The sequence below is a fragment of the Vicugna pacos genome, chromosome 19 (assembly GCF_048564905.1).
Source record: "Vicugna pacos chromosome 19, VicPac4, whole genome shotgun sequence".
Taxonomy (NCBI): domain Eukaryota; kingdom Metazoa; phylum Chordata; class Mammalia; order Artiodactyla; family Camelidae; genus Vicugna; species Vicugna pacos.
The window spans coordinates 25,522,553-25,666,731 of NC_133005.1; the positions used below are offsets into that span (position 1 = coordinate 25,522,553).

The window sequence follows — 144,179 nt, forward strand, 5'->3', positions numbered from 1 at the left end:
TTCTTTTAGCATGGGTTTAGTGTTGCTAAACTCTTTTAGGTTTTGCTTGTCTGTGAAGTTCTTTATCTCCCTTTCTATTCTAAAGGATAGCCTTGCTGGATAGAGTATACTAGGCTGCATCTTTTTCTCATTCAGGACTTTGAATATATCTTGCCACTCCCTTCTGGCCTGTAGTGTTTGTGTAGAGAAATCAGCTGAGAGCCTTATGGAGGTTCCCTTGTAATTCACTCTTGGTTTTTCTCTTGCTGCCTTTAGGATCATTTCTTTATCCTTGACTCTGGCCATCTTGATTATGATATGTCTTGGTGTGGGTCTGTTTGGGTTCTTCCTGTTTGGGACCCTCTGAGCCTCCTGTACTTGGATATCTGATTCCTTTAGGTTTGGGAAGTTTTCAGTCATGATTTCTTCAAATACCTTTTCAATCCCCTTTGTTCTCTCTTCCCCTTCTGGAACCCCTATTGTGTGTAGATTGGCATGCTTTATATTATCCCATAAGTCCCTTATATTGTTTTCATTGTTTTTGATTTGTTTTTCTCTTAGCTGTTCTGATTGGGTGCTTTCTGTTGTCCTGTCTTCTAGGTCACTTATTTGTTCCTCTGCATTATCTAGCCTGCTTTGTACAGCCTTTAGGTCAGATCTCATCTCAGCAAATGAGTTTACCAGTTCTACTTGGTTCTTTATAGCTTCTATTTCATTTTTGACATATTTTATATCTCTAAACACTATTTCTTTTAGTTCCTTCAGTACTTTGATCACTCCTTTTTTGAAATCTTGATCTAGTAGGCCATCAATGTCTATTTCATTGATCGTTCTTTCAGGGGATTTCTCTTGCTCTTTTAATTGGGAGTGGTTCCTCTGCTTCTTCATATTGCTCATATCTCTCTGGCACTGTGGCTTAAGGAGTATCAGTGATCTATTGTGGTCCTTAAGGAGTTTATTTATTTATCTATCTAAAGCCTATGCAGGAATAAAACTTTTAAACTTTTAAAAAAAGAGAGAATTTTAAAAGAATGGAGGAAAAAAGTTTTAAAAACAATGTATAATCAATAATAGAAGAGTAAGTTGAAGCAGAATAGCAACTGAGCTGAGACGTCTTTTAAAAACCTTAAAAAAGGAGAAAAATATCAGAAACAATATTTGAAACCTGTGTGTAATCAATAACAAGAGATTAAAACCAAGAGAAATAAAAAGGAAATGAGGTGGTGGATTTTTAAAAATAATAAAAATTAAAATATTTTTTAAAAATTTTAAAGGGATTACAACTGGAGACATATACAATTGTTTAAAAAGTAAAAATTTAAAAGGTAATAGAAAATAGAACAGAACAGATTTTTAAAAAGGATAAAACAAGAGAGAATTTTAAAAGAAGGGAGAAAAATGGTTTGAAAACAGTATATAATCAATAATAGAAGAGCAAATTGAAGCAGAATAGCAATCGTTGAGTTGAGACGTCTTTTAAAAACCTTTAAAAAAGTAGAAAAAATAAAAAAAACAATGTTTGGGACCTGTACATAATCAAATACAGGAGATCAAAACCAAGAGAATTAAAAATTAAATGAGGTGGATTTTTTTTAAATAATAATAATAAAAAATTTTTAAAGAAAAATTTAAAAGGGATTAACACTGTAGACATATACAATTGTTTAAAAAGTAAAAATTAAAAAGGTAATAGAAAATAGAACAGATATAAAAAAGATTTTTTTAAAAAAAGGATGTGTTCCCCTGAAGACTGCCCTCTTAATGATTTTATCGAGAAGTCTTTCTGTCTTCATCCTGTTTTGCAAACTCAGCTTGATGTTTCCAGAGGCCCTCCGTTGGCGCCCTCATCTGTGCTGCTCCCAGTGCCTGTTGGCAAGCAGATCGTGTCCCCTCCCAACACTGGATCAGGTGCTGCCTCCTTTGCAGTGGATAGGCGGGTCACTCCCCCTCCCAATGCCGCAGTCGGATGCTGCGCTCTGGCAAGGTAGGCAGGTGGATGGCGCTCCCTCCCAGCACTATGGTCAGGTGCTGTGTTCCTACCAGGAAGGCTGGTGGCCACCCGCCCTTGCCGGTCGTTTGGCTGCTCTGTGCAGCTGCCTGCTCCACCTTGGGTCCGCGCTCTGTAGGCGGCTTGGGGAAGACCACATAATGGACCCTCCCCTGCTCTGTGCCAAAACTCAGCTCCTTGCTTGTCTGGGCAGTGCGAGTTCTCTGAAGTACCAGGGCAGAAAGATCCTATCTGCCTCAGGCTGTAAACAAATCTCAGTCCTGCCCAGGAGGTTTGCGGAGCCCCCAGGTGCAGATTCAGGTCTCGCCCTACCCCTGCCCCGGCACTGGCACAGCAGGGTATGGCAGCTGTGGCTGTGCCCTGCCTCTCTTCTCAGAGAAGCGCTAGTAATGGCATTGCGGGTCTGGGGAGACAAGCACTACAGTGCCCCTCCTCCCAGCAACCACACACATACACAGAAACTGTATAATACAGTGGGGGAAAAAAAAGCCTACAATAGATAAAATGGATACTAAAAAATTTCAAATAACCCAAAAGAAGGCAGGGAAGGGGAAAGAGAGGAACAAAAAGAGGAAACAAGTAGAAAACAATAAAATGGTAGCCTTAAATTCAAACATACTAATTATTACATTAAATATAGAAAGTTCAAATGTACCAGTCAAAACAGAGTTTCTCAATGATAAATGTTGTAAAAAGTGTGGAGAAAAGGGAATCCTCCCAAACTGTTGGGAATGTGGTTTGGTGCAGCCATTATGGAAAACAGTATGGAGATTCCTCAAAAAACTAAAAATAGACTTACCATATGATCCAGCAATCCCACTCCTGGGCATATATCCAGAGAGAACTTTAATTTTTAAGGATACATGCACTTCAATGTTCATAGCAGCACTATTTACAATAGCCAAGACATGGAAACAACCTAAATGTCCATCAATAGATGACTAGATAAAGAAGTTGTGATATATTTATACAATGGAACACTAGTCAGCCATAAAAAGGAATAAAATAATGCCATTTGCAGCAACATAGATGGACCTGGAGATCATTATTCTAAGTGAAGTAAGCCAGAAAGAGAAAGAAAAATACCATACAATAACACTTATATGAGGAATCTTAAAAAAAAGACAAATGAACTTATTTACACAACAGAAACAGACTCGTAGACATAGAAAACAAACTTATGGTTACCAGGGTGGGGCGAGGGCTGGGAAGAGATGAATTGGGAGTTTGAGATTTGCAGATACTATTATATATAAAATAGATGAGCAAGTTTATACTGTATAGCACAAGGAGTGTGTGAGTGTGGGTGTGTGGAGAGAGACAAACAGTGAAAATGATAAAACAAATGGATAAAATTGTTAACAGGTAAACATAAGTAAAAGAAACATGCGATTTTTATATTATTTTTATTTTCTCCAACTTCTTCATAAATTTGAAGTTATTCCTCCCCCCAAATTTTTAAAATTCTGTTCTTCAAAAGGCACTCATAAGAAAATGAATAGGCAAACTTTAGCCTAGAAAGTATTCACAGTATGCGTATATGACAAGGGATTTGTATGTAAAAATAACTTCTACTCAAAAATAAAAAAAAATAGGCTCAACTGAAAAAGGGGCAAAAGCTGAGACAGGCAGGTCATAAAGGAAAATGTACAGATGGACAATTAACATGTGAAAAAAAATCTGCATCATGGAAACACAAATTAAACCATAATGAGATACCATTTTACACCCACTAGAATAATAACAATGAAAAACAAAAAAAGAAAATCTGTCTATTGCCAAATGTTGGTGAGAATGTACAGCAAACCACATCTCATACATTGCTGATGGGAGTGTAAAAATGATTTAACCACTTTGGTAATCTATGGCAGTTTCTTATTAAATTAAACGCACATCCTATGCACCAGCAATTCTACTTCTAGGTATTTACCCAAAAGAAATGAAGACATATATACACAAAAAGTCTTGTACAAGGTTATTTCATAGCAGCTTTATTCATAATGGACAACTCAAATGTTCATCAACAGATGACTGGAGAAACAAGTGTGATATATCCATTAAACAGAATTCTACTCGAAAATAAAAAGGAACAAGTTCCTGATACACACTGTGGATAAACCTCAAAAGCATTATGCTGAATGACAGAAGCCAGACACAAAACAGTATGATTCCAATTATGTAAATTTCTAGAATGGCAAAGCTAATCTGTGGTGAAAGAAATCTGACAATTGTTATGAAGGAGGGTGAGGAATGATTGGGGAATGGCTTGAGGAATCCTTTCAGGCTGATGAAGTGTTCTATATTTGATAAGGTATGAGTTGTACTGGCATATGCAGTTGTCAAAACCTCACACTTCACATATACAGTCTATATATTTCATTGTATGTTAATCATATCTCCATTTTTTAAAAAAGGAAAAATTAGATTATATCACTACTCTGTTTAAAACTCTGCTTCCTGTTGCTAAAATCCAAACCCTTTACTGTGGCTTACAAGGCCCTGCATGACCTGGCCTCTGTCTTTGTGGTCTTATCTCCCACTCTCTCCCCCTTGCCCACTCTGCTATAGGCAGGTTGGTCTCCCTTCTGCTCTTCAAGCAAGCCAAACTGCAAGGTCTTAGTACTTGCAGTTTCCTCTGTTTAAAATGCTCTTTTCCAAGCTCTTTGCATAATTGGTTTATTCTCACTCTTCAAGTCTTCTCTCAACACCAGCCTGTCTAATGTAAGCCCCTTCCAGCTACTCTTTGGTACTATCCTAGTTATTTTCTTTTTAGCACTCTCATTATTTGCTAGGATTTTGTTTTTTATTTTGTTTTTGTTCATTCTTTGTTCTTCATTTCCCTCCATTTTCATTGTTTTCATTGTTTAATACTGCATTCCCATTGCCTAGCATGGAGTCTGGCACATAGCAGGTACTTAATAAATATTTGTTGAATGAATGAGTTAACTGTCCTCTGAAGGGAAAAGAAGGAAGAAGGTAATTCTTCAGTAAATACAGAAAACATAATTGGGGAACCTATGTCTTCCATCTAATTTACCAAAAGAAGTATCTCAGAATTTCTTGGAATAATCTGGTACATATACTGGGAAAAATTAAGGGAAAAAAATGGTTATAAAGTGCTAAAGTTTAATTAATTGTATAATATAAATTAAATTCAGATAAAAGTGTAATGGAAAATTGGAGTATAAAATTATAATAAATTAGAAGATGCTAATGTGTTCAAACTTGAAAAAAGTTAATATCTGGGGAAATAACAAAATGTCATCTTGCTTGATATAATCATTACAGGACCAAGAAGTTACCTGGAATAACCAATATTGCTGAAGTGAGGAATCATGTATTAGCAGGAGTAGCTTATGTTTATATCAATCACTTGACCCTCCTAGTCATTTAATAGACAAGCCGGAGGTTACATATAGGATATCTCTGAATACCCTCCCCAAACTGGGTTGCGGGGACAGCAGCCCCCATGTGGACTCCCTTGTCCTGGGCTTTGGGTTGCCCTGGGCTCCAGCCTCAGGCTTTTCCTAGTCCTCTGTGGAACCAGGGTGGGTATAAGCAAGAAAAGGATTCGTCCAACTCAGGCTCTGGGCAGGTACTGGGGGAGTGTACTTGCCATTTACCTGCTTGGGCGCCATTCCCAGCATTGGCTGCAAGGACTCTGGGGGGCCCTGGTGGGAGAGGCCTCTTGCAAGTGGGTTCAGACTGGGAGCTAGTGGGAATTTGTCTTCCTCTTCCAGCCCAGGCCTGCAGAATGGAAGCCAGGGAGTGTGGTAGGTTCTGGGCATTCCCCTCTGCAGAGGTGCTTATGCCAGAAGCCAGTAAGGCGGAACCAGTGACTGAGACAGGGCTTGACCCTGGGGCCTGATTAAATGACTGGCCTCAGTTTTCTTGCAGACCAGATTCCAACACTGACATAGTGGTACTGCTCTCTACTTAGTAATGAACTTTGTTAACTAGACTGAGCTTGTCTGAGTTTTCTGGAGTAAACTTTCTTGTTTTATGTTCCAGTGTTATCCCAAGCATCTTTTCCTAAGTGGCAGGATAGTTTTTCATTTGGACTATAATACAAAGGATTTAAAATTTTCTCTAAATATGTATTTAAGTTTAAAAGTGAGTTGATTTAATGAAAATTATTAAACCAGTAAAATTTTTTAAAAATTGGGTTGCCAGTGTTGATGAAAATGTGAAATAGCCTGATACGTTGGAAAGAGCACTGAGTAAGAAGCCAAAAACTCCCAAGTATTGTTCACAATTCTGCTTCTATCTAGCTGAGTAAATCACTTAATTGCTCTGGGCTGAAGGTTTTTTTATATGTAAAACAAAAGATATATACTAAATTATCTCCAAGAGCTCTTCCAATAGAAGTTCCGTGAAGTGGAAATGGAAATACCATTGTAAATGCATTGCCTAGCAAAGGTTTCCCATGTCTAACATGGTCATATATGCTCACAGATAGAAGACAGAAAGTATTTAACATGCCTATCTCATTTGTTCTTAAGGAACAGAGATTCTCTGGAATATCTTCCACCAGGGGACTATCTCTCCTGGTATCTGAAAAGCTCTTTGGTTGGTGAAGGAAATGACATCATGAACTCCAGAATACTGTCAGGACAGCTTTTAAAATCCAGTGGTATAACTACACAGGTCAGTAAAAGAAAGATAACTTACAGAGGGAAGAAAATTCTTTTGTGTGAGTCACATTCTGTGTTACTTTATATAGCTATCTCGTTTACTCTTTGCATATGATGTAGGTTTACTATTCCCATTTTTTAATTTAAATTTTTAGATAGAGGAGAAATTGAGGCCTACAGAGTTTAAGTGATTTAGAAGCCCATATTCTTTCCATATTCCATCCTATCACTGTTCAGAGAGTTAAATTCTCCCATGGAACTTTTCTGTTCCTTCCATGGAAGCCTCCTTAACTATCCGGATCTACAATGATTTCTTCTTCTTCAAATATTCTCTAGTGTGTATTACCTATACTACTAATTTGATACCTATCACTTTTTGCAGTGTTGGTTATATTTGGCTCATTTATCAATCAGTAAGCATTTATTAAATAGCCACCAAGGAACCCCACTAGGCAGTGGGGATCACAAACGAATAAGACATAGCACCTGCCTTCAGGAGTTAAAATTAAGTAGAGGAGACAACCTCATCAGCAGTATATTAACATCCCAAACCATTCTAAGATTAAATCACTTTCTCTACTTTTCTCTCCTCCAGTTTGGAATACTTCTATTTCAGCTCTCAGGCAAAAACAATACAAAACAAATAAACATACCAATGATGAGTCTGAAAGTAGCAGAACTAAGCCTTAAGGGAAAAGAGAATTTTAATTAATGAATTACAGTAGCAAATATTCCATAAGCATCTAGGACAAAAAAAGGACATTAACAACTGACTGAGAAACTTAAATTCTAACAAAAACACTCTTCCCAGGCAGAGGGCGTTTGAGCCAAACTCCCAGCCCTGTGGCAGTAGAGAATGGCTGGTGGCACATTGCTGTCTTAACCTTTCCCACGGGTGAAAAAGTCTTATCTCTTGCTGGTATGGCAATGGCTTCAGGAACAGGACTCTTTATTCCAGCCACTGTTTTAGCCATTTACACTACTAACAACATATTGCTAAGATAATCTTCTTGAGTGTAATGACAGTTTTCTAACAGATGGTGAAAATCCACAGATAAGAGTTATATGAGCAAAGTCTGGTACATAGAAAAGATTCTGCCCAGGTTTGATTTCTTCCTGGTTCTTTGAGTCTTGCTTCTTACTCTCTAGCAATGTTAAATTACATTTTTTTCCCCTGAAGTTTCATGCTCTGGAATACTGAGTTAATTTAATCCACTTCAGCGAGCATTTTTAACATGCAAAGCAATATGGTTGGTACTTAAGGAACATAAACATGAAGAAGTGAGGACTCTTCAGAGTTGGGAGTTGTGTAAATAATTATCTAGAATATGGACCTAGTAATGTCATGTTCTGTGACAAGTATTCCTGCTCTTAAGAGCCATGCATAAAAGCTAGGTATATGGCCTAGCACATTCCACCCTATACTATAAGATTAAAATGACTGCCATCTCCAAGGTTCTCGGCTGGACTATGTTAATGAAGAGTCTTGGTCATGCTTACTAACAGGTTTTTTTCAGAAGTGAACTTGCCAGCGTTCTCTGAAGTGGAACTGAATTCAGAAAAAGGATCTATTGGTCTTACCATTGTAACCTAGGATCTGAAAGAGACCAATTCCTGTGACTTCCTATTACCCAACATCCTTCCTAGATGTACCCCTGAAGAATATTCCGACCCAAGCCTCATCTCACCTACCAAGCAAGAAGTCAGGCAGGTGAATAGATTCCCTTGAAAATGCAAGGGGTAGGGTTAAGGGAACTGAAATTCATCTAGCATCTACCATGTATTACATATATATCTCATTTGAAGTTCACATTAACACTCTGAAGTATCATTGTCCCTGTTTTACATCTGAAAAAACTGAGACCCCAAGATGTTAAATAAGTTGCCCAACGGCACATAACTAGTAAGTGATACTGATTCAGCTTAGAGAATGGCACTAGATGGAGATCTAGTTCGGAAATCTGTTGGATCCTAGCTCTACCAGTGATCTATCATGGCTAAGTAACATTTGAAATTATCAAACTGCTCCAAAGCCATAGACAGGATGCCCCTCCCCCCTGCCCCAGAGCAGGCTTTACTCAAAGATCCAGACCTTGCCTGAAATTCAGTTGAACCAAATCCCTTTGGTCTCCAAAATTCAGTTTTTTGCACCTTAATTTCGAGTTGTTTCCAGATTAGAAATGTGATAGCCAGTTACCCTAAAGCAAAAGAATTCACACCAGGGAAATTCCCAGAGTTGGCAACACTCTGGGAGGTGGAGATCCTTGAGGCAGAGGAAGCTAGGGAGTAGGAGAATGCAGAGGCCCCTTAGCCCTGAAAGCACTGGAGATCCGTGAGGCCAGGCAAAGTGGTCAGAGGGGGTGGCCCCATAGCTGGTGGTCATTAACACTCCCCGGTTTCATAAAAAGCAGTGGGAAGGCAGGGGATGGCTTCGGTCAAGCTGCCAAAGTCACTGACTGAACGAAAACCTGGACCCTTAGTTCATCAACCCTTTCCACTCAGCAATTTCCATAGGTAAGTCCAAAAGGGAACTGCTTCAGGATTCTGACAGTTTAACTCTGCTTTGCTGTATAAGGATATCCTCACCAAAGCTGGAAAGAAAATGGGCCAATAATTATAACATGATTTATTATTTTTTTTAATTTACTTTTTTGTTTTGTTTTGTTGTTGTTGTTGCTTTAAGTTTTGGTAGGGGGGTAGGTAATTAGGTTTGTTTGTTTGTTTATTTACTTAAATGGAGGCACTGAGGATTGAACTCAGGACCTTGTGCATGCTAAGCCTGCACTCTACCACTGAGCTATACCCTCCCTCCATAACATGATTTATTAATGAAGTAAACTATCATTTTTCTGTAGAGAGCTTGCCAGAAATTGTCTAAAATAATAGACAATTCCCCAACCATTTATATTTAACTTTGGGATTTGGGTTGGCACTTGGCAGCAGTAGGGTTCCTGAATATGTTTAGCCTGGGGTTGAAAATCAAATTTAATTGTTTTTGGAAATGCACTGATTGATGAATGAGGCACAAAGGGGAACCAACTGGTCATTTAAATGTTGCCATTGATGATCCATTTATGGGGAGAGGAGTCATAAATGAATAATTCTAGCCACCATCAGAAGCTGGTTCTTTGTTAGAGTTTGGGCACAGAGCCTCAGCATGAAACTAGGCTGGGGAGAAAGACTGATTGGCCAGAAGACTTCTGAAATCTTTTCCATAGCAGATTTATAACCTTTCAGAGAAGAGTTTATTTTGAATCTTTGTTTTCCTTTGACCTCTAAAGTCCTTTCTCAGAGAAAAAGTCAATTCCCTGCTCTGGACTAGGGTCAAGTACATACGGTTTGTCAGTTTCATCCTTGTCCACAGGCCTAGTAACTTTAAGATGGACTTTCTCAGGGTTGAGTGTTTACTGATAGTATTTTCACCTGTTTCTTAGGAGGGCCCTGAATTTCCCAAACTGCTTTTGAGAGATTCAGATTTTTTTTTATAAATAATAGAGAATTTATGTATCTATGATTCACGTTATATGTGCAAAATCAAGAAAATATACTCTAGTATATATATCTAGTATAGATACAAACTTAAGAGTACCAGTCTCTTAGATATGGAAGGTAATGAGAGTTCCTTGATGGTTGGTTTGCAGCGCAAGACATACCTGGAGCATATCACTTACTGTAAATGATCTTTCCAAGAGAAGCTACTTTGCAGTAGTTTCACCACTTGAAAATGAGACAGGACCATTGCAAGAGTAAATAAAATCACTTATCAAATGCGGGGGGCCACTCATGACCTGAGGGCTGCCGAGCACAGAGACTGGGCCTAAACTCCCAGAGAGCGGGGCGTCAGGCTCTAGGGCTGACTGAGCAAAGACAATCTCTGTCCCGCCACCCCTTTGTTAGAAAAACAGCAGGTGCATTTGGAGTCGGAAAAACATCTTGATGCCATTGAGTTATTAAGAACAGGGGCTTTTGGAAAGAGAGATACAGGTCACACAAGTTAGTGATCTTAGTAACAATCACCTGAGTTACCAATACACAAGTTACATAAGTTAGTGATCTTAGCGACAATTACCTGAGTTACCAATACACAAATCTTAGCCTAGAGGAACAATACAGTAATCAATAATGTTAGCTCATGGGGAACGGTTAGTCTTGATTGATGAGAAATATAAACAATAATGATGCATGTAACTATGCACAAGTTACTGATTTTAGTACACATTGTTAAGAGATCATAAAAACAATCCGTTACCTACGATACTGTTGCCTATGGGTTAAAAGCATATAAATTAACTGCTGGAAATAAACACGAGGTCCACTCTTGACCTAGCGTCTTGCGGGCTAGAGTGAGACCCTCTCCCCCAGCTTTTAGTCTTGTCTTCCTTTTAGTCTTGTCTTTCTTTTCTCAGTCCTGCAGCACAGATTTCTGGACCTGATCGATTGTCGGCTGGCTCCGACAAGTGGCGCCCGAACAGGGACCTGAAATCTGAAGGATTGCTGCAGTGACCGCCGCGGAGGGATCAAGGCGCGCCTAATTCAAAAGGTGAAAGTAAGTCTCCGCGGGGAGTGTATTGAGAGTATGGGGCAAAATAGTAGTAGAAGTTTACTTGTACAGATGCTTAAGATAATACACAAGCTGCAACGACTTCGACTTCAAGAGAAGAGATCTCTGCCGACCGAAGCCCAAGTGCAACAATTTATTCATCAAGGTAATCAGATAGCGAAGACGACTGAAAATCCACCTGTGTCACTGATGTTCTTAATTGTGAGCCTGGCATGTTCTATTACCTTGTCATCTTTTCCTGGTACACACGCCAATGTGTTTTTGTCCTGGGCTCAAGCTTATGCTGATTTCCATAACTCATCTGACTGTTGGGTATGCAGTGCTATGCCTTTATCCGTTGGAAGTTTGCCTTGGTGGGTTATGCCTGTTACTAAACATGAATTTCATGCTATTTGTAAATTGTTATTACAACAGAGAGAAAAATATGGTGGGTTATATTCTCAAAGTATATCTGCACTTACTTGGTGTTCTGTAAAAGTTATGCAATCAGGATTCCTTTTTGATCTTAATGCTACAGAAAAAGAGGCTATGGACTTATATCATAAGGCCCCACCACAAGCAAAACAACTAGACACGGACATTTCTGGACGTCTTACAGGACAATTTTATCAAATATGGGACCAATATATGTGGATCACCCCAGAAACTGGACAATTGACAAACCCTTCAGATATTTGTTGGGAACAAAGAGAACAACCATGCGGATTCAATGAAAAAACCTTGACAAAAAAGGACTGGAAATATTTGGGATACATATCTCAAAGACTTTGTAAATGGACTATAGATGTTACATTTATATGTAAAAAACCTTTTAAATGGCCTGGTTCTGATTGGACAAATCCTGGCTATCGTTGGGTTGCACCCAATGGAACAAAATGGATCTGTGGGACTAATGTATGGCCATGGCTGCCTTGTGGATGGGTAGGGCGGTGTACTTTAGGATTTGTTATAGCACCTGGCAGAATTGTAAAATCAGTACAAGGTATTCCTGCTAATATGCCTAATTTGCATGCTCGTTGGACCCGATCAGTTTTCAAATGGTATGATTATCTTGCTGCTATTTTTATTCCCTCATTAGGAAATGTAGATGTTATGACAAAAGTAAATGCTTTAACTAATTTTACGCAACAAGCTTTAACTGATGTGAAGCATGCTGTCGAAGCGTTAAATGCTGAACAAAAACTTATGAGAAAAGCAGTGCTTCAAAATAGAATGGCTCTTGATATAATTACAGCAGCTCAGGGAGGGACTTGTGCTATTATTAAGGTGGAATGTTGTGTGTTTATACCTGATTTGTCTAATAATATATCTCAGGCAGTGAAAGATATGCAAGAACAGATCAAAAAGATGGATTCTCCCACACCTTTCTTACTGACACATTGGTTTGATTGGTTTAAAAGTGACTGGTGGAAACATGCTCTGGTGATTGTCATAATAATATTGATCCTGATTTGTATGGCCCCTTGTATACTCTCTTGTTTGTCCGAATTCTTGATGCAACGGATGCTTGCGTTTAGCCGAATTCATCGGCAATAATGGCGGGATGTTCTGGACCTGGATACATCTGTCATTATTTAAAAATTAAAAAAGGGGGAGTTGCGGGGGGCCACTCATGACCTGAGGGCTGCCGAGCACAGAGACTGGGCCTAAACTCCCAGAGAGCGGGGCGTCAGGCTCTAGGGCTGACTGAGCAAAGACAATCTCTGTCCCGCCACCCCTTTGTTAGAAAAACAGCAGGTGCATTTGGAGTCGGAAAAACATCTTGATGCCATTGAGTTATTAAGAACAGGGGCTTTTGGAAAGAGAGATACAGGTCACACAAGTTAGTGATCTTAGTAACAATCACCTGAGTTACCAATACACAAGTTACATAAGTTAGTGATCTTAGCGACAATTACCTGAGTTACCAATACACAAATCTTAGCCTAGAGGAACAATACAGTAATCAATAATGTTAGCTCATGGGGAACGGTTAGTCTTGATTGATGAGAAATATAAACAATAATGATGCATGTAACTATGCACAAGTTACTGATTTTAGTACACATTGTTAAGAGATCATAAAAACAATCCGTTACCTACGATACTGTTGCCTATGGGTTAAAAGCATATAAATTAACTGCTGGAAATAAACACGAGGTCCACTCTTGACCTAGCGTCTTGCGGGCTAGAGTGAGACCCTCTCCCCCAGCTTTTAGTCTTGTCTTCCTTTTAGTCTTGTCTTTCTTTTCTCAGTCCTGCAGCACAGATTTCTGGACCTGATCGATTGTCGGCTGGCTCCGACAATCAAAAGCCAGATCTCTAATCCAAAAGAGGAGAAAGAACTATTCTTTGCAAGGTTCAGTCCTTATAACTGATTCTGCTCTGCTATCATGTGGCATTTCCATATCTTGCTTAGACCTTAGGCTGAGCTTGTTATCAGTTGGAGATGGGAGATGAGGGAGTAGCTGTTAAAAAGCCTGTCTTACTCTTGGGCTTCTTGGGTCCTATTTGTTCTTTTTTTTTTTCTTTTTTTTAATGTGGATTCATTTTTATTCAGAAATACTTTAAAATTCACTGTTAATTAAAAGTTTAAAAACTCAAAATGGACACAAAAAATTGGTCTTAAAAGCTATGTCAAGCATGTGAGTTTTTAGAGTGACATTTATATAGTATATTTAGCCCTTATACACTCAGAGAAACTTCTCTACTAATGAAACATAGAAATGATCACTGAATGTGTAGTCTTCCCCAGGGTCCTACTTGGATGATTTGTCCTAATAATACCGTTTTATTCAGTCAGCCAGCTCCAGGTACTTAGTGAACATCTTTTTTTTTAACATTTTTTATTGATTTATAATCATTTTACAATGTTGTGTCAAATTCCAGTGTTCAGCACAATTTTTCAGTCATACATGGACATATACACACTCATTGTCACAATTTTTTCTCTGTGAGTTATCATAACATTTTGTGTATATTTCCCTGTGCTATACAGTGTAATCTTGTTTATCTATTCTACAATTTTAAAATCCCAGTCTATCCCTTCCCACTCTCCACCCCCCTGGTAACCACAAGTTTGTATTCTCTGTCTGTGAGTCTATTTCTGTCCTGTATTTATGCTTTGTTTTTGTTTGCTTGTTTGTTTTTGTTTTTGTTTTTTAGATTCCACATATGAGCGATCTCATATGGTATGTTTCTTTCTCTTTCTGGCTTACTTCACTTAGAATGACATTCTCCAGGAGCATCCATGTTGCTGCAAATGGCATTATGTTGTCGGTTTTTATGGCTGAGTAGTATTCCATCGTATAAATATACCACATCTTCTTTACCCAGTCACCTGTTGATGGACATTTAGGCTGTTTCCATGTTTTGACTATTGTAAATAGTGCTTCTATGAACATTGGGGTGCAGGTGTCATCCTGAAGTAGATTTCCTTCTGGATACAAGCCCAGGAGTGGGATTCCTGGGTCATATGGTAAGTCTATTCCTAGTCTTTTGAGGAATCTCTACACTGTTTTCCATAGTGGCTGCACCAAACTGCATTCCCACCAGCAGTGTAGGAGGGTTCCTTTTTCTCCACAGCCTCTCCAGCATTTATCATTTGTGGATTTTTGAATGACGGCCATTCTGACTGGTGTGAGGTGATACCTCATTGTAGTTTTGATTTGCATTTCTCTGATAGTTAGTGATATTGAACATTTTTTCATGTGTTTTTTGATCATTTGTATGTCTTCCTTAGCGAATTGCTTGTTTAGGTCTTCTGCCCATTTTTGGATTGGGTTGTTTATTTTTTTCTTATTGAGTTGTATGAGCTGCTTATATATTCTGGAGATCAAACCTTTGTCGGTTTCACTTGCAAAAATTTTCTCCCATTCCGTAGATTTTCTTCTTGTTTTACTTCTGGTTTCCTTTGCTGTGCAGAAGCTTGTAAGTTTCATTAGGTCCCATTTGTTTATTCTTGCTTTTATTTCTTCTAGGAGAAAATTTTTGAAATGTATGTCAGATAATGTTTTGCCTATGTTTTCCTCTAGGAGGTTTATTGTATCTTGTCTTATGTTTAAGTCTTTAATCCATTTTGAGTTGATTTTTGTATATGGTGTAAGGGAGTGTTCTAGCTTCATTGTTTTACATGTTGCTGTCCAGTTTTCCCAACACCATTTGCTGAAGAGACTGTCTTTATTCCATTGTATATTCTTGCCTCCTTTGTCGAAGATGAGTTGACCTAAAGTTTGTGGGCTCATTTCTGGGCTTTCTATTCTGTTCCATTGGTCTATGTGTCTGTTTTGGTACCAATACCATGCTGTCTTGATGACTATAGCTCTATAGTATTGTCTGAAGTCTGGGAGAGTTATTCCTCCAGCCTCTTTCTTTCTCTTCAGTAATGCTTTGGCAATTCTAGGTCTTTGATGGCTCCATATAAATTTTATTATGATTTGTTCCAGTTCTGTGAAATATGTCCTGGGTAATTGGATAGGGATTGCATTAAATCTGTAGATTGCCTTGGGCAGTGTGACCATTTTAACAAAATTGATTCTTCCAATCCAAGAACATGGAATGTCTTTCCATTTTTTAAAGTCTTCTTTAATTTCCTTCATCAATGGTTTATAGTTTTCTGTGTATAATTCTTTCACCTCCTTGGTTAGATTTATTCCCAGATATTTTATTACTTTGGGTGCTATTTTAAAGGGGATTGTTTCCTTACTTTCTTTTTCTGTTGATTTATCGTTAGTGTAAAGAAATGCAACTGATTTTTGAACGTTAATTTTGTAACCTGCTACCTTGCTGAATTCTTCAATCAGCTCTAGTAGCTTTTGTGTGGACCTTTTAGGGTTTTCTATATATAGTAACATGTCATCAGCATATAATGACACTTTTACCTCTTCTTTTCCAATCTGGATCCCTTTTATTTCTTTCTCTTGCCTGACTGCTGTGGCTAGGACTTCCAGGACTATGTTTAATAGGAGTGGTGATAGTGGGCATCCTTGTCTTGTCCCAGATTTTAGTGGGAAGCTTTTGAGTTTTTCACCGTTGAGTACTATGCTGGCTGTAGGTTTGTCATATATAGCTTTTATTATGTTGAGATATGTTCCCTCTATACCCACTTTGGCGAGAGTTTTTATCATAAGTGGATGTTGAATTTTATCAAATGCTTTTTCTGCATCGATTGAGATGATCATGTGGTTTTTGTCCTTTCTCTTGTTGATGTGATGTATTACATTGATTGATTTGCGTATGTTGAACCAGCCTTGTGTCCCTGGGATGAACCCCACTTGGTCATGATGTATAATCTTTTTTATGTGTTGTTGGATTCTATTTGCTAAAATTTTGGTGAGGATTTTGGCGTCTATGTTCATCAGTGATATTGGCCTATAATTCTCTTTTTTTGTAGTGTCTTTGCCTGGTTTTGGTATCAGGGTGATGGTGGCTTCATAGAATGAGTTTGGGAGTATTCCCTCCTTTTCAATTGTCTGGAAGAGTTTGAGAAGGACTGGTATGAGTTCTTCTTTGTATGTTTGGTAGAATTCCCTGGTGAAGCCATCCGGTCCTGGACTTTTATTTGTAGGGAGGTTTTTAATTGCTATTTCTACTTCCTTTCTAGTGATTGGATTGTTCAAGTGTTCAGTTTCTTCTTGATTCAAGTGAACATCTATTATGTATGCCACCCTATCCTACATGCCTGAAAGGATGCAAAAAGAGAAATCTTACACAAGGAAGTGAAGTTGGCCTTTGGAAATCCTCCAGTTGGTTTCTTTGATTTACTTCTGGTCCTCAGCAGCCCCTGTCTTAGCCCCTACACCATAGGCCTGATTTACTCTCATGCATCGGACCTTCAGTTTCCAAAAGTTTAGGGCACATCCCAGTGATAGTATACGAGATGACTTTCAGTTATACAAAACATATTAGGTAGTAAGTGAACAAGCATAAAATAACAATCACATCATAAAAATGTAAATCCTTTTACAGTTCTCATTCAAGCCTGGATTACATGTGGAAGAAAGTCTCATTTGGGCTTAAATGTCATTAGCATACTGCAGCACTTATTAATCTCCTTATTAACCAAGAAATAGACCTCAGGGCTGGAGTTTTCTTCAGGTAATGGTAGTTATTTAGAATTTAATGACACTGTTTTATTCATTTTCTTTTCTAGGATTATATTCTGTTTATGACAGATGACACTGATATGATATAAATTTTCTTTATTTATATGAAGGTATTTAAGTTTTGGAAAAGTTAGTTGGTTTAAGGAAAAAGACTAAGTAAATAATAATCTAAGTGTTATGGGAATATGGTTGAGATCCTGACACTGCTATCCAAATGACTGAAGTTTGGGAAATATTTCTTCACCTCCAACCCAACCAAAGTTACTGTTTGTGACCTATTCCTGCCTTCTGCTTGACCTGAATCAATTCAGAATCATGATAATGACTGATAATGGACTAGAATCACACTTATTTCCTATAAGAATTATAATAGGGCTTTCAGGTTGTGAACCTAAAGAGATCATTTTAATAGTATAGATTTTTTAAAAGACAAGCAAGATGTTTATAATAAATGAAACTTTCCAAAAGGCTGCCATTTATTTGGGCTTTTTGGGTATTCTCTAATCCTCACAACATTTATCAAATGAGGAAACTAAAGCAAAGGGAAGTTAAACAAAACTTCTTCTCTGTAACTCAGTAAGAATCAGAGCCAAGATTCAAGCCAAGGTTTTTCCACTGTAGTCTCTGTCTCTGGTGCTGGAGTCTTTGGCCACATGGGTATCTACCTGTTCCCACTAACCATAAGGCGAACCCTGGAGAAGCCACACTGATGAAAAGTCTGAGGAACTCAAGGAATCATGTGAACAAGTACACAATAATGTAATACAGTGAAGCTCAGAGGTACGGTGGAAATAAATTCAGAGTGGGTGAGACCACTTGGAGGAAGTGAGGGCTCCATCAGAGAAGTGGGGAGTCACCTCACTGCATTCATCTCTCTACCCTGCCTCTGTTATGCAGGCCGACAAGCCTCCTTTTAGGGCCAGGCCAGCTTAATGACTCCTGCTCAATACAGACATTCAGGAAGGAGCAAATGCTGTTGCTGCCTTATTTCTGTCTCTAGAAAGGATGCCTTTCCTCCCAACCTGCAGCCCTTCCTCAGATAGGCTAGGGAACTGCTGCCTTCAGGACACACAAAGGCAGGCAGGCTGCACTTGCTTCTGGAGTTGAGGTCCCTGTGGAGCTCCTGTCAGCTCTGCTGCTATCGCTCCACAGCCTCTCTACACCAGATCACAGGACAGCTATGCTGTTAACCAGAAATCTGGGCAAGAATTTCAAGTCCTCTTAGGAATCATACTGTGTCACGTTAACCTAGGGCTTCGAGTCAATAGCTGGGAATATTCTCTGTGACACAGCATAATTGGGAAACTGCTGGGTCCCACCTCCTGCCCATCCAATGGATCAGATCTGTTGCAGCCTTGACATCAGCACAGTCACACGTGACTTTACCAATTAGTTACAGAACCCCTCAGATGAGAACTGAGTAAGATAATAGATATGAAAGCAATTGGTAAACTCCAAAGCCCCAGAAAAATGTACAAAACAATACTACCAAGGCTTTCCTAGCCCATTCCAGAGTTTGGTCCTTGGATCTCTGTCCTTTTCTCTATTATTTCTCTATCGCTCCCTGGGCGATCTCATCTGTTCCTCCGGTTTTAATTATGATCTATATGCTAGTAATACCCAAATCTGCATGTCTAGCTTAAATCTCTCCCCAGAACTTTAATTTTTATTTACAATAGATTCCTAAATATCTCTATTTCAATGTATCCTACAGATACAAAATAAATGGAACTCACCTCCTTCCTCACTCAGCCCTGCTCTTTCTTTGGAATTTAACATCTAATTGGTAGTACCGTCAGCCACACAGCGACCTGAGCTAGACACTAGAGACCCTTCCTTGATTTTTTCCTTTGCTTTCATCCCCTTGAATCCAAGGCCCTTAGATCTGTTACTCCTTCCCCACACTTACTAATTTGGATACTCATTTGTCTTTCCCCTGTATTATTCTGCTTTAACCTAGATTATTTTCTCTGGTCTCTGTCTCCAGGTGAGTTACATCAATCTATTCTTTATACCTCTGCTAACACAATATTTATAAATTAAATCTGACCATATGTCTCCCCTGCTTAAAACCCTTTCAGCAACACCATGAAACATGATCCAGGCTCCTTAATCTGATATGCATAAGGCCCTGCCTGTCTGCTTCTTCTGATCTTTTGGGCCCTTCCTGTCCCCATTCTTGTCTCCCTGCACATATTTGCTATCACTGGCCTTTCTTTCTGAAATGTGGCCTCCTCCTGTTGTCAACCCCCTACCCCTACATACCTAAATCTTATTAATCACTTAAGGTTCAGGTTAAATATCACTTCTTCCAAGAAGCTTTCCTTGACTAGCCCCATCCCTTGGTCCATTATGTGCTTGTATATCTTATGTATACCTCTATCAATGCACAAACCTCATTTATTGTTGTTGTTTATTATTTTTTACAATTACATTATACTTCTCTTCTTCCAGACTGTAAGTTCTTTGTAGGCAGATATAATTTCTTTATATCCACCATTTCTAGTATAGTACATAGCATAAACTAAGCCCCCAATAATTTTTTGAATGATTGAATACCAGAAAAGTAGTCTTAGCTTTAAAAAAAGTCTTCATTTTTTCAAGTAAAAACTGAAAAATTATTTTAGCTAACCTCAGTTACCTAGCCATCTATTCCTCAAGTCCCTGATCATTTTAGGTAGTAAACTGAATCTATTTCTCTGAATGTATTTTAAGTTTATGCCAAAAATTACATAGTAACATTGAAAAAGAGGCATTCCTTAAATATTCCAGTGCCCAATTTGATGATTGTAGGGCTTGGCTTCTTCCCTTGTCTCTCCACTACTGGGTCTCTAAAGAGTTCCAGCTGAGACACACATCTCAGATACTCTTCTCCCCAAACAAGAGCTCTGGTGTGGCCACGTGGGGGCGGTGCTGACTTGCAGGTGGATTTCACAGTAAGCTTGAGGGGTCCCAGTGCTGGGTAGTCCCAGTCTGTGTGCCACTGTCTGCCCTTTCCTCCCACTTCTATGGGATGTTCTTGGCCAAGTCTACCTTTCACTCAGGTTCCCAGTGACTTGGTGTGAGAGGGACTGTGAGTGTGAGTGTGGCTCAGATGTGAGGCACACTCACAGAGCAGCATGCATATCCATACACATATATCGTGGAACACTTCCAGTCTCCAACTCCTGTGAGGCAGTGTTAAACAAATCACGCTGGAGGTTTCTTTGAGCCAGGAAACCGAAATACTTTAAAGGAAAGTGTGAAGACTGTTTAATAGGTATCACTTTGTTCCATGATACATAGGTTGTGAAAACATCACATTTCTTTAGTTCTCTAAATTAAATATCCTTGATATCCACCAATAGATGGAAAATCCAATCTTGGTCCTTTTTCAGGAGCTTACAAGTATTTTGGAAAAGATGTCTGTCAGTCAGTGCCTGCCACTTTTGGAACTCTTTGCCCATGACAATTGTCTACTCTAAGACCCTTTCTCTAAGCCTAACTGGGGCATGGGGACCTCTGCTGAGGCTCTCAAGTAGCAGTGCCTTTGCTCACCTCCGAGCACACAGTTATCTTCGTTCAAGGTCCTACTCTGCCAGGGGTCTGTGGGAGAGTGGGAGCAGGACCTGGCTGCACAAGGAGACAACAGTTCTCCTTAGCACCATCTCCTTCAGAGCCAGGCTCAGGAAATTATCTCTCATCTGCCCTCCTCCAATCCTAAGAGCCCTTCTTTGTCTGAAGTCTCAGACAAAATAACTTGATCCCCTCTGAGACCTGGGCTGATTTTAAAAACAAAAGCCTATTGATTTCTTTTATTTTTTTCCTGAGATCAGAGAAGGCCTGGTCTCCAGAACAAAAGACCCTGGTTACTGCTTTGGGAGGGGGAGTATAGAGGAAGATAGGAATGGTTCATTCTTTCACAGAAATGGCTGACACCATAAAAATAAGACAGTTAATTCCTCAAGTAGGTTAGGCTGTCAAACACTAAAGCACTGCTTATTGTGTACTTTGTTCCCAGAATATGGAGCCTCCCCAGGAAGAGGCAATAGGCCAAACTGAGGGTAGAAATCCACACTGGTAATGTTCCAGCCTCAGACTGAGGAATGCTTCAGGTTGGAAGTAAGCAGCAAACTTAGACTCCCCCATCTTCTGCATAGTCCCAGATTAACTAGGGAGGACTGAGCTGGTACTCCCAGGTTCCAGCTCCCTGGGCCTGTCCTAGTTTAGGCCTTCCCATTTCCTGATCTCAGGAAGGAGTTTGAAGAACACATGAAAGAATTACCCCAAGACCACATCTAACCCTTGAATAGTAAACTAGTTAATGGAATTAATAGAAGACAACTCCCTTGATCATTAATTTCTTTTGCATAAATTTTAATTTTTAAGTATTTTGTTAAAATATCATTATTTTGATTACTCAGATTTTTGGCAGCCTCTTAAATTTTGCACCTTAATTGCATACCTTGCTTGACCCACCCTAGTCTGACCATTGGCAGCTGCCCCTGCCTGAGCTACCTGGAGCCCTTGTACGTTGCAGGATGTAGCCTGGGCCTAACTATGTGAGACCCTTGGTGGGACACAAGCATCTCACTCCGTGACAGTTGGGGGACCAGCATCCTGGGCTAGCACTTCTCTCAGAACCTCAGCTGGACTGTATTGAGGCCATACCTGTAAGGTACATTGAGACCTTTGGGCATCAAATCAAGAGTACCTTGATTTTTGTCATAGATGGCGAGAATTTGCTAACATACCACCATTCATCAAGAGTTATATGAGGGTCTAAGAATTTCACAAAATCTGGATTGTTCTGATTTGATTAAGTCCACATTCTTTAGCATGGCCTGTAATAAAGCCAGCCTATCATCACTTCTCTTCATCTGTTTCTAGTGTTGTGTCTTGTCATTCCCCCATGTACTCTTTATTCTTGTTACAGGGAACAATTTAATTGGTTTTCTATTTCACACGCATAAGAAGTACTTTCATGCCTCTGTGGCTCTGCTCGTGCTGTTTCCTTGCCTGGAATACCTTTTTTCCATCCTCTCTGCCTGATGAACTCTTTACTTAACTTCAAGGCCCAAATAAAATGCTATCTTCTCTGTAGTTTCCAGTAATGTGTTGCCCTTATTGAAGTTCACTAACACTCCTGATACTCCCTGTCCCGTTTTCATGTAGCTGTTTTTTTATGTGTCTCCCTATAAGATGGTGAACTCAGTGAATGGTTTGAAAACTCAGGAAAGAGCAATTCCTGGGGTTACTTACTTCCTTTCTTCATCCTCTTCATTTATTCTCCCCATCCTATTACTTCATTCATCTTTGTATCCACAGCTGTTAGCATAATGCTTGGCACATAGGACGTACTTAAACATTTGTTGAAAATGATGAAAGCTGCAAGGCATCATGCAAAATGTGGTTCTTTTATCTGCACTTTCTATTTCCACTTCTCAGAAGATTTTGGTTACTGGTCCCAATTTCTTCTCCTGATCATTTCTGTTCTTTCTGGCCATATGCATCCCACTCCAATTTTACCTAGCTTTCCTTAGCTAGCTCTCCCAACCCACTCCACTCATTTATTCCCTCATTCAGCACATGCTTATTGAACACTTGCTGTTCTGTATGTACTTTTCTAGGCATTGAGGCTACAGCAGTGAACAAGATAGGTGGGATACTTTCATGGAGCTTACATTATGGTTGAATAACTAGACCAAAACACGTTAGCAAACAAGATAATTTCAAATAATGATGAGTTCTAGAAAGGAAATAAAGTGATACGATAGGGAGTTGAAGAGAAGTTAGTCAGGTTAGCCCCCTCTGAGGAGGAAATATGGAAATCTGGAGGACAAGGAGAAAGCTATCTGGGGAGCTGCAGAAAAAAAAGTCTCAGGTGAAAGGTCAGCAAGTACACAGGCCTAGAGATAAGATCAAATGACTGAAAATTATAAAGCATTACATAAATAAACAAAATGATTCCATTGAAGTATTCCTTAGCCTGTCACTATCCCTTCTTCCCTTTCACAACAGAGTAGCTTGATCCCTTCTGAGAAGTGATTGACTTAAACTCCATCTTCCTTACTACTCAAATCACGGAATTTTTTTTCCAGTAAATACCTCTGAAGCTCACCTGAAGTTTGTTTAACTGAAGCACCAATCTATGGGGAGTAAGAAGCATTGTGCAGTCCTTTTTGTGGGCCCTATTTTGAGGGACTTCTCTGTCTTATTACTTCCAGAAAGACTGGGTGCTATTCTCCCGTATCCAGGGAAGGTTTATCTCACAGGAACACTTAGGTGGACATCCAGGAGTAGCATGAAGGGGAAAAAGCCATTTCTCTGGACAGATACCCACAAGAGCCTGAGCCCAGACTCCACTTCTGTGAATACCAGGAGTGTCTCCTCACCCCTACAGCCATTCTTGTTACCCTTCCTCTATACTGTGTGTTGCCCTCCACTGGGCTGCCATGCTCAGCTGGTGAGGGGGTCCAGAAGAGCTGGCCTCCTCTCTTAGATGCCAGAGCAGCTGCTTAAAGAGGTCAGAGAGCTTCCTGCTGCAGGAGACATGAAACACTTTCAGTAAGCCAGGAACCAGAATCAAAACCATATGGCTTGACTTTTCAGTAAAGATCACAGGGCCTGAAAATTAGAGGAAGGAGGGCCAGTCAGGGGACAAGTTTTGGGGGTAAAGGAGATGCGCCTATCCAAATCCTGGCAGCCCTGTACTCACAAGTACAGCTCCCCTACCAAAGGGCCCTCCTGTCCGTGGACTACTGGCCCATTTGGACTCACCTCAGTCCCAGACTGGAGAAATTCAAACAATAAAGGCCAGAAGAATGAGATTATCCACTCCCTGATACATCCTGGTCCCCTAAAGTCCTCCTAATCGGATACCCCCAAATGAAAACTGTCCTTATTTACTCTTATCTCTAATGAACTGACATACCCCACATCTTAAAAATATTAAATTAGCAGCCCTTTATCTGCTTGTTCTAAATAGATACAGGTTCTAAATAGATACAGATTCTCTAAATTTTTCTTGGATTTTTAGATTTGTCTTAGATTTTTCCAAGGTGCTCCTGAGTAGAATCCTCAAGCACTAAAAAGGAATTCATGCTAATAACTCCTTCTACAAGGATAAACTACATGGACCTAATGTGGAAGACTGGATTAGGATATGCTTTAGGACTTTAAATGCCAGGGCTTCTGGTAGTTGCAGTGGTTTCCTGTCCTTACTGATACACGAGCAGGGAGGTTTACGGACAAATTGGGGAGGAGGTGCTTCATGCCTGAAACGGAGATAGCCCACAGCATCTTCTGGTCTGCAGAACAAGGCACCCAAGAAAAGAGTGAATTCTAATTCTCACTGTCCACCAACTGCCTCCCTGCTCCCCTGACTCCAGCCTGCCGCTTCAGTGGCTCCATGTAAAAAGCAGTGTTTGTGGGAAAAGATCCATGTCCACAAGCTTCCATGCCCATGCACAAGAGTTTGGCGTGGGTGCCTTTGCTTTATGGCCCAGGCCATCCCATAATGGGAGGAACATTCCAGGTAGCCCTTTGCTATATGAAAAGGGTAGGGCTACAGTGCCTCACAGATGACAGCCTGCTGCATAAGCCTCTCCCATAATCTGTTCACCCAGGGAAGGTCTGCAATATGCTGGGTCATGGAAGAAAAAGCAAAACAAAAAATAAAACAAAATAAATAAACATGGGTTCTCCTAACTTTCTTCTACAGGTATTTTCTTGGATAGAGAGGGAAATGAAAAGTCTGATAGAGAGGATGGCTCTCCTTCTTGGCTGCTGTTGAAAGTAAGTGTTTACAGGGTTGAGTGGTCAGTGATTTGAGGGTGGGACTTTGTCTTAAGCTTCCCAAAGTTGCAAGATTGATCCTGTTACTGCCTCCTGGACCCCCTGACTTGCTTTACTGTATGCTGAAGTCAAAGCAGGGAGCAATCTCCTGAAGCCCTTTGATTCCAAAAGGAATTCTCAATTCTAGCCACCAAAGACATAGGCCTGGCTCTAGAAGCTTCAACCATGCATTCACAGGAAATTCAGAAAAGTTGGAGTTCAGCCTTTGCTCATTTCCTGATGTTATTTTTCATTGCCATTCAAGGACTACAGGCAGAACCCAAGGGACTGGCTATTTGAGTGAATTCATTGGGGACATTGCCAGTTACAGTTCATTCTTGTCAACCACAGAAACAGGATTAAATTAAGTTTTAGACACATCTTCCAGAATGTATTAGGCACTACTAGGTTGGCAGGATTGTTTTGAAGTTTTTGACCAAAATAAGTTATATTTGAATGTGTTTCATATATATTTTTTGTATAGACCCTATCTTATTTAAGCATCACAATAATACTAAGCTTTAGAAAGAGAAAATACGAATATCACTATTATATAGGTGAGGAAACAAACATAAAGAGATTAAATGAATTGCCAAAAGTTATCTAGCTCTGTTGTTACCAGGGTTGGGACTAGAACAGTGATATCCTAACTTCCAGTTCAGTGCCTTTTCCACTATTCCACCTTAAAAACAAACATCTTCCAAAAAGCTGCAGTAAGATGGGGTACTTGGCAATCACAGAACCTGTTCCCTGGGCTCCCATTATAATTGTGGGGTCCTCCTCTTTCAAGGCTGAGTCATCCTTTGCCACAGTGTGATCCCTCAGATTCATATGCAGTTCACATGCACGGAGCACTTTGCATACTATCATCTCAATTTACTTTCCAGTATCTCCATTGAGAATATTATTTACCCACAGTACTGATAAAGAAACTGAAGCTCAGAGAAGACAGATACAGTAGCTTAAAATCCTAGAGCTTGTAAGTGGCAGTCGGAGCTGAAACCAGGTCTTCTGATACTCTGATCCTCTTTCTGCGATACCCGAGAGATCTAGAAACATTAGTCATAATAAATATCAAACATAGATCTCCAGAAGTTGGGTTCATGGACTTGACCTACATGAGGCAGATTCTAGGGCTGTGATACCATATAATGCAGTAGCGAACCTCCAGTTTCTCCAGAAAGGCAAATACCCTTCCCATTGGGTATCCACAGAGAAACACATGAGCATGTTTATGTGGCATGTGCTGCCCCGCCTCTCCATCAGGGGTTTGGTCACAGCTACAGCATCTTGACAACCTATTTAAACCAATTTGCAGTAACAGGCAACAAAGTATTATTCCCTGACAGGCTAAGTCCTTGAGCCTCTGCAGACTGTGGAAAAGGGAATCTTCAGCTGAAAGAGTCAAGAACCAGGGAGTCCCAGAGAGGTATGTAATAAATTACATGCAAATGTTTTCTTTCTCTCTCTCTCTCTTTTTCTTCCTTTCGTCCTTTCTTTTTCAGTCAGTTCATTCAAAGAGCAAACAAATTGTTTTCACCTTATCAAGCAAGCTGAGAAGTACATCCTTTTTCTTTATTCTTGGGTGGGTTTGCACCAAAGGATTGAGAGGGCTAACAACATCTGGAAAATTAAGGGTGGCATCTGATTTATCAGAGAGCACTTTGTACCTATGACAGAATTATCCGAATAGGTAAATGGGTTGCAAATACCTCAGCAAAATCCAATTAGAGGCTTCCAAGTCCATTCTAATTTACAGCTTCCACACTATTTACCTGTGGTATAGGCAGCTCATCTGTTTTGAAAGTCTTCTAAGAACCCCTGACTGTACAAATCAGTCCAACAAATAGCTGAATGTGCATGTCGCTCCGTTAGAGAAAGGCAGACCTAGACTTAAGTACTAAATTGTATCTCATGGCATCTGAACAGCCTAGAAGGCCTGGCAGCTTTGTTGTGCTCTGTGGCTAGCAATTAGGTCATTAGGTAACTCACAAAACTCCTCTCCAGCAGCTCAGGCTCTCCTGGGGTTAACTCTTGCTGTGGGGCTGGGATGAGGAAAAACAGATCTTCCCAAGCTGCAGCTGCAATTGACATTTTTCTTCACTCCACACCTGAACTCCTGCTTCCTGGAAGAGAAACCTGAGTAAAGACAGCTGTAGCGACAGAGAAGCGTTCTTCTTGGTAGTGGCCACTTCTGACTTCAGATTTGTGGGCACTGAGCTAAAAGGAGTGCAGAGAGAGAGGACTCGGAGGTAAATGACACTGGGAAATGGGAAATTCAGGGAAGAAAGGACCTGCCTTTCTTCCTCTTAAAAAAGTGTCCTTTGCAAGGTTCATCTTTTCATTTGGACTGGTAAGTCTCAAAATTTTTAGTCCTTAGACTACTTGAGCAGAACAAAAGAGTCTCATCTATTTGCCAGATTAAATAAACAAGCCAGCAAATGAAAAAACATTTCTGCGGTGTTTTTGCTGAATCCTTGTGATTATTTGTAGCTCCCTTTAAACATGTTTGTTTTGATGCTCTAAAGTTTTTATTGAAATCCCTAGTGGAAAATATGTTTCAAAGAGAAAAAAAAAAAAAAACACTCAACACACTTCTGTGCCTTGCATTTTGACCCAGCCCACAGAACGATTGGAAGAATCTTTGCAGACCCACCAGAGATCCCTGGATTCCACTTGGAGAACCATTGATCTAAAAACATCTTGATTTCAGAACCCTTCTTTTCATCTGGAATTATCTATCATTGACCGCAGAGAGCTGCTTCTGACGACTCCTGGGACAGGGCCCTGTGTAGTGAGAGGTAAGCCCAGTGTGAGAAGAAGAAATCTCTTTCTCAGTGGGTGTTTTGGTATGGTACAATATCCATGCTCAGTATGAGATCTATGAGCTCAATTTCTTCTTCTTCTCCTTCTCTACCACTTCTTTTTCCTTTCTCTCCCACTTCTTTTTCCTTTCTCTCCCCTCCTTCCTCCTCCTCATCTTCTACTTTTTGTTTGTTTGTTTCTTCTATAGTAAAAATTCCTCAAGCCCCCAGTTCCTAAGTGATTTTTGCCTGGCACATCCCACTAACTGGAGTTTCATAATTACAGTTTCATATTCGGGTGCAAAATTTTCCTAAATATTTGAACATCTAAAATCTTGTAAAAGCAGCTGGCCACTGTCTATGCCTTGTATGTAGGTAGCTGAGAAGTATGTAGTACCAGAGAAGAGAAGGCTGCAGATCTGTGCCCTTAACTGTACCACAAATGTGGAGCTCTATTGAGATATGTGTAGAAAAAGAGAACCTTCACGGAGGGAGCAGCCATGTTGCAATGAACCTATAAATCAGATGATATGAAGAACACGTCCAGGGAGTAATGGAACCATACCCTGGAAGCATGAAGTTACAGTAGTTCCTTTGTCAAACTGCTGAAAATAAAGGAAAATATTGTCACTCATATTGAAGGTAGGGCATGCGTCTGCATCTCCTTTGCTTAAGCCATAGGGGTTTCATTAAGGATCGGGGCACTAATGCTGATGGCTTCACTTTGGGCACAACCCTCAGCAGGACGGCCCCATGCAAAGGTAATTACCAGGAATGGGGGGCCCATTATAGCCTTTTGATTTGGTCACTCAAACATCCTGTCAGTCAGATGTAGAAAGGAGACCGAGTCTTACCTCAAAAGAAGTAAATTGTGGATTTAAGTATTTGGTTTCAGTCTTTGTCGGGTTTAGGCTTTGAAAAGCAGACCTGTGGGTTAAGGAAACCACGTACCAGATTCTATTGCTTTGGAGCCCTGAAAATATTCAAGGATATAAGGAAATGTGAAACCCAAATCAAGACAATTATTTTTAATTGGCTGTTTTACTTTCAAGTGCAGTAACCCCCATTTTGTGTAAATGGCTCTGAGTCGGAATGCAATCTGGGAAACAGGCTGTTTCCGGTTCTTCAAGACAGTCTAGGGGAATTTCAAAATTAAAATAACATAAAACCTGTTGTCTTTTGGTTACACCATGAATATTTCTCTCTTCTAAGCACTTCTGTATATGGGTAAGCATTCTAGCAAAGACGCCGTTACAGTCCGGCATGGAGAAGCAAACGAGCCAAATGTTCAGAGCTGGGCAAAAGAGCCGAGACACTAGTCAAAAAGAGTGAGGAGTTCTTATAGAAGAAAAGTGGAAAATAGGAACCAAAAAGATCAGATGTCAGTTGGGAATGAAGGGCAGTGGATGGTGGCAGGGTGTCATCTTTGATTGAGATAAGAAAGAATACAGTTCAGGGAAAATGTACCAAAAGAAAAAAAAAAAGGTCATGGCTTGAGAGAAAACTGACTTCAGCTGGGTAGGGAAATATTATTCAGATTTTGGGGAGGAAATTGGGAAGAACTGTAAAGCTAGAGTCTGTATCCAATTTAAATATCTGTGCAGCTGGGTCTGGGAGCCAAAGTAATCCCTAGAACCCTGAAAGGTATGCATTTTGCTCGTTGGGCAGCTATCTTGAGGAAAAGGAAGAAGAATGGGGTCATTGCAGAGGGGGAGAGTTCCATAAGCCCTTCTGATGGCCCCCACAAAGGTAGGATCCAGACATAAATTGCCTGCTAGACAGCCACCAATTTTGTCTCTGTCTGTTCCTCAGACCCATGCTTATATTTCTTTCTTTATATTCAGGTGTTTTTAAGAAGAATCAGCTTGGAGCAAAAGTACTAAATTCAAAACATTCCACACCACAATTTAAATCTTGCTTAAAAGGATGAGAAGGGTGACCCTTCATTTATTTAGAAGTAGTCGTCATAGACAGGATCATAGGCATTACGTGTTTTGCTCTTTCTTTGGTTTGTTCTGCTCTCAAGTGCCATCAGGCCTCATTCAATACAGTCAGTAATTGGACTCTTAGAAGGGAGAAAAGTTGTTACTTAAAATTGCCTCCTTATGTCTTATAGTCGCATCTTTTGACATTTTCTTCCAGGGAAGTGTATGCAGTGATGACTCACTGGGGGTATCTGCTTTAGGTTAGTTCAACTGTGAAATACATTAGGAGGCCTTCTTTACCTTAAGCATCGCTATAAATTAGGGACACAGAAAAATTTACCAGACCCTAGTGAATGCATTAACTGACTGGAGCTTCACTGTCATCAGGTAGCCTGACTCACAGGAGCAGCAGGCCCTGGTATACCAAGCTCAGGAGTAGGAATTAGTAAACCAGTTTCTAGTCCTGCATCTACTTCTAACAGCATGTGAGGCCTTTAATCTAGTCATTGACTTGCTCAGGGCTGCAATCTTCCTGTGCATCAAATGGGAAGACAAAGACTAGCCCCCCTTACTTGTAGATAAGATGACAACTCAAAGTATTTTCCTTACCTGAGGGAAGGGAGCTGGATCAGAAAGAGAAAATAGTGACAGCTGACTTTTTCATTTGATTGCTTAATTTTTAAAATCTTGATCTCCCTCTTCCCTGGGCTCCTGAATGGAGTGGACACATTTTTATTTTCTTCGAAGTAAAGTTATTTTTGAAAAATTTTCTGTTTCTGTTGGACAAAAATGTCTTCAGCTTGATGAACTTTCACCACATGAACACACCCAGGAAATGAACCTGGATCAAGAAATAGGGCACTGCTAGCAACCAGAGGCCCCTTCATGTCCTTTTTAAGTCCTTTCTTCCAAGAATAACCACTACCCTGATTTCTAACACCATAATTAAGTTTTGCCTGTTTAGGGGGGAAGGGGTTATATATGTGTGTATGTACTTTGATGTGAGACTTCTCTTGCTTAATATTAGGTTCATAAGATTCATTTATGTTATTGCATGTAGTAATATTTTATTTTCATTGCTGTATTGTTATATTTCATGAATTAATATACTACAACTTATTTATCTTTTCCCTTATTGATGGACTTTTGGGTTGTTTCCAGTTGCGAAGTGTGATGAATAGTTCTATTAGGAACATTTATGAACAGTTTTTTTCTGAACATATGAATACATTTCTACTGGGTGTATCTAGAAGTAGAATTGCTGAATTATAGGATATGTATGAGTTCTGCTTTAACAGATACTTCCAGTTTTCCAGAGTAGTTGTATCATTTTTACACTCCCACCAGCCATGTCTGAAAGTTCTGTTTTTTTTCTGCATTCTCATCAGCACTTGGTATTGTCTGTCTTTTACATGTAGCCATTTTGGTGGGTGAGTAGTGGAATGCTTTTTGATTTTAATTTGTATTTCCTTGATGGCTAATGAAGTTTGAGCACCTTTTAATATATTTATTGGACATATGGATGTCCTGTTTTGTGAAATACCTTTCAGGTCTTGACCCTATTCTTCTGTTGGATTGTCTGACATTTTTATTGATCTGTAAGCTATCTTTAAATATTATAAACATTTGTTATGTATATACTGCAAATATCATTTTCCACAATGCTGTCAAATCATATTGGAGCCTGAGGCAAAGGGAAAATCAGAAATGTTGATACCTATCTTTATTTAAAGTTTTGACATTTTGTTCACCATGGATTTTTTAAATTAATTTTTCTTTTAAAAAATATTGCATTAACATCTTATTTGTTTTGAATACTAAGGGGCTTTTTTTTGGTGCCCCCTTAAAAATTTGTGTTCAAGCTTAGTACCTCACTTGCCTCACCCTAGACCTGGCTATTATTCCATTCTGTGGCTTGCATTTTCATTCTCTTTATAGTGTTATTTGTTGAAAAGGCTTTCCTAATTTAAATTTGAATTTAAATTAATTTAACTGAATTTTTCAAGCTTTTCTTTTATGGTTAGCATCTTTAAAAAAAATTCTGTTTAACAGTCACCCAAGTCCAGGAAGCACAGAGAGTTCCTCACTGGATCAACTCAAAGAGAAACACACCAAGGCACATAGTCATCAAATTGACAAAAATTAAGGATAAGGAGAAAATATTAAAATTAGCAAGAGAAAAGCAACAAATAACATACAAGGGAACTCCCATAAGGTTATCAGCTGATTTTTCAGCAGAAACTCTACAGGCCGGAAGGGAGTGACACAACATATTTAAAGTGATGAAAGGGAAAACTTAACCAAGAGTACTCTATACAGCAAGGCTCTCATTCAGATTTGATGGAGAAATCAAAAGCTTCACAGATAAACAAAAGCTAAAAGAATTCAGCAGCACCAAACCAGCTTTACAACAAAAGTTAAAGGAAGTTCTCTAATCATCAAACCTTAGGAAAAGAGAACAAAAAGAAGAAAAAGAAAAAAAAAACTACATTAAGAGTGCCTTAGCAGTTCAGGGTCTTTTATGGTTCCATATAAATTTTGGAATTGTTTGTTCTAGTTCTGTGAAAAATGTCATGAATATTTTGACAGGGGTTGCATTGGATCTGTACATTGCTTTGGGTAGTACGGCCCTTTTAATAATGTTGATTCTTCCAATCCAAGAGCACAAGATATCTTTCCATTTCTTTGTATCATCTTCAATTTCCTTCATCAGTGTTTTACAGTTTTCAGAGTATAGGCAACCTCCTTGGTTAAGTTTTTTTTCTAGGTACTTTGTTGTTTTTGATGCAATGGAAATGTTTATGCCAGTTATAAAATTCTGGGTTTTGAAATGAAAAAAATAGTGAATGAAAGGCCACAAATGGCAAAATATCCTTTTTTATGGGTGAGTTGTATTCCATTGCATATGTATATGCTACATCTTCTTTATCTGTTCATCTATTGATGTGCACTTAGGATGCTTCCATATATTGGCAATTATAAATAATGTTGCTGTTAATAGCAGGGTGTAAGTATCTTTTTGAATTAATATGTTTGCTTTTCTCTGATAAATGCCCAGGAATGGAACGGCTGGGCCATATGATGGTTCTATTTTTAGGTTTTTTAGAAACTTTCATATTGTTTTCCATAGTGGCTACACCAATTTACAGTCCCACCAACAGTGTACAAGCGTTCCCTTTTCTCCACATCCTTGCCAACATTTGTTATTTGTATTCTTTTTGATGATGGCCATTCTGACAGGTGTGAAATGATATCATTGTGATTTTGATTTGCATTTCCCTGGTATAAGTGACATTGAGCAACTTTTCATGTTCCTGTTGGCCATCTGCATTTCCTCTTTTGGGAAAATGTCTGTTCAGTTCTTTTGCCCATATTTTAAATGGGTGGGTTGGTTGGTTGCTTGCTTGCTTGCTTGCTTGCTTGCTTTTTAATTGAAATACAGTTGATTTAAAATGTTGTATTAGTTTCTCAGGTACAGCATGGATGGGCTTGGAGGGCATTATACTAAGTGAAATAAGTCAGACAGAGAAAGATAAATACTGTAAGATATCACTTATATGTGGAATTTAAAAAAATACAACAAACTAGTGAATATAACAGAAAAAAAACAGACTCACAGATACAGAGAAGGAACTAGTGGTTACCAGTGAGGAGAGGAAAGAGGGAGGGCAAGATGGAGGTGGAGGATTAAGAGATACAGACTATCAGGTATAAAATAAGCTACAAGGATGTATTGTACAACATGGGGAATATAGCCAATATTTTATAATAACTATATTTTTTAAACATTTTTATTGAGTTATAGTCATTTTACAATGTTGTGTAAAATTCCAGTGTAGAGCACAATTTTTCAGTTATACATGAACATACATTCATTGTCACATTTCTTTTTCTCTGTGAGCTACCACAAGATCTTGTATACATTTCCCTGTGCTATACCGTATAATCTTGTTTTTCTAGTCTACATATGCCTGTCAGTATCTACAAATATTTAACTCCCTGTAATAACTATAAATAGACTATAATGTTTAAAATTTTGTGAATCACTATATTGTATACCTGTAACATATAGTATTGTACATCAACTATACTTTAATAAAAATATAATACTGTAAAATAAATACATAAATAAATTTTAAAAATAGTTTAAAAAATTCTTTTTAAGAAAATTTTCCCTAAACTCATGAAGATATTCTGCTATAATTTCCTCTAGAATAGTGCTGTCAAATAGAACTTTCTGCAGTGATGGAACTATTCTCTATCTTCTGTCCAATATGATAGCCAATATGATACCTCTGTTGAGCACTTGAAATGTGGCTGGTATGTCTGATGCACTGAATTTTAAATTTTATTTATTTTGAATTACTTTAATTAAATGTGGCTAGTGCCAATATAGTCTGACAACATTGTCCACCTGGAATTGATTTTAGGGTATACTGTGAGGTCATATTTTGTTTTTCTTCTTCCACATGGATATCCAGTTGACCCAGCATCATGTACTGAAAAGACTTAATTCCTCACTTTTATAATTAATCAATTGTCTATCTATATGTGAATATGGTTATGAGGTGTCTATTTTTTCCTGTTTATTCGTTTGTGCCAATTTCATGCTGTTTCAATTACTGTAGCTTTGTAATGAGTCTTAATACATAATAGGATAAATTTTTCATGTTTCTGTTCTTCTGCAAGATTGTCTTGGCTGTTCTTGAACTTCTGCATTTCCACATCAGGTTTTTTTTTTTTTTATTGAGGTATAGTCAGTTTACAATGTTGTGTCAGTTTCTGTTGTATAGCGCAATGATTCAGTCAGACATGAATATACATATATTCGTTTTCATATTCTTTTTCACTGTAAGCTACTACAAGATATCAAATATAGTTCCCTGTGCTATATACTATGTCAGTTTTTTAAGTTAATTAATTTGCTTATTTATTTATTGAAGTATAGTTGACATACAATATTATGTTAGTTTCAGGTGTACAACATACTGGTTTGACATTTAAAAGTATTACAAAATGATCACCATGATAGGTCTAATAACCATCTGTCACCATACAAAGTTATTACAGTACTATTGACTATATTTCTTATGCTATATATTACATCCCCATGACTTAATTTATTTTATAACTGGAAGTTTGTACCTCTTAATCCCCTTCACCTATTTCACCCAGCCCCCACCCCACTCCCCTTTGGCAATCATCAGTTTTTTATCTGTATCTATGTCTGTTTCTGTTTTTGTTATGTTTTGTTTTGTTTTGTTTTGTTTTAGGTTCCACATGTAAGTGATAAACATATGATATTTGTCTTTTTCTGTCTGACTCATTTCATTTAGCATAATACCCTCTGTGTTGTCACAATGTCAAGATTTCATTCTTTTTTATGGCTGAGTGGTATTCCATTGTGTATATATACTGCATATTCTTTATCCATTCATGTATCAATGGATATTTACATTGCTTCCGTATCTTAGCTATTGTAAATAATGCTGCAATGAACATTACTGTTCATTGAATGTATATTGTTCATATATATTTTTAAATTAGTGGTTTTGTTTTCTTTGAGTAAATACCCAGAAGTGGAATTGCCAGATCATATGGCAGTTCTATTTTTAAGTTTTTGGGGGACCTCAATACTGTTTTCCATAGAGGCTGTACCAATTTACATTGCCACCAAAAATGCACAAAAGTTCTCTTTTCTCCATATCCTTGCCAGTGCTTGTTATTTGTTGTTTTTTTGATGACAGCCTTTCTGAAAGGTATGAGATACCTCATTGTGGTTTTGATTCCCATTTCCTTGATGATTAATGATGTTAAGCATCTTTTCATGTATCTGTTGGCCATCTGTATGTCTTCTTTGGAAAAGTCTCTATTCAGGTCCTCTGACCATTTTTTAACGGGGTTGTTTGTTTTTTGATATTGAGTAGTGTGAGTTCTTTGTATATTTTCGATACTGACCCCTTATCAGATACACTGTTTGCAAATATCTTCTCCCATTCAGTAGGCTGTCATTTTGTTTTGTGATAGTTTCCTTTGCATACTTAAGCTTTTTAGTTTGATGTAGTCTCATTTGTTTTTTTGGGTTTTTTGCTTTAGTTTCCCTTGCCAGAGGAGACAGATCCCAAAAAATATTACTAAGACCAGTGTCTAAGAGTTTACTGCCGATGTTTTCATCTAGGAGTTTTATGATTTCAGGTCTTATATTTAAGTTTTTAATCCATTTTAATTTTATTTTTGAATATAGTGTAAGAAAATGGTCCAGTTTGATTCTTTAACATGCAGCTGTCCAGTTTTCCAACACCATTTATTGAAGAACCTGTCCCTTCCTCTTTGTAAATTCTTGCCTTCATTGTCATAGGTTAATTGACCATATAAGTGTGGATTTATTTCTGGGCTCTCTATTCTGTACCATTGATCTATGTGTCTGTTTTTGTGCCAGTACCACACTGTTTTGATCACTTAACTTTGTAGTATAGTCTGAAACCAGGGCACATGATACCTCCAGCTTTGTTCTTCTTTCAGAAGATTGCTTTGGCTCTTCAGGGTCTTTTGTGATTCCATACAAATTTTAGAAATATTTGTTCTAGTTCTGTGAAAAATGCCTTATTTTGATAAGGATTGCATTGAATCTGTAGAGTGCTTTGGGTAGTATGGATATTTTAACAGTTCTTCCAATTCATGAGCATGGTGTATCTTTCCACCTATTTATGTTGTCTTCAATTTCCTTCCTCAATGTCTTATAGTTTTCAGAGTACAGATCTTTCACCTGATTAGTTAAATTTACTCCTAGGTAATTTATTCTTTTCATGCAGCTATAAATAGGATTATTTCTTAATTTCTCTTTCTGATAGATAGTTATTAGTGTATAGAAACTCAACAGATTTCTGTGTATTAATTTTTTATCTTGCAACTTTACTGAATTTATTTATTAATTCTAATAGTTTTGGTGGAGTCTTTTGGGTTTACTGTGTATAATATCATGTCATCTGCAAACAATGACACTTTTACTTCTTTTCCAATTTGGATACCCTTTATTCTTATACTTGTCTGATTGCTGTGGCTAGAACTTCCAATATTATGGTTGGATGAAAGTAGCAAGAGTGAGCATCTCTGTTTCGTTCCTGATCTTAGAGAAAATGATTTCAGCTTTTCACCATTGAGTTAGTTTTGAGCTTATCATATATGGCCTTTATAATGTTGAAATATGTTCCCTCAATACCAATTTTGTTGAGAATTTTTATCATATATGGATGTTGAATTTTGTCAAAAGCTTTTCCGCCATTTTTGAGAGAATAATATGATTTTAATCCTTCACTTTGTTAATGTGGTGTATCACATTGATTGATTTGCAGATATTGAAAAATCCTTGCTTCTCTGGAATAAATTTCACTTGATAATAGTGTATGATCCTTTTAATGTATTGTTGAATTTGGCTTATCTATAATTTGTTGAGGGTTTTTTCACCTATATTCATCAGGGATATTGGCCTGTAATTTCCCTTTTTTGTGGTGCTTTGTCTGGTTTTGGTATCAGGGTAACGTTGGCCTCATAGGATGAGTTTGACAGCATTCCTTCCTCATAATTTTTTTGGAATAGTTTGAGAAAGATAGTTATTAACTCTTTAAGTGTTTGATAGAATTCACTTGTGAAGCTGTGTGTTCCTGGACTTTTGTTTGTTAGAAGTCTTTTGATTACCGAATCAATTACTGAATCATTGCTCGTGATGTCTGTTCAGATTTTCTATTTCTTCCTGATTCAGTCTTGGAAAGTTATATGTTTTTAGGAATTTAGCAATTACTTCTAGGTTGTCCAATTTGTTGACATATAATGTTCATGTAAGTCTCTCATGATCTTTTGTATTTCTGTAACTCAGTTGTAAATTCTCCTCTTTCATTTCTGATTTATTTATTTGTTTGAGCCCTTTCTCTTTTTTTCTTGATAAATCTGGCTAAAGTTTTATCAATTTTATTTATCTTTTCATAGAGCTATCTCTTAGTTTTATCTTTTCTATTTTTGTCTCTGTTTCATTTATTTCCACTATGATCTTTATTATTTCCTTCTTTCTACTAACGTTGGACTTTATTGTTCTTTTTACTGTTCCTTTAGATATAAGGTTAGATTGTTTAATTGAGATTTTTCTTGTTTCCTGACATAGGCATATATCGCTATAAACTTCCCTCAGTACTGCCTTTGCTGTGTCCCATAGATTTGGGGATATTATGTTTCCATTTTCATTTGTCCTCGGGTATTTTTTTTTTTCTCTTTGATGTCTTCAGTGGCCCATTGATTGTTTAGCACCATGTTGTTTAGCCTCCATGTGTATGTGCTTCTTCTAGGTTTTTTTGTTGTTTTTTTTTTTCTGGTACTTCATTTCTAGTCACATACCAGTGTGGTCAGAAAAGATGGTTGACGTAATTTCAGTCTTTTTTAATTTATTGAGACTTGTTTTGTGGCCTGACATATGATTTATTCTGGAGTATGTTTCATGTGCACTTGGAAAGAATGCATATTCTGCAATTTTTGGATGGAATATTCTTTATATATCTATGACATTCATTGGTCTAATGTGTTGTTTGAGGCCAGTGTTTCCTTATTATTTTTCTGTCTGGATGATCTCTCCATTGATGGAAGTGGTGTGTTAAAGTCCCCTACTGTTATTGCATTCTGGTCAATTCCTCCCTTTATGTTTGTTAATGTTTGCTTTATGTATTTAGGTGCTTCTTTGTTGGGAGCATATATATTTACAAGTGTTATATCTTCTTTTTGGAGTGATTCCTTTATCATTATGTAATGCCCTTCTTTGTCTCTTGTTACAGTCTTTGTTTTAAAGTCTACTTTTTACTGATATAAATACTGCTACCCAATATTTCTTTTTTGTTTCCATTTGCATGGAATATCTTTTTTTATTCCCCTCACTTTTAGTCTGTGTGTGTCTTTAGCTCTGAAGTGAGTCTCTTCTAGGCAACATATATGTGGGAGTTTCTTTTTATCCATTCTGCCACCCTTTGTCTTTTGATTGGAACATATAGTCCATTTATATTTAAAGTAATTATTGATAGGTATGAATGTATTGCCATTTTGTTGTTTTCTGTAATTTTTATTGTTCTCTATTCCTTTCTTTTTCTCTTGCTCTCTTCCCTTCCCTTGTGGTTTTATTCCTTTCTTTAGTGTTACATTTGTATTTTTTTCTCTTTATTTTTTGTGTATCTATTATTTTGGTTCATGGTTGCCATGAGGGTCTTATATAACAACCTAAGTATATAGCAGTATATTTTAAGTTGATGGCCACTTAAGTTTGAATGCATTCTAAAAGCACTACATTTTTAACCACCCTCAACATTTTGTTTTTGACTTCATATTTTACATCTTTTCTGTGTGTATCCCTTAACTAATTATTGTAGTTATATATGATTTTATTAGTTTTGTCTTTTAACATTCATACTTGCTATGTAGGTTGTTGATCCACTAACTTTACTGTATGTTTGCCTTTATTGGTGATGTTTTTTCTTTCATAACTTGCATATTTCTAGTCTTGGCCTTTCTTTTCTGTTTAAATAAGTCCCTTTAATATTTCTTGTAAGTTCAGTTTAGGGTGATGAACTCCTTGAGCTTTTGTTTGTCTGGGAAGCTCTTTATCTCTCTATCACTTCTGAATGATAACCTTGCCAGGTAGAGCATTCTTGGTTATAAATTTTTTTTCCTTTCAGCACTTTGAATATGTTTACCACTCCCTTCTGGCCTATAAAGTTTCTGCTGAAAAGTCAGCTGGCAGTCTTATGGAGGCTCCCCTGTGTTTAACTAGTTTTCTTTCTCTTGCTGCTTTTAGTGTTCTCTCTTTATCTTTTACTTTTGACATTTTAGTTATAATGTGACTCAGTGAGTGTCTCACTGGGTTCATTGTTTGGGATTCTCTGTAATTCCTGGAGTTGGATGTTTGTTTCCTTTGCCATGTCAGGGAAATTTTCAGCCATTATTTCTTCAAATAGGTTTTCTGTCCCTTTCTCTCTCTCTTCTCCTTCTGTGACCCCTATAATGTGAATATTAGTATGCTTGATGTTGTCCTAGAGGTCTCTTAAACTATCCTCATTTTTTTGTTTCTTTTTTGTTTCTGCTGTTCAGATTGGGTGATTTCAACTACCCTGTCTTCCAGATCACTGATTCATTCTTCTGCATCATCTAATCTGCTGTTGGTTCCCTCTAGTGTGTTTTTCTTTCAGGTATTGTATTCTTCAGCTCTGATTGGTTGTTTTTATATTTTCTGTCTCTCTGTTGAAATTCTCATTGGGTTCCTCCATTATTCTCCTGAGTTCAGTGAGCATCTTTATGATCATTACTTTCAACCCTTTATCTCGAAGATTGCTTATTTCCATTTTTAGGGTTTTTTCCCCGAGTTTTGTCTTGTTCTCTTGTTTGTAACATATTTCTTTGTCTTCTCATTTTGCCTAATTCTCTTGTTTCTTTCTATGTATTAGGTAAATCAGCTACATCTTGTGGTATTCATGGAGTATCTTTGTGTTGAAAGTGTCCTGTGGGGCTCAGTAGTGTGAACACCCCAAGTTGCCAGAGCCAGGTGCTTTAGGAGTATCCCCTATGTGGGCTGTGTGCATCCTCCTATTGTGGCTGGGCCACAACAGTTTTGGGCACACTAGTGTGAGGGCTTGGCCCCTGACATGACTAGCTGTAAGACTTGGCCTTAACTGTTATGGGCACTCAGGTATGTGGGGCCAGCCCCCGAGTTTGAGGGCTGCTTTGGAGGGGCTACAGTGCCAGTCAAGGGCACCTGTTGGGTCTGGTGGGATGGGAGTGAGGGGCATCCACATAAATTTTAGAATAACTTTTCACATTCCACCAAAAAAAAAGTCCTGCTGGGCTTTGGAAGTTGCATTAAATCTGTACATCAATGTCGGAGTCTTTACCATATTAAAATTTCCACTCCATGAATTTGATCCTGCATTCAAAAAGTCTTAATAAATTTTTTATAATATTTTATAGTTTTCTTCATAGATGTCTGGCATATCACTCATTGGGTTTATTTCTTATTATATTTCTTATATAATTGGCATAATTTAATGTATAGTTTTTAATTGTTTGATACTGATATATTAAAATAACAATTTTTGTATTGACCTTGTAAACAGAAATCTTACTAAGCGTATTCTGTAGATTCACAATCATGCAGTGTGTGAATGAGATTTTTCTTTAACAATCTTTGTTCTTTTTATTATTTTTCTTAAGTTATTGGACTAATTAGGATTCTTAAATATAGTGCTGAATAAAAGTGAAGACAGCAGACATCCTTGTCATAGTCCTGTTCTCAGAAAGAAAGCTTTTAATATTTCAATTAAGTTTGATATTTGCTGAAGTTTACTTTTTGTAGATATCCTTTATCAGATTGAGAAAGTTCTCTTCTATTCCTAATGTGGAATGATTTTTAAACATTAATGAATATTAAATTTTATAAAATGCATTTTCCTCCTTAAGTAAAATGAAACTGTTTTTCTACCTTATTCTTTTTATTATGATGAGCAGCAGTGATTGCTTTTTGAATGGTAATTTAATTTTATATTTCTGGAATGAGTCCAATTTGGTCATGAAGTATTAACCCTTTTCTATAATGCTAATTTTACATGCTACTGTTTTTACATCTCTGTTATAAGTTTGACCTGTAACTTTTTTCTTGTGATGTCCTTAATAGATTTCAAAATAAAAATTATGTCAGCTTCATAAAATTAGTTGGGAAGTCTTCCATCTTTTTTAATTCTTTGGAAGAGTTTGAGTAAAATTGGTATTTTTTCTTCATTAAATGTTTGGATCAGTACATCCAGGGTGAATAACATCCGGGGTTAGCACTTTCTTGATGTAGAAGTTTTAATTACTGATACAATTTCTTTCATAGATACAGGATTATTCAGATCTGCCCTTCCTTCTTGTGTCACTTTAGGTAGTTTGTATTTTTCTAAGCATTTATCCAGTTGGCCTAAATTTTCAAATTCACTGTCAAAAAAGATGTTGAAAATATTCTTACCATCTTTTTCATATATGTATAGGGATTTTTCTAATTATTTTTTGTTAACTGATTTCTATCTTAATTCCACTGTGGATAGAAAGCATATTCTATATAATTTCCATCCTCTGTAGTTTGTTTAAAATTGTTTTATGGCCCCATATATAGTTTATTTTGATAAATGTTCCATTCACACTCTAAAGAATGTATATTCTGCAGTTTCTGGGTACAGCATTCAATTAAGTTAGTAAGATCAAGTGTGTAAATCATATTGTTTAGTTCTTTTACATCATTAAATTTTTGTCTGTGCTACTGTGGGAGGGATATAACGTATTACATTGTAAAAACCAGAATTATGTAGTTTTACTCTTTGTTATGTCCATTTTTGCTTTATATATTGAGACTATAGTATTAGCTACAAATATCTTTAGAACTGTTATACTCTTTAGAACTACTGAATTGACCTTTCATTATTATGAAGAATTTATCTGTAGCAATACTTCTTTCCTTAAAGTCTACTATATCTGATATTAGTGTAGTTAATCAGCTTTCTTTTGGCTGGTGTTTGTATGTCATATCTTTTTCCATCTTCTTACTTTAAAACTATCTAAATCTTACATTTAAAATATATATTTTATAAGCAGCATTAAGTTGGCTTTATTCTCCAGTCTGTGGTAGTCATTATAATGGCCCTTCAAAGATGTTGTGCTAGAGGATTCTCCAGAGAAACAGAATCAATAGGGGATATATATATCTATATATCTATATTTTTATCTAGAGGGAAGGAGGGAAAGAGAGAGAGAGAAATTTGTTGTAAGGAATTGACTCATGTGATTAAAGAGGCTGCAGAGGTGATATCCCAGTTTGAATCTGAAGGCCAGGAGGCTGCTGTAGAACCAGTGCTGATATTTCAGTAGGCCATCAGGGAGAAGAACTCTCTCTTACTCAGGGGAGAGTCAGCCTTTTGTTCTGTTCAGGTCTTCCACTGATCGGTTGAGGCGTATGGAATGTTATGAAGAACAATCTGCTTTATTCAGTGTACTGACTGAAATGTTAATCTCATTCAAACACGCTCTCACAGAAGCATCTAGAATAAAGTTTGACCAACTATCTAGGTACCTGTAACCCAGTAAAGATGACACATAAAATTAACCATCACAGATGTCTACATCCTATACTAGAACCTGAGAATATATTGCCTCATGTGGCAAAAGTGACTTTGTAGATGTGATTAAGTGAAGGATTTTGAGATGAGGATATTATGCTGATAATGTGGGTTGACCCAATATAATCCTAAATGTCCTTATAAGTGAAAGAGGGAGGCGAGACAGTTAGATCAAGGAGAGATTTAAAGATGCTACACTGCTGGCTTTGATGATACAGGAAGATCTTTGAGGCAAGGAATACAGTGGACTCTAAAAGCCAAAAAAACCAAGGAAATAGATTTTCCCTTAGAGACTCCAGATGGAATACCTTACCCTGACAACGCCTTGAGTTTAGCCCATTAAACCCCTTTTGGACTTCTGACCTCGAGAACTTAAAGATAATAAATTAGTGTTGTTTTAAGCCACTAAATTTGTGGTAATTTGTTACAAAACAATAGGAAACTAACACAGTCTGATGATCTTTGTCTTTAAATTGAAGCCCATTTACATTTAATGTAATTACTCATATATTTAAGCTTAAATCTATCATCTTAGTATTTGTTTTTTTCTTTTTTTATTGAAGTATAGTCAGTTTACACTGTTGTGCTAATTTCTGGTGTACTGCATAGTGATTCATCTATACATATATATGTGGGTATATATATATTTTTCTTTTCCATAATGCCTGCACCAAACTTAGTATTTGCTTTTATTTGTCCCATTTGTTTTATGTTCCCTTTTATTTCCTTTTTTCCTTCTTTTGGGCTAATTATTTTTTATTATCTCATTTTCCCTATTAATTTATTAGTTGTACATCATTTTACTTTTTTAAAATGGGTACCATACAGATTATATCATGAGTCAAATAGGAATTTTCTATTTCCCAGACAATGTAAGAATCGAAAAATATTTTAAGTTCAATTATCCAATGCACAAACATGCATACACATTCATTTTGTGTTTTCATTGCCATGTATTTTAATTATGTATTTTTAAATTTATATTTTAAATACAATTTTACATAAATTTTATTTATATTGTTGTTATTGTCACTGCTATTATTTTATACAATCAGTATTTATTAAGATTTACCCACTGCCTTTAACTTTATGTTGCCCTATATTTCTCCTTTCACTTTTGTGCTTTTCCTTTTTCCTTCCACCTGAAAAACACCTTTTTAGCATTTCTTTTACTGTGGGACTACTGATGACAAATTTTTTAGTTTTTCTCTTTCTGAAACTATCTTTATTTCCACCCTCATTTCTGAAAAAGTCATTTTTCTAAATGTAGAATTCTAAATTGGCAGTCATTTTATTTCATTTTAAAGATACCTTTCCATTGTTTTCTGGCTTTTTTTTCTTTTTCAGTTTTATTAGCTAGAACTATTACAGTTTGACTGCACATATACATTATATTGCATGTAAATACATATATACAATATACTGCACATTTTTTTTAGTTTGCATATATGTACTGATCATTGTTTCTAAGAACAGATTAGAGCTTTAGCTTTTTAAACTTGCATAGTTATCAAAGGAATAAAACCAACCACAAAATAAGAATCAAAGGAACTCGGTAATCCAATCATAAAGGACAAATGAGCTTACACATATTCAAGTAATCAATAGTCTAAGTTATAAATAATAAATAGTTCATTTGTGTCCTTATTTTATTTTATTTTATTTTTTAGATTCCACATATAAGTGGTATCATGTGGCATTTTCCTTTCTCTTTCTGGCCCACTTCACTTAGAATGATGATCTCCAGGTCCATCCATGTTGCTGCAAATGGCATTATTTTATTCTTTTTTATGGCTGAGTGGTGTTCAATTGTATTTATGTACCACATCTTTATCCAGTCCTCAAGGTTTATTCATGTTATAGCTTAAGTCAGAATTTCCTTCCTTTTAAAGGTCAAATAATCCATTTTTTATGTATAGATCACATTTTACTTATCCATTAATCTGCTGATGAACACTGGTTTGCTTCCACAATTTAGCTATTATGAATAATGCTGCTATGAACATGAGTGTAAATATCTCTTTGAGATTCTACCTCTACCTTCAATTCTTTTGGGCATATGCTCCAAAGTGGAATTGCTGAATCATATGGAAATTCTGTTTTTAATTTTTTGAGGAACCACCATACTATTTTACATGTGCATGTACCATTTTACATTCCCACCAATAGTGCACAAGGGTTCCAAATTCCCCACATTCTTTCCAACACTTGTTTTTTAATAGTTGTCATACTAATGGGTGTGAACTATCTCACTTTTGTTTTGATTTTTATTTCCCTAAAGATTAGTGATGGTCAGCATCTTTTCATGTGCTTATTGGCCATTTATATAGCTTCTTGAGAAAATGTCTATTCAAATCCATTGCTCATTTTTGAATTGGTTGTTACTATTGTTGAGTTTTAGGAGTTTTCTCTATATTCTAGATATTGATCTTTTATCAGATATATGATTTGCAAGTATTTTCTCCCATTCTGTGGGTTGCCTTATTACTCTGTTGATATTGGCTTTTGATACACAAACTTTTTAAATTCTGTGGAGTCCAGTTTGTCAATTTTTTCTTTTGTTGCTGGTACTTTTACTGTCGTATCCAAGAAATCATTACCAAATCCTATGCCATGACATTTTTTTTTCTGTTTTTCTCTAAAAGTTTTTATAGTTTTAGGTCTTAAAAGTTAATCTTTGATTCAGTTTTAGTTAATTTTTCTATATGGTGTTGGATACGGGTCCAATTTTATTCTTTTGCATGTGGATATCTAGTTTTCCTAGCACCATTTGTTGAAAAGACTATTTTCCCCATGGAATGATCTTGACACTCTTATCAAAAATTAAATACCGTATATGTGAAGGTATATTTCTGAGCTCTCTATTCTATCTTTGTTCTATATGTCTGTCTTTGTGCCAGTACTACACTGTTTTGATTACTATAGCTTTGTAGTAAGTTTTGAAGTCAGAAAGTATGGGGCTTCCAAGCTTTGTTCTTCTTTTTCAAGATTGTTTTGGCTATTTGAGTCTCTTGATAATCCATATGAATTTTAGGATGCCTTTATTCTATTTTGGGAAAAAATATGTCATTGGGATTTTGGTAGGGATTGCATCGAATCTGTTGATTGCATCGAATCTCTAGGTTACTCTGGACAGTATTGACAGCTTAACAATATAAAGTCTTCCAATCCATGAATGTGGGATGTATTCCATTTATTTATGTATTCTTTAATTTCTTTCAGCAATTCTTTATAGTTTTCATTGTATAAGGTATGTATTCCTTTTTATGCTATTGTAAATGGAATTGTTTTTGTAATTTCCTTTTCAGATTGTTCTTTGTTAGTGTATAGAAATGCAACTTATTTTTGTGTGTTGATTTTGCAACTTTCTATTTTGCTGAATTCATGTATTAGTTCTAACAGTTCTTTTGTGTGAATTTTTAGGATGTTCTACTTATAAGATTATGTCATCTGAAGAAAGAGATACTTTTACTTCTTCCTTTCCACTTTTGATACGTACTTTTTTTTTTTTTGCTTTATTGCTCTAGCTAGAACTTCCAGTACTATGTTAAATAGTGGTGAAAGTGGGCAACCTTATCTTGTTCCTGATCTTAGAGAAATAGCTTTTATTGTTTCACCATTGAGTATGATATTTGCTGTGGGTTTTTCATATACAGCTGTTATTGTGTTGAGGTAGACTCCTTCTAGTCTAGTTTTTTTAGTGTTTTTATCATAAAAGGGTATTCAGTTTCATCAAATGCTTTTTCTGTATCAATTGAGATGATCATGTGTTTTTTTCCCTTTTAATGTGATGTAAAACAATAATTTTCATATATTGAACCACCCTTGCATTCCAGAAATAACTCCCACTTTGTCATGCCATATAATCCTTTTAATATGCTACTGAATTCAGTTTGCTAGTATTTTGTTGAGGATTTTTGTATAGTGTTCGTAAGGAATATTGGTCTGTAGTTTTATTTTCTTGTAGTGTCTTTATCTGCCACTATGAGTTAAGAAGTATTCCCTCCTCTTCAATGTTTTGGAAAGGTTTGAGCAGGATTGATATTCTTAAATTCTTCAGAGATTTCACCTGTGAAGCCATCAGGTCCAGTGCTTTTTTGCTGGGAGACTTTTTATTAATGATTCAATCTCCTAACTAGTTATGGGTCTATTCAGATTTACTATTTCTTTGTGATTTAGTCTTGGTGGGTTTTGTGTTTCTGGGAGTTTGTCCACTTCATCTAGGTTATCCAGTTTGTTGGTGTAAATTGTTCATAGTACTCTCAAACTCTTTTTATCTCTGTAGGATTGGTAGTAATAGCCTTACTTTCATTTCTGATTTTAATAATTTGAGTCTTTTTTCTTAGTCCCTCTAGCTAAAGGTTTGTCAGTTTTGTTGGTCTTTTGGAAGAGTTAACTTTTGGTTTCATTAATTATTTCTATTTTTTTCTATTTCATTTATCTCTGCTCTAATCGTTACTATTTCCTTCTTCCTGCTTTAAGTTTAGTTTATTCTTATTTCCTTCTTCCTGCTTTAAGTTTAGTTTATTCTTCTTTTTCTAGTTTATTAACTTGTAGAGTTAATTGTAATTTGAGATCTTTTTTAGTCTTTGATGTGTTTATAGCTATAAATTTCCCTATCATCAGTGCTTTCACTGCATCTCATAAGTTTTTGTATACTATCTTATTGTTTTCATTCATCTCTAAATATCTTATAATTTCCCTGGTGATTTCTTCTTTGATCCATTGGTTGTTTAAGTGTGTTGTTTAATTTCCACAAATCTGATAATTTTCCAGTTTTATTTCTATTATTAGTTTCTAACTTTATCCTGTTGTGATTGGAGAAGATACTTTGTAAGATATCTATCTTTATATCTCTTGAGACTTAATTTGTGACCTAACATATACTCTCTCCTGGAAAATGTCCCATGGGCATTTGAGAAGAATGTTTATGCTCTTGCTGTTGGATAGAGTGTTCTGCATATGTCTCTTAGATCTAGTTGGCTTATTGTGTTGTTTAAATCTTCTGTTTTCTTCTTACTTATCTCCTATCTGGTTATTTTACCCATTATTGAGTGTGGGATATTAAAGACTTTAACTGTTATTTTTTATGTCCATTTCTCCCTTCAATTCTGTCAGGTTTTGCTTCATATATTTTGATGGTCTGCTATTAGTGAGTCAATGCTTATAAATGTTTATCTTTTTGCTGTTTTGAACCTTTTATTAATATATAATGTCCTTTTTATCTCTTGTAACCTTTTTGATTTAAAGTCTATTTTGTCTGATATTAGTATTGCCACTCCTGCGGTTACTATTTGCATGGAATACCTTTTCCCATCTTTACACTTTCAATCTTTTTGTTTATTTGGATCTAATGTGAGTCTCTTGTACACAGTGTATAGTTGGATCTTATGTTTTTATCTATTCTACCAGTCTCTATTTTTATTGGAGAGTTTAATTCATTTACATCTCAAATAATTACTGATAAGGAAGGACTTAATCCTATCATTTTGCTATTTGTTTTCTGTATAGCTTGTTGCTTTTTCGTCTCTTATTTCCTTCTCCATTACTGGCTCCTTTTGTATTTAGTTGATTTTTTGCAGTGAAATGTTTACATTCTTTTCTCTTTCCTTTTGGGTATATTCTATAGCTGTTTTTTGGCCATAGAAATTACATTTAACATCCTAAAGTTGTAACTCTCTAATTTAAATTCGTACCAGCTTAATTTCAATAACATACAAAAACTCTGCTCCTTTACACTTCCATCCCTGCCCCTTTTGGTTGTTGATGTTACAAAATTATGTCTTGATACATTGTGTACCCAAAAACATAAACTAGTAATTCTTTTAAATTAATTAGTATCTTACATTTTGTAGAAAATGGAAAATGAAGTTACAGCCCAGAGTTAAAATAATACTATGTTTTAGACTAACAATTATTTTTAAGTGCCTCTTAAATGATTTAGAAAACAAAAATTAACATTACAAACTGTTTTACATTATTGTACTTTTCAGCACCATAATTTCTTTTTGATTTCATCTTAGGTTTTCTGTCTCTTTTTGGACATTTCCACTTTGTTAATACTTTTTTTTTTTAGTTTCTGCACATTTTTCTTTAGTTCTTCAAGCATCTTTCAGATCGTTGTTTTAAGGTCTTTGCCTAGCGTATCTGCCATCAGATCTTTTTCAGGAACAATTTCTGTTGATTTACATTTTTTTCATTTTCATATTCTTTTTTGTTATAGGTTACTACAAGATACTGAATTTATTTCCCTGTGCTATACAGTATAAACTTGTTGATTTTTTTTCCTTTTGAATAGTTATATTTTCTTATTTCTTTATATGCCTTGTGATTTTTTTAAACTGGACATTTGAATTTAATAATGTATGAATTTAATAATGTCTCTGAAAATCAAATTGTCATCCTTCCCCAGAGTTCCTGCTTTTTTTGTTATTGTTATTACTATTGTTTTGGTTTTGATTGTTGCAGCCTGTCGCTTTGCCCTACATCAGCCTGAGGTATAAACTTAAGATCTTCTCAGGTCTTTTCTAAGCCTTTCTGTAGGCATACATGGTCACTTTCTAATTTTTTCTGTATGTGCATTTGTTTTTTAATGTCCTAGTCTTTAATGTCTGGCTCCCAAAAGGGGGAAAGAGAAAAATTAAGAAAAGGAGAAGGATGCTAATTTCTTAAATCACATGCAAGTCACTTTGGCTGGAGAGAGAGGGGCCTGCAACAATGTGGGGAGGTGCAACAACATTGGCCACTTGCATTTTTGTCTACACCTCTGTGATGAGAAACAACAATCAACAGCCAGCACAGAGCCCAATATTTTGAAGATGGGATATTCTTTTGCCTAGCTTGGTTCCTGAAAACTTTGTGCAAGCTTCTCCGCAAACAAGCACATAGGTGCCTGACATGGGTAGCTGCTACTGTGCTAAGAGCCAAAATTAACCACAGTTTACCGCCCACAGCTTCCCCTAGAAGTTAGAAGCCTTCAACAGACTCCAGAGTTCCTAAATAGTTGCATTAGACAGATTCTGTCTGCACAGTTGTCGTCTAAGTAGGAAGGTAAATTCTTTATGCTTCTTCACCATCTTCCCAGAATTCTCCTGTAGGAATTCTTCATATGTTATAGATACAATTTTTTTTTTGCCGTATATGAGTATTAGAATATTTTTTCTTAGTCTGTTGCTTCTTACTAATTTTCAAAATTCTTTCTTTTGATGGGCAAGTATTTTAATTTTCTTGAAGTCAAGTATTTCACTTTGTTTGTTTGTTTGTTTTTGGTCGGGGGGTAATTAGGTTTATTTATTTATTTATTCTTAGAGAAGATATTGAGGATTGAACCCAGAACCTCATGCATGCTAAACATTTGCTCTACCACTTGAGCTATACCCTACCCTCTAAATATTTTACTTTTTGCTTTTGTGGTTAGTACATTTTATGTTATGCCTAAGAAAACTTTGCCTACTCCATGGTTGCAAAGATATTCTAGAAGCTTTATGGTTTTAGCTTTTACATTTAGGTCTGTGATCCATCTTGAATTAATTTTTGTGTATGGAGTACAGTAGGGATCAAAATTATTCCACAGAGATATCTAGTTTTAGCACAATTTATTAAATAGACTTTCCTTTCCCCATTGATCTTACTTGGTGCCTTGGTTGATAATCAGTTGACTGTATATATCTGGGTCTATTTCTGGACTTGATTCTGGTTGTTAATCTATTTCTATCTACTTCTACTGTAAGTCTGATGTAGCTTTATGGTAAATCTTGAGCTCAGGAAGGTAAGTACTCTAACTTTGTTCTTCTATTCTCAAAATTGTTTTGGTTATTTTAGGACCTATATCCTTTACATTTTCATACAGATCTTAGGACCACATTGTCAATTTCTTTTAAAAAACCAGCTGAACTCTCGAGATGATTTGAGGTTCCATATATTTTCTTCCTCCAGAGAGGATTTACTTTTTGTCAAGAAGATGGGTTATGAGATGAATACCTTTATGTAATAAATGTCTGAGAAATTCACAGCAGGGTTTCAGTCCTTCTAAGGGCCAAATCAAAAGCCTGTTGTATTTACCAGGGTCCTTCCTTCTTTTCAGACTCTTTACTACAATTTTTGTCTTGCCATTCCTGGATAGAAAATTGCTGAAAGGTCTTTTCAGCTTCTCAGTGCTGCTTTTGTTCTTGGAATCAGCAATTATCTTCAGGGTAAAGTTTCCCCAAACACCAGGTTCACCCTTCTTGGCCTTTTTTAATTTCCCTTTCAGATCTTGGATTAAAAAATTCTCACTTTGGTAGCTCTTCTATGCCTTCAAATTGGTATTTAAAAAAATAATAGTTTATCCATCTTTTTAAATTGTCCTCAGCAAGAGGTTTGTCTGTAATAGACTAATTAGTCAGCTTTGCCGGAACTGAAACCCACTGACGTACATTTTTTTAAAATATAAGTTAATTAAAATTAATGTTGCTTTGGAAAATATTTTTGTGCTCCCCTAATGATTCTGGAGATAATTGGCAATTACCTAGAGGGATGGAAATTGTTGGCGTGAAGGTTTGGCTTCAGCATTTTAGAGGGGAAAATACCACAGACCCTCTGACCAAAATGAGGGCGGCCACAAACAGAATGTGATGCTTGGAGCTGCTCACCAAGGCTATTTGGTGTGCCTTATACATTTTCCACTCCCTTAGTTCTACCCGAAATTGGGAGGTTGGAAATAATATCTCTAACCTTCATCCAGCCCCACTAAAGCGAAGTGGTATTACCCATTCAACATTTTTCTATTACTGAGCTATAGCAACATTTGGGTTTTATTGCTAGATAATATGGTGGAACATTTCTCCTATTTTAGGCCTTTTTTTTAAACTGAAGTATAGTCAGTTACAATGTGTCAGTTTCTGGTGTACCGCATAATGTCCCAGTCATGCATATATATATATACATATATTTGTTTTCATTTTTTTTATTAAAGGTTATTACAAGATATTAAATATAGTTTCCTGTGCTATTCAGAAAAAAAATTTTTAATCTATTGTTATATATAGTGGCTAACATTTGCAAATCTCAAACTCCCAAATTTATCCCTTCCCACCTGCTTTCCCTGGTAAGTATAAGATTGTTTACTATGTCTGTGAGTCTCCTTCTTTTGTAAATGAGTTCATTAGTGTCCTCTTTTTTCTTTTTTCTATTTTTTTACATTCCGCTTATGAGTGATATCATATGGTATTTTTCTTTCTCTTACTAGCTTACTTCACTTAGAATGACGATCTCCAGGTCCATCCATGTTGCTACAAGTGGCATTATTTTATTCTTTTTTTATCACTGAGTAGTATTCCATTGCATAAATATACTACAACTTCCTTATCCAGTTAGCCGTCAATGGACATTTAGGTAGCTTCCATGTCCTGGCTATTGTATATGGTGCTGCTATGAACATTGGGGTGCATGTATATTTTCAAATTAGAGTTCCCTCCAGATATATGCCCAGGACTGGGATTGCTGGATCATATGCTAAATACACTCAAAATAAACTTAAAGACTTAAGTATAAAACTAGACACTATATACCTCCTAGAAGAAAATAGGCAAAACATTCTCTGACATAAATCTTAGCAATGTTCTCCTAGGGCAGTCTACACAGGCAACAGAAATAAAAGCAAAAATAAACAAATTACACTTAGAAACTTTTGCACAGCAAAGGAAACCTAAGCAAAACAAAAAGACAATCTACAGAATGGGAGAAAATATTTGCAAATATGCGATGGATAAAGGTTTCATTTCCAGAATCTATAAACAGCTCATACAACTTAATAACAAAAAAACTAGCAACCCAGTCCAAAAATGGACAGAAGACCTAAACAAGCAATTCTCCAATGAAGACATACAAGTGGTCAATAGGCACATGAAAAAATGCTCAATATCGCTAATTATCAAAGAAAAGGAAATCAAAACTACAGTGAGGTATCACCTCACACCAGTCAGAATGGCCATCATTAAAAAGTCCACAAACAATAAATTCCTCCTATTTTATATGTTGATAATGGAATCTGTTCACTCTAGCTTAATCTCAGGTACTTCTCACATGCTGTCACTTAACAGAGGAAGTCAGGTTGGTGGAGGTGAAAGCAGCAAAAGGAGAGAATTGCCCCATTCAACATTTTTAACTTGTGCCTCTCAAGTTTCTCACATCAAATGTGAGGATAGCTGGAAGCCTATGGCTCTTGTATACAGATGTACACACATTGGCAGCTATACAAACAACCATACACACTCTCCTAAGTACATACATATTACATGCTCAGATGTGTATAGACAAGTCTGATACCTCCTGTGGAACAGGTATTATAAGAACAGGAAGCTTAACCTTAGGCTAAACTAGATAATACCATGTAATCCACTGTGGATACTATGTGGGAAGAGGTGACCCAAATGACCCTCTTGCCCTCTTGAGGATGACAGGGTCAAGAAGCTAGAGTTGACTTTGGTTGATGCCTATTATGTGCCAAGTATGGTGCTAGGACTCCTGATACATATTATCACACTCAATCCTCATAATGTCCTACAGAATAAGTATGTTATCCCCATTCTTAATTTAAGATTCCAAAAGGCCTTAACAAATGTCAAATATCTAGTGCTTTTGCATAGCCAAGATTCAAATTTAATTCTGTCTGGCTCCAAGTCCTATTCTCGGAAAGTATGAGAAAGAGGCAGAAGTTCTTATTTAAACAATAGAGTCTGCAATAAAGTTTCTAAACAGAAGTATAATTAATGACTTTGTTTATTATTTCTCTGTCACAGTGACCATCAGCATCAATCTTAGTGAATAAGAGTCTATTGAACACTTTAACTAAATGCTCAATTACTAGGATTTGATGGGCAAGAGTAAGGTTATATGTGAATGTTGAAACAGAGCACAGAAATGTTAGCATTAACAAACTTCTTCTGAACACCTAATCACTGAACTGGTTATTCAGAATAGAAAGACAAGAAGTATAACAGATGGTCCTCACCCTCCAAAGTTTACAGACTAGTTACTTCAGAGGTCATTTATGTAGCATCTACATGTACAGAATGTACATACCTGTAAAAGATACAGAGAATACAAGGACAAGTAAGCCCGGACCTACTCTCATGAAACTCACAGTCTAAGAGTGAGTCAGACTCACAAATTGGCACTTTCAATATAAGATATTGAGTTAAAAGTAAGCACAGGTAGGATGTCACAGGAGCATGAAGAGGGGGCATTTAGCTCAATATAGAGGATCAGGGAAGCAGGAAGAAATGACTCCTGAACTAACATGGGGGAAGCAGAATGAATGCATCTGAAACACTTAACAAGGAACACTGACAGTATATGTGTTCTGAACAGAATGATACAGATTATATGGCACTATAGAAAGTCACTGAGTATTCCGTGACTGAGCTTTTGTTCCCTGAATAACTTCAGAGTGGGAACTATCAGACTACAAACCTTTCCTTCTCTTCCCTTTGCTTTTGCAACTCCTAAAGCCTATTCTCTGTTGTTGGGATTTTGTCTTCCTCTTTTCCTCCCTCCCTCCCTCTATCCTTCCTTCCTATCTTTTCTTTGATTTTTTTCCCCCTCAACAAACAAAGAGGTCATAAGAGTTGGAGAAACTGGGGAAGTCTTCAAGCAGAATGTGAGACTTGGTGGGAAGGGTAATAGCTCAGTGGTAGAGCGCAGGCTTAACATGCTCAAGGTCCAGGGTTCAATCCCCAGTACCTCCATTAAATAAATAAATAAATAAATGGGAGGGCACTGAAAGGGAAACAAATACCAGCTATTGAGTCAGTCAGCTCGTATTTATTAGACCTGTACCCTGCCTCTATAAACCATGTTCTAAGAACATGGAAATGAATCTGGCCCATGGGTTGATTCTTCAACTCTGGGTATTCTTTATATTTTCTAACTCTTTGCTAAAAACTTCCCCCTGTGCATCTATACTCCTTCTGAGTTCTCTGAACATAACCATCATTATTCTAAACTCTTTCTCGGATAGGTTGCCTATCTCCTTATCATTTATTCCTTCTTCTGGGATTTTATCTGATGACTTGGCCTGTGAGATATTCTTCTGCTGCCTCATATTGTCTATCTTTCTATTTGTATTTTTAGGTAGGTTATGTTTCCTGACCTTGGAGAGGTGGCCCTCTGTGGGAGACGATCTGTGTGTTCCAGCAGTAAACTCCTCTCTTGTTATCCGAGGGCCAGGGTCCAGGTAGTCCCAGTGTAGAGTCTGACCTGTGTTTGTGGATTCCTTCAGGCTTTGGGATTGTTGTGTTCTTATTGCTATTATCTGCCCTGGTAGATGAAGCTGGGCTAGAGGCTTATGCAGGTTTCCTGTCAGGAGGAGCCAGTGCCTGCCCACTGCTGGGTGAAGCTTGGTCTTGGGCTTCTGATGGGTAGGGCCATGTCTAGAGGTGTTTGTGGCTCAGGAAGTCTGCTGATGGGTGGGGCTGTGTTCCTACTCTGTATGTTGTTTGGCCTGAGGCTTCCCTGCAGGCTGTTGGGTAGGGCTAGGTCTTGGTGCTAATGACCCTAGCAAGATGTCAGCCTCCAGGAAAGCACATGTAGATGAACATTCCTCAAATGTCCACCACCAGCTTTTATGTCCCCAGGGTGAGCCACAGCTGCCCCCTACATCCCCAGAAGACCTTCCGAAACCAGCAGGCAGATCTGGCCCAGGTTCCTGTGAAATCACTGCCTTTGCCCTTGGACCTACTGTGTGCAAGATTCTGTGTGCACTTCCCAAGAGAGTGAAGTCTCTGTTTCTCCCAGTCCCACGGAGCTCCTGGAGTTAAGCCGCATTGGCCTTGAAAACCAGATGTTCTGGGGTCTCCTCCTCCCAGTGCCAGAACCCCAGTCTGGGGAGCCTGATGTGGGGCTCAGAACTCTCACTCCTGTGGGAGGGCCTTTGCAACTTAATTATTTATCAGTTTGTGGGTCACCCACCCGGGGAGTATGGAGCCCAGTTATATTGCAAGCACTTCCTCCTACCATCCTGCTGCGGTTCCCTCTTTATGTTTCCAGCTGAGGAAGATCTTTTTTGGTAGGTTCTAGTCTTTTTTTTTTTTTTTTTTTGATAGTTGTTTAGCAGTCAGTTGTGGTTTTGTTGTAGTCACTAGGAGAGTTGAGCTTGTGGTCCTACTACTCTGCCATCCAGAAAGGTATCCCTGGCCCATGGGTTGAAATGAACAGTACATGTTTGTGCACAATAAACAGAAAGCATATGTATAATTGTGGGAAATAAAGTCTAATAAGCAAAATGGGATAGGTTGTAAAGGGCATAGAGAACAAACAGAGGAGTTTAGACTTAATATGGTTGATATCAAGAGTCCTTTCTAGCTTGTTGGGGAGTAGGGGGAAGGCAGGTGGGAAAGATTTGAGAGAGGGAAGATTGGTATTGTACAGACTAACAGAGGCTCTGTGTGAGCCTAATTCTGGTGATAAAGGTCCCTAGGGTATGGCAGAGGGAATAGGCAGAAAGGAGCAGGGAACATTTTAAAGAAAGAATTGACAGGGCTTGTGGATACAGATAATCTTTACCTCCAGGATGTCAGTTTTTACCTTAGGAAGTGCCCAATTACAGCCTACAAATCCTAAAAGAAGTTTGGTTGGGAATGGTAGGCTACAGAAAAGAAGGGAAATTTTAAAAAGGTTGCAGACTGAGGATGAGGCTATAACTGCTGTGATCTGTGGCTAAGAAGTAGCCTGGACCTTAGGTGTCTTCCAGTGAGGTTTAGGGCTTAGGGCCTATGAAGTAACTTTAAAAAGCTAAAGTAAAAAGGTAAAGTCTCTGAGAACCATTGTTTGGAGGGCCGTATTAATCAGATTGAGCAACTCAGAAACTAGAGACAGAGCAGGGGGCATTTTAGAAGGCATGCAGAGAAGTTTGCAGAAAAACACGTTTTAAGGACCTGGATCCTGAGATCCTTACTTGCAGATCTGAAGTAGGGCCTGGGATCTTTAACAAGCTCTTAAGTTGATGCTAATGCAAAAGGTTCTCAGGAGACCCATTTAGAGAAAGATAAGCTGCCTCCTTAGGAAAGACTGGGCTGGTCTCTCTGCCTTCTCAGGATCCATGTGACTTCACCACACCCAGCTTTAGGACTGCCAGACCATTCCATCCCATCAAGATTATTCTGTTCCACTAGCTGTGAAGAAGAAAGAGATACTCAGGTTCCAGGACATTGGCTCAAACAGACCTACTGAGTGACTCTAAAGTCTGGTAGACTTCAAAGCATTTTAAGAATAATCATCATAACACAGTAATGAATCAGAAACTTGCAGACATTTCCTTAAATGACCCTGTAGAGACTGGAGTTAAAAAAAAAAAAAAAAAGGAAGGGGCTGCCCAGATTTATGGGTCTAGCAAAATGTACTTGGTTGAAAAATAAATCAAGACAACCAAAGAGGACTTTTGGGATTGCCCCCCAGGACTTCTGAGGAAACCCTAATGAAATGACTTACAAGTGAGGCCAAGCAGTCTCCATGATGCCTACACTGGCCTAGTTCTGGTTGAAATTGCACAACCAGGGTGGGTTGAAAATCTTTGGGACTCAAAGCAAGGTCCAACATTCAAGACCTAATCAACACTCTTCTCTTGCCTTTGAATTTATAGTTCCTTAATTATATGTCCCTTATGCCACTTAACCCTTTTTATTTTGTATTAAAAGTTGTTCTCTTATCTCAACCCTCCTTCTAAATTGGACATTATCTTTTTCATCTTTATGCAGCCCTTCCACTAGGCTTCATGAAATAGTTGTCTTTGTCATATAGAAAATTCTTATATATTGTTGAGTCTATTTTCAGGCTTTATTTGGTTCTATTGACTTTTCTGGTTCCCGTACCCACATAATTAAAATTAATAGCTTTATAATACTCTTTAATATCTTGTAGGATGTGTTCCCCTTATCCTTCTTTTTCGGTAATTTCTTGGTTATTCTTACAGTTTTTCTCAAATGAACCTCAGAGGCAATTTACAAAAAAATTAAAATTACATTGGGATTCAGTTGGAGATTATGTTAAATTTATTCATTAATCTAGAGGAAAATAGCTTATTGTTCCACTTACTCAGATTTTTTTCTCCTGTCTCTCAGTAGAGTTTATAGCTTTTTTCATATACATCCTCATTATTGCTTAAATGTATTCCTAATACTTTTATTTTTATAATTCTTTCTGCTATGAATGAGATATTTTTATTTTGCCATTATAAAGTTTTTAAGTCATTGGCATATACAAGCACCATTGATTTTATTTTATTTTTTATTGAAATGTGGTTGATTTACAGTGTTAGTTTCATGTGTACAGAAAAGTGATTCAGTTTTATATATATATATATACATACCTTTTTTTCAGATTCTTTTCCATTATTGCTTACGTAAGAAGTTAGATACAGTTCCCTGTGCTATACAGTACGTCCTTGTTTTTTTAATCTATTTTACATATAGTAATGTGTATCTGTTAATCCCCAACTCCTAATTTATCACTACCCCCTTTCTCCTTTGGTAACCAAAGTTTGTTTTCTACGTATGTGAGTCTATTTCTGGTTTATAAATGAAATTTGTATCTTTTTTCTTTAGATTTCACATATAAGTGATATTATATGATATCTGTCTTTCTCTGTCTGACTTATTTTACTTAATATGATAATCTCTAGGTCCATCCATGTTGCTGCAAATGGCATTATTTCACTCTTTTTTATGGCTAAGTAATATTCCATTATATATATATGTCACATCTTTTTTACCCATTTATCTGTCAATGGACATTTAGGTTGTTTCCATGTCTTAGTTACTGTAAATAGTGCTGCTATGAACATTGGGATGCATGAGTCTTTTCAAATTATAGTTTTCTCTGGATATATGCCCAGGAGTGGGATTGCTGGATCTATTTTTATTTTTTTAAGGAAACTCCATAGTGGCTGCACCAATTTACATTCCCACCAACAGTGTAGAAGGGTTCCTTTTTCTCCACACTCTCTCCAGCATTTATTATTTATAGATTTTTAAATGATGGCCATTCTGACTGATGTAAGGTGATACCTCATTGCAGTCTTGATTTGCATTTATCTAATAATTAGTGATATTGAGCATCTTTTCTTATGCCTCTTGGCCATCTGGATATCTTCTTTGGAGAAATGTCTAGGACTTCTGCTCACTTTTTGATTGGGTAGCTTATTTTTTAAAAAAAAAATATTAAGCTATATGAGCTATTTGTATATTTTGGAAATTAGTTCCTTGTCAGTTGTGTTATTTGCAAAAATTTTCTCCCATTCTGTAGGTTGTCTTTTCATTTTGTTGATGGTATCTTTAGCTGTGCAAAAGCTTTTAAGTTTAATTAGATCCTATTTGTTTATTTTTGCTTTTATTTCCATTACTCCAGGAGCTGGTTCAAAAAATATATTGCTGTGATTTATGTCCAGGAGTGTTCTGCCTATGTTTTCCTCTAGGAGTTTTGTAGTATCCAATCTTAACATTTAAGTCTTTAATCCATTTTGAATTTATTTTTGTATATGGTGTTAGAGAATATTCTAATTTCATTCTTTACATGTAGCTGTTCAATTTTCCCAGCACCACTTATTGAAGAGACTATCTTTTTCCCTTTGTATATGCCTCCTTTGTTGTAGCTTAATTGACCATAAGTGGGTAGGTTTATTTCTGGCTTTCTATCCTGTTTCATTGATCTATGTATCTGTTTTTGTGCCAGTACCATACTGTTCTGATTACTATAGCTTTGTAGTGTAGTCTGAAGTCAGGGAGCATGATTTCTCCAGCTCTGTTCTTTTTTCTCAAGATTATTTTGGCTATTCGGGTTCTTTTGCATTTCTGTACAAATTCTAACCATTTTTTTGTTTCAGTTCTATGAAAAATGTCATTGGTAATTTGATAGGGATTGCATTGAATCTGTGTATTGCCTTAGGTAGTGTGGCCATTTTAACAGTATTGATTCTTCCAATCCAAGAACATGGTATATCTATCTGTGTTATCTTCAATTGCTTTCATTAGTGTCTTATAGCTTTCAGAGTACAAGTCCTTTGCTTCCGTAGGTAGGTTTGTTCTTTTTGATGCAATGGTAAATGAGATTTTCCTTAATTTCTTTTTCTGATATTTTGTTGTTAGTGTATAGAAATGCAACTGATTTCTGTGTATTAAGTTTGTATCCTGCAACTCTACGAAATTCATTGATCAGCTCTAGTAGTTTTCTGGTAGTGTCTTTAGGATTTTCTATGTAGAGTATCATGTCATTTGCAAACAGTGACAGTTTTACTTCTCTTTTCCAATTTGGATTCCTTTTATTTCTTTTTCTTCTCTGATTGCTGTGGCTAGGACATCCAAAACTATGTTGAGTAAAAGGGGTGAGAGTGGGCATCCTATGTTAGGTCTATTTTTAGTTTGTTGAGAAATCTCCATATTGTTTTCCATAATGGCTGCACCAAACTACATTCACACCAACCATGTAGGAGGGTTCCCTTTTCTCCACATCCTCTCCAACATTTATCATTCATGGACTTTTGAATGATGGCCATTCTGACTGATGTGAGGTGATACCTCATTGTAGTTTTGATTTGCATTTCTCTGATAATTAGTGATATTGAGCATTTTTTCATGTGCCTATTGGCCATTTGTATGTCTTCACTGGAGAATTGCTTTTGAGAAAGTTTTTGTGACCTTGAGTGAAGCAAGGATTTCTCAAACATGACATGACATGACATGACATTTATAGAGAAAATTAATAAGCTGGACTTCATCAAAATTAAGAACTTCTACTCTTCAAAAGACATGAAAAGGTACATGAAAAGATGCTCAGCATCACTAATCATAAGGGAAATGCAAATCAAAATCACAATGAGATATAGCCTCACACCTGTCAGAATGGCTATCATCAAAAAGAACACAAATAACAAATATTGGTAAGGATGTGGAGTAAGGAGAACCCTCATACAGTCTTGGTGAGAATGTAAATTGGTGTAGCCACTGTGGAAAACAGTATGGAGGTTTCTCAAAAAAAAAAATAGAACTACAATATGATCCAGCAATTCCACTCCTAGGCATATATATGAAAAAATCAAAAACACTAATTCAAAAAGATACATGCACCCCAGTGTTCCTAGTAGCATTATTTACAATTGCTATGATATGAAAACAACCTAAGTGTCTGTCAATGGATGAGTGGATTAAGAAGATGTAGCATATATATATAATGGAATACTACTCAGCCATAAAAAAGAATGAAATATTGTCATTTGCAGTAATATGGATGGACTTGGAGAGCATTATGCTAAGTGAAATAAGTCAGGCAGAAAGACAAATACCACTTACACATGGAATCTGAAAAATACAGCAAACTAGTGTCTATAACAAAAAAGAGGCAGACGAACAGATATAGAGAACAAACTAGTGGTTACCAGTGGTGGGGAGGGGCAATTTAGGGGTGGGGGAATGGGAGTTACAAACTATTGCATATAAGATATGTTACAAGGATGTATGGTACAACATGAGGAATATGGCCAATATTTTGTAATAAATGTAAATGCAGTGTAACCTTTAAAACTTGTATAAAAAATTAAAATTACATAAATAAATCATTTAAAATGTGAAAAAAAAGACACTGTTAAAGACAATGAAAATCCAAGCCTCCGACTGGGAGAAATTATTTACAAATAATTGATCTGTCAAAGGACTTGTTTCTGAAATATAATAGAAAATACAAGAAAAAAAGCAACTCAGTTTTTTTAAATAGGCAAAATAGTCAAACAGATACTCTATCAAAGGAAATGTACAGATGAAAATAAGCTCATTAGGGAAACACAAATTAAAACCACAGTGAGTGAGGAGGGTATAGCTCAGTGGTCTTAGGTTCAATCCCCAGTACCTCAATTTAAGTAAATAACAAATCTAATTACCCCTTGCCAAAAAACCCCACAGTGAGATACCACTATACACACCTATTAGAATTTCTAAAATTAAAAAGCCTGATTATATCAAGGACATGGAGCAAATGGGATTCTCAGGTCTAGGATTTGATTTTACCCTACTTGCAAGTTGGTAAGGTAACTTGTTATTGTTTTGTGGATACTGACAGAAGACATGAGACTCTCGGATCAGAGACAGAGTACTTTATTTCTCACCATACAGCAAGCAGCATAAGCATTAGCTTTTTGCATCAGTTCCCCTTGCCTTCAAATTCAACAGGGACAACACAGAGGACCCAGATGAATGGCTACAAACATGGTAAAATGTTTTACATGAGAGGAATGCTGAGCTTGTTTTTTGTTTGTTTTGTGTTGTGTTGCTTTATTGCAACAGCTACATTTATTTAATTTATATTTCATAAATTTTTTGTGATACAATTGACATATATTAGTTTAAGGAATACAACATAATGATTCAATATTTGTATATTTTGCAAAATGATCGTGATAATAAGTCTAGCTAACATTTGTCACCATACATAGTTACAGAATTTTTTTCTTGTGATAAGAACTTCTAAGAATTACTCTTAGTAACTTTCAAATATGCAGTACAGTATAGCCATGTGGCCATGCTGTACTATACATCTACATGACTCATTTATTTTATAACTAGAAGTTTGTACCTTTTGACTCCCTTCACACATTTCACCCACCTACCCCCACCCCTTGACTCTAGCAACAGTCAGTCTGTTTTCTATATCTATGAGCTTTGAAAACCAACTGTTTTATAGCAGGTAGTAAGTAAGCCTGCTTTTTTGTCCTAGGGAGATACTACTTCATACTTTAAGATTTCTTGCTACAAAGACAGTTCTGAGAAATGGCCTGGGTAAAAGGCTGTCAGTGTCCTGCATCCTTGGAATACACTATAATTTAAAGGGGAGCATAAGAGACCTATGGCAGAGTGTCTCCCACAACATCCACCCTCAGTTCTACATCATCTTGGCTTCTTATGAAGTTTTAAATGAGTAAACCATTCTTTTGGCCACTCTGATTAATATAATTGATAGAGACTGGAACCAAATCCCTTCAGTTTATCTCATACAGCACAGGCCACTGTCAACAGGTCTCAAACCAGCAGGATAAGGCCAATTTGCAGTACTGACCTCAACCATGTCCCTCAGGGTCCCAGACTCAGCCAACTATGATAAATCCTAGGAAGGAGCAATAGGTATTATTTCAGACAGCCAGGATGTAGTCTAAGACCAATCTAAATCACCATTCATAGCACAACCAAGGCTACTCAGGCATTAGGAGAGGCATATGATTTTGTACCAGTGAGACTGAAACATGATTATGTCACTCTGTGTGTTTGCATACACATAGAAGGAGGGGTCCACCTTTAGGAGCTGACATTGATAGCATCAGGCACAGAAGGTACAGTGTCATGTCCACATGAGTTTTCCATCTTCATAGCACATGGACAAGGATGATAAACCCAGCAGCAGATGAGATTTTCAGCTTGATAACAGTTTGCCTGAAACCAATCTATAATTGTTTTGCCAAGTCACTGGGCAAAAAGAACATTAATTGTTCCTCATCCCTCCACATTTCTTAGGGCTTAATATTTTCCTTTTCTGGGTGCTGAGGCTGTTACTCTCCTTCCATAGCCACAAAAAATCAGTGTGTCCTATCACAGTAGCTGTAACTTTACCCTTTCTCCAATTCTTCCCTTATTCACACCAAACTTTTTATCTGAAAGGGTCAAATACAAGTGGGACAAGGGTATTTAAAAAAATTGATAGAGACATATTATGTCACCCACTTTAGCCTGCTTGCGCAACAGTAGGGAGACTTAGTGAGTAGTATACCCAACCAAGTAGTCATTGTTCTCATGATTTAGAACCCTGTCAGTCTAACAAAAGAATCCAGGTGGCTGAACGAGAACTAAGTTTGTATACCCCATACATCCTTTTGGCTGGTTTGCCCCTTAGAGGATGTAACAACCAGGCTGACCTGGAGCTGCCGTTAGGGTAAAGAACGGCATATTATGCCCAAGAATGGTCAGGCAGAATCCTGTATTTCCAAGATAGGTCTATATATTTCTTCGCCCCATTCACCCTGAGCCAGTAAGTAGCTAAGAGGAGATGATTCCTTTCTAAAGATAGCCACATTCCATAAGCAAACTTCTTTCTAAGATAGATGGACCAGAAGAGCTGAAAGAGGTAACAGTGGAAATTATTTTGTGTTAATTTTTTGAAAGTCCATTCCATGACTACTTCTATTCAACATTGTACTGGAGGTTCTAGCCAGGGAAATTAGGCAAGAAAAAGAATGAAATGCATCCAGAGTTGAGATAAAGAAGTAAAACTATCTCTATTGACATTATCTATCTCTACATGGCATGGTTTTTTTTTTTACATTTTTATTGATTCATAATCATTTTACAGTGTTGTGTCAAATTCCAGTGTTCAGTACAATTTTTCAGTCATACATGGACATATACACACTCATTGTCACATTTTTTTCCTCTGTGATTTATCATAACATTTTGTGTATATTTCCCTGTGCTATACAGTGTAATCTTGTTTATCTGTTCTACAATTTTGAAATCCCAGTCTATCCCTTCCCACCCTCTACCCCGCCCCCCTCCCCCGGTAACCACAAGTCTGTATTCTCTGTCCATGAGTCCATTTCTGTCCTGTATTTATGCTTTGTTTTTGTTTGTTTGTTTGTTTTTGTTTTTTAGATTCCACATATGAGCGATCTCATATGGTATTTTTCTTTCTCTTTCTGGCTTACTTCACTTAGAATGACATTCTCTAGGAGCATCCATGTTGCTGCAAATGGCATTATGTTGTCGGTTTTTATGGCTGAGTAGTATTCCATTGTATAAATATACCACATCTTCTTTATCCAGTCACCTGTTGATGGACATTTAGGTTGTTTCCATGTTTTGGCTATTGTAAATAGTGCTGCTATGAACATTGGGGTGCAGGTGTCATCCTGAAGTAGATTTCCTTCTGGGTACAAGCCCAGGAGTGGGATTCCTGGGTCATATGGTAAGTCTATTCCTAGTCTTTTGAGGAATCTCTACACTGTTTTCCATAGTGGCTGCACCAAACTGCATTCCCACCAGCAGTGTAGGAGGGTTCCCCTTTGTCCACAGCCTCTCCAGCATTTGTCATTTTTGGATTTTTGAATGACGGCCATTCTGACTGGTGTGAGGTGATACCTCATTGTAGTTTTGATTTGCATTTCTCTGATAGTTAGTGATATTGAACATTTTTTCATGTGTTTTTTGATCATTTGTATGTCTTCCTTAGCGAATTGCTTGTTTAGGTCTTCTGCCCATTTTTGGATTGGGTTGTTTATTTTTTTCTTATTGAGTCGTATGAGCTGCTTATATATTTTGGAGATCAAGCCTTTGTCGGTTTCACTTGCAAAAATTTTCTCCCATTCCGTAGGTTTTCTTCTTGTTTTATCTCTGGTTTCCTTTGCTCTGCAGAAGCTTGTAAGTTCCATTAGGTCCCATTTGTTTATTCTTGCTTTTATTTCTTCTAGGAGAAAATTTTTGAAATGTATGTCAGATAATGTTTTGCCTATGTTTTCCTCTAGGAGGTTTATTGTATCTTGTCTTATGTTTAAGTCTTTAATCCATTTTGAGTTGATTTTTGTATATGGTGTAAGGGAGTGTTCTAGCTTCATTGTTTTACATGCTGCTGTCCAGTTTCCCAACACCATTTACTGAAGAGACTGTCTTTATTCCATTGTATATTCTTGCCTCCTTTGTCAAAGATGAGTTGACCAAAAGTTTGTGGGTTCATTTCTGGGCTCTCTATTCTGTTCCATTGGTCTATATGTCTGTTTTGGTACCAATACCATGCTGTCTTGATGACTGTAGCTCTATAGTATTGTCTGAAGTCTGGGAGAGTGATTCCTCCAGCCTCATTCTTTCTCTTCAGTAATGCTTTAGCAATTCTAGGTCTTTGATGGTTCCATATAAATTTTATTATGATTTGTTCTAGTTCTGTGAAATATGTCCTGGGTAATTGGATAGGGATTGCATTAAATCTGTAGATTGCCTTGGGCAGTGTGATCATTTTAACAATATTGATTCTTCCAATCCAAGAACATGGAATATCTTTCCATTTTTTAGAGTGTTCTTTAATTTCCTTCATCAATGGTTTATAGTTTTCTGTGTATAATTCTTTCGCCTCCTTGGTTAGATTTATTCCCAGATATTTTATTACTTTGGGTGCTATTTTAAAGGGGATTGTTTCCTTACTTTCTTTTTCTGTTGATTTATCGTTAGTGTAAAGAAAGGCAACTGATTTTTGAACATTAATTTTGTAACCTGCTACCTTGCTGAATTCTTCAATCAGCTCTAGTAGCTTTTGTGTGGACCTTTTAGGGTTTTCTATATATAGTAACATGTCATCAGCATATAATGACACTTTTACCTCTTCTTTTCCAATTTGGATCCCTTTTATTTCTTTCTCTTGCCTGATTGCTGTGGCTAGGACTTCCAGGACTATATTGAATAGGAGTGGTGATAGTGGGCATCCTTGTCTTATCCCAGATTTTAGTGGGAAGCTTTTGAGTTTTTCACCGTTGAGAACTATGCTGGCTATAGGTTTGTCATATATAGCTTTTATTATGTTGAGATATGTTCCCTCTATACCCACTTTGGCGAGAGTTTTTATCATAAATGGGTGTTGAATTTTATCAAATGCTTTTTCTGCATCGATTGAGATGATCATGTGGTTTTTGTCCTTTCTCTTGTTGATGTGATGTATTACATTGATTGATTTGCGTATGTTGAACCAGCCTTGTGTCCCTGGGATGAACCCCACTTGGTCATGTTGTATAATCTTTTTTATGTGTTGTTGGATTCTATTTGCTAAAATTTTGGTGAGGATTTTGGCGTCTATGTTCATCAGTGATATTGGCCTATAATTCTCTTTTTTTGTAGTGTCTTTGCCTGGTTTTGGTATCAGGGTGATGGTGGCTTCATAGAAAGAGTTTGGGAGTATTCCCTCCTTTTCAATCGTCTGGAAGAGTTTGAGAAGGACTGGTATGAGTTCTTCTTTGTATGTTTGGTAGAATTCCCCGGTGAAGCCGTCCGGTCCTGGACTTTTATTTGTAGGGAGGTTTTTAATTACTATTTCTATTTCCTTTCTAGTGATTGGGTTGTTCAAGTGTTCAGTTTCTTCTTGATTCAGTTTTGGTGGACAGTATGTTTCCAGAAACTTGTCCATCTCCTCTAGGTTATCCATTTTGGTTCCATATAGTTTTTCATAATATTCTCGTATGATATTCTGTATTTCTATTTTGTTTGTTGTAATTTCTCCATTTTCCTTTCTTATTTTGCTAATTTGTGCTCTCTCTTTTTTCTTCTTTGTGAGTTTGGCCAGAGGTTTGTCGATTTATTTACTTTTTCAAAAAACCAACTTTTGGTTTGGTTGATTTTTTCTATGGTCTTGTTAATCTCTATTGTATTTAATTCCTCTCTGATCTTTATTATTTCCTTCCTTCTGCTGCTTTTTGGGGCTTTTTGTTCTTCTTTTTCTAATTGATTTAGGTGGTGGGTTAACTTGTTTATTTGAGATTGTTCTTCTTTTTTGAGAAAGGCCTGTATCGCTATAAACTTCCCTCTTAGCACTGCCTTTGCTGTGTCCCATAGGTTTTGAGTGGTTGTGCTTTCATTATCATTTGTCTCAAGTTATTTTTTAATTTCAGCTTTGATTTCCTCATTGATCCATTGTTTTTTCAATAACATATTGTTTAATCTCCATGCTTTTCTTTTTTTCTCCTTTGTTTCTCTGTTGTTGATTTCCAGTTTCATGGCATTGTGGTCAGTAAAGATGCTTGAGATAATTTCTATCTTCTTAAATTTGTTGAGGTTTCTTTTGTGTCCAAGTACATGATCGATCCTGGAAAATGTTCCATGTGCACTTGAAAAGAATGTATATTCTATTTTTTGGGGGTGTAAAGCTCTGAAAATATCCACCAAATCTAGTTTTTCTATTGTAGTATTTAATTTCTCTGTTGCCTTGTTTATTTTCTGTCTGGAAGATCTGTCTAGTGATGTTAATGCAGTGTTAAAATCTCCAACTATGATTGTATTCCCATCAATATCCCCCTTTATCTCTGTTAGTAATTCTTGTATGTACTTAGGTGCTCCTATATTGGGTGCATATATATTAACGAGTGTAATATCTTCATCTTGTATCACTCCTTTAATCATTATAAAATGTCCTTCTTTATCTTTCTTTATGGCCTTTGTTTTAAAGTCTATTTTGTCTGAAATCAGTACTGCAACACCTGCTTTTTTGGCTTTTCCATTTGCATGGAATATCCTTTTCCATCCTTTCACTCTCAATCTATATGTGTCCTTCTCCCTAAAGTGGGTCTCTTGTATGCAGCATATTGAAGGTTCTTGCTTTATAATCCACTCTGCCACTCTATGTCTTTTGACTGGAGCATTTAGTCCATTAACATTTACAGTAATTAATGATAGATGTGTGTTTATTGCCATTTTGAACTTATCTTTGCAGTTGAATTGGTATATCCTCTTTGTTCCTTTCTTCTTCCTTTTGTGGTTTGGTAATTTTCCTTTGTATTATCATGGATTTTATTTAATTTTTGTGACTCCCTTGTAAATTTTTGACTTGTGGTTACCCTTTTTTGTAAATCTATTAACCTATACCCGTTTTTAATAATCTGATAATAACATGATCTCAAACCCATCCTACTGTTAAAAAAATTTTAAAAAGAAAGAAAAAAAATTCTATATTTCCCTGCCTCCCTCTCCCACTCTCAGTGATTTGTATGTCTTCTTTTATAATTTCGTGTTTTCTTTATTTGTAATTCATGAGTTATCACCTTTCCAGTTGTACGTTTCTCATTTCTGTAGCATCCTGCTGCTTTTCTATTTAGAATAGCCCTTTCAATATTTCTTTTAGCATGGGTTTAGTGTTGCTAAACTCCTGCAGCTTTTTTTTGTCTGTGAAACTCTTTATTTCTCCTTCTATCCTAAAGGATAGCCTTGCTGGATAAAGTATCCTAGGCTGCATCTTTTTTTCATTCAGGGCTTTGAATATATCTTGCCACTCCCTTCTGGCCTGTAGTGTTTGTGTAGAGAAATCAGCTGAGAGCCTTATGGGGGTTCCCTTGTAGTTCACTCTTTGCTTTTCTCTTGCTGCCTTTAGAATCATTTCTTTATCCTTGACTCTGGCCATCTTGATTATGATATGTCTTGGTGTGGGTCTATTTGGGTTCTTCCTGTTTGGGACCCTCTGAGCTTCCTGTACTTGGATATCTGATTCCTTCTTTAAGTTTGGGAAGTTTTCAGTCATGATTTCTTCAAAAACCTTTTCAATCCCCTTTGATCCTTCTTCCCCTTCTGGGACCCCTATTATGCGAAGATTGGGACGCTTTATATTATCCCATAGGTCCCTTATGCTATTATCATTATTTTTTATTTGCTTATCTTGTAGTTCTTCTGAATGGGTGCTTTCTGTTGCCCTGTCTTCTAGATCACTAATTCGTTCCTCTGCATTAACTAGTCGGCTTTGCACAGCTGTTAGATCATTCCTCATCTCTGTCATTGAGTTTTCCCATTTTGTTTGGCTCTTCTTTATAGCTTCAATTTCATTTTTGACATATTTTATTTCTCTAAGCATTATCTCTTTTAATTCCTTCAGCAATTTGATCACTCCTTTTTTGAAATCTTGATCTAGTAGGCTATCGATGTCTATTTCATTGAGCTTTCTTTCAGGGGATTCCTCTTGTTCTTTTAATTGGGAAAGGTTTCTCTGCTTCTTCATCTTGCGCATACCTCTCTGGCACTGTGGTTTATGGAGTATCAGTTGTCTATTTTGGATCTTAAGGATTTTATCTATCTAATGCCTATTTAGGAATAGAACTTTAGGAAAAAAAAGAAAAAAGAAAAAAAGAGAAAAGAATAAGAGAGAGAGAAAGATTTTTAAAAGAAGGGAGAAAGAGGGTTTGAAAACAATGTATAATGAATAATAGAAGAGCGGGTTGAAGCAGAGTATTAATCGGGTGGAGAAGTCCTTTTAAAACCTTAAAAAAAAAAAAAAGGGGGTGGGGACATGAATATATGTGTTTGAAGCCTGTGTCTAATCAGTAACAGGACATCAAAACCCAAGAGAAATAGAAATGAACTAAGAAGTAAAAATTAAAAGAGTAATTGAAAATAGAACAGGTAAAAACAGATTAAAACAAAACAAAACAGAAACAAAAACAGAAAACAAAAAAAACAAAACAAAGCAAAACAAAAACCAAAAAATAAAAATAAAAATAAAAAATAAAAAATAAAAAAAAAAAAGGGGGGGTTGTCGGTGTTCTCCTGGAGTGTGTGTGCTTTTAATGTGATGTCCTTCTGTCTTCGTCCTGTTTTGGAAGCTCAGCTTGTTTTCATAGGCCCTCCGTTGGCGCCCTCTTCTGTGCTGCTCCCAGCACCTGTCGGCAAGCAGATCGCGCCTCCTCCTCACACGGGGTCAGATGCAGCTCTCCTCTGCTGCGGGCGGGCGGGTCACTGCCCCTCTGGATGCCGCAGACAGATGTTGCAGACTGGCCAGGCAGGAGGACGGGTCGTGCCCCTTCCCAGCACCTCAGTCAGGGGTTGTGTTCCTGCCCGACAGGCGGGGGGCCGCTCTCCCCATGCCTGCGCCGCCGGTAGCTCCGCTGCTCTGTGCGGCTGCGCGCTCTGCGCCGGCGCCCCGCCCCGGCCGGCGCCCCGCCCTGGTCGCGCTCCGCGGGTGGGCTCGGGGAAGACCCAGGGGCAGCCTCGTCCCTGCTCCAAGCCAAGACCCAGCTGCTTGTTTGTCTTTGTGGAGCAAGTTCTCTGGGGGACCAGAATGGAAGGGTCCTATCTGCCCAGGGCTGTAGGCCCGTCTCAGTCTGGCCCTTGAGGCTGCTAAGCCCTTCGGTGCGGACGCAGGTTTCGCCTCTGCCCCTGCCTGGGTGTTAAGCGCCGGAGAAATTGGCGGCTCTGCCTGGGCCCCGCCCCTCTTCCCCTGAAAAGTTTCCGCGTGTTTTCAGAGATGGGGGTATGCACCCTTCCCCCGAGAGCACATCAACCTTGCTGTTTTATGGAGGGCCCAGGTTGTTCTGTCCTGTACACCCACAGCCCCGGCGCCCAGCCCCTTGCAGTCCCCCGGAGCTGCCTCCGTGCAGCCGCCCCCGTCCTCTGCCCGGCTTGTGCAGCCTGGCCCTGCCCGCCGCTGCCTGCCCGCGTCTCAGGCTGGGTGTCGGGGGGACGCTCTGTGCCCGTTTAACTTAGTTCTGTCAGACAAGGGCTGCTCTGTACAGATCCGAGCCTCGGAGGCTCCCCCTCCGTCCCGCTGGCCTCTCAGTTGGAGAGGGGAGACCCAGCGAGCAAGCGCCAGTCCTCCTTTGCTGCTCCCTCCCCGCGGGACCCGTCCCGCGCTGCTTTGCCTTTTGTTCTTTCTTTTTTCCTTTTCTCCTACCAGATTTTTGGCGTCTTTATCTTTTGAAGAGGGCGATGATCTGTTGGAGTTACGCAGGTGCTCTGGTTGGCTGAGTGGGTCTGTAGATGTGGGTCTTGGTGTATTTGTGGGAGAGGGTGGCTTACAAGCGTCCTTCTACTCCGCCATCTTGCCCAGAAGTCCCTACATGGCATGGTTTTGTACATAGTAAATCCTAAGGAATACCCCCCCACACAAAAACTATTTAGAACTAATGAGCAAGTTCAGCAAGGTTACAAAAATCAATTATATTTCTGTACATCATGAGTTAGCATAATAAATAGATAAACAACAAGGACCTACTATGTAGCATGGGGAACTATATTCAGTTTCTTGTAATGAGCTGTAATGGAAAAGAATCTTAAAAAAATATATATATATATATGTATGTCTATGTATAACTGAATCATTTTGCTGTACACCTGAAACTAATGTAAATCAGCTACACTTAAATAAAAAATAAGAATTAAAAAAATGAAATTAATAAAAGTTTCATTTACAATAGCATCAAAAAGAGTAAAATATATAAGAATAAATTTAATAAAAAACTGCAAGACTTGTACACTGAAACCAAAAAATTGTTGAAAGAAATTAAAGAAGATGTAAACAAATGGAAAGACATTCTGAGTTCATTGATTGGAAGACTTAATATTGTTAAAGTGGCAATAATCCCCAAATTGAGCTACAGATTCAACTCAACCCCTGTTAAAATACCAGCTGCCTTTTTGGGCAGAAATTATCAAACTGATCCAAAGATTCATGTAGAAATGCAAGGGACATAGAATGACCAGAACAATCTTGAAAAAGAGGCACAACGTTGGAGGATTCACACTCGCAGTTTCAAAACTTACTACAAAGCTATAGTAATCAAAACAGCATGATACTTGTATTAGTCATGGCTTTCCAGAGAAACAGTACCAATATGAGATACACACACACACAAACACACACACACACACATACACACACACACAGATTGGAGTTGTAGTAAGGTATTATAGTGAAGTAGTAGTCCAGTTTCCTTTTAGCAGTCAGGATCAGTTATGCCAACCAGTACAATAACTCCCTTCTTGTTGATTCAGAGGCATGAAGAATTCAAGGTGGCTGAGTGGTAGTCTTAACTTCTAGTTCAATGGATTTATTGTTATGTTTCCTGGTGGAAGCAGCCCCCCCCACCAGACTAAGACATCTAGGCCAGCAGAACATAAAGCTCCATCCAGGAGCCCACCCAGAGTTACCTCATTAGAAAAAAAGATGTCTGTAGTGCTCTTATCACTTAGGAATTTGTAAGGGTTTTAGGAGCCCTGTGTCAGGGACATGGTCAAAGACCATATATTAGAGCAAGAGATGCTCCTAGTGCTCTTATCAATTAGGAAATTACAAGAGTTTTAAGAACTCTGTGCCAGAAGATGGAGGGGGGATGGTACAGAGACCAATATAGATATTTTCTTTTTTATTATGTTACAGGTATACAATATAGTGATTCATAATTTTTAAAGTTATACTCTATTTATGGTTATTATAAAATGTTTGCTGTGTTCCTTGTGTTGTACAATATATCCTTGTAGCTTATTTTATATCCAATAGTTTGTACTTTTTAAACCCCTACTCCTATATTGCCCTTCCCCCCTTCCCTCTCCTCACTGGTAACCATTAGTTTGTTCTCTATATCTGTGAGTCGGCTGGCTTCTTTTTTGTTACATTCACTAGTTTGTTATTTTTTTTTAGATTCCACATATAAATGATATCATACAGTATTTGTCTTTCTCTGTCTGACTTATTTCACTTAGCATAATGCCCTCCAAGTCCATCCATGTTACTGCAAGTAGCAGCAAATATTTTCTTTTACCTCACACAAGCTAATAAGTTCGTGTGTTACAGTTTTATGGATGCTGGCAGAAGACCCAAGACTCTTGGGTCAAAAACAAAGTACTTCACTGCAGGCAACATGAAGCATGTATATATGACTTCCCTTGCCCCTCAGGTACTTTGGGAGTCACACAGGGGACCCAGATGGGTGCCTGTGCTTGCAGTGGCTTATATAACAGAAGAATCCTGAGCTTGAAGAACCTGCCGATTTATGGCAAGTAGTAAGCAAGCCTGGTTTTTGTCACAGATGATGACATTACATCATCCCTCAAGATTGCTCCCTGTCAGTACAGTCCTGAGAACTAGCTTGGGTAAAGGACAGTCAGGGCCCTGCACTCTTGACATACCCAGAAAGATATACAGGATTGCCAGGGACGCCTGGAGGAGTGTCTCAATTAATACACTGCTGAAGGGAATGTAAAAGGATGCAGCCACTTTGAAAGCAAGTGGTGGTTTCCTTAAAAAATAAACCTATATGTAGTAAATGACTCAGACATTCCACTTTTATGTGTTTAACCAAGAAAAATGAAAACATGTATCCATACAACAACTTGTACATGAATGTTCATAGCAGCTTAATTTGTAATAGCCAAAAACTGGAAACAACCCAATTTTCCATCAACACATAAATGGATGAACAATTTGTGATGTTCTTACAAGGGATTACTACTCAGCAATAAAAAAGAATGAACTATTGATACATACAACAACATGAATGTATCTCAAAATAATTTTGCTTTGTGAAATTGGCCATAAATGAAAGAGTATTATATAGATCCACTTATATAAAATTCTAGAAAATGAAAACTAATCCATAGTGACAGAAATCAGATCAGTAGTTACCTGGGGACTGGGTTGAGTAGGAGAAGGGGAGGGCAGAGAAGATGATTAAAAGAAGCAGGAGAAAATTTTTCATGGTGATGGATATGTTTATTATCTTGATTGTAGTTATGGTTTCAGCAGATACCAAAATGTATCAAATTATAAATTTTAAATATGTGCAGTTTGCTGGATATCAATTATATTTTAAAAGGCTTTTAAAATAGAGTAAACAATGCTGCTAATTACACTATTTTTGTTATAGTAAAAAACTAGAAACAAAAATTTTATAAATAGGGAATATTACATAGCAATTGAAATTCGTAACTACCCTGTGAGGTAGGTGCTACTGTTATCTGCATGTAACAGGTAAAGAATCTGAGGCAGAGACTGGTTTAAAATTTCTGGCTCATAAACTGAATATTGCTGATTCCACAGCCTAAATTCTGAGCCTGTCACTATACTGCACTATTTCCTCTATTTGTAGCATGATCCTCCCTCTCTTTTTTTTAAGGGGGTGTGTGTGCATAGAAAGATAATTGGAAGAAAATGAATTCAAATAATTACATAGCTAGTTATGGATACTAGATTTCTAGTGATTCTCACTTTTCCCTACACTTTTATGTATTGTATGATTTTTATAATGAGCATGTATAAATATATCAACTTATCCAAACCAGAAAAAAATAAAGCAATTTTCATTTGAGGTAATGGAAATGATAGCATGGAAATGAGCTCTTTGATATCAGGAACAAAATCTTCTAAAATCAGTAATGTTCTATATTCCCATTTTATCCTCTATAATTTATTTTGCCAATAGGATGAGCCCTGGGCTGCACACCTATAAAGCATTTAACAACTAGTTTCCCTTTATATGGTATAATAGAAACTTGAGAGGCAGTGTATTGAAATAGTTCAAAACAAGTCAAACTGCTCTGTACCTGTCTTTTCAACTATTAAATGAGAATAATTCCAAGTTTATAAGGTCATTGTGAGAGTTAACTGAGATGAGATATATAAAGTACTTAGCACAGTGACTGAAACATAGTAAGAAATCACTATTTGGTAGCTGGTAATATTACTACTGGGTTAGGCTGTATGCAGATCTTTCTAGAAAAAATCTAGTAAGTAAGAATTACAAGATGGTAACCTGAGTCTTGGATTGCTATTTATATCACTTAAACTGCCATTAACTCATTTTTCCTGAGCAATGTAAGAAAGGAGGAGTTTGCAGTGTAGTGAAGGATTAAGCAGCAATTGCCAAAAGGATTGAATGATAGCCTCAGTGATCAATTGTCTGAATTGTTTACTATTGTATCTCTAGTACCCAAGATGCCTGAAACAAAATAGGTGCTCAAAAAATATTTTAATTTGTTGAAATTGTTGACATTGAATGAATTAATGTACTGAAACTCTTTGAGAACCTAGGTGTTTGCTTTGTGTGATTTTGGACCTTCAGGAAAGTCAACCCAGTCCAAATATTGCTTCACTTTATTACCTGCCCTAGTGTCAGAAAAGCTCTCACCTAAGATCTGTCCTTTTGAGTTAAGACTCTGTATCATAAAAAGACGTTAAAGCTGCCTGAAGATGCCTCTTTACAGAGAAACTACAAACTCCTTCATATTGCTAAGCAAAAACGAAGGAAAGAAGGAAGAGAGGGAGGGACTTAAACAATGTTGGGGATTTCTCCATTGTTCACTCAATAATGTCATTATGAGTATGAAATGAGAGGTAGAAATCTGCTATTTCCTCACACTGTCTCAATTCTTTTTGATGAGCTTCTTACCTAGCTGTGAGTCTAATGATTAAAGCATCATGGCTCCTAAATGCAAACCAACTCTTTAATCTGGTACTTAACTGAAGTAAGAGCAATCTGTTCCAACACTGGAGGAAAAACTGGCTGTGTAAAATATATTAAGACAATGTGGCATCTTCCTAAGGGATTTCAAGGGCAATTTTTACAATATATACTGACTTTAGACTCTAACCCCAGATTACGATATGCCTTCACTATATTTATTTAATCCACTGTCACTTGTCTTGTAAGTGTGTGTGACATGTGTGCATTCTATGCCTAAAGATGGAACAATAGCTAGTCTGTATTCTCAGTGAAAAAAGAATAACTAAGCAATTTGTGAATTACGTTTATGTCTAAATTTATATTCTAATTATTAATTATGTAAATGAGATCTTCTGCCTTGATTATAATTTTTAGTAAATAAGCTACAGTTTTAACATTGCATTTTTAGTTTTTCCACTCAGCAAATATTTACTGAGCATCTATTAATACTAGGCATAGTGCTGGATATCACTACATGTTATTTCCTTGAATAGCAATAACCACAGAAATTTTTGTGAAAATCTGCTTCCTCCAAAGCCACTGAGGAAAGGACCAGACCATGAGTGGGGCAAGGAAGAGTCTGAAATCTGCAAACATAAAAAGGGAAACAGTGTAAATATTTACTAAGGCAGAAAATGTGGGGCCTGAATGAGACTAAATTGACTCTGTAACATGTCTGGCAAAAGGGTGCTTAGTGTCATCCTTGGGAAATAATTCTTTCTAGAGTTAAGTACCAAAGAGTCCCTGGCATCAAGAAAAACTGCCTCTTCCACAGCTGTGATTTAAGTGATCTCTAAGATGCTGGAGATCAAGGGGACATTCTCTGGGACTGAGAGAAAAAGGAGCATTGCTCCTAAAGACTGCAGAAAATATTTTTTAAGTGCCCTTGGAACATTTATGAAAACTGAACAAATGCCAGGCCATAAGGTGAGGCTAAACACATTTTTAAAGGATTAATATCACACAGACCACATTATGTGGCCACAATGTAACTAAGTTAGAAACCAATAATAAAAAGAAAATTTGAAAAACCTCACATGTTTAGGAACTTTGAAACCCATAGGCTAAAAGAGAAATTATAGTGGAAACTAGAAAATATTTAGAACTGAACAGTAGTAAAACTACTATGTATCCAAACTTGTGGGAAGCAACCAAGCACTATTTAGAGGGAAATTCAGAGCTGTACAGGGAAAAAAGGAAGAAAGTCTTAAAATTAAAGAAATTAGCATCCAACATATGAAGTTAAGGGGAACGAATAGCAGAATAAACTCAAAGAAAGCAAAAGGAAAAAAAATAATGAAGCAGAAATTAATGAAAAAGAAAGCAAACATACATTAAAGATTGACAAAAGCAAAGTTTGGTGTTTTGGAAATACCAGTGGTAAAATTAGTTAAGTAAACAAGAGAAAATGTAAAAATAAACAATATTATAAATGATAAAAGGTGATAGGACAGGTGTTAATGAGATTAAATAGATACAAAGAATAATACAAACAATTTTAGGTAACAAATTTGAAAATATATGAAATAGATAAACTCCAATTGATTGATGAAGAAATAGAAAACCTGAATTGTTCTATGACCATTAAAGAAATTGGACCATAGTTTAAAAATCTTACCATATTCTGTATGAGGCACTCTGATAAGATGGGACAGTAAGTTTTACCAAACTTTCAAAGAATAGACAATCATACACAAAGTTTCCAAAAATTTTTTGAAATTTTTTAAGGAGGCACGCTTCTCATTTTATCTTATGGAAGTAGAATAACTGATACTAGAGATGTCTACAGCCCTCAGAGGCAGTCTTGCCCCCAGAAAAACTATTCCAATAAGTTCCAGATATGATGCAGGAACGGTGCCATCACCACCACAGGCAGGCACATGGGCCCTGCATATCTCCCCACACACGGAACTGTAACCTGAATGAGGCAGCCACATCGCCTATTCAGAATCTTTCCTGGAAGTACCGTGCTCTAGGTCAGCATTTCAGAATTTTTAGAGATAGTTCACAAGCATCTTCCCATCAGGTCATCATTACCCTGTGACATGCCACTTAAACTTGGAGAACTTCCTAAACTCTATACTATACTTATTAGTAGTCATCTGGTTACTTATATTATAGCCCTTTTGTGAAAACCAGCTAGTGGCCTCTTGAGAGATCACACTAAACTACCCAATGTAGGAAAACCATGAGTGTCTTCAAAACTAACATAATGTCAATACTCTTGGAAAGAGAGCTTAATTATCTATACCTGTACCAAGAGCAATTAAAAAAAAAAACAATGTAATGCATTAGAAGATTTCCATAAGACCTCACCAAACTTTGAGAAAGAACAGAAACTAATACTTATTAAGCAGTGCCTGGCACTGTGCTTAGAGCTGTTTATAGGTACTTAATAGGTATTTATTAAGTGAATGAATTTCTCTCAATAAAGAGATATTTATTGGGGATAAACTGCAAGATATCCCTTACCAGATTCAGAGAGGTTTAGTAACTTGTCCAAAATTACACAACAAGCTAGTAAATGGCAGAACTGGAGTTCAAACCTAGGTTTTCTGGCACTTGCTCTTTCCTTTCAACCCCACTGCCTTTGAAGAGTTGAAATGGTACAGAAGGAAAATAGAATGTTTCCTCTTGAAAAGAATGTTTATAGCCTGAAGTCAGAGTCAATAGTCATACTATAGTACTTCCAAATGATCTTAAATATTTATTTATTTATTTATTTTACGGTGAAAAGCCTTTTAATACACATATGGTAATATATATTATTAATTTTAGTGTTGTTAGAATGGTTGAATAGAAAAAGGTAAGATTACATTTACAGTATTCTCTTCATAGTTTATTATGAGGAGTCATCATTATGCTTGGATTACAAGTCTTAGTTCAAGCGTATTTTGATTAATTCTAAGTCTCTGATAAGCAAATCCAATTCACCATGAAAATACAAACATTTACTTACCTATGAGCATTCATGGATTTAATGAAGACAAGATATTATAAAAACAAACAAATAATTAACCTTGACAATTCAAACATAGACAAAATAGTACTAAGGAAATTAGCTATTTATGCTTCTCTTGGTTTTCAGCTAAAATGAATAGATGATGACCATCTCCAGGAGGTCTAAAGAAGATCAGAATGAGTCTAAGCCCATTAGATCATAACAGGTTCTCATTTGGTCATAATTTTTAGAGTTGGATCAGACCTAAAGGAGATTGTCCTAGTTCCCTAGAAAAATTCTCACACCTATGCCAGAGATCATATTCAAGGATGGCCACTGACCTAACTGCCTCTCTATAGGAAATACTATTTTAGAATTAAAACTCTAGTATAGTAGTTAACTATCTATACTTCTAAAGATTTAATTATCTACATAGATAAATCTAAAACTAAATCTTTAAGTATCCACATAGATAAATATCAAATAATAGTAGCAAACACGTAGTGTTTACTATGTACAGGCCTTATACTATGGGCTTTATATGTTTCAATTTATTTCTCACAGAAGCCCTGTGAAGTTAGTACTGCTACTATCCCTATTTTACATATGGGGAAACTGGGACTCAGAGAGGTTAACCAACTTACCCAAGATCATGAGGCCGGTAATGGCAGAGACAGGATATGAGCCCAAGGTTGTCTGTCCTGGAATCTTAGTGCTTGACCACCAGGCTAGACCACTTCTCAATAGTACAATATTGCTGAAAAATCAAAATGCAGGAGATCCATATAGTATGAAACTATGTAAATATTTAAAACACTCAAAACATTTCTGTGTGTTTTTATAAAACCATATACATAGAAGTATAAAAATATAGGGTGGTTCTCACCAACTCAGGATAATGTTTATTTCTGTAAGAAGGAGGAGAAATGAATGGGGAGTTATATCTATAGCATTGTATTTCTTTGTTTCTAAACCAAATACAGGGAAAATGTTAACATCTGTGGTGAGCACATGGGTAAATATAACACAGTTTATGTGACTTGTCCAAAGTCATGTATAAGTAACTTTGTTTGGAATTTGTTTGTTTGGAATTTTTTAACAGACAATTTAGTCTAATTCTCTCATTTAGGATTTGGGGTCAATCTGTATAGATTAGGGAAGCAACCAGATAGTAGTTTGTTCAAGGGCCTAGTGTGAGTCAGTGGCAGGAACCAGGTCCCCAGACTTTTCACCCTCACCACCACTCCTTCCCACATCCTACCATTCTTATACAGTCTGTTTTACCTCCTGATTTTCCCCCAGAGATTCATGGTTTTGCCTGCTGGACATCTTTTATTTGTCCTATTGGCTAATTACTCTTAAGGAAATAATTTTTCATTGTTCACTTATATTCCATTGTGGCATACTTGAATAGGATTATATTTTAGGATCACAAACCCCAGTCATCACCAGAGCCAAACCTTTCTCTAGGAATTTTATGTTTTTTCTGCTTTCTTTCCCTCTTTTTTCTTCTTGCCCCCAACTTATCCCTACTTCCCATGGCCCTCTATTCCCATCACCTAATATCCATTCAGATTCAGTATGTTGCTTCTTCCAACGAATTCCATCTTCAAACTCTTTATTTATCTGAAGAACTTACTTTGTGTGTCATACAATGAATTAAACTTTAGAAAACATTAATATTTGTGGAGTGCTTCACAGTTTTCAAGGTGTCCACATTGATTTCATTTGATCTTTTTTTTTTTTTTTTTTTTTTTTGCCCAGGGTAGTAGGCAGATGAGATAGTGGGTTCAGACAGTTCATGTAACTTGCCTAAGATCACAGAGAGAAAGTAAGAAAACCTGAATTGGAATCCAGGTCTTCTGACTTCTTATTCACTTCTCTTTCCAGTTGCCCTTCTCTCTATAAACCACCAAAAAGAAGTTGTTTCTTAGAAATAAGGATGAATCAATGTAGAGCTATCACACTCTTCTAATACCATCCCCACTAAAACAGACAATGAAAGACCCTGCATTAAGCTGCTCTCTTCTGCAGAGCCTCAAGACCTCACATCACCTAAGGGGTCATAAATTGTGTCCTTGTAAATTCTATTTTGTTCAAATAAAACCCATGAGTAATAAGAAGAGGAGAGCCACAGCCTAATAACTTACAGAGTCAGCGGAATGGCAGCCCTTCAACTGATGAAAATTTACATAGAAATTTGAAAATTATAAGACCAATATTGAAAGTTCCCAAAGAGATTTTACTTAAGGCAGGCTGGACCTCAGCAATCTGCCCACCTAGGGTTTAACTTCTCTACCAAGTGCTCCTTAGCCCACCCAGAATTTCTGAAAGAAAATGAATTAAACCCTTCTTTGGCAGGATTTGTTTTTCCGGGTTAACTCATTAGGGCAAAGTTTCATTCTCTCTTGAGATCCACTCTGAATTAAAGTGTTATTAAATCTTACCCATAAGTATCCTCACACAACCACTTCCTTTCCAACCCCTTCCAACCTCAGTGTCAACACCAATTCCAATTCCAAAGACTGGGGAGAAATATAGGGAGACCAGAACACAAGGCTGGTGGCCACTAGGATGAGTATGAAGGCAGTCTGCTTGGCTGAAAGCAAAGAGATGAGATGGGGAGGCCAGCTACTGGGTCTTCCTGCGGAATTCTAAAAATCTCACAGAAACACATTTTGTCTCTGCTATTTTAAGGACAGGGAAGAGCTCAGCTCTGGCTTCCCTTAGAGAGGCCGATAAAGAGCACTGTAAGTAGAGATTACAATTTTCTTTTCTTCTGCTATCTACAGAGATCCTATCTCTTCCTCTAGGTTTAAGTTTCAAATGACCTGGATTGCTAAAGATCCCCTCTGTAAAATAAATGCTTCCCTTTACTTTTGCTTCTTTTGTAAAACCTGCTTTCCTGGTCTGCTTATTGCTGCTTTTCTGATAATGAAATATTTCTTCTTTTCATTGAGGATCAGTGAGACTCTTTCTGCCTATGAGATAGAGTGAGGTTTAAAATGATTTTTGTAGTATGATTATTTGTTTTCTTGTTTTTGTCTTTAAAATTGCAGACAGACAAGCCCCAAAGCCTCCTCTGCTGCAAGGTGAGAAAAAATTCCTTTGGCCTCCACTCTTTGAGGGGAAGCATATGAGTTTAGTTGACAACTTAAATATGCTTGCAGAGTAAGTGAAGCTTCTGCTGCTTTGGAAAGTTTAAAGAACTTGTTGGCAATCCCTCATTTCTTAGTTTTCAGGAAAGCTAAACAGATTTATTTGTTTCACTTTGTGGGTTACAGTATTTAGGAATTTGGCATAAAAAAGGCACTCTACCTTTTGCTAACTAGTTACTTCTGATTTTTTCATTTTCTAGCAGGCAAAACAAAACAAAACAAATCACCTTGGAAAGAAATACTTTAAAAGCTCAATCCTGACTCCAGAATCACATTGTAGCACTTTTTAAGATGTCTTCAGAAAGTAACTTGTAATCTCAGATTTTTAAGGACTCTCATAGAGCAGAATCTGGAATTTGGGAACAGTCTGTCTGTGAGGAATTGGTTCATTTCATATTTACTAGAGCAAAAACAGAAACCAAACTTCTGTTTATTGCATATCTTCCTTTTCCTTTCTAAGTGTTTGATTGCTCTGAGTGGATGTCCATTTTGGCACATTTTAATGCCCACTAGGGAGAAGCTTGGGTTAATATTTTCAACTGATATTCTAATATTCTATATTCTAATATTTCAAATGCTGAAGCATTTGCTCTGCTTCAGCAACATTGGCCATTTGATCTGCCATTTACACTGGAGAGGCTCTAGGAGGCTAAAGGGATGGGCACATCTGGAGTCACTTTTGGTTTTATTTGGTTATTTTGGAAGCCTTTGTGGGATCAAGAGATCTTGAACCACTCCAAAAAACACTTTCACACATGTCTGTTTCAAAACTTTTCCTATGTTCACGAAATATAAAGTTTCTCTAATACATGCATAGTCTTAAGGTTTGCTCTTCTGTATTTCCTTGGTTCTGCCTTGATCCTTTCTGCAGAAAATTTCTCTGACATCAAAGCCTTTTCCCTTCCTTCCTTGTTGAAAGCTGTAGCAGACCATCTGCCCAGCTTTACTTGCTTAATGAGTGCAGAATGTACCTCAGGTAAAAGGAATTAAGAAGACCAGAAGACAGTGTGATTACTCCAGCAAAGAAAAGGGACAGAAGTAGTTTCTGGAGAGTAAAACCAAAATCAGTCAAGTCCCTAAAGTCTTTGTTGAGTGGTGAGCACTAAATCAGGCTGAAGGGAATGATGTCAGGAGATTAAAGTAATTATTTTAGCTACTCCTACAAGCATTGTATTCCTACACTATGGGAGAGCATATCTGGGAAGCCTGGACTCTTGACACCTGATTCAGTACATTAGGGAGACAGATTTCATACTGATAAGCAGTTGCCTGGATGATTTGTGTCCTGCTTTTTGAGGAGGAACACAGCCTCAAGCCTTCTCTCAAATTCTAACTTAGGGCCCCTTAGGCAGAGCCTGGGCCTGACACGTGGTTCGTGGTCTCAGAAGAAGATTCTTGAAGCAGGCTGTCCACATAAGACCTCCAACTATCATTAGACTATTACTCAATTTGTTGTCTTTTAGGCATTGAAAGAGACTAGTCAATTCAGTCACAACACTCAAATCAGTCTGTGTGTATAGATATAGCCCAAGAGATCAAATCATTTTGGTATTGTTAAAAAAAATTATCCTGTTAAAATGGTAAGGAAGACTATTCAAGACTATTGCAATAGAGATATTGCAATAGGAGAGGAAGATCAGGCTCAACTCCGAATACAGCAGACAGTTGGGAATTTTTAGCCAATGAGCTGAGTCAGAGGGTCAGTGGGTGGAAAATTACTAAGAGGAGATATCAAGGGCAAGGAGAGTCTTGCTAAACTGACTTAGTGGGATTCTTGCTAAAGATATATTTATACATCAAAAGTAGATCATGAGAACCTTGATTAGATATCAAGAGTGATCAGATATCAACAGTTGGGGGATTCTCACAAAATTGACAAGATTCTTACTAAAACAGGACTATGCAGGCCAAAGACAGAATGGAGGGCCAAGGTCAAGGCCTAGTTGAGAAGAGGGCTCAGAGGAGCCTAACTAAAGTTTGGTCAGGGAGAGAGTCTTTGTTAGTATCAACAAGCTTTCTTCTCTTCCTCCTCATTCCCACCCTGCTCCCCCAACCCCACTAGCTATAAAAGAGAAGTCTCTACCTTCCTCAGCTAGCTGGTCCCTTATACTTCCAAGACTCCCTCACTATTGAAAAACAGAGCATGCCGGACTCTCAGGATTCCAGGTTCAGCATCTCAAGCAGCAGATGTTATCTCCGACTCATTCCAGTCTCTGATTGCTAGGATCAGTTTATTCCCTGATTAAAGAGTCAAAACCCTCCCCACTTTGGGAAACTTGCTTTCCAGATGCGGAAAACATCCCTGACAGACCCACTGACAGCATTTGCAATCCCCATCCCTAGGGAGAGTAGAGGAGGAAGAGCTAGTGATTACATTACTCTCCCCATAGCTGGCACAGTTTTAGTCAATCTGACAGTCAGCAACTCTCACTGATAGAACATTGAGTGGACAGAACAGTGATGGAATTCTAAAAACCAGGGTTTGAGAAATGGAGTAAATACTATTTTGTTTTTATTTCTACAGTAGTAAGCTGGAATGGGCCAGGATGGCAGGCCACCAAAGCAAGGAGTTTGTAGTTTTCCTCTGCACTGCATGCAAAGGTACTAACCTTGTGTAGCTCTGGAGTCAGGAAGACTTGGGATTGACTCCTCTCTGTCACTCACTACCTCTATCCCTTGAGCTGCTCTGGGTTTCAGGTTTCAGTTTCCTCAGCTGTGATATGCAGATTGTTAAGAGGATTAAATGTATATAATATACCTAGAACAGAGCCTGGCATATAGCAGGTACACAATAAATGGAAGCTATTATGATTCTTGTCTTTGCCCTTGTCGCTAATTAACTTGAGTTGTCTTAACAATGAAAAGAGTAGCACAGTGGAAGAAGGTCTAGTCTTGATTCTTACTGATTCAAGTGTCTACTCGGGAAACCCCTTTCCTCCTCTGAGCCTTAGTTTCCTTATGTGTAGAACCAGAGAGGATGGACAAAATCATTGTTTCTTACCCATGGCTGTACACCACAATTGCCTGGAAGCTTATTGAAACTATGTCTCTCAGGCTCCATCTGTGGAAAATTGAATTCAGTGGGCCTACTGCAGGCTGTGGGATTCATATTTTGTAAAAGCTTCCCAAGAGAAGGGAGGAACAAATGTGATATATTTACAGTGGAATACTAATCAGCTATAAAAAAAGAACAAACTACTTATGCATGCAACAAAATGGATAAAACATCAAAAACATTATGTTGGGCAAAAGAAATCAGATACAAAAGATTTTATTCACTATGATTCCATTTATATGAGTATAGAAACCAGCAAAATTGATCTATAGTGATAGGAGTCACAACAGAAATTACCTCTGAGGGGTGAAAATGGGTATTGACTGGAAAGAGGCACAAGGGAACTTTCAAGAGTGGAAGAAATGTTCTATACCTTGATCTGAATGGTGGTTACACAAGTGTATATGTAAGTTAAAATGCATCAAGCTGGATACTTAACATTGGTGCATTTTACTGTATGTAAATAATATCTTAACAAAGTACTGTTATCACGGGGGCAAAATATTCCCCTGATGACTCTAATGCATAGCCAGGTTTAAGATCCCTGGACAAGATGGGCCCTAAGATCTCTTCCAGTTCTAAAGTCCTATGATTCTTATAGCCCCATCTCAGGCCCCCATGCTAGTCACTTTTATCCACAAATTAGATTATTTATTTTACCTCTCTTGATCAAAAGCAAGATCAAACATACTAAGAAAGCCAGAATTCTGAGACTATCCTAGCACCCAAATAAGAGATGCTGATGAAATTTAAGGGTTGTCCAAGTTGCAGTCTGACAGAAAAAAAGGCCAGGGAAAAGACATTGAATCACTATCAAACCTAACTTGTAACCTCTCCTGTTGGCCCAAAGGGACCAACAGATCATTTTCTATTGCTGGTTTTCTTTTCTTTTCCATTCATTCATTCACTAAATATTTATTGAGTGCTTGCTTTATGCCAGGCATTGCTGGGTAGTGAAAGTAGTAAAATGGATGACAACAAGGTCCCTGCCCTCGGGGAGTTTAAATTTTACAAGATAAGGAAAACCAATATGAAAATAATTGTTAATTGTGATAAGAGCTATGAAAGAAATTGGATGATGGGATAGATAGAAATTGGGGAAGGACACTTTTAGATAGAGTGGACAAAGAAAGGAGGTGATATTTGCACAAAGATCCAAAGGTGGCCAATGATCCAGCCATGCGAAGAACTGAAAATATCAAGTTCAATGCCAAAGAATGAACATTAGGGCCAAGGAAGAAAAGAGTTTAGCACATGTTAGGAACAGAAAGGAGTACAACATATCTAGAACATGGTGACTGAGAGAGAGAGTCTATCAGATGAGGTCAGAGAGAATAACAACAGGGCTTTGCAGGAAACTTTGATTTTATTTCAAGAACAATGGGAAGCAATTAAAGGTTTTAAGCAGGGGATGTTACGTGATTTGAATTGTACACCCCACCCCACCACCAAATCACTCTACTATTTTGGGAAGGGATGGAACAGGACAAGAGTGGAGGCAGGATGTCAACTTAGAGACATTTATAGCTGTCTAGGCAACAGTCCCAGAGGTTCAGAATCCCTGCTAAACTGTTAAGCAAAGCTACCCCTAGCTTTGGTAACTGGGTTGACCAAAGACAGAGAGCAAGAACAAACAACTTCAGAAGTTAGTGAATTTTTCATGCTCAGTTGGCCTTGTCTGTCTTCTTTTTTTTTTAATGTTAATTTTTTTAATTGAAGTGTAGTTGACTTACAATGTTAGTTTCAAGTGTACAGCAAAGTGATTCAGTTAAATATATGTACTTTTTAATATTCTTTTCCTTTTTTTGGCTTTTGTTTTTTGGGGTTTTTTTTCCATTTTTAAGTCTTATTAGGTAGAATTGTTATAGTTTGACTGCACATATACAATATATTGCATGTAAATACATATACACAATATACTGCACATATTTTTAAATTTACATATATGTACTGTTCATTGTTTCTAAGAACATTTAGAACTTTAGCTTTTTAAACTTACATAGTTATCAAAGAAATAAAGCGAACCACAAAATAAGAATTAATTCAAAAAGATACATACACACTGCTATTAACAGCAACGTTATTTATAATTGCCAATATATGGAAGCATCCTAAGTGCACATCAATAGATGAATGGATAAAGAAGATGTAGCATATATATATGCAATGGAATACAAATCACCCATAAGAAAGAAGGATATTTTGCCATTTGCAGCCCTTCATTCACTTCTTTTTTCACTTCAAAAACCAGAATTTTATAACTGGCATAAACATTGCATCAAAAACAACAAAATACCTAGAAATAAACTTAACCAAGGAGGTTACCTATACTCTGAAAACTATAAAACATCGATGAAGGAAATTGAAGATAATACAAAGAAATGGAAAGATATCTTGTGCTCTTGGATTGAAAGAATCAACATTATCAAAATGGCCGTACTACCCAAAGCAATGTACAGATCCAGTGCAACCCCTGTCAAAATATTCACAACGTTCTTCACAGAAATAGAAAAAAAAACAGTTCCAAAATTTATGTGGAACCACAGAATACCCCAAACTGCCAAAGCAATCTTTTGTAGGTCTTCTTTTTTTCTTTCTTCTTTTTGTTCTCTTTTCTTAAGGTTTGATGACTAAAGAAGTTCCTTTAACTTTTGTTGTAAAGCTGGTTTGGTGCTGCTGAATTCTTTTAGCTTTTGTTTATCTGTGAAGCTTTTGATTTCTCCATCAAATCTGAATGCTGAGTATTCTTGGTCGTAAGTTTTTCCCTTTCATCACTTTAAATATATCATGCCACTCCCTTCTGGCCTGTAGAGTTTCTGCTGAAAAATCAGCTGATAACCTTATGGGAGTTATTTGTTGTTTTTCTCTTGCTAATTTTAATATTTTCTCCTTATCCTTAATTTTTGTCAATTTGATGACTATATGCCTTGGTGTGTTCCTCTTTGGGTTGATCCAGTGAGGAACTCTCTGTGCTTCCTGGACTTGGGTGACTGTTTCCTTTCCCAAGCTGGGGAAGTTTTCAGTTATTATCTCTCCAAAAATTTTCTCAGGTCCTTTCTCTCTCTCTTCTCTTTCTGGGACCCCTATAATGTGAGTATTAGTGTGCTTCATGTTGTCCCAGAGTTCTCTTAAACTATCGTCATTTCTTCTCATTCTTTTTTCTTTTTCCTGTTCTACTAATCTGTCTTCTAGCTCATTGATCCATTCTTCTGCCTCATTTAGTCTATTCTTGGTTCCTTCCAGTATGTTATTCATTTCAGTGATTTTATTCTTCCATTCTGTTTGGGTATTCTTTATATTTTCAAACTCTTCAGACCCATTCACAAGAAAGCAGTCTTGAGAAGTGAGCAAAATTTATAGCCAGGGCTTCTCTGGGCCTTTTTCATCAGTTCCTTTCTCCATTTTGGGGTCTCATCCCTACTCTCAGCAGAAGCTTTCACTTAACATCACTTCTTTCTTTCTTCTTCTTTCCCCTCCTCAGAGGTCTGCCCTTAGGTAGGTAATCCAGTAACACTAACTGCTACCAACTTAACTGTGATTGAGAGTGCGCTTTATCCCTGTGGCTCCTAAGACATGCTATGAAACATGGCTAGTTAAGGGAAGATATTTTAAGTCAGAATGTGGCTTAAATTCTATTTTGTAAATTATCCCACTCTGTCTTCCCATAGAACACAGAGTAGCAGACAGAAGTTGTGTAAAGAAAAGCATTAACTGGAAGCATTGTTAATCTTGGACCCTGTGGCCTGGATCAGCAGGTAGAGGGATTTGGAGCACCATAGGGTAGGACTGGTTTTTCATGGAAATTTTAAGAGATGGCAATCCAGGTAATCCCTGGGTAGAGTGCCCCCTGTTGTCTGGCAGAAGACAAGAGCCCAGAAATAGGCCAAAACAATGGGCCTGGAGGAGGCGAGACTTAAACAGGCTTCTAAGGGTATGGCAGGATTTGGAGGAGATGGCGAATGGCTGTAGCATTCTAAACAAGGTGAATGAAATTCTCATTTGCAAACTAGAAGCTACAAGTCCAGAAATGCACAACTCTGCCCTTATCTTGCCCTCTTTTCCTCATGCATAGTTGTAGAGAGGCATGCTGGAGGTCAAGCATAAACCTGTGTCTGACAACAGCTGATTCTAATTGATGCTGACGGTGCTGCCTTTTCCTTCCTTCCCTTCCTCTCCCCACCTGGCAGGCTGGAGTCCACTGAGGGATGAGCAACATTTAGTCACAATCCTGCTCTTGTGTATGGGATGAGCCATGCTTTGTTCTGGTTAAAGAGAGTCTCCTCATTCAGAGAAAAACAGAACCAACATCTTGGCTGGGCTATAAATAATTGCCCCACTCTGAGAAAGTCTAAGTCTAAAGACCTAAGAGCTCTGAACCCTAATCAATGTCTCAAAGGGCCATGATCTACCAGATACACAGACCAGACCTGAGTACAATTTTCTTCTTTTTTTCCCATTTTTATATTGTGAGAATATTTTTAAATATAGGAAATTTCATGTAATCTCCACCCAAAATCATCCTTATTTATTATCATATTTGCTTCAAGTCTTTTTTATTAAAAGAAAATTACAGATTAAGTTGGAGTTCCCTATACCCTCCAGGGATAAATCCAATCCCCATAATTCTTTTTTTTTTTTCTTTTCTCCCTACTTATCTTTCTCCTCTCTGTTTTTCTGCCTGTTTTATCCTCTTCTCATTAATTCTAAAATTTAGTGAGTTTAACGTTTTATATGCTCCTCTCCTAAATATATTTTTTTTAAAAAAAGAAGACTAACTGAAATTGAAATTTACTTCTTCTTTAAGGCTCTTGATTCCTTTTTGGGTGCATATCTCTGGTCCTCAATTGAAACAGGTTTCTATCCCATGATGAAGCTGATTATTAAGTTATATGGTGCTTTTTCTTGTATGACTTTATAAAATTGCCTCTGAAGTCATGTCTGGAATTCTGAAGTTATTTTAATCAACTTGTAGCATGAGAATGAATTTATGGCCTCTCAAGGTTACAACTTTGAGGAAAAACACTCAACAGGTTGTCTTATTTCTGATTGTATCTGCTTAAATTAAAATCATTTTTAACTTATGAAATCTTATGACTTAGGCCATACAGTGCTATCCTTACCAGATTTGGCTGAAAATCATTGTCTATTTCCAGAAATCAAATTTGTTCTCAGAGGTCAAACCTTACCATCAGAAGGAATATTCAACAGAATGTGTTACAGCCTCTCTGAAAGGGATGCCGCTCATTTGGAATCATAGCAAATTAGAGTTAGAAGAGACCTTAAACATCTAATACAAATCCTTTCTTGTGCAAGTGAAGAAAAAGATGCCCATAGAGAGAAAGCTACTTGCCAGAAGTCACATAGTGAATTACTGGCAGAGTTGTGTCTGGAACACAGGTCCATTTTTTGGCACATGCTCCATTGAGATGTCTGATGCCTGGAGTATTAGTAAGACAGCTGCAGGCGATGCATAGAAGCCATCTCATCATTATATAATTTAATGCTAAAACTACTGAGTATAATTTAATGTTTTCCCTAATGCAGAAACTTCTCTATAGCTACCATGTCACACCATCAGTGTCAACTTTCTCAGTCTTGTAACCAGGGCTGACTACATGGGTGTCAAGTTGAGCAGTTGCATGGGACCCTACACTTAAGGGGGACTGATACTTGCTAAGTTTAACATACTCCTTGAAATTCTTGATTTTTTAACAAGCGGTCCCACATTTTCATTTTGCACAGAGCCCCGAAAATTAGATAGTCTAATTGTAACTTACATCTTGGGAGATAGGAATGAGGAAGAGATTGGTCTCCCTGTTTTATTGGAAAAGAAGTAATGAAATGCCTAGAACTGTCCCTTGGGAGAGGATCAGGAATTTGGTAACTGTACCTCTGACTCAGGACACCCACTACTTCCACAACCCCAGGCCACTTGCATGGTTTGGAAGCACAGGACCTAATCATCTTCCCAGTATAAGATTTGACTTCTTAAGAAAAGCTCCAGGGAAATAAGTGATTAAAATAGGATAGAAATCTCAGCTTTGGCTGTGCACATCTGGCTACCAGTGGCCTGATGGCTGTAAAAGGAAGCCACCCTCTAGGGCAGGAAATTCAAGGAGACTGCCAAAGGGGAAAGGCAGCAGAGGCTAGAGAGGAAAGGCGCCCCTGTCTGCTACATAGAACCATGCGAGAGAGGGTGGATATGGCCAAAGGAGCCAGAGACAAGGTTTGAGTGCTCTAGGAGCTGCAGCCCAAAACTGGGAGACTAAGGAAATTAGAGAGGTCCTTGTTCAAGAATAACTCACAAAATCAACCAAAACCTGACTGTTTAACCACTCTTTTTTTCTTCCTTCCTATGTCATTTATTTTACTTGAACCTCAACTCTAGTACTTCTCTCATTTTTTTGTTATTTGTTTGTCTTCCCTACAGCACTGAAAGCCATCTAAAGGCAGGGACTATGTCATTCATCTATACTGAACATATAGCAAATTGATTCAATTGAGAGAAATTCATTTTGTGTTAGGCATGGTGCTAGGCACTAGAGCCAGGGGGCAGTAGGGAGGAGATGGGCACAGAGATGACTAGGGCACAGGCTCTGCCCTTTAAGAGTCTTCAGTCTAAAAGAGACAGGCAAATGAGCAAATCATTACAATACAGTCTAAGGAGGAGAAAATAATGAACTCCCCTGGAAGGGGTGGTCAGGGAAGTCTTCCTATGGCATTCAAAAAATATTTGTTGCTTGATTGTCTATCCTAGGACAAAATTAAGTAGATAAAACATTGCCACTCTCCTGCTACCCTAGAAATTATCATCACTAATTCACCTGAGTAAACATTAAGGAATGGGCCAGTACCCTCAGTGGAGCCCCCTAAGCTCAGCCCTGCCAGGTGCTTGTCATGGATGCATATCACCAGCTCTCCAGGTGGTTGAAAGATTTGTAAGGCAGTGGGATCTTTATGCAGCTGCTGAACATCTGGTGTTGGGAATCTAGATAACCTTGAATGAGAGATATTTCTCCTCTGGCCCTGACCCTCAACGTTTGGTACATTTAGTTTGACTGAGAAACTAAACACTGAACCAGAACAAAAATTGTGTGTTACTTCTCACAAGTTCTAGCATATCAGAAACAGTGGCTGATAAGCCAGAAGAGTAATACAGTTTAAGAGCGTTTCAAGGCAAAGAAGGGGCCCCAGGTAACAGGAGGATACACTGTAAGAAAGCCTGACATTTTCGTGACAGAGCAGTAGGTGCTGAGAGCAAACTGCACCCAGAATTTGAATTATAAAATGTCAGGTGGGGCCCACAAATTCCCCAGTCTCATTGTCACAAGGTTTTCTTTACTTTTTTGTTTGTTTATTTGTTTTAGGGGTGAGGTATTTAGATTTTATTATTTTTTTCTTTATTTATTTTATTTTTTTTAATAGAGGTATTGGGGATTGAACCCATGACCTCTTGCATGCTAAGCACACACTCTACCATTGAGCTATACCCTCCCCTGTCACAATTTAAATATAACTCTCTATTCAGTTTCTTTAAATCCTTTGGTGATATGTCAAGCAGCATCCAGTATTTTATTTCTATCCTCCTTTTTTTATTATTATAAACTAATATGCTTGTAAAAAAATTCAAATACAGAGTACATGAAGAAGTGTGTGTCTCTACCTCACCCTCCATACTCAATTCCACACCTAGGAAGTAATTAGTATTAAAATTTTAATGTGTATCTTTCCAGGCTTCTTTATTTTGCATATAAAAGCATATATACACATTATAGGGTGTTTTGATATTTGTCCATAAGCGGAACTACATTGTTTAAATTGTTCAGTTTGTTTCAATATTGTATTTCTTTAATATATTATAAATTATAGTCTATATTCTATGGTCTGGAATGATGTACCCCTTCTAACAAGCATACTTTCCCAACTATAGAAATGAATTATTACTTGAACAGAAAAAAAAACTGCCAATATCCTTTTTTCTTATGTGCCTGTGATTCTGGATGATCCCCAGTCAGGTTACAGGAACATAAATGTTTCCATTTTAGCTCCTAGAAACTGAGTGATTCTGAGCTTTTTAGAGTCCAGAGACCCCCTTATGAATCCAGAGAAAGCTATGGATCTCCCCAGAAAAACATATATATGAGGAAAATTTTGCAGATAATTTAAAGGTTAAGATTCCCTCATGCTATAATTTCCCTTTCTCCCAGAGTATATGTTTTGTTCCAAATGACTGGTCAAGGGAGAGTCTTCCTTCATCACCAGTAGCCTGTGTGAGTTGCTCCTTCATGTTGGGCCCTTACCCAACACTACTTTGTCTCTAGCAACTTTTCTCCTCCACAAGGATGAGCTTCACTCAGACATCCATGTCCCTAGCCATTGGCACTTGGGAAGACTGATGGAAGCCACTATTACAATCAACTGAACCCAGTCTCCTCCCCTGCAATGCCAGCTTGCTGCCTGCCCAGACACCCTGGCTCCCCTCACAGGTACCATCAGCACAGGGCAGACTGTCAGGGCTATGCCTCAATAACACCTAGAATGGTCAGCAGCCCATATTGTTCACTGTCTTCAATAAGACTCTGCTGCCTTCATCTCTTCCTCAGTTCTCATTTCTCATTATACCTCTGTCCAATAGGTGGCTAGCCATCCCCCATCACTGGGAGATTATAATCCTTTGTTTTGGGGACCAAGGCCTTGACCCTAAAGGATTAAGATATCAGGCTATCCCCAATGCCATAGCTAAGAGGATGTCTGCAGTGTACATTCAAGTGCACTGTATACTGATACACTGTCTCCTCACTTTACCATACTCAGAGATGCTCTGGACACTGCTATCTCCCATATTCCCTCAATCAGAGCCCTTACACATTAGTACTCATGTGTGCATGCACACATGTACACACACATACACAGGCATGCACATACATCAACACTCCTGAGGTGTATAAATCAATTGCACTTAGCCATGACTTTCCATGCCCTCTTTTCCAGGGTTTAATCAGATTCAGTCACATTCAAGCATTTGTTAACTCCTCAACTCTTAAAGCTACACAACAAGTGGCCTTTACAAAATTTCTTTGTGCAACCACTTAACTTGACCCAAAGCCCAGGAAGCACGAATCAGAAGTTATGAATTTATAGAATTTTAGAATAGAAAGGGCTTTAGATTCTTTCATTCATTAAGCAAATCTTTATTAAGGTTCTACTCTGTGCCTTGTAATGTGTACTAAGTCGTGTAGTCCTATCTTCTTATTTTACAAATGAAAAAGCAGAAGCAGAAGCGCCCACAGTCACACAGCTACTTAAATGGCAGGCATATCCACGTAACCTGACTCTTCTTTCTGGATTCATTATATCCACAGGCTGAAGAGAAACTTATCTCAAGTTCTAAGTAGTAACTTGAAGTAGATGATGAGTTTAAGAGTAAGATTTATCATCAGTGATACCACAGATCAAAAACAGTCTTCACCACTACAGGGCGGAAAGACAAATTACTCTTGAGAAAAGCAATTGCACAGGTAGTCATTGCTGTCAGCATTATGATCCTGTATTAATAGACAGGAGTGTGTGTTCCATATTGAGTAGTAACAGCAATGAGGGTTTGAATAGGTTCATAATCCATTACCTGAAACTGCAAATCCCCAAACTCTAAAAACTGTAAGTTTTTTTTTCCTTTGGTAATTCATTTGGCAACAAGCCTGTCCTGAATTGATGCAAATCAATTCATAGTCTTTGTTTATTCTTATCTTTTTGCTACAGAAGCATCAATATTTTTATTATGGGTGCTCCTAGACCCCTTATATATGGTTTAATATGATATACAGATGATATTGTTTTTCTCAAATCCACAAAATTCTGAATTCTAAAAAAAAAAAATCCAACCCCAAAGATCATAATACGACTAGGCATTATGGTTGTATATTACATTTAGAATATACATACCTCCCCAGGATTAGTGTAAGGGATATTGGTTCTTACCCTCTCCCGATACACAAATAAGATTAATTCCACTGAGACTTCACCCTTCCCAGATTCAGTCTAGTTATATAGGTCCACTAAGTTACTTAGGTTCTAAGAAAATATATTTTAAGTTTATTCCTTAAGAGTTGCTTGTACAGCAAAGGAAACTGTCTTTTTTAAATTAAGCCCTGGGATTTACTATATAGTGAATTAGTCTGGAAATGTTGCCTGGTGAGATCTCCTCCCTGCACATTGTGTAGTGGCTAGTGGCTTCTCTGATAGTGAAATGATCTTCTTCCTGCATTATCAGGTGTTCAGAGGAAGTGATGAATGTGAACTTTGGGTCTCAGTTAATCTTCCCCAAACTCTAGCCACTCCTTTCTAACTCAGATTTCCCAACTACCCTTTCACTTCTTTGCAGGAATCCCCAGCATATTTTTTATTCAGTTTTATATCATTTATGATAAGGAAAACCAAAAGAAATAGAGTAACTACATATACTACCTCACAATCAATGGCGTGACTCTTGTGACTTGCCTTAATCAGAGCTTTTTCTTAATCAGAGCTTCTCCCCAACCCATTCCATCATCTCTCCATCCACTCCTTTCTTTTTTTCTCTGTTTTTAAGTTGAGTTTATTTCTGATTTGTCCCTCTAATTAATACCCATTGATACCAGAGTTCTACTACTTGAAAAAATGTCTCTTTAGCAACAATCAAAAGGCCAAAATTAAATACAAAATTGCTTTTGGAAGAGATTGCGGATACAAAATAAAATCTTAAAATATGCATTTAATTTTATGTAACTAAGCAAAACATTGTAATTTCCAATAATTATGTTTCTTATTTGTATTCCAGGTATTATTGCATTGAGTCTTAATGAATTCTAGGCAGCATGGTATAATAGAAAGTTTCAAAACATTATGATAACTACTCATGATGATAATTTTTCCTCTGCCTCTAAAAATCAAAATGTACCAGTCCTAACTCGTCTCATTAGAACCCAGCCCTGTCCTAAAGCAAATCTGAAACCTGATAAATTAATGAGAAATATTATTGATTAGTAATGACACAGGTGACCTTTCCCAGATCATATTTGTCTTTTGGTCTCCCATAGCACATGCTTTATTAGAATAATGTATTTAACTTATCAGTCTTCCCTGATAGATTGAAGCCCTGTAAGGACAGGCATCATGGTGTATATCGATCATTATTGTAACCCAAGAACCTAGCGTAGTACTGGTTCATAGTAGAAACATACTTAACAAATATTTGTTAACTAGATGAATGAATGTATAAATGAATGAGTGAGTGAGTAAATGAATGAAAATGGGGCTTTATTTAAAAGGAAGCCTATTCTGGTTATATGTTCTATGGTCAAAGAGGTCAGTAAGGAGGCTCTTAATGGAAGATCAGGTGGGAGGAACTAGGCTACTAGGGGCAGAAGGAATGAAAGGGAGGAAAGGTTGTGAGAAATGGAGGAAATAAAAATAACTAGAATTTAATGACTGATTGATTGGGTGTGGAGAACAAGAGAGAAGGAGAAATTGCTGTCTAAGCTGAGTGGCACAGCAGCATCATTCAAGAGAGAAGGGAATCCTGCTAGGAAGAGATGGCCCAGGAATTAAGGAGGAAATTGTTCAAATATAGTTCAGTTCATTTTCCTTAGTCCTAACCAACTAGCCATCCCAGGCAACTCTGCTGGCTCTACTTAGAGTGAACTAGGCTAGAAAAGCCTTCTGGCTGGGCAAGAAGGTACAATCCAAGTAGCCTTGGCATCTAAAACAGGCAGAAAGGCAAAGTGGATTAGGCAGGTATGACAGCAGAGCTACAGCAGCTGGGAGGTAATCATGAGGCTGTGGGCCCTATAGAAGGGGTTTGGGTGGGGCTGAGCAGTTTGAAGCCACCAGTGACTTAGAATGAAGGCTGGGGGGAACCAGAGACATGCAGAGCTATAGGGATGTGAACCAAGATGAAGTCACTACCAGCGAGCTAGGAAAATACAGCTCATTCTGCTGGTATGATCAGCTAAGCAGAAGAGACCTGCTGCCAAATAGAGGACAGAGAGACTCAAGCAGGAAAGAGACTCAGCTTCAGCAAACACTTACTAAGTGATCCCTTAGTGTATCCCTCATTGTGCTAGATGCTTTATTAAAAAGTTATTTCCATATTTTAATAACCCTTTAAGGGTTACTGAGGCACTAAGATTCCTACTCTTTTGCAAGTGGGGAAACTGAGGCTCAGAGAAATTAAGTAAAATGTCAATGCCACAATGTAGTAAACCAGCTCTCCTTAAGGCAGCCTAGCCAATTTCTAGTCTGCTCCTGCTAGTGCTCAACTTGGTTGGAACAATATTCTGCATGTCTACTACGTTCCAAGAAGAGGGGACCCAAACAGCTGGCTCCTACCCTCATTCTAAGCTTCTTAAAGTTGGAGGGACAGTCCCTCACTTCCCATCATTAAAATCAAAACTATATGAGAGAGTTTAGAGTTAGAAAATATAAAATTTCAGAACATCTATAAACACATTTCCATTGTAATTAATATGGACAACTAATATTTACACCAAGTACTTCATTAACTCCTGATCCTGTGTTAATTCCCAGCACACCATATGTATTAAATATAATGAGGTCCATTTCTATTGATGAAGAAACTTCAGCTCAGAGTGGTTAAGTGACTGCCCTCACTTAGCTTGTAAGTAGCTCTGTCTGACTACAGAGCCTGTATTCTTTCAGCTACACTGGCCCACCTCCTTTAAACAAAGGCCTACATCTGATTGATGAGAATGACCTACGGGAATACTTAAAGACAATGAAGCACTAAGCAATATGGTATTGAGTTTAAGAGCTGGAAGAATTCAGAAAAGGGACAGAGCTTTGGGGCTGAAAAAGAAATATGCTAGAGCTGGAATTGAGCTGGGCCCTGGAGAATGGGTAAAATGTGACCAGAGGGTGTTAATGAAGTGCACAATGTGTTGAATGAAGCAAGAGCAAAGGCGGGGAGGTAGAGTCAGTGTGACTTGTTCCATTGAGAGGAAGGAATGGACTGGGATGAAGAGGAAATGGAAAATGTGAAACAATTTAAAGAGGGCATAAAGTAAAATTTGGTAAGAGAGAGGATGTAAAGGCCAGGGAAGAAAGAGTCAAGAGATTAAAAGCAACATTCTTGACTAGAGAGGGTGGTGTTTGGGCACAGATAGAAAGTACAGTGGAGCCAGATCATGCTCACATTTAACTTATGAAAAGTCAATGGTATGTGCTTAGTGAGTGGCTGAGAGAGGGGAGAGGAGCAACTTAAATATGCAGGCAATTCTGCTCAACGTCCCATCCAGAGAGCCCTGACTCTGGAGCGAGGAGATACTCATTCCAGAATTGGAAGCTGGAGATCTACTATTCCCTCAGCTGGTCTCAGTTCCTATATACCTCTCACAGTATGAACCTTTCACTATGCTGATTGTGATCCTGGTGTTCAAAGCAAAAGGATTTTTTTCATACAATATGACCCCTAAAGGCAACAAACTACATATTCCAGTGTGAAATGAGAAAAAAAAGAAAAAGCTATCATTTACCAACTGGAGAAAACTTTGCAGTTTTTCCCTTACTTACTTTTACTTTAGCCCTGAAGGTGCAACTCCACGGCAATTGACAAGGGAAAGTATCCTTTGGAATGCCTTCAGTTGAGAGTAACAGAAATGAGATGGTTATGAGATGGGCTTCAGGCATGTTCTGATCTAGTGGCTCAATTATGTTACCAATGTCCTTTCTTACTGTATGTCCAATCTGCCTTCCATTGTGCAGCTTTGTCCTAAAGCTGGCCTCCCTTTATAAGATGGCTGCCAGCACTTACCAGTACTACAGGCTTCTTATTACATATCCAGTGAGAGAGAAAGAGCTTCCCTAAACAAGCAGAAAAATTCCTGGGCTTCCTCTGGTTAGATCATCTTCAGTCACATCCCCATTCCTGAACCAATACTAGGAAGATGGGATGAGGTTATGTTGTTTATCATGAATAAATCAAGGCCTCCACTGGCTGTAAGAATCAGGTCATTGTCACCCAAAATGTACATCAAGGAAATCCAGGGTCCTTTTAGAAAGGGGAAAGATCATAGCTGATACTAAAGAGGCAACTAACAATGTTCTTTTCAGAAACCCACAAAGCCAGGAAGATGAGGAGCTTAGTTTAAGGCATGAGCATTTATCCAGCTGACATTTACCAAGTTACTGCTCTGGGCTGGTTACTGTGCAAGGTTTAGAGCCATAGAAATGAGTAAAATATGACCTCTCTCTTTTTTTTTTAATCAAATGGGAAAGACAAACACAAAAACAATGTGATAAGGCATTTGACAGAGAACAGCATAAAGTTCTGAGATGCAGAGAATGGAGCAAATTACTATACCTCAGTCCCCACACTTTTCTAATAAAGGTTTTTTTGGTTTAACTATTGCTGACAGGGACTAGAAACCTCAAGAGATCAAACTGCATGGAGCTGGAAACCTTAGGGCCTCAAGAAATGTTTTGAGCTTTAGGGCCTGAAATGCATTCTCCCACCACACAAAAAAGATACGAGAAACGTCTTCATTGCCTCTTTCTGTTTTACATATTGGGGCTCTGCTAGTCATTATTTATTTGAAGAACGAATTCTCCTGCTAAATGAATGCAAACCACTGTCCTAGCCTACCCACTTCATTTTACCAAGAAGAAAATTAGACTGCATTTAAAAAAAAGAAGAATGGATTTGTCCAAAGTCATACATTTACTAACACTTGAGCCAAGACAAAAATTCAGAGATCCTAACTTCCAGCCCAGTGCTCATTTCATCGACTCACTTTCAGGCTTTAAGAAAGAAAACTGAAGGCCAGTTCATGATAGGCAAATGCCCATTGATGAAAGGATCTGAAGAAATCAGGAGAAATGGAACTAAGGCTGAGAGAGGTAGAAGATGGACTTCAGAAGAAAGGGACTCTCTCCTCCAGCTTCAAGAAGTTTAGAATGAAGTTAGGGGCTGGCTGTTTGAGTTATATTCTTCTGGAATATAACAGAAATGAAGAAATTTTTACTCCAACCAATGTGAGGGCTGGGAGGAATAGGCTAGAAGTTGCCAGGCTGAGCCCAGGAGTGGGCAGGACCGGCATGAACAGATTGGGTATTTTTTACTCTCTTCTCACCCACTATGCCTTATGGCAGGATGAAGAGAACCCTGGAAAAGCAGCCTCAGCTTTTTCCCAGACCAGAGAGAACATGCACAGGGTGGGTGAGGAGTGAAGAATCCCACACTCAGAGAAGATGAAGATGTCGCTGAGTCTGTGAACCCTGACTGAGCCACACCTAGACATTCATGGGAAGAAATCCACTCTGGGATCTGTCTGCTTCATCAAAATCCAGCTCGCAATAAAATCAATAAGTCTAGTTAGCCTATGTGAACGGTCCATCCTAGCCTTCTAAGGCAAACTGTTTCTGCATTCATTTCCTCTGGGCATGGGAATATATATGCAATGACACACACACGTGTCTGAAGGAGCCACTTATCCCTACATCTTTCTCATGGTGTCTTAATTCATGAGCCTATTCTCTGCACTTCAGTAAATTCAGAGAATAGGCTCATGAGTTAAAAACTGAATGTTTTACTTCAGTAAAACCTCTGCCACTGTGAGGCCTTACTGGGGACCTTTCAACAACTCTGCCCAGGCCTAGGGTCTCCTGGGGCCACTGACTTAAAAAAAAACCAGCACCCCACCCTCTGGATGGCAGAGACCAATTGCAATGCCTTCCTTTTCTCTTTGCTTCAGTCTCCCTCCCTTCCTTGTCTTTCTCTCTTCTCCTCATCTCTCCATTTCTCTCTTCTTCCTTCATAGTTCCCCTTCCCTGTCCTAAGCCTTGCTGGGCCTCCAGCTCAACTGGGACACTTGTGGAGTAGGGTCCAGCCCAAAGAAACACAAAGAAAATAAGGGGGCACATCCATTTGCCAGGACCCCTGGCCCACCAGCCTGACTGCCTTCTCTGTCCCACTCAGATCTCCCAGGATGGATGTCACCCGCCTCTTCCTAGCTACCCTGCTGGTCTGCCTGTGCTTCCTCACTGCCTGCAGCCACCTAGCACCTGACGAAAAGCCCAGGGATGAAGGAAGCCTGAGAAGCAACTCCTCCAAGAACCTGTTAGATTTCCCTTCTGTCTCTATTGTGGGTAAGTAGCCTGGCCTGGAGCCCAGTCTCTGGGCTTTGGCCCATGAGAAGGGGCTGCAGGATGTCAAACATGCTCCCCAAACTGATACCAGGATCCATTGCTGTGGGTCACAGCTCCTTTGTGCTCATTCCTCAAAACAATCCTGGTGGAATAAAGTGCTCCTTAACTCATTTGGTATAGGAAAGCCCTGCCTGCCACCAATCTAATATGCAGTTTAGCATGTTAGAGGCTGTGAGAAACCCTAGAGTCAATGCACTTAGTGAATTTGCTTTAAATTAGCACTTCTGAAACCTATTGAATTATAGAACTCCTACCAATGATAAAAAATTTTAGGAAATGTTGCAGAATATAACCAAGTCTGGGATGAACTAATCCTTTCATGCCAGGGTTAAGAATTAAGAATGACTACTCAGGGAAAAATACCTGGCAATGGAGATCTTCTGGTTCAACTTTTAATAATAAGAACATATATACTTATTTTGTGCTAGGCACTGTGAAATGAGTATTGTTTTTAATCCTATTTCATTTCACAGTTAAGGAAATTAAGACTTGGAAAGGTCAAGTAACTATTATATGATTACATAGTTCTTAATTGGCAAAGCCAGAATTCAAACCCAGGTGTTTAACATCAGAACCTAAGCTCAAAGCTAATATCCCTTACTAACCTGCCTCTCATTTGGAAACGAGGATATTGTAGATATATCAGGGAGAGGGCTGGAGCACAATAACATTGATTGATCACCTTCGATGTACCACGCTTTCCACTTTATAAACATATCTCCTTTATCCTCAAGACAACTCTTTGAGGTAGGTACTACAGTCCCTATTTGCAGATGAGAAAACTGAGTCTTAAGGAGGTTAAGTAGGTTGCCCAAGGCCACACAACTGTTATATGCACAACTGTTATATGTCAGATTCAGAATTTACAACTGTTATATGTCAGATTCAGAATTTACATCAGGTATATCTGGCTCCAAATCTCTGAGAAATGGAGAATAGGAATCAGGAAACACAAATCCATCCATGTACAATACACTGAGTCCACTTTCCAGGGCCTTATTGGACTTCCCTTTTGCTTTCCGTCAGAGGACTCTTTGATCTCACTCTCTGGCTCCACATCAGCAGCCAGGCTAACAAGAGTCCGCTGGTCTATGTCTCAAGATGTGGTCTATTCAGCCAACCCTTCGTCCTTCCCCAACCCTGGGTCTTCCCAGCCCCCTCTGCTCCTCCCACTTCACTGCAGCTCAGGGTCCTCAGAAACTGGCTTTGCTCCTTCTGTCTCTTTTTGAAGCACTGAACAAGAAATCCAAGAAGATCAGCAGAAAAGAAGCGGAAAAGAAGAAAAGCTCTTCCAAGGTAGGCCTGGGAGTTCTTATTGTGGGGGTGGGATTGGACTTAAAAGGGAAGGACCCCCAATTTCTGGCTAGGAACTAAATGAAAGATTTTCCAGGCCTACATGCCCAAAAGAAGCTGAACGCTACCAAAAACTTTCCAGGCCTTGAGCTCTGAACCAGACCCCCACCGAAACCCAGGGAGCTGAGGTTTGCTAAGCAAAATAGCTTACCTGCTAAAGAGCATCTTCCTATGCTAACTCACACCCTGACTGAAAGTTTACCATCACTTATTCTTTTGGATGAATGCAGTGTTTCCCAAACCTCAGTCATTTCAGAGCCATTTCCACAACTTTTGCTATACTGAGTTTCACCTATTTAATATATTTGTTTAAAATTAAAACTTAAAAAAAAAAGCTATGCTAGAAAACCAGTGTCATTTGCCATTAATAGAAAATAACCATAAAAACATAAAATGAAAATAAAACTTTGTTAGTGAATTCTAGCTGGTTGGTGTTGCTTGACAAAGGCTCTAAATCTGAGGCTTGCTCTCTGTGTTGAAAGGAAGATTAGAAAGTGCTGAGGAGGCATTAAGGATATATTGGCAGCAAACTGAGCCTTTCCAGTTGAAAGAGATTGAAAAAAGAATCCTTTCTCACTAAGTGACTCAGTGTCATTTAATATTCATATACTGCCTAAAATCATATCACCATGGTACAGGTTCCCACACTTTGAGAAATACTAGATTAAGGCATTGTTGAAATGCACACATTATTCCTATTTGCATATCAGATCAACTGTAACCAGAGTAGAGAGTACTGGACTAGGCATTGGGAGGTGAGACCTGGCACTGTGTTATGATAAAGTTCCTTCTCCTCTTTGGGCCTTCTGTAAAGTGAACAAGCAGATCAAGTGATCGACAGAATTGAAAAATCTATTTACATGCAAGGTACTGAGAATACAGTAGTGAACAAGAGAGATATACCTCTGCTCTCATGGAGTTTACATTCTTCTGGGGAAAACAGGAGAACAGGAAGTAATTGGGTAAAATAAATTCAGATGATAAACGCTGTTAAGAAATTAAAGCATGATGATGAGACAGAGGGAAGGGAAGAGTGGTCACGGAAGTTCCCTAGAAGAAAGCAGCGCTTAAAGATTGAGAAACTCAGTAATCTTGAACAGCAATGTCCAATAGAAATGCAATGAGCCATATATATAGTTTTAAATTTTCTAGTAGCCACACACAAAAAAAGGAAAAAGAAATAGGTACAATTAATATTAATTTATTTAACCCAATAGATCCAAAATACTGTATTTTAATATGTAATCAATATAAAAAGTTAGAGATACTTTACACTCTTTTTTTTGTGCTGTCTTTGACTTTTATGCTCTCAATTCCAATGCTAATTTTTCCTACTTAAAATGAAATATAGTCCTGACTAAACAATAAAATTGTGTTTAACAGGAAAAGTAGTTTACAGTACTTCAGTTTAAAATTTATAAACTAATTAAAATTAGATAAAATTTGATACTCAGTTCCTAAATCGCACTAGACACATTTCAAGTTCTCAATAGCCACATATGGCTAGTGGCTGCCTGTATTGGACAGCACAGCAAAGAATGTCCCCAGGAAAGGGAGCAGCAAGCTCAAAGCTCCTGCAGCAGTAACTCATTGTGTTTGGTGCACAGAAGGCAAGCCGGTGGGGCAGTGTGGTAAAGACAGGTGGGAGAGGTGGGCAGGCCAAACCACAGAGGGCCTCAAGGACCAAAGTAAAGTTGATGTTTCATTCTAAGTGCAAAGAGAAGCCACAGCTGCGCTTTAAGCCTGCGTGTAATGTCATCCATAGGTCTTCCGAGAGGTCCCTTTTGTGTACTGGAGGATGGACTGTAAGAGGGCCAGAGCAGCAGTCAGCGAGCGGCCTGGCCCTGGGTAACAGCGGTAGTGAATTAATGGGTGGACTCTGCATCTATTGTGAAGGCAGAACTGACAGGGATTGCGGATACACTGGAAGGGGAAGGCAACAGAAATAGTTTAAAACTATGGAGCTGAATGGAATCCCTAGGGAGAGAAGAGAGCTAGGCCGGAGCCAGCTAGGTTTGATGAGGATAGAGGCAGGTGGGGTATTATTTAAGGAACAGGCAGGACCCGCTATGGTGCCCGGGGGGCATAAGTCCGAGCAGGTAGTGGGCAGCGGGTTCGGATATCTGGTCGGGAACCTTGGACCACAGTCCAAGGAGTTCCCAGGCAGAGATGAGAGAGAGTGGGGCGAACGCGGATGGCTTGGGCAGCCCCAGTGTTTCCTCGCAGAAAAAGGCTCCGACGAAGAAGGTGGCGCAGCCCCGGCCCCTGCTGCCCGCTCCCTGCGTGGCCACACGCGACAGTTGCAAGCCTCCTGCTCCTGCCTGCTGTGACCCGTGTGCCTTCTGCCAGTGCCACTTCTTCCGCAGCGTCTGCTCCTGCCGCGTGCTCAGCCCCACCTGTTGAGCGCTTCCATCTCAAGGTGGCGGGCGGGATGGGGCAGGGATTCCAGGGTTGGGGATCGCCGGACCCAGAGGCCCTTCTGGGGCGGGCGATCTCTAGCAGGTGTAGCTTGCAGGGACAGGGCGTGGGCGTGGCTACTGGCGTTGGGGAGGAACTTTCAGGAGGAGGGGTTTCAAGGAGACGTGGCTTGGGCTGGGCTAAAATCCAAATATATGTAGGCTGCTTGAAGGTGTGTGGCTGTTTCTTTAAAGAATTCGAAAGATCCTTTTCCCTTCACCGCGGAAGTCCCGCAGGCTACGCACATGCTCCCTCCTGGGCCTGGGGAGACCCAGTTACCCCAGCCCTAAGTCTGCACTTCCGGTAAGCGCTTCTCTCGGTCTGGCCGCGGGAGACAATGCTGCCCCCTACTTTAAAGCCTGGGAACACCCGAAGCTGCCTCCAAAACCAAGGAGGCAGAAAGGAGCCATTCCGGAAAGGAGAGGCGCTCCCCCAAACCCGGAAAAAACAAAAAAGGCTGCAACTCCATACACAATCTCACTGGGCTGTCTGTGCTAAGGGATCTGCGAATACAAACTGGGCTGGCTGGTTGTGACTGGACATTGCCGTGGGTCCCTACAGCCAGCTGACTCTGGCCTGAGGATCCTAGAACTCTAGGAAGCTCCCCCCAAAAGGCTAGGCTAATCATCCAATAAAGGAGGACGGTAGACTACTGGAGAGGTCCCAAGACCTCAAAGAATCAAAGGAAAAGCCATACAACAGCCACCAGAAAGAACAGGACCTTGAGGGACGCGAAAAGAACCAGGTCAAAGAAACCAATGGGCAATGTTTTCACAGCAAGGCTATGGGATAAGTCACCTCCAACCACTTCAGTTCTTGCATGGAACCATCCATAATTCAAATTCCCAAGAGAGAGAATCTGATTGACCTGAGTGGTGCTCAGGAAAGGGTGGCCCATCTTGATAGACAGTCCCACAGTCATTTTATAATGTGGGAGGGGTAATTCTCCAATATAAAAACAGATACAGTTGCTGGAGCGCAAAATCTGAACTGGCAACTATGAGAGTGCTAGACTCTGGATTTAGTCTGAAGATACTTTCAGCATCAGAAGTTCTGCAACATAATCTGAAGTCACAGTTTTCTGTTTTTTAGGAGAGGTACTCTTTCTTCAGTTGAATTCTTAAAGGGGAACCTCATTCTATAATACACATTAAAACAGTTTTAAGTTACTATCCTGTTATAATGATGCACATGAAAATATGAAACCAGAGGGAGAAGGGTACAGCTCAAGTGGTAGAGCATATGTTCAGCATACACGGGGTCTGGGGTTCAATCCCCAGTACCTCCATTAAAATAAATAAATAACCTAATTACCCCTCCCCCCAAAAATGAAACCAGAGTTTAGAGATTAAGAGTTTCCCTCCTATATCAGCTTCAGCAACCAGCTTGTTTCCATCTTTTGTTTCATTGCACAGAACTGAAAAAAAAAAATCTAATTCACACAGAGAAGTTGTAATAGGATTTTAACAGCTCACCCTGTGATCTCAGAACAGTCTTCTATTAAACAGAAACACCAAGAGGTTTATTTCAAAATCTGGTGCAGGTGGTGTCTGATGTGTTAAAATTTGGCACACAGTATATTTAAACAGGTATGTTTTTATTACATCTCTTAAATGGCTTCAAAGTTTTTAAAAATTGAAGCTTATCGTTCTATAGACGCAATATACTTAAAAACCACTACCCTGACGGGTAGCAAGTCCTCAGGACCTCAAACCTGTTACGGGATTGTGGACCATGGGCCAACCAAATTGGCAATCTTTGGATCCTGATCCTTACTCTAAGTTCCTCCATCTATTTAAACAACCACAGATCTAGCAACTTCACCCAGTCAGGAAATTACCCCCAGCCATACAATAGGAACTTTATAAAGGAATTTAACTCCAAAAGCCAATCCTATGGGTGAAGGAGACAGGATAAAGAAAAGAATTTGATTTTAACTGAATTAGCCAAACCATCTGTAGTAAATTTCAAATTAGTTTAGAATAAACCTATTTCTCCCTTTCTTCTTCCATGCACCAAGTATACTTATCATGAGGTATAGGGTGTGTGTGTTGGGGACTGGAAGTGAGGCAGGAATGTATTTTGTTTTCTCAATAAAATCATCAAAAGTTTATGTTCACTCCAGAAAGGAGTTTTATACTGATGGCTCACAAAGAGACAGTAGCTATTGTCAGCTTTCCCAGCAGGCTATCGGAGTTGTGGAGTCTGGGAGGTGGCACCACCTGATGGTGGTGGTGGTGGTGGTGATGATGATAATGACGATGATGAGGATTGTGCCTTGTTATCTGGGGAGCCCAGCAAATAGCTTCATTCCTTTGTCCCCTGAAGGTTTTCACATCTTTCAGAGCTCCTCTTTAGAATTCCTGGACTCGATGGCTGCATAGACTACCAGAACAATAATGAAAACACAACTACTAGAAAAATTAATATAATGATAATGATGATTAAATAACCTTCCCAAATCACCTAATTTGGTGAGATCATATTTACAAGCTATTGGGTGAGTTGATTCCTCCCCAAATCAAAAAATAGAGCCTTATAACTTTGGGGGAAAGTTTAGTTGGTTTTTTTCCTCCCTCATTATTTATCTCACTATCAATATGGAATTCTGCATAATGTATATATACATGTCAGAGGTTGCAAAAGAAAAGCAATAATGGGGTCTGGGGGGAAGGGAGGGCAGTGCAGCCCCTGAGGAGCTGGGAAATAAACAGAAGAGGGGGACTTGATGAGGGGAAGGGGACACTGAAGGCACTGATGGGCCAAGGGCTACTACCACTTTGGAATCCCAAAGCAGCCTTGGTTTCTGAGCCTTAAATGATCTTGAAATTATTTGATCTCTGTCTTCCAGAGGTCCCCCAGGAAGGCCCAACTGTACTTGAGCACCCCAAGTAATCCTCAGTAATTTCAGCCAAGCCAGACTCATGGAGCCCCCTGCACTGGCTCCAAGATGAGTGCAGAGCCTCTGGAGGGCCCTGAGCCGTTCCCTTCTCCCCAGGATTCCTCTGAGGTTGTTTCCTGGTTTTTGCCAAGGACCCAGGGCTGCTGCTCACAGCTGAAGGCCTGTGTAACTTGTGGTTATCATAATATCATACTAATATGCCTATTGATGGAGCAGCTGCTCAATGCCAGGATGATAACCAGACTCCCAAATTTACTTCTTGAGGTAGATATTAAAGAAAATAAGGAACTGGGACTCAGAGAGGCTAAGTATTATGCCTAGACTTCACATCTCAGTGCTGAGATTCACACCCAGCCCACCTCATTCCAAAGTCTATGCCCTTAATCACCAGGCCACTGAAAGCCAGGCATAGGGGATTCTGTCTGCTAGAGCCAACACCTTGCAGGAGCCTCAGCACCAAGATCTCTTCCTATTTTTTTCCCTAGTACCATCTCTTCTCCACCTCAGCAGGACTCTTGAAATTGCCAGGTACAGCAACCTGTTTAAATGGGTTAAAGGAAAAAAGGGAACTTTGATGTTGTTCACATCACTAAAAAGTCTAGAGGATCTATTTATTTAGTATAAAGCATGGCCGGATCCAGGTCTTCCAGAATGTCTCACTCTGTCTCTCAATTCTGTGTTAGTGTTACCCTCAGGCAGGCTTCCCCTTATGGGGGCAAAGGAGCAGCTCTAAGCTCACATTCCTGCCATAGCTGGCAAACCTACTGAAGAGAGTGCCTTTTCCTCCATTTTCAGGACGGGTGGGTCTCTTTTACAGTTGCCACCTGCTGTGCAACAGGCACAGGAGCAAATCCTACAACACTTGTATGAACTAGCAGAATAGGCATCACCTGGGAACTTGTTAGAAATACAAATTATAGAGCCCCATCTCAGACCTACTAAATCAGAAGCTCTGGGGGTCGGCAGCAATCTGGTTTAACAAGCTCTACAGGTGGTTCTGATCAAGTTTAAGAACCACTGGGTTAGTGGAGATACATATAAGCCAGCAGTTAGTAGAAAAGCAGGCCCAGGTCCCCACGGAGAGACATGCTGAGTCAGGGCATTCTGTTGGACATACCTTGGGTGTATGTTCCCACTCACCTCTCTGTTTCTCTGCCTCATAATAAGGCCAGTACGAGAACAACTGTGAGTGGGGGCAATCAAACTACCAGGGTACTAGGGAGTTAGGTACCAACTGTTTATAGGAGTTGTCAGTAAAAGCCCACCACTGAGTACTTGGGGACTTTTGGGACCCTTAGGAGGTTATAACTGCTCCAGCAGGGAGAGGAAGCCAGCAGACCTGGGGAATCTGGGTCTAAGCACAGCCCCACTGGGTCAAGGGTAAGTTCCTGGGGTCACTGTTGGACAGTTTTCTATATTGTACCATGCCAGATTTCTAGAAGAAACTCCTAAAGTTCTGGGGTTGAGTCTGGACCAACTTGAGCCATGTGCCTTTTTGGAGAGTATATCCATGGGGAACTTACTGAAGCTGACTGACAAGGCCTGATCACAAAAGTACCCCTGGCTGTCTCTATCACTTCAAGATTTTCTAGCCTTGTTCTCTGAGGTAGTCTTGAGTGGGTCTCAGGTAGAAGAATCTGAATTCCTGAGGTTTCCTGAAATCTCTGACCCCAAAAGTAGAGCTGACCCCTGCCTGCTACCTCCTGCAGTTCTCCTGGCATAAACGGGCCCTCACAACCTCTCCTGAGTTTTAGTCCATGCTACCTCAAGCCCTCCAGGCTCCTCATTGCTTTTCGCCAATGGGATTTAAAAAGGGATCCTGGCACCTCTAGCCTAGCAAGGCCCTCCCACCACAGCCTACCACTTGGAGGTGGGCAAGGGGCTTGGTATGCAGGAAAGAGCACTGGCCTGGAGGCAGGCAGGACACCTGAATCTACAGCGTTGCTTTGGATGTCATATAAACCCTTGAGCCTACATTTTCCATATACAAATGCTGGATTTGGCTCTATAGATGTTCTAAGGTCTTTCCAGGTTCTAAGATCCTATGTGTTTTTTCTAAGTGTTGTCTAATTTTCTAAGGATTCTAAATTTCCTGCCGTCAAAATAGCTCCCTCCCGCCCACTGGTGCCTGACACAGCCCTGAAATCTTGATGTAAAACTCTTTATATACATGTTGTATCATTGACCCTTAAAACAAGATAGAGATAGATATTTCTGTCGCTGCCCCACATCACATGGTGAGCTCACAGCAGACTCACGTCTCCTCCCTCCAAAGCCCAGTCCACTGCTCCACAAACCCTCCTCCACCACTCCAGGCCTTAACTTCCCTTCTCCCTTTCCTGGGAAAAAAGAAAACCCAGCCTGGCCAGAGACTACAGGATCCTTGACCAATTCCTTCTTTCCCCATGAAGCCCAGACATCTGGAGGTGGGAGAGTAGGAGACAAAACAACTTTCACTGTGGGTACCTGGTCAGTGTCACACATGTGACAATGTGACAGATTAGGAGACCTGAGATCAGAGATAAGGCGGAGACCAGATGTGAAAGGAGAGGGTGTTTTTTAAAAAGAAAAGGTTCTGAGACCTGGCATCTCCAAAGAGGAAAGGAAAAGGCAGGGATAAAGGAAACCAGAACTCCTAGGGGACTAGATGTGGGGGACTGCATGGGGTCTCAAAGGAGGGAACATCTGGAAAGGTATTTAGTGAGTCTGGGAGAAGACAGACTTGAGGGGAGTGTGCTTGCACACAGGCAGTGGCCCCTTGGAGGAAACAGCATTACTACTGTGCAGTATAATGCATTTAACCTCTGTGGCTCAGACATACAGCAGCCTCCCCCTTTTCTATTGAGAAGTCATTGTCCCAAAGACCACCATAGAAGAGGAATGGAGGTTCGCACAGTGGGCAGCACTCTGGTGGCAACCTTGCCTTTAAGAGACCTGGATTATGGTTCCAGATTAATTAGTCAAGTGTTGGGGAGTCTGAAACTGGGCTCCCTTCCTCCTAAACCTAGACCTATGGGTGTGAAAAGGGTATTGGATTCTGGTCTGAGAGTCCTATCTAGGACAAAAGCCATTTCGCCTTCTCAAAGCCTATTCCTGAACTGTAAAACAGGAATTCAAGTCCCTGCAAGCACAAGCCCCTACTGTCCTTACTTAGCAATATGCCTGGCACACAATTAGGTGTAAAAGACATGGCAGTGGACTGTTGTGGATCTTGGTCTGTGTCATGATCAGTTGAGATCTGGGTCCCATGTCATTTGTTGCTACTAATAGTTTAAGTACCAAAGTTTATAAATTATTCACAGCAGTCATAGCATATATTCATGTAACCTAATGCAACTTTAACCATATGCATGCAGGAAAAAAAGGTGAGAACTGGGCAGGACACCTTGATGAACATCTAAGCCTGAGTTAGCATGGGATCTGTTGACCTAGTTTTCAGCCCTTTACTCCTGTCAGACCACAGGCAACAGAGTGTGACTCAAGGGTTTTGCTTGACAACATGTCTTTAGAACTTAGTGTGAGCCCTGACTCAGCGTACTTTAAAAAATTAGAGCAAACAAGCCCTTCTATCACTCAGATGCATTTGTACTCAAATAGAAGAGTTGGAGTTATAATGCCAGATACAGCCAAGGGCATGCCAAGCATGATGCTAAGAACTTATGGTTGGGAAAAATGATCTATGAGGCAGGATCGGCTTCAACCTCCATCTCATGTTCTCCTGTTTCAACTCAACTCTGAAGGAAGAAATACCAACCCACTACCTTCTGTCAAAGTATCATGCCTTGAGTGGAGCAACCTTCACTCCCCATTTGTCCCATACAAGAGCATGGCCCTGGACTCACACCAACCTGAGTTGGAGTCTAGGCATCACCATGATCACTGTATGATCATGGGTCAGGCCACTTGGTTTCTGAACCTCTCTGCTCATTAGTAACATGGGAGTAACACCACCTCATAGCCAGAGGCTGAAAATACAAAAACAAGCTACAAGTAGGAATATTCAGTCAAGGAGGGTCATTTCAGGAATCTATGCAGCTCAAGTATAAAGACTAAGGTCTCACCCTGCTATTCTAGGCCTCTCCTATCTTCTAGGACACCTTCCTAGCCCTCTCTCATAGCTCCCTCTAAATTGCAGCCAAATCCCCTGCCTCCGAAACTCACTTGCTTGAGTTATTCTGTTGCCTAAAATGCCCTTGCCTTCAATTCCTATTAAAAATCTTTAGTTCTTTCAAAATCCACTTCAAGCACCACCTCTTCCCTCCTGCCTTTCTTCTACTGTTGCCAGGCACTGACCTCTAAAGCTGAGCACAGAAAGGGAAATGCCAAAAGAAGGCAAAGTTGTTTGTGCACCTGCTTTCTCCTCCTGGCTTGAGATTCCCAGCAGGCTGAGGTTAGGTCTCAAAACATCCCAGGATGTCCCAGTCAGACCTTCTATTCAGTGGATGACCTCAGAATAGTCTCTACTTACCCTTCCCAGGTGGGTTCTTATTTTCCTTTGATTTCCAGGGGTCCAGTGAATGACCATTTAGGCAAATAAGAGAAAGCCCAACTTCCCACCTACCTTCCTATAAAGCACCTAGCACCCAGTAGATGCTCAATTAATAAGAGTCTCCCAAAGAGCACTGGATTGATCTAAAGTGGAAATGGGGAAAAATATATATATATATATATATAAACTGGAACAAAAAAGAATAAGGTAGAGGAAATAAATACAAACAGATTACAATGAATATAAATGGGTTAAATTCACCTGAGTCTTAGATTGGGTTAAAAAAAAAAACAGGCTGTTTACAAAAGATAAACCTGAGAATTCTCTCTTCACATTACCCATCCTTCCAAGCCCAAGGGTTTGCCTGCAGCCCTTATACTTCATACTGCAGCACATAAGACTATTACCCCCTTGGCTCAAGCCATACATTGTTGGTAGTGGATTACCTATCAAATAAAGGCTCAAAATTCTTTTAGGCACCAAAATTTTTATTAACCCACCTTCTTGCTCTCTTTTAACGTTATAAACAATATATAAACATTATAAACCAAATTATCTCTTTTGACCCAGGGTTGTGATAGGAACCATCAAGTTACAATGTGATGGCAGATCTATGCTACTTTTATGTTCCTCTGGCCCCTCTTAACCTCTGGCTGTCACTTCTCTTGCCCTTTCTTGGCTATCCCTTAACAATATATTCCAACCCCTGTAAAACAGGGACTAAAAGTACCAACCTCATTGTTCTGAGGTTTAAAAAAAAAAAATGCTGAGCACTAAGCCAGGCTCTCAAGAGCATTCAAACTCCAACAGTTCCTCCACACCCTTTGACATAGCTCCTTTCCATCTGTCATGGGCTAAGGAACCAATGAACCTGTAAACCAAGAACATGGGTATAAAGTCCATAGGCCAAGTGAGGGCCTGGATGGTAAAGTGCATGGGCTTTGTGACCACCACTGCCAACTTCCAGCCTAAGGAAGAGCTGAGTGAGCAGTTCCAAAACCCCTGAGCTCATGGGTTGTACCTCCATCATGACCAGGGCTTGAGTAGGGATTTCTCAATTCCCCCAGCCACACTTGGAACAGTATGAGGGATGCAGCATAGACCAAAGACTGAGTGACCCAGCCCCAGGGAGTCGCTGGGGGAACATTATCAAACCAATCTCAAAGTTGGTGCCATTTGCTCTCGGGGAGGAGAGGTGGGACCCAGGCAAAGACAGCAGCTAGAAGGCAAAGGGCAGGCCTGGTTCTCAGTAGCGGTAGTGATCAGGCTTGAAGGGACCATCACGGGACATGCCCAGGTACTGGGCCTGCTTCTCAGTCAGCTTGGTCAGCTTCACGTTCAACTTGCCCAGGTGGGCTTCAGCCACTGCTTCATCCAGCTGGGAAGAAAAATAGGAAAACTTGGAATGAGTACCGTGATCTGGGATCCCTTATCTGCATCCAGCTGCCAAAAGAGGCAAGAACTATTGTTTTGTGTTACCTGCCAGAGCGTTATGCGTATTACCTCATTCTATCCTTACAGCCAGCCTCCAGTGGATGTTTGGTCTTTGGCTGCTCAGCTCCCCTTCCTCAAGGGAGAACCATGCTAAATCCTCCTCTCCAAGTAGCCCTGGTGGGACCATCAATTATATTTCCTTCCTTATCCTCCACCAACCTAAGTGGCTAACCAAATGCTTCTCTGGAATTTATCTATGGACAAGACATATTTTTATGACAGGGGCTCTCAGGATTCCTAAACAGGGAAGCTATCAGTCTCAGGTCACCAGTGGCAAGTCTATTTGACAATGAGTGAATATAGGGGAAAAAAGAGCCAAGAGACACAGAAAAACAGAGCTCTGATAACAATGAACCCCTTGATCCAGTGTCTGAATTTTACACTCCTCCATTAGAGAACCAACAGAGAGTTCCTTTTTATATTAAACTGGTTGTGGTTGTTTCAAAATACATCCTTAAATTCCTTGTCTATAAATTCATAAAACTTCCTTCAAGAGGTGGAGCCTCTTGAGTGACTCAATTCTAACGAACAGAATAAAGCAGAAGTGATGGTGTGTGACTTGGAGGCTAGGTCCTAAAAGGCACTTCAGCTTCCTCCTTTGCTCTCCCTTTGGATCTGGGGGAGGCCAGCTGCCATCTCTTGAGGAAACTTAAGCAGCCCTATGGAGATACCCATGTAGCAGGGAACCAAGACCTCCTGCCAACAGTGATGTGAAGTAGATCTTCTAGCTCCAATCAAGCCTTCTGTTGACTGCAGCCCTGACTGACATCTTGACTGCAACATCATGAAGGACCTCAAGTCACAATTAAGCTGCTCTCAAATTCCTGACCCATGGAAACTGAAATAATAAACGTTCTTTGTTTTAACCCAGTAAGTTTTGATGTTAAATTGCTATAACAGATAACTCATAAACTAGTTTGAACAGGGTTTCTATTGACCACTTGCCACCAAAAGGAGCATGACTAACAAAAAAAAAAAATTGCCATCTCCTTTTTACAAATGTGGAAATCAAGGCTCAGAAAGATGGAATGACTTGCACTTGCCCAAGGTCACAAAGCTAGTTAAAGACAGAGCTAGGATTTGAACACCCAGGGTCCATCTGGCTCCAAAGCCCCATAACTTGTCTCAAATTATGGCCTACAAGGCAGCTCTGAAAAGGCAAAACAAAGACCAAGGAGGACAGAGGCTGGAGTTAGATAAGGCCAATTCCTAAGTCTGACTAATCTTGAATGCATAAAGGGGGCCTGGAAAGAAGGGCAAAAGAGAAGGATCAGCTCTACGTGGGGCCCTCATTTTCTCAGTATCCATCTCTAGATGGGGCTTCTCTCTACCCTTAGGTCCCAAGTCCCATCTTATGATGACACAAGAGCCTTTAGCCACAGCCCAGCCCAGAAAGCTTTACATTCCCAAATGGTTTCACATCCACTGTCTCATCAGAGCCTCACAAAAGCCCCTAAGAAGGGCAAGGTTTATTTTTCTATTTAATAGATGAAGAAACTGGGGAGAGGCAACCAAAGGCAGGAGCAGAGCCCAGCCCCAAGTCCATGTCAGTTCTGGAGGCAGAACAAAGGTCTCCAAAGCCTAGCCCAGAGCACCTTTCCTTCTCCCCACCCTGCACCCAGAAGGTAGTGTGTCATAAGAGTTAACAACTTGAATAGACAGAACTGGGATCAACTCCTGGCCCAACATTTACAGCTATGGGGGCAACTCTGAACCTTAGTTTCCTCATTTGTAGGATGGATCTCTCACACCATTACAAAGATCAGTGATATTCAGGAGTGCTTGGTTCAAGTAGGTACCTCAACAAGTGGCTGCTCTCTCTGCCATTATTGTTAACCAAGGTTCCTAATCCATTGCTCACACATCGCATGTGAGATGTGAAGCCTGTCTCCAATCTATGTCTTGGCAGTGATGGAGGAAGAAGATAAGGAAGGGGCCAGGTGCTGAGGTAGGAGGTGAGATCTCTGACATTTCACTTCCAACCCTGGCCTCATTTCAAAGGCCTGCCCAATTTCTCACCATATTCATAATAGCCATATTTCCTCCAATTTAGAGATAGAGGTCAAGTGAGACTTTTCTTAATCCCACAACAATAATGGGGACTTGGCAGGCTGCACAGGACAGGATAGGCCCTTATAGGTGAAACATCTGGTCAGGCAAGATAGTGCCTTACGAAGACTAGAGAGAAGGGAGTTCACTGGCTCTGGGGACAGACAACCCAGCCTCTTCCTAGTTCTTATCAATTAGCAGAACCAGCTTTACAAAAGGTGGGAGGAATCACATGGAGACTCCATCACTGCCTCTCCAATAGAAGCAAGAGCTACTCTTACCATTTAGCTGACAGGGAAACTGAGGTCCAGTCAGGCTACATAGAAAGACCAAGGTCACCTATGACACTGGCAAAAAGAGCCAAGACTAAAATATAGCACTCTGACCTGGGGGTTGGGCACATTGTATGGGGTGTCAGGAAGAGTGCTGAATTTGCTATCAGAGGACCTTATGTCATGGTTACCCTGACCACACATTCACAGCATGTCAGGTGCCATGCTCAGTGTGTTAGTGGCATCATCTCATTTCAAGGCCATAATCTTGCAGGCTATAGGCTGCATTCAGCTTATAAACATGCCCAAGTTGACCCACCTGTTTACATTTGAAAATTGAGTATTTCACATGAAGATCTTGGTATCTGGTTTCTCTTGAAATGTCAGGAGCTCTGGTCCATTGGGCCCAGGTTTATGACAGGCAGCCAACCCCTTCACCAGGACACAGGTCAGCCCATTCAACTGCCCAATCGCTGTGGCCATGTGGGTTTGTGACCCATGATCTAGGGAGATCCTCACCATCCTTAAAGGAGGTACTAGTACCTTCATTTTACAGATAAGGAAATGGAGGTACAGAGAAGTTAATAACTTGCCCCAGTTACACAGCCTCTAAGAAAGGCTGAGATTCAAACCTGGATGTCTCACCCCAAAGCCCGTGCTCGCCTCACCACCCAGCCCTGCCGCTCTGGGAGTTATTCCCTGCATGAAGCCTCAGTTTTGTCCTCTGTTAAATAAAGAGATGATTTCTGCACCGTGGAGGACCTTGTGAAGGTCTTCAAGAGTAGAGAGGCGAGCACTTTATGAATTCTGGCAAGCACTGCATGGAGCACATAGGGTTGGACACATGGCCCTTGGCCTGGGGTGGAGGTAGGAACCCACCTTCTTGGGCAAGAAGTGGACTCCGACAGAGTACTTGTCTGGGTGGGTCCACAGCTCAATCTGCGCCAGCACCTGGTTGGTGAAGGAGTTGCTCATCACAAAGCTAGGGTGGCCCATGGCACAGCCGAGGTTGACCAGCCGGCCCTCGGCCAGCAGGATGATGCGGCGCCCGTTCTTCAATAAGTAGCGGTCTACCTGCAAGTGGGCAGAGCAGCGGTAAGGGCTGGCAGGGCACTGCTCCCAGTGCCCACCCCTGCCCTCATCCCACCCTCTCGTCCAGCACGCTTCCCTGCATCCAGCACTGCCCATGAAGAGCCCAGACTGCCCTAGAACAACCTCCAGCACAGGGCCTGGCATACACAATTAATCAGAGCCAGTATTTATTAAGCAACTCTGAGCTGCAGATCTCATAGCTGCTATGAGAATTTAAAGAGCTGACATGTGCAAGATAATCAGTTTAAGTACTAAGTACTCGCTAATGTTATCATTATTATTACTGGCATGTGCCCCGGCCTAAGAACATACACATAACCACATGTATGTCTGTGTTTGTGTGTGTGTGTGTGTGTGTGTGTGTGTGTAAATAATTATCACATTTAAACCTACTAGCAACCCTATGATTTATTAGCCATTTACTACTATTTTCCCCATTTCGCAGATAAATAAACTGAAGTTTAAAGTGTTAAGTCACTTGTCCAGAGCTACACATTGTGAAGTGGCTGCAATTTGAGCCTGGACAGTCTGAGGACAGATCCCATGTTCTCAATCACCATGCTCAGTAAAAAGCTGCATGCAGTGGTAATTCAACCTTGGCTGCACATCAGAATCATTCTGGGAGCTTTAAAAAATGGGGATTCCTTGGCCTCACTACGAGATTCCAATTTAAGTAGCCCTGAAACCAGGCCCTCTTCCTCCCCCATCCATTGCCCAGGTTGCCAGAGCCTCAGGTCATCTGCCCTCCTTGCAGCCAGCCCATGAGCATGCCCCGCTTGGCGCTCCACCTGCCAACAGGGCGGGGCTTCTCACCTGAGGCTTGATGTTGACCTTCTCCACGGCGTTCTCGTTCAGCCACTTGACATCAATCTCCACGTCAAAGTGTCCAATGTTACACACAATGGCGTCATCTTTCATCTGTTCAAAGTGCCTGTGGGGGACCCCAGCCCATGAGAGACTGTCAAAGATAAAGAGCAGCCCCAAGCTGCCCCCTCCCTCACTCCCAGGGACCCCCCCAACCTGGCACCTACCGGCCAAGGATGATGTCAATACAGCCCGTGGTGGTGACAAAGATGTTGCCCTCCTGACAGGCCTCATCCATGGTGGTCACTTCATAGCCTGTGTAGAGACAGTGTCTGTGGGTCATCCAAAATGACCTTACCCCTCCTCTGGCCCCAGTGGCTGACAGCCAATCCTCGCCCTGTCATACCCTCCATAGCAGCCTGAAGTGCGTTGATGGGGTCGATTTCCGTGATAATGACGCGGGCCCCAAAACCCCTCAGAGCCTGGGCACAGCCCTTGCCCACGTCGCCATAGCCTGCTACCACTGCCACTTTGCCCGCAATCATCACGTCTGTGGCCCGCTTGATGCCATCTATGAGGGACTCCCGGCAGCCATAGAGGTTGTCAAACTTGCTCTGAAAGGAGAGGGGATGGGGGGTGTCGGGGGCAGGCAAGGCCCTGGGGCCTCACCCACTCTCAACATCTCAGCCTGATGGGCCTTGGGCTGATCACCTCCTGGGACTTCTCCCCACCAGCTACAGTGCTCATATGCCCCTTGCCCCCATCAAACCCAGGACTTTCCCCCTAGTCTTTTTCTGCCAGTCCAGAAGACTTCCCGAGGATCAACTACTATGAGAGATCACCCAGTCAAAGAATCTCCTTCACTTCAAAGCTTCACTGAGGCTCACTATATAGTTCTTTGCCTCATTCATGAACTTATCACCCTCAGTCTACGATCCCCTTCCTCCTCAAATGAGGGCTAACCCCCTAGCCTGCAGCCTTTCCAGGGGACTTTCTTCAGGGGCCTACTCCTGAGCTGCTCTGGTAAACAACAGCTGGAGCCATCATTGCCCCTCAGGCTCACCTTGGTGACAGAGTCGTTGACATTGATGGCAGGCACTTTCAGGATCCCGTTGGCCATCATCTTGTACAGGTTGTGGACTCCCGTTGTGGTCTCTTCAGAGATGCCTCGGATGCCTGAATAAGAGGGAAAGAGGTGAACCTCAGGCCAAGAAGGGGCTGCCCAACGGATGGAGGGCCTCTGGGAGGAGACCCCAGGAGCCTCAGGGCCGTCTGATCTCAAATTCCTCATCTTTGCCTCCTAAAGCTGCCTCTTTCTGGGTTCCCACTTCTGTAACTGATACCACAGCCCACCCAGTCACTTAGGCCAGCAATGAGGGAGGAGTCACCACCATCACCAGGCCAGCAGCCAGTTTTAACATGCGTATTTTCAGAGAAAGCTTTTCAATACTGGCTAATTACCTTCCTTTGCTCTTAGGGTCTTTTCTCTTGGTCGGTTAAATCTTCACACATCTGGTCTTCACTAAAGCTCCAGCCTCCACAGTGAAGGAAGCTGCCATGCTAGCTAATTTTGTTACCTGATAGTCTATCCTTTCTTGCCTCAGGGCCTTTGCACTCACTACACCACCACCCCTTATTTTTTTCCCCACCCTCCTTTTAACAAAGCTGACTCATTCCCAGTTAGTTGTTCCCAGTCCTGGCTTTATGCTTGCCCTTGGACCATCATATCAGCCAGGCCTCCCCTCGCCACGCGAGCCCCGCACCATCAGAAGTCAGGAGGCACAGCACACCTACAGGAGCCTGCTGTCCTCCTGTCTTCCACAGAATCTGCTGCTTGAGGCACTGGAGTCCTGCCAGGCCTGCTGCTTTCATGTGGGCAAGCAAGCCCCATTTAGACCAGCAGCCAGCCCATCTACCCATCCTACTCACCTGACAGGAGCTGTGGGTACTTGGTGTGTATGAGGTTGGTGAGGTCACCACCATCGTCCAGAATCATGTTGAGGGGCCCATCCTTGAAGTACAGAGTCTGCTCAATGCACCACAGATATTCCTCATCGGTTTCACCCTTCCAGGCATACACTAAAGAGTGAGTGGCACATCAGGGCCTGGCCTTCCCCACTGGCACCTGCTCCAGGGAACCACCTGAGTAGAGCCTCTATTATCTCATTCTTAATTCCAATCCCCAGCCACCTCTAGCCCCTTTGAGGACTCAGCAGTGGTAAGAACACAACTTGGAATCACAGAAATCTGAGTACAAATCCTGGTTCTGCACTTTGCAGCTGTATGACTTTGGGAAAATCACTTCACCTCTCTGAACCTCAGTTTCTTCATGTATGAATTAATTAGTGTGAATTAAGAAAGACAGAAGCCATGTACAGATATAGATATCTGGAAACAATTTCTTTTCCTACCCCCTTCTCTCTGGCCCCAACCCAGTGACTAGGGCTCCTACCCACAATCCCTATTGCTGGCATGAGGGTGCTGCAGGGACAGGGAGCATGGGACAAGATTTCTCATTTATTCCGCACTGAAAGGATTTGATGGCTCAGCAGTCTCTGTGTGGATTATCCTAGGCAAAGTCTGGCCAAAAAACTACTAACAGCAGCTACCGTGTATGAACCAGCATTTTCTCTGTGCTAGACATTACTCTAATTGCTTCAGACACTTCTTGTATTTCCTCACAGAAACCCTGTAAGGCAGGCATTACTATCATTATCAGTTATAGATGCCCAGAGAGGAGCTAAGATGTGCCCAGGTCACTCAGCACAGCATTCCAGAGCAGGCCTCAGAATCCAGGGCTCCTGACTGCCAGCCCAGGCTCCTCCCAACATATGGTACAACCGGGACACAGATGTGGGGCTCCCATGAACCTCCTGTGAGCAAAGGCCACCTGCCAAGCAGGGTAGCTTCCCCTCCCCCAAACTGGGGCAGACAATGGTCTTAAAAACAAGGCCTTTCCCAGAAAAAGGCCATGGAACCCAAACAAGGCTGAGGAGTTAGGGACATGCCAATCCAGCCTGGGTCAGTCTCTGCAGAGGTCCTCGCTTACTCTCTACCCTCTACCTATAGTAAGTTAGAAGGAACTATGGACATCCTATTTCATCATCATCAGGAGTAACCACTTCCCTCTCCAAGCCCAGGCAAATAAGTGCCCGTTTCTCCAGCAACTTGTAAGAAAGTCCTTCCTCTTTAGTCCTGGTCCTTCCCCAGCACCCTAGACCATCAGGTCCTATGGAATATATCTCTAGGGCTCTTTTTCTGCCCAGAATGCCTCCTTGATTCTTTTGAAAACAGACACACATCCTTCCTTTAAGGAATTCCCTCTTTTCAACATCACATGGTTCCCAATCATTAGATCTCACCCTTCCTAGCCACATGACTTGAATTGGGCCAGTAAGTGCCTTCAATAGAATTTTCGATGACCACTGAACAAAGCTCTTTCCAATGGGTCACTAGGCTAGGATCCTGTGGCTATGACTCCTCTCCCCTGTCATAGGAAAGCTTGTAGCAATAGAAGTTAGTGAAGAAAACAGAAAAAAGCAGAGTCCCTTCATGCTTTCTCACATCCCCCAGAAACAAGCAGGACTCACCTGGAATGCCAGCCTTGGCAATGGCAGCTGCTGCATGGTCCTGGGTGGAGAAGATGTTGCAGCTGGACCACTGCACCTGAAAAAGCCAGCAAAACAAGGTTTATCACAGACAGCTCAGAAGACCAAGGTCACCAGAAAAAAGCCCTGGAGCTAGGGGCAAGTGGCTCTGGATCTATATCCAGCCGATTCTGTGACCACAGGCTGAGGACCCTGGTGAGTGGATGGGAGCTAGAGCAGTGACAAGACCCAACTCATGTTTTAAAACATAGCTCTCTGCTGTAGGGGAAAGGCTCCATAAGAAAGCAAGGAGATAAGTGAAGAAGTTGTTGTAAGAGTTCAGACAAGAAATACAATAAATACATACATACATACATACATACATACATACAAAAATCAAGGGAAAAACAAAAAAATAAAAACAAACAAACAAAACAAAAAGAAATACAGCTATAGCTGTGGAGGTGATGATGGGTATATTCTGAAGGCTGAGCTGACAGGATTTGCCGCAGGATTAGCTGGTGGAGTGAGAGAAAAAGAGGAGTCAGGGACGACCTCAGTTCTTGAACTGAGACAACTTGGAAGGCTTGAGTTTGCACTGGCTTACGTGGAGAAGACTGCAAGAAGAAGTGGGAAATCATGAATATGTTCAGACATGTCGAGGCTGAGATGTCAATTAGATTTCCAAGTGGAGATGACACACCAGCTGCTGGATATACAGGTATAGAGTTCTGGGGAGAAGTCCAGGCTAGTACACATATTTGGGCATCATCACAATTTAGACAGTATTTAAAGCCATAAAATCAGATGACTAAGAGTGTGAGTGTTAAAAAGAAAGAAGTCCAAGGACTGAGCCGTGGTGTACTCCTTTTTTTATTTTTGTTTTTTAAAGTCTTCAGCGTAATTTTAAATAGCCAGTCCACCTGACAGTCCTTGTTTTGTTTTGTTTTGTTTTGTGGGGGTAGGTAATTAGGTTTATTTATTTTTTAACGGAGGTACTGGGGATTAAACCCAGGACCTCATGTATGCTAAGCAAGCACTCTTACCAATTGAGCTATACCCTCCCGACTCTATTTTGGTGGTTTTGACTGCTCTGCCCTGCCCCCTCTTAGGTTAAGATCTTGCTTGGAGCGGGGAGGGTATAGCTCATTGGGACACATGACCCAGGATGAACCAATCAGAGCCCACCATCCTTCTGGCAGCCATGATTCGCCAAGGGCAGACACATGACCCAGAGAGAGCCAATGAGAGCCATCTTTAGATGATTCAATAGGACTCTCGAGTTGAGCTTTTCCTACCAGAGCTCCTCAGTCAGGAGAACGTTTTTTGGAGGTAGTCAGACCCTATCTTCCCAGTTAGAGAGAAAATCTGCAGAAGTCACCACAAACAGGACTGAGAGGTACTGTGACAAGGCTGGAGCTAAAACCCCTACTGGGCCTGATGGGGCACAAGACTGGACTTCCCCGCTCCACAAGGAGCTGCTACGGGCCTCACCTCAGCACCCAGGGCAACGAGGGTCTCAATGAGGACGGCTGTCTCCACAGTCATGTGCAGGCAGCCGGCAATACGGGCGCCCTTCAATGGCTTGGAGGCCGAGTACAACTCCCGCATGCGCATCAGGCCCGGCATCTCATTCTCTGCGAGGTCCAGGGCCTTGCGTCCCCAGGTGGCCAGGCTGATGTCAGCTGCAGGGGCAGGATGAATGGGAGATCGTGAGCCACCTCATCCCACCAACCACGAAGCACCGTCTCTTGGCACTCATCCATTTGTGGACTCGAAACACTAGGCTGGGTGATCTGGTCGCTGTACTCATTCAACAAGGATTTATAGAGCCAGGGCAATAAAAAAAAAACCCAAAAAACAAAGTACATGGTCCCTGCCTAACCGCAGCTTATAGCCTTGTGAGAAAACACATTTAATCAAAGAATCACACAGGTACATGAATATTACAACACAGGTAAGTGCTCCCCTAAAAAACAGCTATCAGCCTATATACTTCCCACTATCCTTTCTGCCACAACCTACCAACCTCGTTTCCTAAATATTTTAACTCCTAGCTCTCCATCTTCCAAGTCATCAATCTTGGTGACTTCAACACTCATAAATGATGTAATCTAACACCTTGGACTTGACACAGTTCCTTGATCTCCTTGAAGACATTAAACTGCTTCTTCACTCCTGATGTTTCTCTCCATATGGAGGGAAATCATCTGTATAACTAACACTCCTGGCGTCTCTCTGCCCCAGGGGAGGTGGAGTGACTTGTCTGATTAGTAAACTTAGGAGGAAGAAACTGGGCATGCTCAGTTCAGCTCTCCCTTCCTTTGCAAGCAAGCAGTAGCCTGCCTGCCTGCAGGAAACATGTTCTTCCACAGAGGAACCTACCCAGGCCCACCATGCCTGTAACTGGTGGGTCAGCTGCTGAATTTAGGGGTTCAGTTAGCATGACCACTGGACTTTGACACTCATCTACATCCTCTGGCTTCGGTGTTATTAGTAATTAAAGTTATATTTTGGCCTCTGTCTGCCACCCCAGATGTCTCAAATTTGTCCAAATTCTTGGGCAAGAAAGGATACTATAATGAGCTCTCTATCTCAATACAATCATCCCTCAGCATCTGCAGGGGATTGGTTCCATGGGTCCCTGTGGATACCAAAATCCATGGATACTCAAATCCCTTACATAAAATGGTGTAGTACAATGAATATTACTCCTCTAATAATCTCTCCCTTCCTCCCTGCCACGCTAGCCCATTCTCAAGGTCAATTCCTAGGTCAATGTTTGCAAACTTCCCTGATAAGAGTCATCTGGCATGCTTATAAATATCCTCTGGAAAATTAAATTCAGAGGTCTAGGATGGGGCCTGGAGCTCCTGGCGATTTTTATCTTTAGGGGAGATAAATTCTGCCAGTCACCCCAAGGGGATGGTGGGTGGGAGGCAAAGGACTGTAGAGAATAGTAACAAACAATAAAACCAACTAAGTCCGCTTCCTACTGTACATCTAAGCAACTTCAGAGATGACTTCACTACTCCACTGAAACTGCTCTTCTCAAGGTCTCTGTAAGGCCTAATCTAACTAATGGTCAATTATCTACGTTTATGTTTCTTCCTGCAGCACAAATAATACTTACTGTTCTCTCCTGAAACCCTTCCTTTGCTTGGCTTCTGTGCCTATCCTTCTGTGGTTTTCCTACCTTCCTACCTCCTCTTCCTGTAACAGAGTAAAGTTTGGAAGCCCTCAGGGCTCCATCATCGCCCTCTTCTCTCCTACCAGATGAGCTCATCCCATTTTATGGCCTGAAATACCTTCTCTACGGCAGTGACTCCCACACATTCATCTCCAGCGTAAACTCCTTCCCTGAACGTGAGACTCATATAATCCAACTGCCTATTCAGCATCCCCCTTTGGATGCCCAACTACATTATGTGTCAAGTTTGAGCCCTCATGACTCCTTGCCCTCACCCCCAAATCTGTTACTCTCTGCAATCTTCCCACGTTAGGAAATGAAACCACCATTTGACCAGCTACTCCAGCCAAAAACTTATGATTTCTTGATTCCTCTTTTCCCCTTTCACCTCCTTCCAACCCATCAGCACATCGTTGGCTCAATATCCCAAGTACAAGCAATCCAACAGCATTGCACCACCCTGGATCACTGAGGTAGCCTCCTCGCTGGTCTCCCTGCTCTCACATACTATTCTCCCCACAGAATCCAGAGAAACAAGCTTTTAAATTACAGAACCTCCATTCTTCTCCTAAAGTAAAAACTGAACCAACCTCCAATGGCTTCCCCTTAACCATGAATAAAATTCTAACTTCTCACCTGGCTTTAGGGTGGCCCAGGTTACTGCCCACCCTTCTCCCCCACCTCCTCACCTCTTTCTCCCCCTCACTCAACCACATGAACCTCCTTATTGCCTTCAGGTGAGCTAAACTCATTCCCACCTCAGGGCTTTAACCCAAGCAGTTCTCTAGCCTGGAGGGCTCCACCCAAAGCACCTGATACAGTACTTGGCACACAGTAGATACTTAACAAAAACCCAGAAACTAAAAGGAACTTAGTATATTGCTGCTGGAGGAACAGAGAATGTGCCAGGGTGACTCTAGTAGATGGAGTAAGATGATGGATTAGAATTTTATTCCCAATGAGGTGGGAAGCTTACAGAAGTTTTACAGAGGGAAGTATCATGCCCACTTGTCTTTCAAAAAGACCCCTCTGATTATTCCATGTACCTATGGAGCAAGAGACCTAGGGAGACCAGAACTGGGGTGGTGGCCATGGAGACAGAGAAGTGGGCAGATCTCCTCATGTAGAAAATGGAGACAACACTACTACATTTTACATATGCATGTCTGTCCCACCCTCATCCTTGAGTCACTTTTGCATCTCTAGTGACCGGGGCCTGGCACAGCAAAGGGGTCAGGTACTAACCATACCTGTTATTAAGACTGAATGAGAGATGGCCCATGAAAGGGGCTGGCAAAAGACAAGGGTGGCAAAAAAGAAACAATCTGAACCTAGTCCAGTTCCCAGCATTTACCAATGAGGAAAAGGCCCAGAGAACAGTTTGCCCAAAGCCAGTTGACGACAGAGGTGGGACTGGTGGCCGGGTGGGGATAGAGCCAAAAGGCTCCTGGGAGGAGCCCAACAGTTGTGAACAGTGGGTTCTGTCCTATCCTGCTAAGCTCCATCCCCTCTACCACCACCTGTCCCTCTAGCTAAAAAGAACTCTTTCACTGCCCTCAGGACAGCTGTGCCAGCCCTTAAGTTTTCATGGATCCCTCACGTCCAAGGGCACAAGAAGGTCTGGAGTTCCAAACTCTTGAGGGTTTTGGTGCCCAGGGGAGCTGAGGACTTGCAGAGGTTGCAGTAAGACCTGTCCCAGGATGAGCTAAGAGGAATAACAGCAAAACTTTCCCTGTGCCTGTTTCTTCATCTGTAAGGTAGGAAATCATCCCTAACCTTCCTATGAACCCTGAGAATTAAAGATGCCGTATGGCAAGCTCTGGCCCAGTACGCCCTTCCTTGATGGCAAGCCTACCCAGCCGAGCTCCTCCACTTCCAAATGGAGACTTATCTCCTTCCCCACAACCCAAATCCCTCAAACCCTGACCCATCTTATCTCTCCACAATATGACAAGCCCCCATTTCAGCTCTCCCACTGATGTAACCTTGACTTAACCTTTCTGGGCTTCAGTTTCATACACACAATAGGGACAACAGTCTACTCTGGTCTGCTACTTGATAAACTACTATTGATAAGCTACTACTTCCACAGATCGTTCCAAGTCACTTCCTATTAGGGCTTTGGTTTCTTCCTCTGTATAATGGAATAAAGTCCACCTCTAAAGATTGTTCTGTAAACAAATGCAAATTCCCAGGTACACAGCAAATGTTCCATAAATGTTGATGCCTTTCTTCAAGTTTAATAGTGTCTTGAATTTGCTATAAAAACTGCTACCCAGCCTGAACTGGTTTTTGCTTAAAGTTCATTAGGGTTGTTCCAAGTTGTGCTCACTTATATACAGTGGTGAAAAGGTGTGCACGGCCTGGTTTCATATCCTGCTCTACCACCTCCCAGCTGTAAAACGGTGGGCAAGTTATCTTTTTTCCTGTGTCTCAGTATACTCACTGTAAAATGAGAAAGTAATAGTCCCTACCCTAAAAAGCCATAAGAATAAAAATGAGTTAATCTAGAATAAAAGTAGGAGGCAGTGCCCATTCCACAGTAAACACCCAATAAACTACCCGTGTATCAGCTTCTATCCACAGGACAGCAGGGAGAATTTTTCTAACCACTCCAAAATTTCCTCGAGATTCTCTGTACGATTGTCCCTACTGGCCAGGTGGGTGACCTCAGACGTTGAGTAACAAGCCCAAAGTCCCTTGTGAGTGGACTAGTGCCGGCCTCGGGCTCAGTCTCCAGGCCTCTCCACACATGCCCTTCGGGGCCCCAGGGCCCCCGCCCTCCATGTGGGAGGCCCAGAGAGGGATGGGCACTTGTTCGGGACTACTGAGTTGCCCAAGGAGCCGGTCCAGGCCCAGGAGGCAGAATCCAGGCTCCCTGGTGTAGGTCCCGGCAGGTGTCATTGGCCCCAAGTCGCCACTAGGTGCGCGTTCACCGCCTGCCCCAGCCGGCTGTGTGCGGAACACGCCGCCAGTTCGCCGCTCCGCAGCCCGCGCCGCTGCACCGGGCCTTGCGGAGCATGCCGGGACTTGTAGTCCGCGGCCGCCTCCGAAGACCCGCTCGCGGCCGCGGGAGAACTCCAACCCCCAGGCGGCCTAGCGCGGGTAAGACCGCACCGTGCCAGCGATTCAAGGGGGTCCAGGGAGCCCTGGGTCGGCCCCGCGGCCACCGCACCGACAGGAACCCAGAGGGCGCAGAGCAGACGCAGCAGGCTGCACGCCCTAGAACTCACCGACTTTGTAAGGCAGCTTGTCCGACATGTTGGCTGCGCTTCCGTACGGAGTGATGGACGCGGGCGAAAGAGGCTGGGCCTCCGGCTAAGAACGGGAACTGGGAGGGTGGCGCCGGGCAAGGATCTGCGAGTGGCGCCGGCTCCTTTAAATATCTTCCTCTGGCTTGCATATTCATGAGTCTTGCTGGAGCTGCGCCATCCGGGCGGGGCCCAGGGTACGGGGGCGGGGCCGGAACGGACTTAGATCGCTGCTGAGTCCGTTTTCTATCCCACGCGGTCTCGTCCTCCCCGACCCGGTTGCGAAGGGAGCTCGGGAGAGACTTGAAAGCGAACCCGAGGCCGATCTTTCCTTCACTGGTTCATCCAGTGAACCCGATGTCAAAACAGAGTGAAACTGAAATTCCAACCAGTTTACTTCCCTGAACCTCAATTTCCTCTTCTGTAAAGTGGACAGAATGATACCTACCATACAGATTATAAGTAAAATTGCACTATGTCAGGTACCGAGCACATCGGAGACCTACCCTCTTCCCACTATCCTGAGTTTAGGTGAATTTGTATGCATTTTTATACTTTTGCTACATCTGTATAAATCGTTAACCCCTTCGTAGTATTCTTTCTGTGTTTAAAACCCGTATATAAATGAGGGTTATATACTGTACTTTTGCTTAGCTGCAACTTGCTTTTTTCTGCTAATATTGTATTTGTAAGAGTCATGCGTAGAGTTTGAATGTGTTCATTTTTGCTCCTGTATAGTATTTCATTGTCTACATCTCATGATTAACTTAATCTGTTCTCCTATTTGCTGATATTCAGGTTGTATAGTCTGCCATTACTGCGTACATAGAACAATGAACGTTGTCTCTTAGTGCCCATAAGTAGGTGTCCCTGGGTCATAAGTGTACTTAGGGGTGGAATTTCTGAGTGGAAGGCACATTTTTAACTTTTTTTTTTTTTGGTAGGGGGAGGTAGCTAGGTTCATTATTTATTCTTAGAGGAGGTATTGGGGATTGAACCCAGGATCTCATGCATGTTAAGCATGCGTTCTATTGAGCTATACCCTCACCCACCTAACTTTCTTAAATATTGCCAGGTTGTTTTCCAAAGTATCCTCTCAGCAGCAGTGTCTGAGACTGCCTGTTGCTCCACGTCCCTGTCAACACTCGTCAGTGTGACATACATTTTTGTTAAAATGATGGGTGTGAAAATCTCCTTGTGGTTTTAATTGGCCACCCTTTAACATCTCTCTAGGAACCCCACCTCCCATCCTCCACCCAGCTGCTATCTCATCTCCTTCCTCCTCTTCTCATAATTTTTCAGATATGTCCCATTCTGTGTCTGCACTTTCTCACCTCCCACTCAGTACTCAGCTGTGTGGTCTCCACCCCCAGGTCTCTGCTGAAAGTGTTCCAGCCACAGTCAGCAGGGAACCTGGCTGAATTCTTCAGATGTGCCTCAGCCTGCCTCCCAACACACCTCCCTACTGCATGCACACCATGTGCCCTTGGCTTCCGCTTTCCTGACTCTCCTCCCATTGTACACAGGGTTCTTTCTCTGGCCTAAGCAACTCCCTCTCCTTCTTTAGCGACTTCCAATGTTAATGTTCCTTTTTTGTCTTACTCTGCTCCGTCTTCCTGGGCCATAGCACCCACACTTATGGCTCTTATGACCACTTATATCCAGGTGTTCATAGAATAAAATGCAGCCTTACTACGGAAGCTGCCTGTTTCCTTTCTCAATCACATGCCCCTTCTCCCCAACCCTGGAGTTAATGCTACAGTGATTAACGATTAGTATCTTAACCATTCACTTGCTTTTTTTTAATGGGCTTTACTACCTATATGACTGTCCTAAACAATACATTGTTTAGTTTTGGCTGTGTTTTGCCTTTATATAAATGAAATCATGCAGTATATATTCTTCTGCAACTTACTTTTCTCTTTCAACTTTGCTTTTGAGAGTCATTCAGGTAGATGCTGTAGCTATGGTTCATTTATTTTCATTTCTGTATAATCTATTTATTCTATTGTTGATGGACATTGGGTTGTTTGAATTTTTTGCTACTCCAAAAAATACTGCTCTAACATTCTTGTGCATGTGTGTGTATGTGTATGTACATAGATAGATATAGATATAGATATATTTGGGAGTCAAATTGCTTGAACAGATATGCTTATGTCCAACAACTGATTAATATGAAACTGAGTGGTTGCATAAGTCTATACCCCCACCAATAGTGGATAAAAATTGTTTTATGCCCTTACTAGCACTTCCTATTATCAATATGTTATTTTATTTTATTTTATTTTATTTATTTACTTATTTATTTTTGTTGTTGCTTTTTAAATTTATATCTTTTTTATTTTTAATAGACTTTATTCTTTTAGAGCAGTTTCAGGTGCACAACAGAATTGAGCAGAAAATACAGAGTTCACACATCTTTATTTTTTGCCAGTCTGGCAGGTATAAAATGGTATCTCATTGTGGTTTTAATTTGCATTTCTTTGACTGCTAATGAGATTGAGCGTCTAGTCATATGTTATAACCCATCTAGGAGTCTTTTCTCATTAAAAAAAAGTCCCATTCATGCTTTTTCCCATTTAAAAATAGGTCGTTTGTTTTTCTTTTCAACTAATGGGAATTCTTTACATATTCTGGGTACTGGTCCTTTGCTAATTGTATGTATTGCAAATATCTTCTTCAGGTTTGTGGTTTGTCTTCTCACCCTCTTTATTTTTTTTTAATTTATTTTTATTTTTTAATATATTTTTATTAAAGTATAGTCAGTTTACAATGTTGTGTCAGTTTCTGGTGTACAGCACAATACTTCAGTCATATAGGAGTATACATATATTCGTTTTCATATTCTTTTTAACCATAAGTTACTACAAGATATTGAATATAGTTCCCTGTACTATATACAGTATAAACTTGTTGTTTATCTATTTTATATATAGTAGTTAGTATCTGCTAATCTCGAACTCCCAATTTATCTTTTCCCACCCCCTTCATCCCCTAGTAACCATAAGTTTGTTTTCTATGTCTATGAGTCTGTTTCTGTTTTGTAAATAAATTTGTCTTTTTTTTTTCCAGATTCCACATATAAGTGATATCATATGGTGTTTTTCTTTCTCTTTCTGGCTTACTTCACTTGAAATGACATTCTCCAGGTCCATCCATGTTGCTGCAAATGGCATTATTTTATTATTTTTTATGGCTGAGTAGTATTCTGTTGTATAAATATACCACAGCTGCTTTATCCAGTCCTCCGTTGATGAACATTTAGGTTGTTTCCATGTCTTGGTTATTGTAATTAGTGCTGTTATGAACATTGTGGTGCATGTATCTTTTTTGAATTAAGGTTCCCTCTGCATATATGCCCAAGAGTAGGATTGCTGGATCTTATGGTAAGTCTATTTTTAGTCTTTTAAGAAATCTTCATACTGTTTTCCATAATGGCTGCACCAAACTGCATTCCTACCAACAGTGTAGGAGGATTCCCCTTTCTCCACAGCCTCTCCAGCATTTATCGTTTGTGGGCTTTTGAATGATAGCCATTCTGGTGTGAGGTGATACCTCATTGTAGTTTTGATTTGCATTTTTCTGATAATTAGTGATATTGAGCATTTTTTCATATGCCTATTGGCCATTTGTATGTCTTCATTGAAGAATTGCTTGTTTAGGTCTTCTGCCCATTTTTGGTTTGGGTTGTTTGGTTTTTTGTTGTTAAGTTGTATGAGCTTTTTATATATTCTGGAAATTAAGCCCTTGTCAGTCTCATCTGTTGCAAATATTTTCTCCCATTCCATAGGCTGTCTTCTTGTTGTTTTTTGATAAATAGGAATTCTTAGTTTTAATGTATCAGTCTATAGTCAGAGTGATCTGAAAACAAAACTATGCCCATAGCTTCCTCCTGCTTAAAACTATTATTGTCTTCCTGTTGCCTAAAGCAGTGGTCTATAAAGTGTCTTTTTGATCAGTTTTTTCCTCAAATTTTATTACATTCCTTACAACATGAATGACAAGGACAATGACACTACCTGTGCCAATTAATGATGAAAATCCATCCTCAGTGTATGTTGTGCTTTGGAAGATGATCAGCTAAGTACCTGTTCACTGATATGCATATATTAAGTTCATTTGAACAAAACTTTTGGAGACTGCTGGCCTCAGGAGGAGGTACAATCATCTTAGTCTGGCCTTCAAGGCCCTCCCTTGTGTGGTCCCTGTTTATCCATCTCACCTTGTTTCTTTGACCTCACAGTTCACGTTAAAGCAACTCAAAAATTCCAGATGGTTCACCCATGCCCGCTATGTTCTTTCCTGCCTTGATACTCTCCCTTCTCTCTGCCTTGATGCTCCCTGACCCCAGTCTTCCTATCAAAGTCCCACTTGTCTTTTAAGGCCCAGCCCTTCCTTGACCCCCTCCTAGGCCAGAATAGATGCCCCCTCTATGCTGCCATAAAACCCCTAGTGAGCTCTAGCACTGTACCCTCTACATTGTTTTATACCACTAGGAGGTGGGTGGGGAATCTCTCTTTAGCACCAGGATCCAGCACAGGCCCTGGTTCATTTTAAAAAATAATAATATAAGTATTAATAAGACCAGAAGTTGAAGTCATTCATTTATTCATTCATTATGTATTGATCAAGTTCTGCTATCTGCCAGGCACTGATCTAGCTTTTGAGAAAGCAGCTATAATCAAGCCAGACACAGCCCTCACAGTGTTTGCATTCTAGTTCAAAGCAGGTAGAAAATAACAAATGAATGAGCAATTTCAGATAAACATTTGTTTGTCCTGCCCAAAGGCCTTTGCACATGCTGTTCCCTCTGCTTGGAAGGTTCTTCCTGACCCTGTGTGACAAGCTACTGCTCTGTCCAAATTTCACAGACCACAAAATCAGGTGTGCCAAAGTGTAGCTTTCTTTAATATTCTTTTTCTGTGACTCAGTGGGGAGAGTAAAGCCTTCAGTGGGTTCTGAAATCCCTCCCAACCCGAGATGCTGTATTTCCCATTATAGCAATGTTGTCAGCCCTGCTTTGGTCCCTTGGGTTTTTAGGAAAATCATCTTGGCACATAGTAGATGCTTAATTTGTTGTGTGTTTCATTGAATGAATGAATGAATGAATGTCGTTACATTTTAGCTTTTTGACATGAAATCAAATTTATTTTTCATTCTAATACAGAAAATTCGGAAAATAGAGGGGGAGAAAAGCACTTGTCTTAGCCTGAGTCTCATAGAAAGAAGAACTTGCAACAACGGTTTAAGTGTAAGACCTCTAGGGTGTGTGATCCAGGGATCCAGACTGAGGGAGAACAAGAGGGCAGAACAGAGAAAGGAAAACAAGGGGGCAACCATATCACTGGGCTGGCCACTGCTCTGGGCAGCTCCATCCCACTGTGGAACCGCCTGAGAAATTGAATGAAATGTGTCTCTGTACCCACAGCTGGCTACATAATTTGTGAGGGCGGCTACATAATTTGTAGGGGCTACTACAAAATGAAAATGCAGGACCCTTGTTCACAAAGCAGGGTTGGAGGGAGGGAAGTGCCATCAAAGGTACTAAAATATAGAGCTATCCTTCTCTTCTGCAGTCTCTCTCTTGACTTGGCATGTTTTTAATGTGGTATTAATGTCACTCTAAAGAAAAAATTTTATATTTTGCCATTCATCTTTACATTGTTCAATGCCAGTTTTACAGGTAAATATAAGAGCATTTAATTCACGTAGAATTGCCAAAATTACACAGTTTGTATTTCGTAGAGTGTCCACGCGTATGTGTTTTATTCTCACCGGAAAGAGGAAGCGCTGCACAAAAACAATTTCATTTTACTTTTTGTTATGTGCGCATTTTATCAACACTCTGCCTTCAGCTTACTGATGAGTAAGGAAAGACGGAAAGGAAAAGGAACTATGGATTTGCCCGTCTTTCCCTTTCCTTCTACATTTTCAGTGGAAGTGTTTGGCTAGTACAGAGTTAAGTAACATGAGTAAGAAAGACATGACAGGGTCCCTTGATAAGGTTTTTCTGTGTTGAAATCAAGTTCCGGTTTCTACTGGTTTTTACTGGTTTGTACTCGCTTTGAGTCTTGCTGAACTCCACACATCCTGCTTCTACTGGAACTCTGTGTCCATGGGACTTGGAGACCCCGATATTAGTGCACAGATACCCCATTTGTACCATTCATTTGAGTGGGGAAAAGGGAGAAATATTTATGTACCAGCTTATGACCCCTGCAGGTCCAAATCTGTCTCCACAATCCTGAGCTGCCAGGTGACATATATAAATGCCCTGAGCAAGAAGCCTTGGGAGGAGAGCTAAAGGGGTTGGTCGGTCAGGCCTAGGGCAGGCACAGCTGGGGATGCACTGCACAGAACTAGTAGGAGCCTGTGCAGAACTGGTTTCCACAGCAGGTCTGGACTGAGAGCCAGGTGAGGCCAAGAGAATGGGAAATGGGGCACCAGAAGGTCAGACACAACCATGTGATCCTGTCCCATTACTCCCACAGCGCTGTCACCATTTACCAGATTTATCTTTTTTCTCCTATTACCTTTATCTTTAATGTATATATTTCATATACATAATATATACTTATATATAATTTTTATGTTGCTACAAGAGGATAATTTCCCTTTTCATTTTTTTGATATATAATTCACATACCATAAAATTCACCATTTTAAAATGTAGAATTCAGAAGTTTTAGCATAGTCACCAAGATTGTGCAGCCATCATCACGATCTAATTCCAGAACATTTCATCACCCATAAAGAAACTCTCTACCCATGAGCAGTCAATTTCTATTCTTCCCCCACACCTGTCACTGGCAACCACTAAACAATGTACTTTCTATTTCGATGGTTTTACCTATTCTGGACATTTCATATAAACGGAATCATACAATATGTGACCCTCTTTTCATTTTTAGTGGAGGGATAATTTGTATACAATGATATGTACAGAATTTAAGTATTATCTAGATAAATTTTGACAAATGCATACACCCATGTAAACCCCAGCAAGAAAAGAGAATATGTTTCAGGATAATTTTTTTGAGAATAATTTTTTTAAGGGCACATGGAGTGAATATATCACATCACTCTCATGGAATAATAGGGTTTTTCCATTTTTTTCACTAATAGAAGTACGAGTTGTTCATTCATGCAAAATTTTCTATCCTATTTTGGATCATTTCCTTGGGGAAAAAAATCCTAGAATTTGGAATAATTTAAAGAAAAAGGACATAAGTGCTTTTAAAGATCCTCCTGATTTTATTGACATGTTGTTTTCTAAAAGTCATCTGCAGTTTGAGTTAGTCACTGCGTGTTCATCATCATTTATATTATCCTTGTTTTCTTTTTTTTGCTAATTTAGTAAGTGAAAATGATACATAATTTAAATGTACATTTCATTACCATTGGAAGAAAAGTTTCCTGCTCCAGAATAAACCTAGTGAGAATATCCTACTGAAAATTTATGACAATCCATTTGATTCTGTGCAGTATTGTGTGAGATACTTTATTTTCCAGTTTCTTCAGAGGTGATTTCCACACCCCCCTCACTGTCACATTTCTCTGATCAAGATAATTTCCACCTGTCCCATTGCCTCTCATGTCTCTTACCTCATCTCTGACACACCTGCTGTGAACCCTGGGGAAGCATATCACCTCTCTGAGTCTTATATTTCTTGACTGTAAAATGGGAATCATCATAATAATATCAACTTAGAGGGTTAGTGCTAATCAAAAACTACTTCACCTCCACATAAGCTATCCAAGTTACAAAGCATTGTCCAGTCCATTTTCTCACATTGAAAATTTAATAACTTTTTTCTATTAAACAGATACATTGTATGAAATGTAGAAAACAGAAAGGTATAAAGAAACTATAATAATTCAGAGATCATTACTATTACCATTTTGGTAAATTTCCTTCTGTTCTCTTCAATTACATTCACGTTTTACATATTTGAGATCATACGTACAGAGACTTCCTTATACCTCCTTTCTTCCACCTAATGTCACATGAGCTAACTTCATAATGCTCTCAATTTATGCCAGTTGTATTCAAAGTCCTTTGTCAATAGTAACTCACTTAATCCTCATTAACAATATTAGGTAGGTTTTCCACATATTACAAATGAGGAAACTGGCACAGACAGCTTACATAACTTGCCCACAGTTACACAGCTAATAAGTAAAGGAGCTAGAATTCGAACCCAGGTAGTCCAACTCCAGAATCTGCTCTTAACTCTTACGCAGTTTCTCTGTCTGCAGAATATTCCAGCCTATGGAAGTAGCACACTTTATATAACCAAACTCCTCTTGTTTCAGTTTCACTATTATAAATAACACATTAATGTCTCCCCATCTGATACATTATGGCTTCAGATAAATTTGTAGAATTAGAATTACTTACTTAAGGAATATCGACATTTGTGAAATCTTGATCCAATTTGCCAAATTAATTACCTACTCTTTTCAGTTCTATCAGTTTTGCTTCACATATTTTGCAGCTCTGTTGTTTTCTGCATATGCGTTTAGTATTACTTTGTCTTCTTGGTGGATTGACCCTTTTATCATTGTGTAATGAAAAAGAAACAAACGAAGAATCAAGGAGAGGAAGAGATTCCTTATTAGTGCCAAATGTGGTTTTACCTGGGGAGAGTTGATCAACTTTCTTTTTAAGTTTACTATCAGATTGATAAAATTAAAGTGTGAAGACTGTTAGTTATCTGGTGAGGCAGTGGAGAAGCAGACCCCCTCATATATTGCTTTTGGTATTGTACATTGGTCCAGCTTTCATGAGCAACACTCTGATAATAGCTAACAAGATTACAAACTACACACTCTTTGATGAAGCAGTTCTAAGCACACATGACTGAAATGACGTTAAGAGCAAAAGTTTGTAAATAGTCTAAATGTCCTTCACTAGGATGCTTGTTAAATAAATGATGGTACAGTCCACACGGTGGAATACTTTGGTGGCCACTTTTTAAAAAGGAGATGTTTATCTACTGATATGAAACGATCGATTGGCAAGATAAAATGTTAAGTGAAAACAAAGCAACTTGCAGAACAGTATATCTAATGTGTTACTGTGTGTAAGGAAAAAAAACACAAACAGGTTTTGCTTATATGTGAAAGATATAGATATCACACTGGATGCACAAACAGCTGCTAACGGTGCTTCCTGTTGGGAGTGGGGGGCCTCCCACCCACTCTAGCCGGCCACAGTGGACAAATAATTGTCTTTTTTTCCCTGGCCCAGGCGCCAGTCTGGGCTCCTGGGAGTCTGGAAGGCACCAGAAACAAAAGGCAGACACTATAACCAGGCCCTGTGGCCTCACCATCTGTCCTTTGAACCTGCCCTTTCGGTGTTTGCTTTTGCAGCCACTTAGGTCCCCAGCTTGGACAGCAGAGAGGGGTGGAGGAGGAAGGAGCCTGCCCATTGGCCAAGGGGCCCTCTAGACTGCCCTTGCTCAGACTCTGGACTAACTGAGAGGCTGCGGAGATAGGGGAATGGGATCCAGATGCCGAGGATACCCACTGATGGGGATGAGACAGAATAATGCAGTTCTAGAGAGACCCCACCAAGTGCCCCACCGCTATCAGGGTGTCTCCCTCACTCCCCAGCTCCTTCCATGCCCCTCCCTCCAGGTTTGTAAATGTCCCTTGGGTCTGCCTTGATGTTACTGCTGGATGCAGAGTACAGAGATGGGAGAGCTTGGAGCAGGCCCTCCCCCCACCGTCAATCCTTCTTATCCCAGGCTGCTCCATTGTGGGTGGTGAGGGGCCAACAAGACTCTGGGAGCTGGCTGTACCCACCTACCAACACATTTTTCCCCTTGCAAGAGCGCTCCAGACTCATAGAATACAAGAGAATGTTCCTCACTAGGTAGGTGCCCTGAGTCCCAATCTTTCCACCTGTAAAATGGGGGTAGGGAGAGATACAGTTATATATCATTATGTCAAAATTGTCTGATTGTATGTCTGACTGTCCCACTACTTGCGGGAGGGTCCAGAACATGTCTGGTTTTGCCCACTGCTGTATTCCCAATGTCCCGCTCAGTGCCTGCCACACAGAAGCCACCCAATATTTGTGGAATAAATTAATTCTCCCAGATGTCTGCCTAGGAGCCCACATTGTGGTCTCAGCTTTAGCACACAGACCTGGCTGTCCTTGGGCTGGGGGTTAGAAGTTCCCTGAATCCAGGTCTCTCATGTCCTGGACTGGAAGAGATGGAGCCTTCCCCAAGGGGGCTGGATGTCCTCTTGGGACAGTTCCCACTCCAGTCTGGGCTTCCACGATCCTTTTATCCTAACATTTGCTGAGAGCCTAGTCCAGTGACCCTAGAAATCCAACCGTCCAGGATGCTGCCACTCCCTTTCATTTCTGAGATGATCCTTTCTCCTCGCAGACTTTGCCTAAGGAATCCCACAGAGGAACACAAATCGAACACAGGATACTCTGAGAGCTTGAAAGAGGGCTGCCTGGCCCAAACTGGCCGAGGGTCAGGGAGGAGGTCCTGAAGCGAGATCAGAGGGAGGAGTCTGGCAGGCAAAGAGGGAGGAGGCAGCTGCCCCTCCTATGAAGTCCTGACAGCAGTCTGCCTCGACCTGGCGGAAGCTGCCAGGAGAGGGCACCCTGCTTCTAGCTTTGGCTTAGCCTGTCACAGACCTGGGATCTCATATAAATCTCCTAGCTGCCCTAGGAGACAGGCAAAATGTACTTTATTGCTGCCTCTCGTGGAAGAAACTAAGACTCAGAGAAGTTTGATGGACATGGCTCATGTGTAGTCTTCTGACTTGTTTTGAGGAGCTTTAGTCCGTGGAAGCATCTGCTCTGAGTATTGATAGTGACATCCAGTATATCGATACTAAACATTTGAGTACTGCCTGTGCTCCAATTATACCAATCTTACAGGTGAAAAACCTGAGGTTTATGGTGGTTGATCTGCCCAAAGTTAGGAAGCACTGATGATGTCTGATCTAAAACCTCTGCTGATAAGCCCTGTGCTCCTCTGCTTTCCCATCATTCTCTCCCTACACCCCGTCACTGCAGGTTCATTTGAGAGCACTCTGACACAAAGAACAGGACAGAGACCCTGCTCCCCTGGAGCACCATCCTAGTGAATGTGTGTTTATGCATGAATGTAGTCATACAAACCTTCACACATATGTTCGTTCACACCTATGTACTTTTCCCACTGTCACACACAAATACACACACAGTTATTCACACTCATACATATCCACATTCTCACCTAACTCTCACAGACACTCGCACACATTGTTAGATGTTAGATAAGGATCAACCCTTGACCTGTGTTCTAACTGCCAGGGCCCTGGAGCTTGAGGGAGGTTTAGCCAGTGATCTGTGAGCTGTTTGTGACGCCCCTCCCTTCCTCTTCCCTTGCATTCATTCTACAAAGATTGCTGGCACCCAGTCAGGGACAGGCTACAGGGGAACACAGATGACTCAGACCTGGCCCCTGCCTTCAAGCAACTTCCTTCCTGTGGGGGAGATAGACTCACCAGCCACTGCCACATGGATCAGCAATGCTAGGGCGGGTCTGAGCAATATCCAGAGTGGACAGAGGGGGTGATGCACCAAGCTGGGGCTGTGGGGCTTTCTCAGAGGAAGAGGTGCCCACCTGGATCTTCAGAAAAAGTCAGGCAGAGAAAGCAGAAACAAACCTGCTGGGGTGTGGGAACATTTGCAGAGCCATGGAAAAGAAAAAAAGTGGGGGTGGGGGAGGAAATAGCTAACATCATGAACTGTTTCAAACCCTCTGCAGATTATCCTGCTTAACTCTCTCAACAACCCTATGGAATAAAACTCATTATTAACTGCATTTTATGGATAAGGAAACTGAGGGCTGGAAGACCGAGCTGGTCAGCTGCAGAGGAAGAATCTGAACCCAGCTCTGCCTTCCTCAGCGTGTAGCTCTTGGCCCCACAGCTCTGCTGCCTTGGCAGTGATCACTTCTGCTTTCCACACATGTACACTCTCCCTCTGGCACATACTCACACAAATGCCCAACGCCAGCAGAGAATGGTTTATTGTAGGGCCAAGCAAGGAGGACGGGCGGCTCACGCTCGAAAAACCCAAACACCCTGGTTGTTTGGGGGGGGGGGAGTTTTATAAGCAAATTTTGAGGTGAGGACAGCGGGGTGTGTGACTTTCTTCTGATTGGTTGGTGCTGAGGTAACTGGGCAGTGTTCCAGGAATCTTGTGTTCAGCCTCAAGTTGCCCTCCTCCACCTGGGTGGGGCCCTTAGTTCCTGCAGGAGAACTCAAAAGTATCACTATGTATATTCCTTGAGGAGGAACCAGGGTTCTGCCCCAAGGCTGCATTATTGTTTCTTGACTGTTCCTCCCTCATTTCTGCATTCCCTCCCTTCCCTGATTAGCAACTGTTTGAATCTGCCCTTTGGGACTTGGGGGGAGGGAATCAAAGCCTATGACTTACTAACAGGAAATGGGGAACACGGAAAGGATTTGTACTAGGGGAGGACCCCACAGGGTTCTGCTTTTTCAAGCCTATGTTGTCATATAGCAATGGGTGGGCGAGCTATTTGCTAGTTATCCTCTTCAGATGGTATATGAACTCTCCAGGCCAACATATATTGCCACCCCTGGCCCACGTCAGTTCCGCTGCCAGTCTGATCTCTGACTTGAAGTTTTCTCAATGGTCCAGTACCATCCCAGTGAACACTGGCTATCATTCTTATTTGCACAGCACCCACTGAGTTGCTTTCCCCTATGCTAGATGTCCCCACACATTGCCCAACTTCCTGAATTAAATGGTTTTAATTTACCCATCTTCTGGTTGTCAACTGGATCCTAAAATGCAAACATTAATAATAATCCCTTAAACTCCAGATTCTGGAATGGATCCTCATAGCCTCCCTGTGAGGTGGGCAGGGCTGAGATCCTTAGGCATACTACAGAAGAGGAAACTGAGGGATGAGCACTTGCCTGAAGCATCACAGGGTCTGCAGTGGTTGAGAGCCAACCTGGGACTTGAAGAGCTCACACACAGATAGGCAGATTGAAGAGCCAGTGGTTATGTGGTGTGGGATTCAGATGATGAGGGTTGTGCTCTGAGATCCTTGATCTTAGGGGTAGAGGAGGAGGGCCCAGAAGGAGAACAAAGAGCTTGGCATCACCTCCCCACGGTGGTCTGAGGCTAATTGTGGGTAATTCTCTGGTTATCTTATTTCTGTGTAACAAACCACCATGTTTAGTGGCATAAAACAATAATCATTTTTTATTATTATCTTTTGCATTATGGTGTTGATTGGGTTCAGCTGGCAGTTGTTTTTTTTTTCGTGGTCTCTCGTGTGGTTGCAGTCAGACAGTGGCTGGGCCGGTGTCTTCTCCTCACTCATGTGATTGCCAGTTGATGCTGGCTGTCAGCTGGGATCTCAATGGGCAGGGGCAGGGCGCGGGGTAGAGGGGGCGCAGGGGGAGCTGTCAGCAAGGAAACCTGCATGTGGCTAGACTTCCTTACAGCTCGGTAGTTGAGTCCCAAGGTTGAGTGTGCAGAGAGAGACAGGCAGAAATTGTATCACCTTTTAAAAAAAAAACAGACAAGAAAAACTATTCTTTAAAAAATTTTTTTTTAGTTTATTGAGATATAATTGATGTATAACATTAAGTTTAAGGTGTATAGTATGATGATTTGATACACATATATATTGTGGAATGAGTACCACAATAAGGTTAGTTAATACATCATTCCCCTCATGTGATTACCACTAATTTTTGTGGTGGTGAGAATATTCAAGATCTACTCTCTTAGCTACTTTCAAGAATACAATATAGTATTGTTAACTATAGTCACCTGCTGTACATTAGAACTTACTCATAACTGGAAGTTTATTCCTTTTGACCAACATCTCCCCATTTCCTCAACTCTCCAGAATGGCAACCACCATTCTACTTTGTTTCTATGAGTTTGGCCATTTTAGATTCCACACGTAAGTGAGACCAGGCAATATTTGTCTTTTTCTTTCCAACTTACTTCACTTAGCGTAATGCCCTCAAGATTCATCCATGTTGTCCCAAGTGGCAGAAGTTCCTTCTCTTTTACAGCTGAATTTCATACACATATATATATATACACACACACACACACATACACACACATATACATATATATCACATTTTAAACTCCATTCATCATTCAGTGGACACTTAGGTTATTTCCTTGTTTAGACTGTTATATGTATCACCTTTTATGACCTAGCCTTGGCATTGATATGGCATTTCTTCCACCATACTGTTAGTTGAGGTAGTCACAAAACCCCACCCAAGTTCAAGAGAAGGGGCCATACACTCTACCTCTTGATTGGGGAATGGCTAGATTCTAGAAGTGCCTAAAGGAGGGGAAATATCAGATACCTGGATTAGAATACCAACGCTATCTGGGATTTATGGCTGAGTCTCAGTTTCCTGATCTGTAAAATGAGGCTAATAATAGCACCTACTTCATGTGATTGTTGTGAAGATTGAAAGAGATAAAGACCAAAGTGCAGGGTACCTGGCACATGGCTGGTGCTCAGTGGGTATCGCTGTTACTGGGACAGGTCATCATGCTAAGCTCTGACCAGTGTAGTTTACTACCCCCAGGCCATTGCCTGTGTGTGTGTGTGTGTGTTTGAAAAAACCTGGAGGTGTGTTCAAAGCTGTGTGTGCAAATGGGTCCATATGCACATGCCCACAGGAGCTAAATGAATGAGTATGTGTCAGTGTGAATGGGTGTATAGGTGGAACCTGGGTGGAGGTCTGCCTGTGTACACAGGGCACATGCAGGACCATGGATGTGCAGGAGTGTGAGGGACAGGGGAGTGAGAATGACTGAGTCCAAGTGTGTGTGTCCACAGATGTGTGTAATTAGTAGGGGTGGGGTAGAGTGAGCCACAGGGTGTTCAAGGGTATGAGATATGGCCAAGCATATGTGTTAGATTGTGTGGATATATTTGCATGAGTGTGTGTGTTTTCCAGAATGTGCCTGTCAGTGCTTGATGCTTGCAAAAAATGAGAAAATGTAGAAACAAAGAAAGCTTTCAGACCTTCCCAGGGATGTTTGAATCAAATGAACCCCTGGGGACTATAACCAGCTGGAAAGATGAGGCAAGCCAGGTGGAGGGGTGTGTAGAAAGGCTTTTCTGAAGCTCATAATCACACTTGGGCTGGGAGCCAGGGGTCCTGTTAGGGCCAACCGCTTCCCACACGCAGTTACTTCTTCAGTTTGGATGACAGCTCTGTATCTCAGCCCCCTCCTCCTCATCCCCTTTGCTGTTAGTAGATACTTTGTTCATTCAGTCAACAAATATTTATTAAGTATCTACTGTGGGCCAGGCACTGTGCTGAGGGTGGGGATGTAGCAGTGAACAAAGCCCCTGTCCTATGGGGGCTCTGTCCTAGTGGGGGGACGTTATACACATAAACACGTGTCTCATGCACAAATAGAATGTCAGGTGGGGGTGACTGCCGTGAAGAAAAATAAAAGGAATAGGGGAGACTCAGAAGGTGGGAAATACTCTGGAGAGGATGTCATAGCTTCTCTGAGGGGCAGAGAGCTGAGAGTGTCTGAGGGAGGATGTTTTACGCAGAGGGAAGAGCGAGCACAAAGACCTCGAGTTGAGAATGTGCTGGCACATTCCAGGAGCAACCAGGAGGCCTTTGAGGCTGCAGTGAAGTGAACTGGGGGGCAGAAGGGAGGAAATTGGGTCCTAAAACTGCCAGGAGATGGAGGACCTTGAGCTTTTGCAGGAGAAGCCAACTCTTCTTCTGCTCCTTTCCTGTCTCCACCACCCTCCCATGGTGGCTCCCTCGGGCTGCTGAACACAGTACTGTGGACTCAGGGCATCAAACAACAGAATTTATTCTCTCCAGTTATGTAATCGGAATCTCATAAGTCCACAAGAAAGGGATCAGCAGGGCCACACTCCCTCC

The 144,179-nt window shown here is 39.9% G+C and overlaps 2 protein-coding genes across 6 annotated transcripts; one reads left to right on the plus strand and one right to left on the minus strand.

Annotated features, from left to right (window-relative positions):
* The first annotated feature begins 27,705 nt into the window (after window positions 1-27,705).
* ASIP (agouti signaling protein) lies at window positions 27,706-105,266 on the plus strand. 5 transcript variants are annotated; one of them, XM_072943523.1, is made up of 5 exons: window positions 81,596-81,622; window positions 81,932-81,964; window positions 101,056-101,225; window positions 102,517-102,581; window positions 104,865-105,266. In XM_072943523.1, exons 3-5 carry the CDS (start codon window positions 101,066-101,068, stop codon window positions 105,039-105,041), a joined length of 402 nt encoding a protein of 133 aa, XP_072799624.1. In that variant the 5' UTR covers window positions 81,596-81,622; window positions 81,932-81,964; window positions 101,056-101,065; the 3' UTR covers window positions 105,042-105,266.
* A 7,687-nt stretch (window positions 105,267-112,953) lies between these two features.
* Window positions 112,954-128,364, minus strand: AHCY (adenosylhomocysteinase). The gene is made up of 10 exons (XM_006202631.3): window positions 128,208-128,364; window positions 123,279-123,469; window positions 121,788-121,863; window positions 120,127-120,276; window positions 119,261-119,373; window positions 118,604-118,811; window positions 118,425-118,512; window positions 118,207-118,324; window positions 117,181-117,375; window positions 112,954-113,864 (listed from the first exon to the last, which is right to left on the minus strand). Exons 1-10 carry the CDS (start codon window positions 128,233-128,235, stop codon window positions 113,733-113,735), a joined length of 1,299 nt encoding a protein of 432 aa, XP_006202693.1. The 5' UTR covers window positions 128,236-128,364; the 3' UTR covers window positions 112,954-113,732.
* Window positions 128,365-144,179: the final 15,815 nt, after the last annotated feature.

Bases quoted from the DNA above. Each gene is read 5' to 3' on its own strand.
- AHCY (XM_006202631.3), bottom strand. From the start codon at position 128,235: ATGTCGGACAAGCTGCCTTACAAAGTCG. The intron at 120,277-121,787 runs GTGAGTCCTGCT...CTCACTCTTTAG, and splicing joins TGCCAAGGCTGGCATTCCAG to TGTATGCCTGGAAGGGTGAA. The intron at 117,376-118,206 runs GTGAGAAGCCCC...GCCCACTTGCAG, and splicing joins AGGTCAACATCAAGCCTCAG to GTAGACCGCTACTTATTGAA.
- ASIP (XM_072943521.1), top strand. From the start codon at position 100,231: ATGAAGAGAACCCTGGAAAAGCAGCCTCAGCTTTTTCCCAGACCAGAG. The intron at 100,293-101,055 runs GTGGGTGAGGAG...TGTCCCACTCAG, and splicing joins CCAGAGAGAACATGCACAGG to ATCTCCCAGGATGGATGTCA. The intron at 101,226-102,516 runs GTAAGTAGCCTG...CTCTTTTTGAAG, and splicing joins CCCTTCTGTCTCTATTGTGG to CACTGAACAAGAAATCCAAG.